The sequence below is a fragment of the Thalassophryne amazonica genome, chromosome 6, assembly GCF_902500255.1.
Source record: "Thalassophryne amazonica chromosome 6, fThaAma1.1, whole genome shotgun sequence".
Lineage (NCBI taxonomy): Eukaryota > Metazoa > Chordata > Actinopteri > Batrachoidiformes > Batrachoididae > Thalassophryne > Thalassophryne amazonica.
Genome location: NC_047108.1, coordinates 129754369 through 129887489, shown reverse-complemented (window position 1 = coordinate 129887489; position 133121 = coordinate 129754369). Strand labels below are relative to the sequence as shown.

Sequence of the window (133121 nt, the reverse complement as noted above, 5' to 3'; positions counted from 1 at the left end):
TACTCTACTTACAACGTGTAATAAAGAAAAGTCTTCAGAACAGGTTTAATGCATTTTCTAAAGCTGTGAAATACTTAAACTGTATTATTTAACTTCAGAAAAGAAACTGTAATTATGTTCAAGAACATTTTATTGCCTTTCATATTTATATCAGACTTCAGTAACGGTATCGAGTAAACAAGCAAATACAGCACCATAAGATACATGGTGTGTTTGAGTATCTTATAGAAGAACTACAAATAAAACCACAATATACACTCCAGCAACAATGCAAAAGCCCCACGGCACACAAACAACCAATAAAATATTTTTCTGGGAAATAAAACAAAAAATTAAACAATATCCTACAAATAATGAGGAAAAGAAAAACATGTTCTGTCAATAGTATAGCAGATAGGATAATCACAAAATTGACTGTTGACATTCTGAAACCCCACCACCGACTTTCTATCTTACTCTGTAAATGTGTTTATCAACTGCTCCACATCCATCACTTTTCCATTAAATATCCTATTTTTGGTGTCTTAAGAAAAAAAGAATGTCTCTGCTCAGACCTCTATGAAAATGGAAGTCTTCATAAAGACAAGCCTGCAGAGGCTGAATTTTTTTTCCCCCTCAACCTGCATTAACTCCGTGCAAATTATCCATCACACTCATATAAAGTATTCTTTCATCTCGTTCACAGGCCGCTGATTGAAATTTTCAGGATCTTCTCCTGGAGCCAGTTCCCCTGTTGTTACGTAGTCTCCCTTGTTATGGCAGAGATATCGATAAAGAAAGAAGCCCAAAGCAGCTAGTGTCAGCACCATGACAACGCTGACCACTGGGGGTGGGTGGAGACAGATAGATAAATAAATAAATAAATAAAGTCAACAAGCTTTAAAATACATATCTGAAACCAGAGATAAGATTAGCTTAAATTTTACCTGCAACAATTGTGAGGTAGTCTGAATCTGAATTTTTAGGGAGTTCTGCCATCACTAAAATAAATAAAATACAAGAAATTGGAACCTTCATACAAGACCTGAACTGAAATGGTTTATACAGTAATATCAGAAGCAGGTACCTTGGATTGCTGTGCTGTTTGCTTGCGTAGGAAATGAAGTTACTGACATAGTTGACACTGAAAACAATGTATAAGTTGTTAAAATACCAGATTACATCTCTTACAATTTCAGTGTTCATTGTCATGTGATGGTAACAGGACTGAAGATAAGTGTGCTTACCCTCCATCACAGTTTTAATGACATATTCAGGAAGCGTTGCTGAAGGAACCACATCTGAACCTGAAATACAAAAGTGTGGTTAACATGAAGCCACAAATGGTTTCATTTCTTCTTCAACAAAATGTGTCTGAAACAACCTGTGTACACTCGTTGCTGCACACAGGAGGAACTATCGAGTGACGTGACAGTAATATGATTAGGTAAAATACAAACCCGTGACGCTCTTTGATTTTCAAATCTATAGTAGCAACAGACTTTGTTCCAACATTTCAGAAATGACAGGTGCTAAGAAAAATAAGAAAAACTTCAAAGGTGCGCACTTACCGTTCATGACTGTTGACTGGTCACAGGCTACACGTACGAAACACAGAATGATTAAAAATAGACATTTGAACATTAAAATTCTCAAGTTAATCTCATTTCCTGCTCAATTCAAATACACATACATATACTGGTGAACTCCATTAGCTCGTACAAGTTGGGGTCCACAAAATTGGACTCCAAGTTATCTGAAAGCACGAGTTAATGAGGCTGACCACTAAAACTTAAAATCAATTATACAGTAGTCTAAATTTTCAAGGTCCAGAAATCGACTGTGAGTTAAGCCGAAACGTGAGTTACGCATACACGAGTTAATGGGGCTCACCTGTATAAAGAAGAAGAGAGAAAAAACAACAACAATGTTGAGTATAGATGATGAAAATACGAAGCACACAAGACCTTTCGGTATTCCGGTAGTCAAAATTGTTTTGTTAAAGATCCAGGCTACTTGTTCCTTAAAAGGACAAACCAGATACTAAAAAACTAGTGTCATCTGACCACTAATGCTTAATTTCAATAGATATTATAGATATGTTGTTTTATTATATGGCTACAACTAGGGATGGGTATTGATAAGATTTTAATCGATATGGATGCTCTGTATGCACCACTCTACATTTAATCATTAGTGATCGATCTCTGCTCCCCTCCACAGCATGTCTTTTTCCTGGTTCTCTCCCTCAGCCCCAACCAGTCCCAGCAGAAGACTGCCCCTCCCTGAGCCTGGTTCTGCTGGAGGTTTCTTCCTGTTAAAAGGGAGTTTTTCCTTCCCACTGTAGCCAAGTGCTTGCTCACAGGGGGTCGTTTTGACCGTTGGGGTTTTACATAATTATTGTATGGCCTTGCCTTACAATATAAAGCGCCTTGGGGCAACTGTTTGTTGTGATTTGGCGCTATATAAAAAAATTGATTGATTGATTGTGTAATGTTCCCCTTTAAACAAAAACAACATAAAGCATCGCATATGGCCCTGGTGTATAGTTTTATATTAGAGGTTGTAATGAAGTCTGGAAATTACCTCTACAGTGAAAGACTAGTGCTTTAAAGCTGCTATGTGGTCTATTTGGATAGCAAAAGATTACCATGTTACTATAGGTATGTGGTGTATTGACCTCGCTTTGCTTTACGATGTTCCTGTTTGTTCTGTGTCACCACAGCAGATCCAGCAGAGATCCACACTGGGTTAACATCAACATGAGAATGTGGGTGATAAACAAAATACAATCAACTTGGTCACAATAACACTGCACATGGTATAAAGTCTCAGGTACATTTAGTTTTGGAAACACAGGCATTCCGCAAAAGAATCCCATTGTGTAAACTACAGTGGAAGGTGTTCAAGGACGTCTGATGGGAAACAGAGTAGACCAGCTGCATGAAGTGTTCTTTACTTATTGGGCAGAAATGAATCAATATCAATAAGAAGATTTGATACCTGTGAATTTTCTGTGTACTAAAAGTAGATTTACAGGTTTTCTATGTATAGAGTCTTAAAGTAAATAAATATGAAATTGGTCACTGGATCCTTGATCTCTGGAAATAAATAAAAGCAAACAAAATCTGTAGTTTTTGTCAAAAGCATTTCCTTTCAGACATTTTGGCATGAATGTCTCTCCGTACCTCTGAGCTGAGCTCAGCCGGCTGCTGCACGTCAGCGCAGGACGTCTCGTTTTGGAGGAAAAAACGTTTGTATTACAACATTTGAAAAGAGGTGTCATTTGATTTAAACGGCATTTCGCTTTGAAGTTATGAATTCTGACTGGACTCTATTGTTCTAACTTGACTCAGCAGAGAACCGCGCAGCGTTTGGAGCTATGTGAACAGAACGGAGGACGATTACAAGACAGGAGTCCCAGTTAGTGACTTTAATCTGCACAAAAGTGACTCATGATTTCACATATTCAGGGATGAAAGTGGTGAAAAACAAAAAAAGCTGAAACCCAACATTACCCCCCAACACCACCTGCACAAAAATGTTTGAATTCTAGAAGCTCTGAAATGCAATCTGGGACTATTCCAGACAATAAACTGCAGTGAGTGCAGCATCCATTTAGTGAGAAAAAAACAAACTTTCCTTATTCAGATTCATTCCAGTAGGATTCTGCTCTTAATAGGATGCAGCAGTTTTCTAGTTTGTCAGATAGTTCTGGAGGAAATCACTGAAGAAATTAACAAATTAAAAATATGGTTTGATCGAAACAAACTGGAGGTGTAAGAGTCACTAGGTGTTCACAGGAAACATTTATTTCTGTATGTATTTATTTATGTTCTTTGTTAGTTGGTTTTATATTTTCTGTTGTGTTTTAATCAGGTTCTTTTTGTCTCTTTCTCTAAAATTGTATTGTAGCATTATTAGTTATTATTACTATTATTGTTGTTGCTATTATTATATAAACAAAATAAATGTAAAAATATTACAATTTGTAATACATTTGACTCTTTTACGACAACAAACACTGAGCCATTTATTATTATTATTATTATACAGGAAACAAAAGCACACAAACGTGCTGACAGCTGCCACAGCTTAATGCTAACTTTAACATTGAAAATGCCATAGACATGCTAACATGTTAGCATTGGTCCCATTTTAAGTTATAAAATACATCTATCAACTGTTTCAGAAGACCATAACAGGTCAGTTTAACATAAAAAATTTAAATATTACTGGTTTAACATAAAAATATTAAATATTACTCACAGACATAAGCTCTTTTGGATTTTAGCGGGGAAAATTAAGATCAAGCGAAATAAAACAATGAATCAACGAAGTAGTAGATCGAAGCACTGCTTCGATCTGCGAATCACTGCTTCGATTGGTTCAATGTTCAAAGCAAAGCTGCACTGCAGAAAAGTTGATTACAGACCCGCTGCGATGGTTGTTTTTGCACACACTGTATGGTACAAGCCTGAGGAATTATAGCATCACAAAGTGTGCTGTGCTCGACCACATTTATTTAACCTGCATTTAATCATTAGTGATTGATCTCTGCTCCCCTCCACAGCATGTCTTTTTCCTGGTTCTCTCCCTCAGCCCCAACCAGTCCCAGCAGAAGACTGCCCCTCCCTGAGCCTGGTTCTGCTGGAGGTTTCTTCCTGTTAAAAGGGAGTTTTTCCTTCCCACTGTCTCCAAGTGCTTGCTCACAGGGGGTCGTTTTGACCGTTGGGGTTTTTCCGTAATTATTGTATGGCCTTGCCTTACAATATAAAGCGCCTTGGGGCAACTGTTTGTTGTGATTTGGCGCTATATAAAAAAAATTGATTTGATTTGATTTAACCTGGTCATACTTTGACATGATTTTTATTACTCCGTCACTGACAAAGTAACAAGATCCTCTGGAGAATCACATGGGGGTGCTGAAGTGTTTCATGATTTACTCAGTAGTTTGTTTTGTGCACGTTAACTTCCACCTCAGAGGAAACAGGAAACAAAAAGGTACACACTACCCATTTTAACTGGGAATCCAAAAATGTGTAGCAAGTTCGGCAATGTTTGAAAAACAGTCATATTTACCGTAATTACCTCCAAAAACAGATGGAAGAATCTGAAAATTTGTTCATAACTGGCAGAGTTTTAGAAGAAGGTATTTGTGGTGTGAGATCATTTTCATTCTGATGGTGAACAAAATCTGCCTAATTTTTTTTTTTTTTATCTCTTACTATTGCAGAAAAGGAAAGCTTTCAAGAAGGTGCCTTTTCTTATTGGAAATCTCTAGATTTTGGAACTTTTATTAAAATTTACCATTATACATAAGTAGTTATTTTGCAGTTATTTCTGAACTGCAAACCTGTACTTGAAAATCAGGTGTGCTGTTGATTTGTCAGCGTCTGAAAACTGTGTTCTTGCCAAATGTGGTGTTTTTTGTCAAGAGAGACCAAAATGTTCCTCAACTTTAAAGTCGAAGGACTAAAGTCTTAATTTTGGAAAATATTTCTGCAACAAAATCCATCATTTGAGATCCCACTAAATTAGGCGATCCCTCAGAGTAATTTAAGACTCTTGCACAGTTGGTCTGAAGAGGTATGTGCTCACCGAGTTCCCTTCTAGTTAGCCCAATATTAGACTTTAAAAATTTGTATTTTTATTATTAAATACACTATATTTCCGGCACAGGTCTGGGTACATTAATTAGCCACATGAGACCCACAGATCTTCCGTCATGTAGGTCGTTCAGTGCTCGATTACAGAACATGTTCTCAACAGACATTTATTTTGATGATTAAGTAGTATTTTTGGCCACATATCCAACAGAAAATAGGAGACTGTGAAAATCCCATCAGTCATTTTAGGTCCTACTGCACAATTACTCAAAGAAATTATTACTGTTAAGATCAGAAACAAATTTATCACAGAAATATAATTTTTATTCTGTGCTTGTGAAAATTAGTATATTGACAATGATTTATAGCGACATGAAATTTGTTCACATAAGAAAACAAAAGGCGGAGCGTCATGATGCCAAACAAGGAAAAAGAGCTGTGTTTTAAGAAAAAGTTCATTTGATTTTTCACCTTGTGCTAAAGGAAAGCCAAGATAGTCCTCAAAGTGTGGCGGTGACATTTTTAAAAAATGTATTTAATTAACCTCACCTTAAGCAGGAGGAAGGCTTAAAATTCAAAATTACAAGGGGTTTTATTTTCTTTTTCTCTCTATATCACTACGACTAAATTTTAGTATCTTCAAAAGCAGACACGTGATAACAACTCAAGAGTGAGACGTCATCAAACTTCGGGCACCACTCAGCCGACTTTCATTGTCTCATTGTTGTCCAAGTTTAACTTTTAACTGAAAAACGTATGTCCTCCTTGATTGTCTCAGACCATAAGACACAAAGTAACTAAACGTGAGGCGGTTTAAAATGCTTTTTAAATCACAAACTTTGCTCCGACTGCTGTGTTTACTTACCTGGGCGCAGCAGTCGGTGTAGAAAAACCGGAAAAAAATGTTCCGATTAATCCAAACTCACTTCATTGAAATGTAACTTTGGAACAAGCTAACTTTAACTACTTTTTAACATGTAAACAAATGCGTAACTCTTTTAAAGCTAGAATTTTTTCGGCGGTACAGGAACGACGGACAGTCACAGATGAGACACGCGCTGATTTCCGCCCCGCCCATTTCCTGTTAGTTTCGCCTACAAAAATCGTGTGACTTCACGATATATCACTCTGTTCGCTTTTTAAGTAAGGATAAATTGCTATCCGGAAAGAAATAATATAATATAATATAAAAAGTAATAATTAATAAAATCTTGCACAACAAAATTGCTCATGTTAAATTGTAAAACTAGAAAGTGTCGACACATGTCCACTCTTTTCAGTGTTAAATTAACACTTGAAAAGGTTAACAATTAACAGTGTTAATTTTTAACACTTTATTTAAGGCATAAATATGATTTTCTTTATTTTTTTTTACAAAATGTAAATTAATTCATTAATACAGTTGTGTATCATGTATAGAACTCTTCACAAACACAATATTTAAAAAAACAAACGTTGTTATGAATTATGAAATAATTATCTGCACACATATGCATTTTGTGAGTGGAAATCTGACACATGCTTGCATTTGATTCATACTTTAATCAACTCTGAAATATTTTTTCATTGAGTCATAGTTGCAAAAAAATCACAAAATAAAATAAGATAAAATCACTGAAAAATGTGTTTCCTTCCAGTTTTGTGTTCACTGCTAACATCAGACAAATGACAAAAACAAAACAAGAATGTCATTGATATTCAGGTTGAAACCGCAGACCGAACATTCCCCCCCTAAAAATTAATCCGCCCTGGTGGCATTTCTGAGCGTCACCAACGTTTCACAGATTATCATCTTGTTTCTGCTTCAGATTGCCTCCAGACATCATCTGTCTCAGCGACAGATATCTGAAGCTTTTGTACAACAATCATTTCCACATAAATTCACCATTATTTTATCATAAAAGAGGGAGGAGGCGATCAGAGTGCTGCAGCTACACGAGATGTGTTCACTGCGTCGGCCATTTCAAAATGTCACAGAGTATCACCTCGTTTCTGCTTAAAACTGACTTGAAAATGATTTAAGAGGTTCTACCTTGTCATCCGGTTAATAATCACATTAATCCATTTGATGGCTTTGGGTGAAGAGACTGTCTCAGACGAGCTGATGAGCTCCGAAATTACACATGCACAGTGGAGGCAGGGCAGAGCGGTTTTTAGGGGGAGGGGGCGTTCGGTCTGTGACACCAACCGCAGTACATTTATGAATGTGTTCAACTTAAAACTTACTTATGTTTATAGGTTAGACAAAGTCAAAAACGTCTGTGCAGCCAGTTGCCTTCAGTTTTTACTTTTCTCAATTATTTTAAATTTATTTTTAATTTCATTTGAACTCAGTCTGCACTCAAATTTAATCAGCTCTTCCTGACCCTCTTCCCAAGGTCAGTCAAATCATGTATCTTTCTGAGATAGTGAAGGTACAGAGCCCGCCTGGGGACATGATGGTTAATTTTTTTTTTGGCCCAATTTTTTTTGTGTGTGTGTGTGCTCTGATAGGCATGAGGGAACACAAAAACTATTGCAAGGGAACGCAATAATATTACAAGGGAACGCAAAAACTATTGTGAGGGAACGCAATAACATTGTGAGGGAATGCAAAATAATATTGCGCGGGAACGCAATAATATTACGAGGGAACGCAAAAACTATTGCGAGGGAACGCAATAATATTACGAGGGAACGCAAAAACTATTGCGGGGGAATGCAATAATATTGTGAGGGAATGCAAAATAATATTGCGAGGGAACACAAAAACTATTGTGAGGGAACGCAATAACATTGTGAGGGAATGCAAAATAATATTGCGCGGGAACGCAATAATATTACAAGGGAACGCAAAAACTATTGCGAGGGAACGCAATAATATTACGAGGGAACGCAAAAACTATTGCGGGGGAATGCAATAATATTGTGAGGGAATGCAAAATAATATTGCGAGGGAACGCAAAATAATATTGCAGGGAACGCAAAATCTATTGCGAGGGAACGCAATAATATTACGAGGGAACACAAAAACTATTGCGAGGGAATGCAATAATATTACGAGGGAACGCAAAAACTATTGTGAGGGAACGCAATAACATTGTGAGGGAATGCAAAATAATATTGCGCGGGAACGCAAAATAATATTGCAGGGAATGCAAAAACTATTGCGGGGAATGCAATAATATTGTGAGGGAACGCAAAAACTGTTGTGAGGGAACACAATAATATTACGAGGGAACGCAAAAACTATTGTGAGGGAACGCAATAATATTACGAGGGAATGCAAAAACTATTGTGAGGGAACGCAATAACATTGTGAGGGAATGCAAAATAATATTGCGCGGGAATGCAATAATATTACAAGGGAACGCAAAAACTATTGCGAGGGAACGCAATAATATTACGAGGGAATGCAAAAACTATTGCGGGGGAATGCAATAATATTGTGAGGGAATGCAAAATAATATTGCGAGGGAACACAAAAACTATTGCGAGGGAACGCAAAAACTATTGCGAGGGAACGCAATAATATTACGAGGGAATGCAAAAACTATTGCGGGGGAACGCAATAATATTACGAGGGAACGCAAAAACTATTGTGGTGGAATGCAAATCTATTGCGAGAGAACGCAATAATATTACGAGGGAACACAAAAACTATTGCGAGGGAATGCAATAATATTACGAGGGAATGCAAAAACTATTGTGAGGGAACACAATAACATTGTGAGGGAATGCAAAATAATATTGCGCGGGAACACAAAATAATATTGCAGGGAACGCAAAAACTATTGCGAGGGAACGCAATAATATTACGAGGGAACACAAAAACTATTGCGAGGGAACGCAATAATATTACGAGGGAATGCAAAAACTATTGCGAGGGAATGCAATAATATTACGAGGGAACGCAAAAACTATTGTGAGGGAACGCAATAACATTGTGAGGGAATGCAAAATAATATTGTGCGGGAACGCAAAATAATATTGCAGGGAACGCAAAAACTATTGCGAGGGAACGCAATAATATTACGAGGGAATGCAAAAACTATTGCGGGGGAATGCAATAATATTGTGAGGGAATGCAAAATAATATTGCAAGGGAACGCAAAAACTATTGTGAGGGAATGCAAAATAATATTGCGTGGGAACGCAATAATATTATGAAGGAACGCAAAAACTATCGCGAGGGAACGCAATAATATTACGAGGGAACGCAAAAACTATTGCGGGGTAATGCAGTAATATTGTGAGGGAACGCAAAAACTGTTGTGAGGGAACGCAATAATATTACGAGGGAACGCAAAAACTATTGCGAGGGAATGCAATAATATTACGAGGGAACGCAAAAACTATTGTGAGGGGAACGCAATAACATGTGAGGGAATGCAAAATAATATTGCGCGGGAACGCAAAATAATATTGCAGGGAACGCAAAAACTATTGCGAGGGAACGCAATAATATTACGAGGGAACGCAAAAACTATTGCGAGGGAACGCAATAATATTACAAGGGAATGCAAAAACTATTGCGAGGGAATGCAATAATATTACGAGGGAACGCAAAAACTATTGTGAGGGAACGCAATAACATTGTGAGGGAATGCAAAATAATATTGCGCGGGAACGCAAAATAATATTGCAGGGAACGCAAAAACTATTGCGAGGGAACGCAATAATATTACGAGGGAACGCAAAAACTATTGCAAGGGAACGCAATAATATTACGAGGGAATGCAAAAACTATTGCGAGGGAATGCAATAATATTACGAGGGAACGCAAAAACTATTGTGAGGAAACGCAATAACATTGTGAGGGAATGCAAAATAATATTGTGCGGGAACGCAAAATAATATTGCAGAGAACGCAAAAACTATTGCGAGGGAACGCAATAATATTACGAGGGAACGCAAAAACTATTGCGAGGGAACGCAATAATATTACGAGGGAATGCAAAAACTATTGCGGGGGAATGCAATAATATTGTGAGGGAATGCAAAATAATATTGCAAGGGCATGCAAAAACTATTGCGAGGCAACGCAAAAACTATTGTGAGGGAATGCAAAATAATATTGCGTGGGAACGCAATAATATTATGAGGGAACGCAAAAACTATTGCGAGGGAACGCAATAATATTATGAGGGAACGCAAAAACTATTGCAGGGGAATGCAGTAATATTGTGAGGGAACGCAAAAACTGTTGTGAGGGAACGCAATAATATTACGAGGGAACGCAAAAACTATTGCGAGGGAATGCAATAATATTACGAGGGAACGCAAAAACTATTGCGGGGGAATGCAGTAATATTGTGAGGGAACGCAAAAACTATTGTGAGGGAACGCAATAACATTGTGAGGGAATGCAAAATAATATTGTGCGGGAACGCAAAATAATATTGCAGGGAACGCAATAATATTATGAGGGAACGCAAAAACTATTGCGAGGGAACGCAATAATATTACGAGGGAATGCAAAAACTATTGCGGGGGAATGCAATAATATTGTGAGGGAATGCAAAATAATATTGCAAGGGAACGCAAAAACTATTGTGAGGGAATGCAAAATAATATTGCGTGGGAACGCAATAATATTATGAAGGAACGCAAAAACTATCGCGAGGGAACGCAATAATATTACGAGGGAACGCAAAAACTATTGCGGGGTAATGCAGTAATATTGTGAGGGAACGCAAAAACTGTTGTGAGGGAACGCAATAATATTACGAGGGAACGCAAAAACTATTGCGAGGGAATGCAATAATATTACGAGGGAACGCAAAAACTATTGTGAGGGAACGCAATAACATTGTGAGGGAATGCAAAATAATATTGCGCGGGAACGCAAAATAATATTGCAGGGAACGCAAAAACTATTGCGAGGGAACGCAATAATATTACGAGGGAACGCAAAAACTATTGCGAGGGAACGCAATAATATTACAAGGGAATGCAAAAACTATTGCGAGGGAATGCAATAATATTACGAGGGAACGCAAAAACTATTGTGAGGGAACGCAATAACATTGTGAGGGAATGCAAAATAATATTGCGCGGGAACGCAAAATAATATTGCAGGGAACGCAAAAACTATTGCGAGGGAACGCAATAATATTACGAGGGAACGCAAAAACTATTGCAAGGGAACACAATAATATTACGAGGGAATGCAAAAACTATTGCGAGGGAATGCAATAATATTACGAGGGAACGCAAAAACTATTGTGAGGGAACGCAATAACATTGTGAGGGAATGCAAAATAATATTGTGCGGGAACGCAAAATAATATTGCAGAGAACGCAAAAACTATTGCGAGGGAACGCAATAATATTACGAGGGAACGCAAAAACTATTGCGAGGGAACGCAATAATATTACGAGGGAATGCAAAAACTATTGCGGGGGAATGCAATAATATTGTGAGGGAATGCAAAATAATATTGCAAGGGCATGCAAAAACTATTGCGAGGCAACGCAAAAACTATTGTGAGGGAATGCAAAATAATATTGCGTGGGAACGCAATAATATTATGAGGGAACGCAAAAACTATTGCGAGGGAACGCAATAATATTATGAGGGAACGCAAAAACTATTGCAGGGGAATGCAGTAATATTGTGAGGGAACGCAAAAACTGTTGTGAGGGAACGCAATAATATTACGAGGGAACGCAAAAACTATTGCGAGGGAATGCAATAATATTACGAGGGAACGCAAAAACTATTGCGGGGGAATGCAGTAATATTGTGAGGGAACGCAAAAACTATTGTGAGGGAACGCAATAACATTGTGAGGGAATGCAAAATAATATTGTGCGGGAACGCAAAATAATATTGCAGGGAACGCAATAATATTATGAGGGAACGCAAAAACTATTGCGAGGGAACGCAATAATATTACGAGGGAACGCAAAAACTATTGCGGGGGAATGCAGTAATATTGTGAGGGAACGCAAAAACTATTGTGAGGGAATGCAATAACATTGTGAGGGAATGCAAAATAATATTGTGCGGGAACGCAAAATAATATTGCAGGGAACGCAAAAACTATTACGAGGGAACGCAATAATATTATGAGGGAACGCAAAAACTATTGCGAGGGAACGCAATAATATTACGAGGGAATGCAAAAACTATTGCGGGGGAACGCAAAAACTATTGTGAGGGAATGCAATAACATTGTGAGGGAATGCAAAATAATATTGTGCGGGAACGCGAAATAATATTGCCGGGAACGCAAAAACTATTGCGAGGGAACGCAATAATATTACGAGGGAACGCAAAAACTATTGTGAGGGAACACAATAATATTATGAGGGAATGCAAAAACTATTGCGGGGGAATGCAATAATATTGTGAGGGAATGCAAAATAATATTGCAAGGGAACGCAAAAACTATTGCGAGGGAACGCAAAAACTATTGTGACGAAATGCAAAATAATATTGCGCGGGAACGCAATAATATGAGGGAACGCAAAAACTATTGCGAGGGAACGCAATAATATTACGAGGGAATGCAAAAACTATTGCGGGGGAATGCAATAATATTGTGAGGGCACGCAAAAACTGTTGTGAGGGAACGCAATAATATTACGAGGGAACGCAAAAACGATTGTGAGGGAACGCAATAATATTACGAGGGAATGCAAAAACTATTGTGAGGGAACGCAATAACATTGTGAGGGAATGCAAAATAATATTGCGCGGGAACGCAATAATATTACGAGGGAACGCAATAATATTACGAGGGAACGCAAAAACTATTGCGGGTGAATGCAATAATATTGTGAGGGAATGCAAAATAATATTGCGAGGGAATGCAAAAACTATTGCGAGGGAACGCAAAAACTATTGCGAGGGAACGCAATAATATTACAAGGGAACGCAAAAACTATTGCGGGGGAATGCAATAATATTGTGAGGGAATGCAAAATAATATTGCGAGGGAACGCAAAATAATATTGCAGGGAACGCAAAATCTATTGCGAGGGAACGCAATAATATTACGAGGGAACACAAAAACTATTGCGAGGGAATGCAATAATATTACGAGGGAACGCAAAAACTATTGTGAGGGAATGCAATAACATTGTGAGGGAATGCAAATAATATTGCGCGGGAACGCAAAATAATATTGCAGGAAACGCAAAAACTATTGCGAGGGAACGCAATAATATTACGAGGGAACGCAAAAACTATTGCGAGGGAACGCAATAATATTACGAGGGAATGCAAAAACTATTGTGGGGGAATGCAATAATATTGTGAGGGAATGCAAAATAATATTGCGAGGGAACGCAAAAACTATTGCGAGGGAACGCAATAACATTACAAGGGAACGCAAAAACTATTGCGGGGGAATGCAATAATATTGTGAGGGAATGCAAAATAATATTGCGAGGGAACGCAAAATAATATTGCAGGAAACGCAAAAACTATTGCGAGGGAACGCAATAATATTATGAGGGAACGCAAAAACTATTGCGAGGGAATGCAAAAGTATTGTGAGGGAACGCAATAATTTTGGCCAAAAAAATTAACCACTATGTCCCTAGGCGGGCTCTGTATAAAGGTGAAATATGAAAGGCAAAAAGCACAAAATGTATTTTTAAAAAAGAGAAAAAGTTGAGGGAAAAAAGTAAAAATTTCAGGCATCTGAACTGTTTACTTTAAGTTGAGTTTACTCAACTTAAAAACATCAGTTCAATGTTAAGTTTACTGATTGGATCAACTCAAAAATGTATTTCAGCCTGGATGCCTGAAATTTTTACATTGTGTCAAAAAAATTTTTATTATTATTATTTTTTTGTTTTTACAATGCACTTGGATTCAGATCTGCAACACATTTGAATCATCTCTTCCAGACCGAGTACTAAGGTTTACCTCTGCACCAGATTTTACTGAAATCTGTTCATTTTTTTTCTGTGAAGGCTCTCAGTTGTCCAGGTGGTTTCCATAGTAGAGAAGCTTGATTCTGGAAGTCAGACCACCAGAGCAAGAATTTTAGCTGAGGAAGCGTCTGCGATTTGAAGCTAAACATCCTCGCGTCAAGCAACCCAGTCCAGTCGAAGATTCAAGCTTCTCTACTATGAAATCTGTTCATGTGCTTTTCAGATATTCTGGAAACACACAGACAGACAGATAGCAAAACAAAAACCCAGACAAACGGGAGAAAAAAAAACCTAATGTGACATCCAGCGCTCATCCCATCACACCTGAACATTTCGGTGCAGTTGTCTCCATATATTATCTCCTCTGCAGGTGTTCGATTCTGTTGAAATGCAATAAATAAATAAATAAATAAAATAAAAATGTAAAAAAAAAAAAAAACAGGAGCAGGAATATAAGATTATGGGAACATATTCAAATTTTACAAACCTGATGTGGTAGGTGGAATAATTACACATCTGTGCTTTTTGAGTCCACCGGTGGACATTTTTCTGCAACAGCATTCTAGATAAAAAAAAAAAAAAAAAAGAGGACAGAGTGTAAAAAGACAGGAGAGTGGTGGAGAAGGAGGAGGAGGAGGCCTGTGTTATCAAAGACTCACTGTATGAAGAACACTGTTGTTCTTGTTGGAAGCAGAGACTTCTCCATTCTCCAGAGCTTTTGGTTCGGGGCTGTCAGGAGCTGCAGGGCCATCGTCTCTTTCTTCGATGTGCAGCGTGCCGCCGTTTACTCCAGACAGCTGCAACTCCAAACTCTCTGAATCGCAAGAGTTGCTCAGTTCTGAGCTGCTCTCACTTGGTGGCTCCTTCTCACAGTCCCCTTTCAGATCTGATCCTGCAGGAGGTTCTGGCTCAGCTTCTCCCTCTTTCAAGCTCTTTTCTTCTTCCACTTGATTGCTTTCTTCTCCTGACTTCACGTCTTCCTCAGCGGTCCCTGCTGCTGCAGTTTCTTCTTCTGCAGCAGAACTCTGGATCTTGCTCTGGCTCGATGGAGACTCGGGATCCCTGAGCTCTGAGGAGGAACCCTCCAGAGGACGAGATGGTGGGGAGACCACAAGGCTGCTGCTGCTCTCTCTGGACAGGGTTCTGTGTCGAGGTTTCTCCGGGGACCTGAAATTAAACCTGTAGGATGCTCGCAGGCTGTAATTTCGGTGGAAATCAGAAAAGCTGCCTTTCCATGATTTTGGGGACAATAGAGTCCGTCTCCTCAGTGAGCCATACCTGAAACATTTTCACCAAATCACTTTGTAAACGTGGATCAATTTACAAAATCAAAACAACTGCAAAATGAAAAAAACAAGTCATCCAAAAATAAAGGTTCTACCATTCCATACATCCACAGAAGACACAGAGCCCATAGGGGCCATGGCAACATAGAAACTAGAGCAAACTAGGAGGGCACAGAGCACATGTCTACAGAACGGTCCAACACCAGACCTGACCTGACCTTTGATCCTGATTGCTCATATATAATTTCTGATCTTTGAGCCTGACCTTTTTCAAAATTAACCTTTATTTAAGGAGGTTAGTTCCATTGAGATCGAGACCTCTTTTACAAGGGAGACCTGGACAGCCGCATGGCACAAAACAACGCTGTGATGAAGCCTCACAGGACATGTTGTGGCATGTCCAGCTCATGCACAATTTCTCGGATAGTCACACGACTGAAAAGCCACCGAAAGTTGTCTGAAAGCCATCTGAAAGCCGTCCTGTGAGACCAACACGGAGGTGGTTTTGTCCTGCGCCATGAGCGGCTCCGTGGCGCATTCCTCCGCTTCTCTTTCCATGACAAAAACTCCTGTAACAGTGGAATGTGCCGAAAAGTGCTGATGTCCACGTCTTCTGCCTTTTTTGTTGAAGTCAGACGACGTCCCGGATCAACAAAGCCTTCATGTTGGAAATGATCTGGTTGTTTCAGCCTGTCGATCGGCGCTCGGAGTGCGCCGCACTCTCAGCAGCTGTGGGTGGTCTTTAAACCAGCTGGAGCACTCCTTAATCTGTATAATCCCCATAAAATCGTCCCTAAAGCCATCTGAATTTTCTGAATGGTGTCCACCTGGAGGTCTCTCACAGTTTCTGGAAAAAATTGATGCAGCAAAGCTCCAAATCATTCAGACATTTTATTCGCAATAAAAATCCGACGAGAGGGGTGGACCACTGCTCACTCAAAGCCTGCTCACAGCTGAATGACGCAACCGACAGGCGTGAAAAAACTCACGCATGCGCACAAAGGTTCAAGCGTGGCTGATGCAGTCACACGTGATTCAAATCCATATGGTTTAAAAAAAAATAAAAAGGTCCGATACTTTTCTAACAGACCTCGTATGTGTGACCGCAGGACCTTTGTGGTCGGGATGGCGGTGGGATCGAACCCAGACGGCTCGCACTAAAGACCATTCCTCTACCAGGTCAGTCAAAGGGGAATTCCCCCCATTAGCTAAGCTAGCGGGAATGTCTTTTTTCATCAGGACCTGGGACCTTCATCCTGCTATATATATATATATATATATATATATATGTGTGTGTATGTGTACCTGCAGTAAGTGCGGCTGCGCGGCTGTCAGTCTAAGGTGGAAAGGTGCAGCACCGGGGCCCCCAGGGCACCGTCCTCTCGCCTTTCCACTTCAGCCTTTACACCGCAGACTTCACCTACAAAACGGACAGCTGCCACCTCCAGAAGTTCTCTGATGATTCCGCTATTGTGGGTCGCGTGTCTGAGAGGAATGAGCTGGAGTACCGGTCGGTTATCACAGAGTTTGTGGACTGGTGTGAGCGCAACCACTTGTGTCTCAACACCAGTAAGACGAAGGAGATGGTGATCGATTTAAGGAGGGTTTACCCTAACCCTAACTACCACCTCACCCTCCGGTGAACATCCAGGGGGAGGACATAGAGACTGTGGACAGTTTTAAATACCTGGGTGTTCACCTCAACAACAAACTGGACTGGACTCACAGCACTGACGCCCTGTACAAGAAAGGTCAGAGTCGCCTCCACCTCCTGAGGAGACTGAGATCCTTTGGAGTGAGCAGGCCTCTGCTTAAGACCTTCTACGACTCTGCTGTAGCCTCAGCTCTCCTCTATGCTGTCATCTGTTGGGCCCCGGGCAGCACAGAGCGGGAGAGAAAGAGACTGAACAAGCTGGTCAGGAAGTCCAGCTCTGTCCTGGTCTGTCCTCTGGACTCTCTGGAGGAGGTGGCTGAGAGGAGGGTGTTAGCCAAGTTCAAATCCATCATGAACAACTCCTCTCACCCTCTGCACCGGACTGTAGTGGAGCTGAGCAGCTCGTTCAGTGACAGACTGAGGCACCCTCAGTGCAAGAAGGAACGAAACTGCAGGTCATTCCTCCCTGCTGCTGTCAGACTGAACAATAACACTGTGAAATAACCACATGCAATAATATGTCCACAAATCATGTGCAATATTAATATGTCCACAAGTCACGTGCAATAACAACTCGTTTACAAATCCCAGCACTAATGTCACCTTATCACATCTAAACTCCATCTCACATATTGTAAATATGATGCTCCTATCTTTTTTCAATCCCAATCATGTTTATATACAACCCCTGGCAAAAATGATGGAATCACCGGCCTCGGAGGATGTTCATTCAGTTGTTTAATTTTGTAGAAAAAAAGCAGATCACAGTCATGACACAAAACTAAAGTCATTTCAAATGGCAACTTTCTGGCTTTAAGAAACACTATAAGAAATCAGGAAAAAAAAATTGTGGCAGTCAGTAACGGTTACTTTTTTAGACCAAGCAGAGGGAAAAAATATGGACTCACTCAATTCTGAGGAAAAAAATGATGGAATCATGAAAAACAAAAGAACACTCCAACACATCACTAGTATTTTGTTGCACCACCTCTGGCTTTTATAACAGCTTGCAGTCTCTGAGGAATAGACTTAATTAGTGACAAACAATACTCTTCATCAATCTGGCTCCAACTTTCTCTGATTGCTGTTGCCAGATCAGCTTTGCAGGTTGGAGACTTGTCATGGACCATTTTCTTCAACTTCCACCAAAGATTTTCAATTGGATTAAGATCCGGACTATTAGCACGCCATGACATTGACCCTATGTGTCTTTTTGCAAGGAATGTTTTCACAGTTTTTGCTCTATGGCAAGATGCATTATCATCTTGAAAAATGATTTCATCATCCCCAAACATCCTTTCAATTGATGGGATAAGAAAAGTGTCCAAAATATCAACGTAAACTTGTTATTGATGATGTAATGACAGCCATCTCCCCAGTGCCTTTACCTGACATGCAGCCCCATATCATCAATGACTGTGGAAATTTACATGTTCTCTTCAGGCAGTCATCTTTATAAATCTCATTGGAACGGCACCAAACAAAAGTTCCAGCATCATCAATCAATCAATTCAATCAATCAATTTTTTTTATATAGCGCCAAATCACAACAAACAGTTGCCCCAAGGCGCTTTATATTGTAAGGCAAGGCCACACAATAATGATGTAAAACCCCAACGGTCAAAACGACCCCCTGTGAGCAAGCACTTGGCTACAGTGGGAAGGAAAAACTCCCTTTTAACAGGAAGAAACCTCCAGCAGAACCAGGCTCAGGGAGGGGCAGTCTTCTGCTGGGACTGGTTGGGGCTGAGGGAGAGAACCAGGAAAAAGACATGCTGTGGAGGGGAGCAGAGATCGATCACTAATGATTAAATGCAGAGTGGTGCATACAGAGCAAAAAGAGAAAGAAACAGTGCATCATGGGAACCCCCCAGCAGTCTACGTCTATAGCAGCATAACTAAGGGATGGTTCAGGGTCACCTGATCCAGCCCTAACTATAAGCTTTAGCAAAAAGGAAAGTTTTAAGCCTAATCTTAAAAGTAGAGAGGGTGTCTGTCTCCCTGATCTGAATTGGGAGCTGGTTCCACAGGAGAGGAGCCTGAAAGCTGAAGGCTCTGCCTCCCATTCTACTCTTACAAACCCTAGGAACTACAAGTAAGCCTGCAGTCTGAGAGCGAAGCGCTCTATTGGGGTGATATGGTACTACGAGGTCCCTAAGATAAGATGGGACCTGATTATTCAAAACCTTATAAGTAAGAAGAAGAATTTTAAATTCTATTCTAGAATTAACAGGAAGCCAATGAAGAGAGGCCAATATGGGTGAGATATGCTCTCTCCTTCTAGTCCCCGTCAGTACTCTAGCTGCAGCATTTTGAATTAACTGAAGGCTTTTTAGGGAACTTTTAGGACAACCTGATAATAATGAATTACAATAGTCCAGCCTAGAGGAAATAAATGCATGAATTAGTTTTTCAGCATCACTCTGAGACAAGACCTTTCTGATTTTAGAGATATTGCGTAAATGCAAAAAAGCAGTCCTACATATTTGTTTAATATGCGCTTTGAATGACATATCCTGATCAAAAATGACTCCAAGATTTCTCACAGTATTACTAGAGGTCAGGGTAATGCCATCCAGAGTAAGGATCTGGTTAGACACCATGTTTCTAAGATTTGTGGGGCCAAGTACAATAACTTCAGTTTTATCTGAGTTTAAAAACAGGAAATTAGAGGTCATCCATGTCTTTATGTCTGTAAGACAATCCTGCAGTTTAGCTAATTGGTGTGTGTCCTCTGGCTTCATGGATAGATAAAGCTGGGTATCATCTGCGTAACAATGAAAATTTAAGCAATACCGTCTAATAATACTGCCTAAGGGAAGCATATATAAAGTGAATAAAATTGGTCCTAGCACAGAACCTTGTGGAACTCCATAATTAACTTTAGTCTGTGAAGAAGATTCCCCATTTAAATGAACAAATTGTAATCTAGTAGACAAATATGATTCAAACCACCGCAGCGCAGTGCCTTTAATACCTATGGCATGCTCTAATCTCTGTAATAAAATTTTATGGTCAACAGTATCAAAAGCAGCACTGAGGTCTAACAGAACAAGCACAGAGATGAGTCCACTGTCCGAGGCCATAAGAAGATCATTTGTAACCTTCACTAATGCTGTTTCTGTACTATGATGAATTCTAAAACCTGACTGAAACTCTTCAAATAGACCATTCCTCTGCAGATGATCAGTTAGCTGTTTTACAACTACCCTTTCAAGAATTTTTGAGAGAAAAGGAAGGTTGGAGATTGGCCTATAATTAGCTAAGATAGCTGGGTCAAGTGATGGCTTTTTAAGTAATGGTTTAATTACTGCCACCTTAAAAGCCTGTGGTACATAGCCAACTAACAAAGATAGATTGATCATATTTAAGATCGAAGCATTAAATAATGGTAGGGCTTCCTTGAGCAGCCTGGTAGGAATGGGGTCTAATAAACATGTTGATGGTTTGGATGAAGTAACTAATGAAAATAACTCAGACAGAACAATCGGAGAGAAAGAGTCTAACCAAATACCGGCATCACTGAAAGCAGCCAAAGATAACGATACGTCTTTGGGATGGTTATGAGTAATTTTTTCTCTAATAGTTAAAATTTTGTTAGCAAAGAAAGTCATGAAGTCATTACTAGTTAAAGTTAATGGAATACTCAGCTCAATAGAGCTCTGACTCTTTGTCAGCCTGGCTACAGTGCTGAAAAGAAACCTGGGATTGTTCTTATTTTCTTCAATTAGTGATGAGTAGAAAGATGTCCTAGCTTTACGGAGGGCTTTTTTATAGAGCAACAGACTCTTTTTCCAGGCTAAGTGAAGATCTTCTAAATTAGTGAGATGCCATTTCCTCTCCAACTTACGGGTTATCTGCTTTAAGCTACGAGTTTGAGAGTTATACCACGGAGTCAGACACTTCTGATTTAAAGCTCTCTTTTTCAGAGGAGCTACAGCATCCAAAGTTGTCTTCAATGAGGATGTAAAACTATTGACGAGATACTCTATCTCCCTTACAGAGTTTAGGTAGCTACTCTGCACTGTGTTGTTATATGGCATTAGAGAACATAAAGAAGGAATCATATCCTTAAACCTAGTTACAGCGCTTTCTGAAAGACTTCTAGTGTAATGAAACTTATTCCCTACTGCTGGGTAGTCCATCAGAGTAAATGTAAATGTTATTAAGAAATGATCAGACAGAAGGGAGTTTTCAGGGAATACTGTTAAGTCTTCTATTTCCATACCATAAGTCAGAACAAGATCTAAGATATGATTAAAGTGGTGGGTGGACTCATTTACTGTGTGGATGTTAAAATTGCCCACTATAATTATCTTATCTGAGCTAAGCACTAAGTCAGACAAAAGGTCTGAAAATTCACAGAGAAACTCACAGTAACGACCAGGTGGACGATAGATAATAACAAATAAAACTGGTTTTTGGGACTTCCAATTTGGATGGACAAGACTAAGAGACAAGCTTTCAAATGAATTAAAGCTCTGTCTGGGTTTTTGATTAATTAATAAGCTGGAATGGAAGATTGCTGCTAATCCACCGCCCCGGCCCGTGCTACGAGCATTCTGACAGTTAGTGTGACTCGGGGGTGTTGACTCATTTAAACTAACATATTCATCCTGCTGTAACCAGGTTTCTGTTAGGCAGAATAAATCAATATGTTGATCAATTATTATATCATTTACCAACAGGGACTTAGAAGAGAGAGACCTAATGTTTAATAGACCACATTTAACTGTTTTAGTCTGTGGTGCAGTTGAAGGTGCTATATTATTTTTTCTTTTTGAATTTTTATGCTTAAATAGATTTTTGCTGATTATTGGTAGTCTGGGAGCAGGCACCGTCTCTACGGGGATGGGGTAATGAGGGAATGGCAGGGGGAGAGAAGCTGCAGAGAGGTGTGTAAGACTACAACTCTGCTTCCTGGTCCCAACCCTGGATAGTCACGGTTTGGAGGATTTAAGAAAATTGGCCAGATTTCTAGAAATGAGAGCTGCTCCATCCAAAGTGGGATGGATGCCGTCTCTCCTAACAAGACCAGGTTTTCCCCAGAAGCTTTGCCAATTATCTATGAAGCCCACCTCATTTTTTGGACACCACTCAGACAGCCAGCAATTCAAGGAGAACATGCGGCTAAACATGTCACTCCCGGTCTGATTGGGGAGGGGCCCAGAGAAAACTACGGAGTCCGACATTGTTTTTGCAAAGTTACACACCGATTTAATGTTAATTTTAGTGACCTCCGATTGGCGTAACCGGGTGTCATTACTGCCGACGTGAATTACAATCTTACCAAATTTACGCTTAGCCTTAGCCAGCAGTTTCAAATTTCCTTCAATGTCGCCTGCTCTGGCCCCCGGAAGACAATTGACTATGGTTGCTGGTGTCGCTAACTTCACATTTCTCAAAACAGAGTCGCCAATAACCAGAGTTTGATCCTCGGCGGGTGTGTCGTCGAGTGGGGAAAAACGGTTAGAAATGTGAACGGGTTGGCGGTGTACACGGGGCTTCTGTTTAGGGCTACGCTTCCTCCTCACAGTCACCCAGTCAGCCTGCTTTCCCGGCTGCTCGGGATCTGCCAGGGGGGAACTAACGGCGGCTAAGCTACCTTGGTCCGCACCGACTACAGGGGCCTGGCTAGCTGTAGAATTTTCCACGGTGCGGAGCCGAGTCTCCAATTCGCCCAGCCTGGCCTCCAAAGCTACGAATAAGCTACACTTATTACAAGTACCATTACTGCTAAAGGAGGCCGAGGAATAACTAAACATTTCACACCCAGAGCAGAAAAGTGCGGGAGAGACAGGAGAAGCTGCCATGCTAAATCGGCTAAGAGCTAGTAGCTACGCTAAGCTAGCGGATTCCTAAAAACACGCAAAGTGAATAATGTGTAAATAATTTAGAGGTGATTCAGCAGAAGGAGTGCTTTAGTTAAGGCACGTAAAGATTACACTGGGAAACAAATCGTAATCTAGATAACTAGATCAATCTAACTGCGCAGATTAAACAGCTAACAGATACAGAAAAACACCGCTGTGCTCCAGAACAGGAAGTGATACAATACCGCAGTGAGAGCCAACCACCAGTAGAGGCAAGCCCAATGCAGCTTCCAGATTCATCACTGAATATGACTTTCATCCAGTCATCCACAGTCCACAATTGCTTTTCCTTAGCCCATTGTAACCTTGTTTTTTTCTGTTTAGGTGTTAATGATGGCTTTCGTTTAGTTTTTCTGTATGTAAATCCCATTTCCTTTAGGCGGTTTCTTACAGTTCGTCACAGACATTGACTCCAGTTTCCTCCCATTCGTTCCTCATTTGTTTTGTTGTACATTTTTCGATTTTTGAGACATATTGCTTTAAGTTTTCTGTCTTGACGCTTTGATGTCTTCCTTGGTCTACCAGTATATTTGCCTTTAACAACCTTCCCATGTTGTTTATATTTGGTCCAGAGTTTAGACACAGCTGACTGTGAACAACCAACATCTTTTGCAACATTGCTTGATGATTTACCCTCTTTTAAGAGTTTGATAATCCTCTCCTTTGTTTCAATTGACATCTCTCGTGTTGGAGCCATGATTCATGTCAGTCCACTTGGTGCAACAGCTCTCCAAGGTGTGATCACTCCTTTTTAGATGCAGACTAACGAGCAGATCTGATTTGATGCAGGTGTTAGTTTTGGGGATGAAAATTTACAGGGTGATTCCATAATTTATTCCTCAGAATTGAGTGAGTCCATATTTTTTTCCCTCTGCTTGGTCTAAAAAAGTAACCGTTACTGACTGCCACAATTTTTTTTTTCCTGATTTCTTATAGTGTTTCTTAAAGCCATAAAGTTGCCATTTGAAATGACTTTAGTTTTGTGTCATGTCTGTGATCTGCTTTTTTTCTACAAAATTAAACAACTGAATGAACATCCTCCGAGGCCGGTGATTCCATAATTATTGCCAGGGGTTGTATATGCATATGTATATGTGTGTGTATGTATATGTGTATGTGTGTGTATGTATATATATATATATATATATATATATATATACTGAAGAGCTGATTTTAATTTAGTCACCGCGCAGCAACAAATAGCACAAGAAATGCAGAAAAATACTGATGTTGTGAGAAGAGTCTGCTCTCCAGGTGCACTTGTAGGTATAGCGTGTTTTATGAGCTGTGAGGTTTAGAGGAGCTTCATCCATCACAAGTGGAAGCTGTTACTGTTATTATTGAATTGCTGATTCTAAAAACAACGTAAATCAAAGTTTGATGCCAGCAAATGAGGTACTAACCGTTGTAACCCTTTCACAGCAAACACTGTGCCTGGATGCTGAGCCTGAAGCTCCTTTATCACACAATGAAGATCGTGGTTCAGCTAAAAATAAGTGGAATTAAAAAAATTGTTAAATGTTGGATATTTTGGGCCAGGGTGAGTTTGACTGCAGAGACTCAACACACACCTTACACATTTCCTGAAAGAAGATGTCCCGTAAGTTTGAGACTGCAGAGAAGACGGTCACATAGCATCCGATACGGCTGCAGAGGAAAGATATAAAAAGAATAATAATAAATAAATAAATCAGGATTTGAAATAACACTGGGGGGGAAATTTGACCTGCCTATTTAAGCCATTCCCACCACCCTCCCAAAAGAGTTTAAAACAACATCAAATCATTTATATATCCTTCTTGTAACTGTAATTCATTACAATAACTGTTCCACTTCACACCTGAAAAAAATCTAACAAGAGCAATCTGAGATTTCTGACATCCGTCAGTCCGGATCCAGATCACCTCCAAAATTCATTGGAGTGTTCCATGCCCTCCCAATTTGGTAAGAATCTGTGAAGTAGTTTTGAAATAATCCTTCAAAGCCTATATAAAGAATCCAGATTCAGATCACCTCCAAATTTAATGGAGTTTTCCATGGCCTAATATGTACGAGGTCTGTGAGAAAACTATCCGACCTTTTTATTTTTTTTTTTAAACTATATGGATTTGAATCATGTGCGCTTGCATCAGACAAGCTTCAACCTTCGTGCACATGCGTGAGTTTTTTCACGCCTGTCAGTTGCGTCATTCACCTGTGGGCAGTCTTTGAGTGAGCACTGGTCCACCCCTACCGTCGGATTTCTTTTGTCTGAGAACTTGCTGAGAGACTGCCGCTTTGCTCCATGAATTTTTTTCAGAAACTGTTACAGACAGCCAGTTGGAAACCATTCGAGAGATTCAGATGGATTTTGGTGAAGATTCTGTCGGCGTCACAGGGATTAAGGAGTGTTAAAACCTTTTTAAAGATGGCCCACAGTGGAGGAGGGCACGCGGCGCACCGCGCGGCCATTGACAGGCTGGAACGACCAGATCATTTCTAAACTGAACGTTGTGTTGATCCGGGACATCGTGTGACTACCACAGAAATGGCAAGAGAGCTGGACATAGCATTTTTGTGGCAAATTCCAGGAGACACGTTATAGGAGATTTTGTAATGAAAGACGTGCAGAGGATTTTACGCGTCAGCACGGAGCCGTTCACTGCACGCAACAAAAAAAAAAACACCTCTGTGTTGGAAACCATTCAGAAGATTCAGACGGCTTTCGGTGGCTTTTCAGTCGAGTGAGTATCCAAGAAATTGTTTAACAGCTGGGCATGTTCCAACTTGTCCTGTGAGACTTCCAACATGGAGGTGTTGTTTGTCCCGCATCATGAGCGGCTGCGTCCCGACGCGCGAATCCGTCCGCACGTCTTTCATTACAAAATCTCCTTTAACAGTCGTTAAAGTGCTGATCCCGACCTCTTCTGAAACTTCTCTGCTAGTCACACGACGTCCTGCATCAACAGAGCCTTAAATTTGTTAGTGATCTGCTCGTTCCAGCCTGTCGATGGCCGCTCGGGGCGTGGTGCGCCCTCCAGCGCTGTGGACAGTTTTTAATCCAGTTTTAATGGTCCTTAATCTGTGTGATACCGATACAATATTCACCGAAAGCCACCTGAATCTTCCAAATGGTTTCCAGCTGGCTGTCTGGCAGAGTTTCTGAAAAAATTTTCATGGAACAAAGCGGCAGTCACTCCGCCATTCCTAAACAATAAAAATCCGACGAGGGGGGTGGACCAGTGCTCACTCAAAGCCTGCCCACAGGCGAATTACGCAACCGACAGCTGTGAAAAAACTCACGCATGTGCACGAATGTTGAAGCTTGTCTGATGCAAGCGCACATGATTCAAATCCATACAGTTTTTGAAAAAATAAAAAGGTCGGATACTTTTCTAACAGACCTCGTATCTGTTGTGAAAATTTCATCAAAATCTGTGCCGTAGTTTTGACGTAATTCTGCTAACAGTAATCCTTCAAAGCCTATATTAAGTGAAACTTGATCCAAAATCCAGATCCAAATTCAGATCACCTCCAAATTTAATGGAGTTTTCCATGGCTTAATATGTATCTGTGTTAACAATTTCATCAAAATCCGTGCTGTAGTTTTGATGTAATCCTGCTAAAGTAATCCTTCAAAGCCTATATAAAGTGAAACTTGATCCAGAATCCAGATCCGGATTCAGATCACCTTCAAAATTCAATGGAGTCTTCCATGGTCTAATATCTATCTATTGTGAAAATTTTGTCAAAATCCGTGCAGTAGTTTTGACATAATCTTACTAACAGTCAGACAAATAAATAAACGCCGATGATTTTATTATGTCTTTGGCAGACGTAATAATATGATTTTAGATCCCTCTGAAGTGGAACATACTGTTTCTTAATCCATTTGAACATCTCGTCTGCCTCCTTCACTCCAGTGGCTCATTAAGTCTATTATGAGTTTTCTCTTTAACCGTAATGTATTGTGGCGTGGCAGGAGAAACGTGCATTAGGTTTGTGTTTCTCTCTATTCCTATTTCCTCAATTTCCCAGAGGGAATATTCCCAAGGGATTAATAAAGTTCTTTCTAATCCAGTCTCTAATCTAATCTATGTGGATTCTGATTTTTTTTTTAATGCTGATATTTCTGGATCTTTCCGGAGTTTGGCTATCCTATGATCACCAAAGCTTATACGGACTGTCAGCAAGACAAATGGCAACTGTCAGTAATTTTGATTCAGTACATTTTTGCAACAAATACCTCTGAATAAATTGAACCACTCCAAACCCAAACTTTTCCAGTGATTTCATGCACATGCACCACTGCACAGTGATACTTTGCATTATGAGTAATGTCACTGAATGGTCCAGTTCGTCACACAAGCCAAAGGATGCTGTAGTGTTTTAGCAGGTTGTATCTAGCTTGTTAAATACACTTTATTTTTTATCTTCAGAGAGTCTGAATTACACTGTGTCAAGTGCCTATGGATGGATGCTAACGTCAGATAACTTCTAGCATTTGCCCATAGAGAAAGATAGAAGAGCTAGAGGGCTAACTCATCACACGACCATGTTGCCACCAAGGAACCAGGGTCACCATCACCAAATGGTCACCAAACACATGTGCAAATAGGACAGTTTGGAGACAAGGACAGAGAGGTGAGATGAGGCTGCTATGAAAAGGATGAAGAGTGGAAAGGCAGTTGGTCCAGATGACATTCCAGTGGAGGCATGGAAATGTCTAGGAGAGATGGCAGTGGAGTTTCTAACCAAATTGTTTAATAAAATCTTGGAAAGTGAGAGGATGCCTGAGGAGTGGAGACGAAGTGTGCTGGTTCCTATTTTCAAGAACAAGGGTGATGTGCAGAGCTGCAGTAACTACAGAGGCATAAAGTTGATCAGCCACAGCATGAAGTTATGGGAAAGAGTAGTAGAAGCTAGGCTTAGAAAACAGGTGAAGATCTGTGAGTAGCAATATGGTTTCATGTCGAGAAAGAGCACTACAGATGCAATGTTTGCCCTGAGAATACTGTTGCAGAAGTACAGAGAAGGCCAGAAAGAGTTACATTGTGTGTTTGTGGACTTAGAAAAAGCTTATGATAGGGTGCCAGGAGAAGAGTTGTGGTATTGTATGAGGAAGTCTGGAGTGGCAGAGGAATATGTTAGGGTAGTGCAGCACATGTACAAGAATAGTGTGACAGCGGTGAGATGCGCAGTCGGAATGACAGACTCATTCAAGGTGGAGGTGGGATTACACCAAGGAGTAGCTCTGAGTCCTTTCTTGTTTGTAGTGGTGATGGACAGGTTGACAGATGAGATCAGACAGGAGTCCCCATGGACTATGATGTTTGCAGATGACACTGTGATCTGTAGTGAGAGTAGAGAGCAAGTTGAGTCTAGTCTGGAGAGGTGGAGATATGCTTTGGAGAGCAGAGGAATGAAAGTCAGTAGAAGCAAGACTGAGTCCATGTGTGTGAATGAGAGGGAGCCCAGTGGAATAGTGCAGTTACAAGGAGTAGAAGTGGTGAAAACTTTAATTTAATTTAATTTAGCTTATAATGCGCCAAATCACAGCAAAAGCCATCTCAAGGCGCCTTACATAAAACAAGTCAACATAAAATTTAATAAATAATTAAAAATGAAAAAAAAATTCAAATACATAAATAAAAACAGACATAAAAATAAAACAATTAAAAATAAAAACTATTCATAAGAAAGAGAATAAAAATGGGTTTGCAGTCTTGACTTAAAAATGTCCACGGACTCAGACTGCCTCACGGTCGCAGGAAGACTGTTCTACAGGGTGGGTGCAGGATGAGAAAAGGCTCTTTGACCTGCTGACTTCTTCTTCACACTGGGAACACAGAGAAGTCCAGCATCCTGTGACTGCAAAGCCCGGGCCGGCATGTAGAGTTCCACCAGATCAGCAAGATAAGATGGTGCCAGTCCATGAACAACTTTAGAAGTCAATAACAAAACCTTAAAATCTGCTCTCACAGAGACAGGGAGCCAGTGCAAAGATGCCAAAAAGGGTGTGATATGTTCAGATCTTCTGCTACGTGTCAGAAGTCTGGCGGCGTTCTGAACCAGCTGAAGACCCCTGAAAGTGAAAGTAGATGAGTTTAAATATTTGGGGTCAACTGCTCAAAGTAATGGAGAGTGTGGTAGAGAGGTGAAGAAGAGAGTGCAGGCAGGGTGGAGTGGGTGGAGAAAGGTGGCAGGAGTGATTTGTGACCAAAGAATATCAGCAAGAGTGAAGGGGAAAGTTTACAAGACAGTAGTCAGACCAGCTATGTTGGACAGCTTAGAGACAGTGACACTAACAAAAAGACAGGAGGCAGAACTGAAGATGTTGAGATTCTCTTTGGGAGTGACAAGAATGGACAAGATTAGGAATCAACATATCAGAGGGACAGCTCAGGTGGGACGGTTTGGAGACAAAGTCAGAGAGGTGAGACCGATATGGTTTGGACATGTGCAGAGGAGGGACCCAGGGTATATAGGGAGATGGATTAATCTTTCTTTAACTTCTGGATCTGTTCCTAAATGTTTCAAATCTGCAGTGATTAAACCATTATTTAAGAAACCTAATCTTGACCCTAGTGTACTGAAAAACTATCGGCCGATATCAAATCTATCATTTTGCTCTAAAATTCTGGAAAAGGTGGTGTCACGGCAGCTCATAGACTATCTTACTGAGAATAATCTCTTTGAACCACTGCAGTCTGCTTTTAGAAAATATCATTCCACAGAGACGGCTCTCACTAAAGTGGTGAATGATTTTCTGCTTACAATGGATTCAGACACCACTACGGTTCTGTTGCTGTTAGATCTCAGTGCTGCATTCGATACAGTGGATCATTATATTCTACTTGATAGGCTGGAAAATCATTTTGGGATTACTGGGAGTGCCCTTGCATGGCTGACATCATACTTGACCAGTCGTTCTCACTGTGTTTTGTACAGTAACACTACCTCTATCCTTAGTGACATGAAATTTGGGGTTCCATAGGGGCCTGTCTTAGGCTCCCTGCTCCCTTTATATAGCACCCCTTGGGCACATATTGCAGCTTTTTGGGATTACCTTTCACTGCTATGCAGATGATACTCAGTTGTACATGCCGATAACTGCTGGTAATCTTGTTCACATAAAATCCTTAGAAGATTGCCTTGCATCAGTGAGAAGTTGGATGTCTAGAAACTTCCCGCTTTTAAACTCTGATAAGACTGAAATGATGGTTCTTGGTCCAGTGAGACATCGGCATCAATTTGACCAGTTAACGCTCAGCCTCGACTCGTGTGTCACACATCACACTGACAAAGTGAGGAACCTTGGGGTAATTTTTGATCCTTCATTGTCCTTTGGCCTCCACATTAGAAATATTACTAGGACTGCTTTCTTCCACCTGCGAAATATAGGGAAGATTCGTCCCATCCTGTCTATGGCTGATGCTGAGACCCTGATCCATGCATTTGTCTCTTCTAGATTGGACTACTGCAATGTTCTATTTTCTGGTTTACCGCAGTCTGGCATTAGGGGTCTCCAATTGGTTCAAAATGCTGCTGCCAGACTTTTGACATGAAGCAGAAAGTTCGACCACATTACACCCATTTTGGCGTCTCTTCACTGGCTTCCTGTCCCAGTGAGATCAGATTTTTAAGGTTCTGCTACTAACCTATAAAATTATTCATGGACTGGCACCTCCCTACCTAGCTGACCTAATTAAACCTTACGTACCGGCCCGGGCTTTACGTTCTCAGAGTGCAGGACTACTTTGTGTCCCTAAGGTGAATAAGAAGTCTGTGGGTCACAGAGCTTTCTCTTATCGTGTCCCTGTTCTGTGGAATGATCTCCCTGCATCAATAAAACAGTCAGATTCTGTGGAGATTTTCAAGTCCAGACTTAAGATGCACTTATTTTCCCTTTCATATGGCAGCATACTGGTACAGTTTTGTTTTACGCTTTTTACTCTTTTAATTCATTTATTAGTAATTGGAGTGTGCCGCGGCCTCAACTTTACCTAAATTCTGGGCCTTTTAGTGAAGTTTAGGGCTAGTGGCCGGCGATCACCTTAGTAATTCTCTGTTTTTGTTGTTGTTTAATGCTGGCAAATTATACAGTATTTTTTCTCTTTCTGATGCCTGATTCTGTTTTTTCTCTGTTTAAGGTGCAGCTCCATCCAGAGATGGGAGTTGTATTTATTTTGGCGATCCTCCTGTCCTGTGCGCCAACAGCAATTCTTGTATATTCGTCCGTGAATTGTTCTGTAATTTATGTTTGTATCATGGCCCAAGCAGAGGGTCACCCCTTTGAGTCTGGTCTGCTTGAGGTTTCTTCCTCAGAGGGAGTTTTTCCTTACCACTGTTGCTCTGGGGGTTGGTAAGGTTAGACCTTACTGGTGTGAAGCGCTTTGAGGCAACTCTGTTGTGATTTGGCACTATATAAATGAAAATAAATTGAAATTGAAATTGAAGGATGCTGAGGATGGAGCCACCAGGCAGGAGGAAAAGAGGAGGTTTATGGATGTGCTGAGGGAGGACATGCAGGTGGTTGGTGTGACAGAGGAAGATACAGAGGATAGGGTGAGATGGAAACGATTGATCTACTGTGGCGACCCCTAACGGGAACAGCCGAAAGACAAAGATAAGAAAAAGAAGATCAAGGATAGGGAAGTGTGGGATGAGCTGCTTGGTCTCCTGCCTTTCCCTACGCTTCGTCATGTTACTAGTTACTTATTCAGACACTTGTTCAGCAAGTTTTTAAATGATTATTTTATTTTTATTTTTGGTATGAATGACATTCAGTAGATCCCGGTAACTGGTAATTGAATAAGTGTCTGGACAGATATTCAGACAGATATTTGCAATTTCAGCCCGATTTGCAGTTATTGTTGTGTGGCTGGGGTGCCTGGCTGGCTTTTGTTTTTGTCTTCTGTTTTCTGTCTTTTGTTTTTCCTTCCAGGTGGCATGCGTTCAGGACTGAGTGGCTGTGTGGCTGAGTTATTAGGACCTCACCCTGATCACCTGAGGCTGGTCATGTGCAGCTCATCAGGACTCACAGCTGTGGTGCATCTATATGGATTGGGGCATGGTTGCATTTAAGTCTGGAGTACACAGTGTGTATTTGCCAGAGACTCGACCTTGTGACCAGACGGGTGAGATCGACGTTTAGAGAACCATCTCATCATCATGGACGCAGAGACCGTACCAGGTTTGATGCCATGGTCTGTGAAAGAGGAGGGGGTGAGGTCTCACGCTCGTCAGCACACTTCCTGAGGTACTTTAGGTTTTGTGACTAACATGAGTACAGTCAGTAAATGTGGTGTCCCTCACACCTTATTATATTGAGCTGTTATGTTAGTCGTTTAATCAGCTTCCACTGCAGTGGAGAATTGAACTGGGTGTTCCATGCCTGCAGGGTGGGAAGCTGATTGGTGATTAAGCCAGGAAGTGTTTGCTGATTATGTACACCTTTGAGTGGTCTCTCTGTGTGTGGAGTGGTGGACTCACATTATGGTTTCTTCTTTCACAGACTCGGTTGGTCGCGGCCACCTGGGGGTGTCGGCGGGGTCCTTGGGTCCGAACTGTTCTGGCTCCGGACCGTTTGTGCTGCTGGGAGCGCACCGTTTTTCCACCTCGCCAGACCGCGCACTTATTTGTTATTAATTAAGCACTCACTGTTATGTCATTAAATTCTGTTATCCTTTGAACCGTGCTCTGCTTATTTTATGCTGGGTCCTAATGTCAAACGCTGGTCGGTTCTCCGACTGCATCCGACACATAACAGTTATAACCCTTTTTTTCAGTCAAAACCTATACTAATCATCTCCCTGGATCAAATGAATGCCATTCTGACCAAAAAATAAAGTATTTGTGTGTGTGTGTGTGTGTGTGTGTGTGTGTGTGTGTGTGTGTGTGTGTGTGTGTGTGTGTGTGTGTGTGTGTGTGTGTGTGTGTGTGTGTGTGTGTCTGGACTGGACTGGACAGATATTCACAATTTCAGGCCAGTTTTCTATATTATGCATCTCTGTGGATCCACTGGATGTCATTGATACCAAAAATAAAAATTAAAAATTGCAGAATAAGGGTCTGAATAAGTAACTGGTAACCAACTTCACTCTGGTGTTAGCTAACTGATGTTGTGTAAGCTCCTCGATGATTATCGTATAATTTGCAATCTGATTGCATTCACAATTCCACAGCAGTAAATCTCAAACATTTCTTTCAGACCTCTCATAGAGCACAGGAAGTTCCTCTTTTAGCTCCCTGTTGATGCTCTCATAGACACGTCTGGCAGCCTTCACCTCTTCCTCTGCCTGCAGAATGAAAACACTCTTGTCTGTTTTAGGCATGGCACAAAGAATACAGAAATCTCACTGAGATATTTAATGACCTTGTTTATGTTGATGTCATCTCTCTTCTTAGCATTTTTCACTGCATCCAGGTGGTGACGGGAAGAGTCATAGTCCACCAGTTTTCTCCCTCTCTTGGCAACTTTCTCCTGCAGATGGGAAAATAAGAACTTATCCTTACATGCTACCTGTGCTTTAGTGTGTGTAGTCTCAATGATTTTGCCTGTGTACGTCCCGACAGTATGAGCTATGCAGTTTAGACCATACTCCATCACCGTCTGGTACACTGCTGCCACTGCTAAGGACAGGAGCAGACTGCAGCATATCATCCACGCAGCAGAGAAGGTGATTGACTGCAATCTGCCATCCCTACACGACCTGTACACCTCCAGGGAAGTGATCGAAAGAGACATGAATTTCCCATAATGCCTTTCGGCACACGTGTCTGTTAAAGCTCAAACCTTCAGAATTTAGTGCATTCCTTTAAAAGATATGTCATATGTGTGATATTTTCTCTTTGTAAAAATGACACAATCATCGTTAATATCGACAAACTGTCTGGAATTAGTTGTTTATGAATAAAACCATAAGTGAAAAATGTGTTGCGCATCATGTCTCTTCCACGCTGTCGGCCATTTTGCATGTTGAAGTTAAATGACATTTTTTTTTCTTTTTGGGCAACAGCAGCGGGCCTGCTCCGTCGCTTCTACTGAAGGACGACTGAACTCACAGCCATCTGACTGCATAAGACAGAATCTCTGACTTGTTGATCGTTTTTGGGTTTGTGATAGCCTTTGATCGCTTTGATGGGCCAAACTAAGTTTCCTGTAAAATAGATATAATGGAATGGTGGAATGGGGCTGTGCAGGCCTGGAGATGAACAGTACAGGCAGTGATGGGCACAGCTAACCAATCAATTCAATTCAATTTTCAATCAATTTTTTTTTTATATAGCGCCAAATCACAACAAACAGTTGCCCCAAGGCGCCTTATATTGTAAGGCAAGGCCATACAATAATTATGTAAAACCCCAACGGTCAAAACGACCCCCTGTGAGCAAGCACTTGGCTACAGTGGGAAGGAAAAACTCCCTTTTAACAGGAAGAAACCTCCAGCAGAACCAGGCTCAGGGAGGGGCAGTCTTCTGCTGGGACTGGTTGGGGCTGAGGGAGAGAACCAGGAAAAAGACATGCTGTGGAGGGGAGCAGAGATCGATCACTAATGATTAAATGCAGAGTGGTGCATACAGAGCAAAAAGAGAAAGAAACAGTGCATCATGGGAACCCCCCAGCAGTCTACGTCTATAGCAGCATAACTAAGGGATGGTTCAGGGTCACCTGATCCAGCCCTAACTATAAGCTTTAGCAAAAAGGAAAGTTTTAAGCCTAATCTTAAAAGTAGAGAGGGTGTCTGTCTCCCTGATCTGAATTGGGAGCTGGTTCCACAGGAGAGGAGCCTGAAAGCTGAAGGCTCTGCCTCCCATTCTACTCTTACAAACCCTAGGAACTACAAGTAAGCCTGCAGTCTGAGAGCGAAGCGCTCTATTGGGGTGATATGGTACTACGAGGTCCCTAAGATAAGATGGGACCTGATTATTCAAAACCTTATAAGTAAGAAGAAGAATTTTAAATTCTATTCTAGAATTAACAGGAAGCCAATGAAGAGAGGCCAATATGGGTGAGATATGCTCTCTCCTTCTAGTCCCCGTCAGTACTCTAGCTGCAGCATTTTGAATTAACTGAAGGCTTTTTAGGGAACTTTTAGGACAACCTGATAATAATGAATTACAATAGTCCAGCCTAGAGGAAATAAATGCATGAATTAGTTTTTCAGCATCACTCTGAGACAAGACCTTTCTGATTTTAGAGATATTGCGTAAATGCAAAAAAGCAGTCCTACATATTTGTTTAATATGCGCTTTGAATGACATATCCTGATCAAAAATGACTCCAAGATTTCTCACAGTATTACTAGAGGTCAGGGTAATGCCATCCAGAGTAAGGATCTGGTCTTTTTGGACCAAAAAGATAGCTTTGATAATCGCTAATCCGCTTACTGAAAGGTTAGCTTTTATAATGCTAAACTGATAAACTGCAAAACCTTTTAGCGGAAGTTACAGCAAACCACTAACCCTTAGTACTGTCGGCTACTGATAAGCCAGTTTCAAGTTTAAGCACCGCCAGGCCTGCACAGCCCCATTCCACCATTCCATTATATCTATTTGACAGGAAACTTAGTTTGGCCCATTTGTCTATTTGACTCGTTCTTTCGTAAGTATTTTTTTCTTTTCTTTTTATTGTTGTTTATGCACCAATGACACAGCTCAAATTCCTTGTAGGTGAGAATTTACATGGCAATATAGTCAATTCTGATTCTGATTCTATTACACTTTAGGAGCTGCATCACTCTATGAGCCTTGAGACCTCAGCATTCCCGATTGGAAAGGTCAGGCCTGAAGACTGGAGCCTAACCCTAACCCTAACGCCGATCAAGTTTTTTCTCCTAACCTGTGCATGGGTTTGTTTAACATGGGAATGCCACTGCACACTGACAAACCAACCTGGTCTCACCGCATGTCGTGATTCAGCAGCAAGAAATATACATTGGTTTGTGATATCTATTAGTTTGTGATATTGTGACGAAAAGTGCGTCATTTTTGTCTCGGCAGCACAAATTCATTCTCATTCATTTCGTGATGGCTGCACGAAATTAAAAGTGAAGCAGAGGGGTTGGGGGTGGTTAAGGTTAGGGTCGGGGGTAGGAGTAGGGTTAGTAATAGTGAGTTTAAAAAAATCCCGTCATGAAAATTTGACTAATTTCGTGACAGTCGCACGAAAAAAAAAAACGTGAGACTGGGCTGGTTTGTTCACATGATTTAATCAAACCTGACATTTCCACAAAAGATCTCTCTCTCTTTCTCTCTCTCCCTCTCTCTCTCTCTCAGTCACACTGGTTCCCTCTACTGGTTGGAGTAATTCACTCCCCCAGTCACACAGAATCACACATTTTTAACACAGGTTTTCCACTCCTTAACCAGGTACTTTCGCACTAAGCGGTCCTTTCCAAGTAAGGTTCTTCTGCTTATTGTCTCTCAGTCTCATCTCTCAGAGAGACGTCTTACAGGTTCAGGTTTCAGGCTGGGGGTGCCTCTTCATTCTCTCTTGCTCAGTCACCGATGTTTCACTGGGGTCCGGTTGAGCTCCTTTTGCTGTTTTCCAGGTTGTGGCAGGTGTCTTAAATGCCCGTTTTGGCTGTTCATGTTATATAGTGAAAAAATCAAAGTTGTGAGAGACTTCAGGCCACATGTTGTTTTTGTTCCACTTGAGGTTTTATAGGTGCAGACCAAATTTGAACTCAGTCAGATAAGATTTAGAGGTCCCCCAGAGTGACACATGTTCCTCTCCCTCCACTGCCAAAGCAACATCACCTTAACGGGCGAAGACTCTGATGCCATTATTTTTCTTTTACAGGTACATGTGGTAGCTTCTAATCACAAAAAGTGGTGGTTGATTGGTCACCCAGAGGAGAACATTACTGGATTACTATATTGCTTGTTTGGGGAAAATTGTTGCTTTGTGGGGACCCCTAAACAATGTCCGATTACAATAAAATTTGGCACAGATCTTTTATTTTATTAGTGGAACAAGAACAGCATGTGGCCCAAAAGATTTTGTAACATTTGACATTTTGAACAGGTCTAATGCTCATGTCCCCAAACCAAATCTAAAGAGTAACCTGGTTATGTATAAATGGCTCAGGAGTACACAGCTACACACCGCCCCGTTCTCCACACTCCTTCAGAGTTGACATGAGTGTATTAATGCCTTCCTTCACTTCCTTGACACTTCTGGAACTCACTCAGTTTTAAAGCACTCAGCAACCCAGGCCCGGATCCAGACCGGTTTGGACCGATGCAGTTGCATCGGTCAAATGTTTTTACGCATCGTTCTTCATTGGTAAAAAAAAAATCTTGAATAATCCCGAATAGTGCTGAATGTGTCCCCGTGGTGAACACAGCTTTTGTGGTTTTCATGTCAACCTATAGTCTGTAAATTATACAGATTTTTCCGAGTTTCAGAGTCATACGGACGTACAAATAAAGTCGGATATTCAGGGTTTGGTCTGCAGCGGCTCTGTAATCAACCGTTTCTGCAGCGCGACTCCACTTTGAAGCCGTGAACCATTGAAGCAATGCTTTGATCCAGTAGCTCGTTGGTTCTTTGATTCACTGCCTTTCAGAAGCGGTAAGTCTGCTTCTTAACCCCTCTCAAAGCCATTAAAATACCATGAGTCACTTTTGTGTGGATTAAAGTCACTAACTGGGACTCTTGTCTTGTTGCAATCAAGAAACGAGAATCGTCCTCCGTTCCGTTGGCACAGCTCCAAACGCTGTGTGGCTCTCTGCTGAGACAGAGTCCATTCGGAATAACTTCAAAATGAATTGACGCTTTAAATAAAATGACACCTCTTTCCAAATGTTGTAATACAGACAATAAACTACAATCGACTAAAACATTTTTTTCCTCCCAAAATGAGACGTGCTGTATTTCTTTACAAATTACATCCTGAAGTGAAGCTCAGCAGCTGTAAGAGCTCAGCTCAGATATATGGAAAGACATTCATGCCAATAATGTCCGAAAGGAAATGCTTTTGACAAAAAGTACAGATTTAGTTTATTCTTATTTATGTCCAGAGATCAAGGATCCACCATGTAGAAATTATTATGTCCAAAGTTTAAGGATCCAGTGACCAATTTCATATTTATTTACTTTAAGACTCAATAAAATGTTGTTCAATTTCAATTTAATTGGCTTATAAAGCGCCAAATCACAACAAAATCTAAATATACTAAAACAAATACATCACAATTGTACACATATCACAATTTGTGATGTATTTGTTTTGGTATATTTAGTCATGGACATGATGAATATTGTTACCTGCTGGACTGTTTCTAATTTTGATTGGTATCAATGGAAAATGTCTTCTGTGAACTGTCTGTATCTCAATATATTATTATTAAGAACATATGCAGTTATATTTTTATTGATTTTATCAAATGAAAAAAAAATATAGATTCAGGTATAATTGGAAGATTTTGTCAATAAATTTGATCCTGTTTACCATCAATTTTTGTTACAGTGGTTTTTTTTTTTTTAGGACATCACATTTATACAAATAAGAATAGTAGAGAAGCTTGAATCTTCGACTGGACTGGGTTGCTTGACGCGAGGACGTTTCGCTTCAAATCGCAGAAGCTTCCTCAGCTAAAATTCTTGCTCTGGTGGTCTGACTTCTGTCTTGACTCTTGTCGAGAAGAATGATCCGAAGTCACAAAAGCTGGAGTTTTAAACCTAACCAGACCCCTCCTACCGAGAGGCAGACTGCTATAGGCTAGTGACTAAACAATAGCTCTAATTAGAACTCATTGTGCTCTAGTTAGCACTCTCCTAATGACAGGGCAGCTGTGGATCCCTTGATGACTCTGCTGATGACGTGAATGACTCATTACCATGAACAAAAGACTGAAACTCCTTTGACCTGAGTACCCCATTGTAAACAATCAATCAATCAATCAATTTTTTTTATATAGCGCCAAATCACAACAAACAGTTGCCCCAAGGCGCTTTATATTGTAAGGCAAGGCCATACAATAATTATGTAAAACCCCAATGGTCAAAACGACCCCCTGTGAGCAAGCACTTGGCTACAGTGGGAAGGAAAAGGAAAAAAAACAGGGGATAAAGTGTGTCTCAGACCCCCTCCCTGGTTAAGGCTGGGTTTCAAACGTTTCACAAAGAATGCCTCCTTGACCCCTCTCTCAAACCATTTCTTCTCTCTGGCTAATATTTTAACTTCCTTGTCCTCAAACGTGTGGTTAGTGTCTTTAAGGTGGAGATGAACTGCAGACTGAGGTCCACTGGCGCCCTCTCTGCGGTGCTGGTATAGCCTTTTGTGTAAAGGTTGCTTCATTTCACCTATGTAGTGTTTGTTACAGTTTTCCTGACATCTGACAGAATACACTACATTGCTCTGTTTGTAACTAGGGATCCTGTCCTTAGGGTGAACTAATTTCTGTCTCAAGGTGTTAACCGGTTTAAAGCAAACTGGGATTTTGTGCTGTCTGAAGATCCTCTGTAGTTTTTCCCCTACTCCTGCTAAATAAGGGAGAGACACTCCTCTTCTTCTTGTCTCCGTCTCCTGTCTATCTGGTCTCTTTATTCTCTGGGACTTCTGCACTTTATCCAGGGACCATCATGGGTACCCACATACTGTGAGGGCTTTCCGGACAGTTGTTGTTCTTTAGCCCTTAATTCCCTGGAATTGGTAAGTGGCATACTCCCAGTAGTTGCATGGTTGTCTTAGTTGGTTGTCTTCATACTATACTTTTGTGCCACTGATTTGGCCTACAATGTTTTTGTCATGGGTTGAAAAGGTTTCTGCAAAGTAAAGCATCTACCATATTTTCATTGTTGTATGTGAATTTTCTGGGAGCGAGCTTCTGTCCTTCAGCCTAGCTGTTGTTTTAATGGAACTTAACGTATACTAATACTAGCTTGTTTATACTGGGTAGGTTTCCTTATGGACCACAAAGCCTACAGGTTCCAGTCCCCTGTCTGGACCTGTCGATGGACTGTCAATTTCAACAGAGATTGTGGTAGGAGGCGTGAGGCTCTGCAGCCGGTGCATGCTCATGTAGACCGGTGTGTTCTGTTTTGTTTTTGTTTATGCATCTAAACTGTCCACAAACAACGTGGGGCCATGCGGATTATATGAAGGGTGAATCTTACAGCTGCTGAATTTGACAGTACAGGCTCATATCTGCTACTAAATAGAGGGAGGAAAAGTGAACTCTTGCAATATACTTAGTTGGGAGGCAATAATCTGCTCCTTATTATTGTTAAGAGAACTTTTCTTTCTTAATAACAAGGAGTCACAGTCACTTTTTTTTTTGAGTGACTGTGACTTAAAGTTGTCTTATTTACTGTTAATACACAGTAGCTTACATATGATACTTTTGGCTGGATTTAAACATTGTTTATTCCTGGTTTATGACCTGATTAAATTTCTTTGTTAAATTAGGTTTACAGATGCCAAAAAATAAATGGATTTGATCTTTGTATTTTTTAATCACTCTTTTAGATTTACTGTTGTATACTGTATTTTGCAATTGGTACAAATTACTTACTTACATTCTGACACATTTCTCACATTTATAGTGGCAAATATAGAATATAAATGATCAGATGGAAAGTATAGATCTATTTGTTGTTATGGTGTTAAAGATGTTAATAACCGGGGCGCAATGCATGGGTTTGATGACGGGCAAAAACACAGTCTACCCACTTCAAAAATGTAGACTACACCACTGTCCCCAGGATACAGTCTGTAGTATGTCTGCCTGTCGATGAGTCCCTCTTTCTCCAGGTTTTGGAGGTAGCTAATGATTTTCTTCTTATAGCCGCTTGTGGACCCCACAAGCGGCTCTTCAGACGTTTGTATGTATTGGAGTCACTGAGCAAGTTGTTGATCTTGGCCTCGTAGTCAGATGTGTTCAGGACCACCGTGCATCTGCCTTTATCCACTGGTAGGTTAAGGATGCTTTGGTCCTTTTGCAGTGCTGACAAAGCTTTCCGTTCTTCTCCTGTGATGTTGGACGGAGGAGGCTTAGCACTGTTCAGCACTGCTGTGACTCTTAGTCGGAGGTCCCCAGCTTCTGACTCTGACAAACTGTTATGTTTATGTTAAAGATACACCCAGACAAATGAATGACAACAGGGAAAATTGGGTAAAGAATCTGTCCAACAGGGTTCTTACACAGACAGAAAAGGATGTGCTCGCTAACGGACTCAATTTCTCAGTGACCCCTAAACATATACCGACAGTAGATTACATCACTGCAGTAGAGTCAGCCATTAAACATAACACGGTGGTCCTGAACACATCTGACTATGAGGCCAAGATCAACAACTTGCTCAGTGACTCCAATACATACGAATGTCTGAAGAGAGACCCCACAAGCGGCTATAAGAAGAAATGATGGGTGACAGCTGTCATGAGTTGATGTGTGACAGCTGTCACTCCCGGTTGTGTCCGTGGCGGCAGCGCCCTCTCGTGCCTGAAGCCCGCACTTCAGGCAGGGTGCCCTCTGGTGGTGGGCCAGCAGTACCTCCTCTTCTGGCGGCCCACACAACAGGACCCCCCCCTCAATGGGCGCCTCCTGGCACCCGACCAGGCTTGTCCGGGTGACGTCGGTAGAAGTCGACCAGGAGGTCCGGGTCCAGGATGAAGCTCCTCTTCACCCAGGAGTGTTCTTCAGGTCAATACCCCTCCCAGTCCACAAGATACTGAAACCCCCGGCCCTTCCGACGGACGTCCAGGAGCCTGCGAACCGTCCATGCAGGCTCCCCATCGATGATCCGGGCAAGAGGCAGCGCCGGTCCAGGAGCACAGAGGGGTGAGGTGTGGTGTGGCTTGATCTGGGAAACATGAAAAACCGGGTGACCGGACTGAGAACTTTGAGGATCTTGAATGGACCAATATACCTGTCCTTGAGTTTGGGTGAGTCCACTTGGAGGGGGATGTCCTTCATTGAAAGCCACACCTCCTGCCCGGGCTGGTAAGCAGGGGCCGGGGAACACCGGCGGTCTGCATGGGCCTTAGCCCTCGTCCGGGCCTTCAACAAGGCAGAACGGGCGGTGCGCCACACCCGACGGCATCTTCGCAGGTGGGCCTGGACCGAGGGCACACCAACTTCTCCCTCCACCACGGGGAACAATGGGGGCTGGTACCCCAGACACACCTCAAATGGGGAGAGGCCGGTGGCAGAGGACACTTGGCTGTTATGGGCGTACTCGATCCAGGCCAGATGGTGACTCCAGGCCGACGGGTGCGCGGATGTAACACAGCGGAGGGCCTGTCCATTCGTCTGAGGGTGATACCCGGACGAGAGGCTCACGTTGGCCCCCAGTTCTCTGCAGAAATGTCTCCAAACCTGTGAGGAGAACTGAGGACCACGGTCCGAGACAATGTCAGTTGGTATCCCATGCAGACGTATGACGTGGTGGACCAGGAGGTCTGCTGTCTCCTGGGCCATAGGGAGCTTCGGGAGGGCCACGAAGTGGGCCGCCTTGGAGAAACGGTCCACTATCATGAAGATGGTCGTCATGCCCTGGGACGGTGGGAGGCCCGTGACAAAGTCCAGGCCAATGTGAGACCAGGGGCAACGAGGCACCGGAAGCGGTTGCAGAAGTCCTTGTGCCTTGGAGTGGTCGGCCTTGCCCCTGGCACAGGTGGTGCAGGCCTGGACATACTCCCGGACGTCGGCCTCCATGGACGGCCACCAGAAGCGCTGCCGGACAACTGCCACGGTCCTACACACGCCTGGATGACAGGAGAGCTTGGACCAGTGACAGAAGTCCAAGACTGCAGCTCTGGCCTCTGGTGGGACGTATAAATGGTTCTTTGGTCCAGTTCCGGGGTCCGGGCTCCGTGCCAGGGCCTCCCTGATGGTCTTCTCCACGTCCCAGGTGAGGCTGGCCACGATAGTGGACTCCGGAATGATGGGCTCCGGTGGATCCGACAGCTCAGTCTTGACCTCATCTTCATGCACCCGGGACAAGGCATCCGATCTCTGGTTCTTGGTCCCGGGGCGGTAGGTGATTCGGAAGTCAAAACGCCCGAAGAACAGTGACCAGCGGGCTTGCCTGGGGTTCAGCCACTTGGTGGTCCTGATATACTCCAGGTTCCGATGGTCAGTGAAAACCGTGAACGGCACAGACGCTCCCTCCAACAGATGTCTCCACTCCTCAAGAGCCTCTTTCACCGCAAGGAGTTCTCGATTGCCGACTCATAGTTCCGTTCAGCTGGGGTCAACCTGCGAGAAAAGTAGGCACACGGGTGAAGAACCTTATCGGTCTCTCTGCTCTGGGATAGCACGGCTCCTATCCCTGAGTCAGAGGTGTCCACTTCAACCACGAACTGGCGGCTAGGGTCGGGCTGCACCAGAACTGGTGCAGACGAGAACCGGCGTTTCAACTCCTTGAACTCGGCTTCGCACCGATCCGACCAGGTGAAGGGGACTTTTGGAGAGGTCAGGGCTGTCAGGGGGCTAACTACCTGACTGTAGCCCTTAATGAACCTCCTGTAGAAATTTGCGAAGCCGAGGAACTGTTGCAGCTTCCTACGGCTTGTTGGTTGGGGCCAATCTCTCACCGCCGCAACCTTGGCCGGATCAGGGGCGACGGAGTTGGAGGAAATGATGAACCCCAGGAAGGACAAAGAGGTGCGGTGAAACTCACACTTCTCACCCTTCACAAACAGCCGGTTCTCCAACAACCGCTGCAGGACCTGACGTACATGCTGGACATGAGTCTCAAGGTCCGGGGAAAAGATGAGTATGTCATCCAGATATACGAAGACGAATCGGTGCAGGAAGTCCCGCAAGACGTCATTAACCAAAGCTTGGGACGTCGCGGGGGCATTAGTGAGGCCGAACGGCATGACCAGGTACTCAAAATGACCTAATGGGGTGTTGAATGCCGTCTTCCATTCGTCTCCCTTCTGGATCCGAACCAGGTGGTACGCATTCCTGAGGTCCAGTTTGGTGAAAATTTGGGCTCCATGCAGGGGTGTGAACACTGAATCCAACAGGGGTAAAGGGTATCGATTATGAACTGTTATGTCATTCAGCCCCCTGTAATCAATGCATGGACGGAGTCCGCCATCTTTCTTGCCCACAAAAAAGAAACCTGCACCCATCGGGGAGGTGGAATTCCAGATCAACCCGGCAGCTAATGAGTCCCGGATGTGGGTCTCCATTGATTCACGCTCGGGACGTGAGAGATTGTACAGCTTGCTGGACGGGAACTCAACGCCCAGGACCAAATCAATGGCACAATCGTACGGACGGTGCGGGGGAAGGGTGAGCGCCAGATCCTTGCTGAAGATATCAGCAAGATCGTGGTACTCAACCGGCACCGCCGTCAGATTGGGAGGGACTTTAACCTCCTCATTAGCATTTACACCGGGAGGAACCGAGGATCCTAAACAATTCCGGTGGCAGGTTTCACTCCACTGAGCCACAACCCCAGACGGCCAATCAATCCGGGGATTGTGTTTAATCATCCATGGGAAGCCCCAAATCATGCGGAAGGTAGAAGGAGTTACAAAAAACTAAATCTCCTCCCGGTGATTCCCAGACACTACCAGGGTTACAGGTAGTGTCTTGTGTGTGATAAAAGGGAGAAGAGTGCCATCTAGTGCTCGCACCTTCACTGGCAAAGAAAGCGCCACCAGAGGGAGCCCTACCTCGCTTGCCCATCTGCTATCCAGCAGATTCCCTTCTGACCCCGTGTCCACCAGTGCTGGGGCTTGAAGGGTTAAATCCCCGCTCAGGATTGTAACTGGGAGTCGTGTTGAAAGATGTGTATGACCCATGTGAATGTTTTGACCCCCCCTCAGCCCAGTCTCTAAGGGCGGGCGTTTGTGTTTTGACCGTTTGGGGCAGACTCTCTGCTGATGCTCACTCAAGCCGCAGACAAAGCACTCCCCGCGGATCAGCCTCCTCTGTCTGAATGTGGCCCTGCTCGTGTCCCTAGCATTGTCAGCAGGGGGAGCTGTAGCCACACGGAGTGCTGTGGCTGTGGAGCGTGGGGAAGACGGTTCTCTTTCGGACCCGGGAGGAAGAGGGACGGCTTGTGCCTGACCACGCCCTTCGCCTCGCTCCCGTCGGCGTTCTTCTAACCGATTGTCCAATCGTATAACCAAATCGATAAGCTCAGCCAAATCCCGCGGTTCCTCCTTAGCCACCAGGTGCTCCTTCAGGACCGACAACAGTCCGTCTATGAAGGCGGCGCGGAGCGCAGTCATATTCCAGCCGGATCTTGCATCCGTGATGCGTAAGTTGACTGCATATTCGGTTGCGCTCCGGCGCCCCTGTCTCATTGACAGCAGCACGGTAGACGCAGTTTTGCCTCTGTTGGGGTGATCAAAAACAGTTCTGAGCTCCCTCACAAACCCAATATAAGAGGCAAGGAGCCGTGAACTTTGTTCCCAAAGCGCTGTAGCCCAAGCGCGTGCCTTACCTCAAAGCAAATTAATCACGTAAGCCACCTTACTGGCGTCAGACGTGTACATCACGGGACGCTGTGCAAAGACGAGCGAACACTGCATAAGAAAGTCCGTGCACGTCTCTACACAACCTCCGTACGGCTCTGGGGGGCTTATGTATGCTTCAGGGGATGGTGGTGGTGGGGGGGGGGGGTCGTTGAATGACCAGTGGAATGTCTGTATTCGGCACCGGGTCGGCAGGAGTAGGAGCTGCAGCAGCGCCCTGAGCGCGCGCTTCCACCTGCGCGGTGAGAGCCTCCATCCTGCGATTAAGGATGATGTTTTGCTCAGTCATCAGGTCCATCCGAGCGGTAAAGGCGGTGAGGATGTGCTGCAACTCACCAATCACGCCTCCAGCCGACGCCTGTGCACCCTGCTCTTCCATTGGCTGTCCAACAGATGGTTGACGCCCCTCGGGATCCATGACGTTGGCCGAGATATCCTGTTGGGGAAAGTGTAGTAACACGGACCCACAACAGGGGGCGCAAATGAACGGTCAATAGATGAGCCAAAAGGTAACAATTTAATGTTGTGAATGTGCACAACGATGATACAGACAATCACAGAATCTGACAGCAGTCAATACACCAAGGTGACGTGTGGGCAGGCTCGAGGATAGAAGACGTCTGTCCTGATAAGAGCCGGAACCACACGATTTCCACCGCCACAGAACCCGGAGAATACTGGAGCCGCCAAGTCCCGAATTCCCAGGTGATCACCGTCCCCGACTGTCGGATCTGGTACTGCTGGCGAGGAACACAAACAGTGAGATGTGGGTGTGTGCACACACCCAGTAACAAAAACAGTCAGAAGGTGGAAAGTCACCTCCACCTCTAATCACACACACGTGCAGCTCCTGTCAACCACTTATCTGGTTGGGGGGGTGAAGCGAAGCCGTCACTGATCACACCAAACGCCAATCCCACAGATAAGGAAACACTTACAGGAAAACGGCTGCAAAGAAGTTCAGACTGTTAGTCAATGTTTTCAGTTTAGCAGAGAATTACCTTCACAGGTAGATGATATCTCGGCAGCGAGGTGGAGATGACATCCGGCTTTTATGGAGTGATGAGTTGATGTGTGACAGCTGTCACTCCCGGTTGTGTCCGTGGCGGCAGCGCCCTCTCGTGCCTGAAGCCCGCACTTCAGGCAGGGCGCCCTCTGGTGGTGGGCCAGCAGTACCTCCTCTTCTGGCGGCCCACACAACAAACACCTTGAGACAGAAATTACTTCACCCTAAGGACATGATCCCTAGTTACAAACAGAGCAATGTAGTGTATTCTATCAGATGTCAGGAAAACTGTAATGAACACTACATAAGTCAGACGAAGCAACCTTTACACAAAAGGCTATACCAGCACCGCAGAGAGGGCGCCAGTGGACCTCAGTCTGCAGTTCATCTCCACCTTAAAGACACTAACCACATGTTTGAGGACAAGGAAGCTAAAATATTAGCTAGAGAGAAGAAATGGTTTGAGAGAGGGGTCAAGGAGGCATTCCTTGTGAAACGTTTGAAACCCAGCCTTAACTGGGGAGGGGGTCTGAGACACACTTTATCCCCTGTTTACAATGGGGTACTCAGGTCAAAGCAGTTTCAGTCTTTTGTTCATGGTAATGAGTCATTCACATCATCAGTAGAGTCGTCAAGGGAGCCACAGCTGCCCTGTCATTAGGAGGGTGCTAACTAGAGCACAATAGGTTCTAATTAGAGCTATTGTTTAGTCACTAGCCTTAGCAGTCTGCCTCTCGGTAGGAGGGGTCTGGTTAGGTTTAAAACTCCAGCTTTTGTGATTTTGGATCATTCTTCTCGACAAGAGTCAAGACAGAAGTCAGACCACCAGAGCAAGAATTTTAGCTGAGGAAGCTTCTGCGATTTGAAGCGAAACGTCCTCGCGTCAAGCAACCCAGTCCAGTCGAAGATTCAAGCTTCTCTACTATGGAAACCACCTGGACAACTGAGAGCCTACACAGAAACAAATAAGAATGTTCACTATGGTCCATGAAGTATAATAAATATATTAAAAGAAGTGTGACAGTGTATGTTGCACACGAATAAAAGAATGAAGATTATTGAATAACAAGACGCGTACGATTTTTATTTTATCACTGGGCAAAAATGCATCTGTCAGATTTTCACTCTGGATCCAGCCCTGATACCCACATATCACCTGGTTGTGACAATTACATGGCTGCTTTTGAGTGACAGGGTTGACCTGCTGGTCTGCATGGTTGGTTGCCAATTTGTACCAATATTGGTTCCACAGGTTGGTGGATGCATCATTACTCAGCAGCAGCAGATGTTTCTACACCTGACCTGTAGGCAGAGTCACCTTACTGCACTGTACTATTTCTACATCTTAAGAGTTGATTTAACTCAAATGTAACCACTAGACCTTTTATCTACTGACTTGTCAATGCAATAATGAAAGAAGAGCCCCACCTGGACATGAAGCAAACTGTCAAGTAATTGTCCAGTTACTTTTGGGTCCCTCAAAATTGGGATCAAACATCAAAAACCAGCAAATGTACGCATCAGTGTTCATACATACTCTGCACTGGGTGTTTCCCTTTTAAATATGAAATTCAAAAACAGCGCAATCCGAGTTCACTCACTTGTGTTTCAACTTTGGTTTAAAATCAGTTAGTATCATACTGAGGACCCATTTAGCACAGCTTGGAATGTCTTTATTTTGATATAGATTCCAGAATCAGAAACAGGTTTGGAAACTTTCCGGAGCAGTGTTTCAAGTTCACCATCACTACTTTACAGTACAGACAAAACGTCTTGGCACTTTCCCCAGGGACACATTCTATCTAATCTTTAATTAGGGAATAACCCTGTTGTGTCTGATGATTTCCAGACATTCATGCTGGTTATACGGTTGCAAATTGAGCTTTATACCTTGTCAAGAAAACAGATATTTGCAACTGTAATCCAGCATGAGTGTCCGCAAATCATCAGACATAAGGGGGTTATTCCCATTCTAATCCAATTCCATTGTTTGCAGTTTATTTTTCTGTAGGTAATTTGGTCGGTGAGGCTTAGGTCATGGACTAATCCAGTCAGGGCATGGACTAATCCATCAAATGTGAAACGGTAAGTCTGTATCAGAATCCACAGCAATACTGTCGCATAGTATCTTAAATTCACCCATTTCAGCATTGTCGGCGGTATGCGACTTTCTCTCGCTCTCAGCTGACGCCACGATTATTGACATCTGCGTAGCAGCATGTAAGGCCACTTAGGGCGCGGAGTAATACATCCAAATGTGAAACGGTCAGATATTTTGTCACTGTTACCCCGATATTATACGGTCTGAAATCTCACACGATGAACCAATCAGATTTGTGGAAAAATGTATTCCAGTTTTACTTTACTGTTCTGATCACATTTGCTCATATACAGTGAGGAAAATAAGTATTTGAACACCCTGCGGTTTTGCAAGTTCTCCCACTTAGAAATCATGGAGGGGTCTGAAATTTTCATCTTAGGTGCATGTCCACTGTAAGAGACATAATCTAAAAACAACAACAACAAAAAAAAATCCGGAAATCACAATGTATAATTTTTTAATAATTTTGCTGCTGCAAATAAGTATTTGAACACCTACCAACCAGCAAGAATTCTGTCTCACACAGACCTGTTAATTTTTCTTTAAGAAGCCCTCTTATTCTGCACTCTTTACCTGTATTAATTGCACCTGTTTTTGTTACCTGTATAAAATACACCTGTTCACACACTCAATCAATCACACTCCAACCTGTCCAGCATAGCCAAGACCAAAGAGCTGTCTAAGGACACCAGGGACAAAACTGTAGACCTGCACAAGGCTGGGATGGACTACAGGACAACAGGCAAGCAGCTTGGTAGAAGACAACAACTGTTATGATTATTTATTAGAAAGTGGAAGAAACACAAGATGACTGTCAATCTCCCTCGGTCTGGGATTCCATGCAAGATCTCACTTTGTGGGGTAAGGATGATTCTGAGAAAGCTCAGAACTACACAGGAGGACCTGGTCAATGACCTGAAGAGAGCTGGGACCACAGTCACAAAGATTACATTAGTAACACATGATGCTGTCATGGTTTAAAATCCTGCAGGGCAGCAAGGTCCCCCTGCTCAAGCCAGCACATGTCCAGGCCCATTTGAAGTTCACCAGTGACCATCTGGATGATCCAGAGGAGGCATGGGAGAAGGTCATGTGGTCAGATGAGACCAGAATAGAACTTTTTAGAATCAACTCCACTTACCATGTTTAGAGGATGAGAACAACCCCAAGAAAACCATCCCAACCGTGAAGCATGGGGGTGGAAACATCATACTCTGGGGGTGCTCTTCTGCAAAGGGGACAGGACGACTGCGCTGTATTGAAGGGAGGATGGATGGGGTCATGTATTGCGAGATTTTGATAAACAACCTCCTTCCCTCAGTAAGAGCATTGAAGATGGGTCATGGCTGGGTCTTCCAGCATGACAATGACCCCAAACACACAGCCAGGGCAACTAAGGAGGGGCTCCGTAAGAAGCATTTCAAGGTCCTGGAGTGGCCTGGCCAGTCTCCAGACCTGAACTCAATAGAAAATCTTTGGAGGGAGCTGAAACTCCAAACCTGAAAGATCTAGAGAAGATCTGTATGGAGGAGTGGACCAAAATCCCTGCTGCAGTGTGTGAAAACCTGGTGAAAAACTACAGGAAATGTTTGACCTCTATAATTGCAAACAAAGGCTACTGTACCAAATATTAACATTGATTTTCACAGGTGTTCAAATACTTATTTGCAGCAGTAACATACAAATAAATTATTTAAAAAATCATATATTGTGATTTCCTGATTTTTTTTTGTTTGTTTGTTTGTTTTGTTTTTTAGATTATGTCTCTCGCAGTGGACATGCACCTAAGACGAAAATTTCAGACCCCTCCATGATTTCTAAGTGGGAGAACTTGCAAAATCGCAGGGTGTTCAAATACTTATTTTCCTCACTGTATATGGTTGCTCTCCTGTTAGCGGGGTGAGTTGGAGTGTAGTGGTGGCCACACTATGGTGTGGCCACCACTACCAGGCTGCTCAAGGAAGTCCTACCATTATTTAATGCTTCAATCTTAAATATGATCAATCTATCTTTGTTAGTTGGTTATGTACCACAGGCCTTTAAGGTGGCAGTAATTAAACCATTACTTAAAAAGCCATCACTTGACCCAGCTATCTTAGCTAATTATAGGCCAATCTCCAACCTTCCTTTTCTCTCAAAGATTCTTGAGAGGGTAGTTGTAAAACAGCTAACTGATCACCTGCAGAGGAATGGTCTATTTGAAGAGTTTCAGTCAGGTTTTAGAATTCATCATAGTACAGAAACAGCATTAGTGAAGGTTACAAATTATCTTCTTATGGCTTCGGACAGTGGACTTATCTCTGTGCTTGTTCTGTTGGACCTCAGTGCTGCTTTTGATACTGTTGACCATAAAATTTTATTACAGAGATTAGAGCATGTCATAGGTATTAAAGGCATTGCGCTGCGGTGGTTTGAATCATATTTGTCTAATAGATTACAGTATGTTCATGTAAATGGGGAATCTTCTTCACAGACTAAAGTTAATTATGGAGTTCCACAAGGTTCTGTGCTAGGACCAATTTTATTCACTTTATACATGCTTCCCTTGGGCAGTATTATTAGACGGTATTGCTTAAATTTTCATTGTTACGCAGATGATACCCAGCTTTATCTATCCATGAAGCCAGAGGACACACACCAATTAGCTAAACTGCAGGATTGTCTTACAGACATAAAGACATGGATGACCTCTAATTTCCTGCTTTTAAACTCAGATAAAACTGAAGTTATTGTACTTGGCCCCACAAATCTTAGAAGCATGGTGTCTAACCAGATCGTTACTCTGGATGGCATTTCCCTGATCTCTAGTAATACTGTGAGAAATCTTGGAGTTATTTTTGATCAGGATATGTCATTCAAAGCGCATATTAAACAAATATGTAGGACTGCCTTTTTTGCATTTACGCAATATCTCTAAAATCAGAAAGGTCTTGTCTCAGAGTGATGCTGAAAAACTAATTCATGCATTTGTTTCCTCTAGGCTGGACTATTGTAATTCATTATTATCAGGTTGTCCTAAAAGTTCCCTAAAAAGCCTTCAGTTGGTTCAGAATGCTGCAGCTAGAGTACTGACGGGGACTAGCAGGAGAGAGCATATCTCACCCGTGTTGGCCTCCCTTCATTGGCTTCCTGTTAATGCTAGAATAGAATTTAAAATTCTTCTTCTTACTTATAAGGTTTTGAATAATCAGGTCCCATCTTATCTTAGGGACCTCGTAGTACCATATTACCCCATTAGAGTGCTTCGCTCTCAGACTGCGGGCTTACTTGTAGTTCCTAGGGTTTGTAAGAGTAGAATGGGAGGCAGAGCCTTCAGCTTTCAGGCTCCTCTCCTGTGGAACCAGCTCCCAATTCAGATCAGGGAGACAGATACCCTCTCTACTTTTAAGATTAGGCTTAAAACTTTCCTTTTCGCTAAGGCTTATAGTTAGGGCTGGATCGGGTGACCCTGGACCATCCCTTGGTTATGTTGCTTTAGACGTAGACTGTGTTTCATAATTATTGTATGGCCTTGCCTTGCAATGTGGAGCGCCTTGGGGCAACTGTTTGTTGTGATTTGGCGCTATACAAGAAAAAAGTTGATTGATTGATTGATTGACTATGTCCTGTGTTCACAAGGTAGACAAATATGTTGTTATAATTTTCTGTAATTTGTGCAGCATGCACTAACCACCCAGGAGGTGGCATACACGTCTATAGGATATTACAAAGGAAAAACAAATGTGCTGTTCTGATTGATTGGCTTCATCAAAGTTCACCAGATGTGACAGGGTTTGTCCCCATTATATGTTCTTCTAATGTGGTAAGTGTTGAGATGATAGCATGGATTGTTTTTTCAGTTACTCTCTGTCCAAGATGGCTGAGTTGGACTCACTCACTCATTCACCTTCTCATCTATATATTTGATGACCAAGTCCCACTGTTACTAGTCAGGGAAAAATGTGTAATTCCCTCATTATATAACCAGTTTGCATGAGATTACATTCAAAGTAAAGGTGACCGTCCAAACTATGACCTCGTAATCACGATCATTTAACTAAAATGAGAGAGAGAAAGAGAGGGAGGTAATGTCTGAATATATGGACCATGTTTGATGTGGGCTGGCTCTTTCTGCTTACCCGGACATCTGGAAATTGGTCCACGTAGGACTCCATGGTGCGTACAGCCTGGTCTAATAGCTTCACCTCATAATCATTCCACAGGAGGTCCTCCCCCTTCATAAAATAGCAAAATAAATTTGGCTTTAATTATGCGTAAAGACATGATTGTGGTCCCCTGGCACTGTGGAAATCGTTCACTCATCAAAGAGAAGCCAAACCGCAGTACAGCTGCTGGTTTCACCATGACTTGATGAATGATCTGACCTCTACGATGGCTCCCAGGTCTTCCTCTCCAGCCCAGCTGGATTCATAAGCATCAAACAGAGACTGGGACAAACGTCTGGAAGCCTCCTGCATTTCTGTGATACGTGAGCAGGAAAATAGTCTTTGTGAGCTCTGCAGAGAACTTCATAAGTATCCAGATTCAAAAACCCTTCTCACCTCTGACTGCACTGAGGTAGTTCTTCAGGTCCTTGTAGATTCTGTTCCCATCAGTCTGCAAACACACATTCAGGCATGTCAGCCTTCAGATTTATTGCTGTTGGGTAACATCAATAAATTGTAACATGATGAAACAACAACAGAAAGTTAATTGATTTAAAACATCTATTTTTATTCACTTATGTTTGAATGGACTTCAAATCTGCTCACAAAGGCTGCTCCACACTTTTACCTTCTCTCAGGAGGTTATGTTCTAGTCGCCATTGTCTCTCTGTTTATTATCTGTTTATTTAACTTTCAGTAATAACGAAGAGTTGATTAAATTTTCACACAAGCACAGTTCAAGTGGTGTCAAGTGTTTCTTTGATCTTTCTCTTTGTTCTTTAATCCTGATCCTGAATTCTTTGCGGCTGTAATCAGGATTGTTGATTATGTTGATTAACCCTTTGATGTCCTCATATTATTGAATGAGATAGTGGCAATCAGTATGCTCCAGGAAACTGAACATTAAAGGATCTTGAGCCACCTCTTGATCCTGATTCCTTTAATTTAGGATCAGAAGCAAACAGAAAGGCAAACAGCAACAAAATGCAGCCTTGGTGAGGATTAAACATCAAAGATGAGCAGTCAAAATCAAAGGTCAAGATCAAAAATCAATTATTAAATGTGGGTGATCAGGATCAAAGGTCAGGAATGATTTTGACCTTTTTGGGGCTTTTCTTTTTGTTCAGCAATAAGAATAAAAGGTCAGTATTTGCTGACTCATTGTGACCCCACTGATCCTGATTACACACCAAAATGCCAGAAAAACAGAACAATAGCAACAAAAGTGCTGATGAGATTCAATAGCAAATATCAGCAATCAAGATCAAAGATGAATGATTAGGATCAAAGAATCAAAGACCAATTGTTAAAGGTGGGTGATCAGGATCAAAGGCAGATCAAAGGAATAAATATTTAAGTTTAGCGATAAAAATCTAAGGTCAGGATCTGCTGACTCATTGTGACCCCATCAATCCTGACACTATGCACTACCATGGTAGATAGAGAGAACAAATGCAATGAAAATATAACCTCTGGGTGAGCTACAAAGATCAGCGATCAAGATCAAAGATGAATGATTAGGATCAAAGGTCAGAGATCAAGATAAGCATTCATCAATTAGGATCCAAGGTTAGCAATCAGGATCTAAATCCCAGTTCTCGCTTTCACAGATATGCATCCTGGAAGGTCATAGCTTCAGATATTACTTGGAAACCATAGAGGATTCATGAACATGTTTGTGGTGAACTGGAATATTCCGTCTGTGTGCTGCAGTCTTGTTTTAACTGTGGCAGGATTTTCAAGATATTTGATGTTGTAAACTTTGATATACTTTGGAAATCCTTTCCATTTGTGTGCAGCCAAAATGTCGATATACAAGCTGTGACATCACCAGAAGGTTTTCCAGAAGAACCACGGTCGTGTTAAAGTTATACTACAGTTTGTCTTTGCACACCTCACATGGTACAAGTCCAGAGTGATACATCACCAAACCACACAACACATGCTGGCTCCCATTCTTGGGCAACTGTGATTGTCACACTGACATTTTATAAACCATGACCTTCTGGGATGCATATCTGTGAAAGTGACAACAGGGATTCAGAATGTTAGAGAAATGATCAAAGGAATAACCCTCTCGCAATGATAAAGAAAGAAATAAAAGGAAAATGTCAACAGAGGGCTGTTTAAACTTGGTGGAGGTCTGAGTGCCCTCGTAGTTTATTTTTCAGTTTGATTTGACCTCAGATGTTCTCTCAAAAGCTGCTTTGAAGAATTCAGCAGGCTTGTTAATGTGATTACCTGTTGGTCATTAAAGAGGAGGAGACAAAGGTCAAACTGCTCATCTCTGGTCTCCACAGCCTTTCCCAACTTTTGCAGTACCTGAAAAAAGTCAGAAATATTAAATAACAGCTGTAAAAGCTTGATATTTTCTTTTTGGAAACAGAAGTTGTAGAAATGTACCTTTTCTTTGCTCCTACTCAGCTGTCTTTGGACTTTTTTAGCAAAGTCTCCAGAAGTGCCTTTTGGACTTGTGCTCTCTGCCATGACGCTCTGATCTTGTCTTCCTGACATGAAGAGAAATATGAAACAATCTTCATGTGGAGTAACAGTCTGAGAAATCACGATTAAAGGAAGTAACATTGATCTTGTTTTGGAGGCAGCCACAGTTGGGTGCACGGTGAATGTTCTAATGAGCACGTGTTAATAATCATTAACTTAGTACGTGTTAAAGTGCATATCAAAAAATGCTCTGCCTCATCCTTGAAAGGTCAGTTCTGAGTCTGGAAAACCTGGATCTTAGTCTAAACCCAGACACTCTAATTCCTCACTCAGCTTCTCGTGTGCTACAGTCGGGATGTCCACTGATTCTGGAAAGATTACATTTTAATTCATTTTATTAGTAAACGGAGCGTACCGCGGCCTCAACTATCTAAATTCTGGGTCTTTTAGTGAAGCTTAGGGTTAGTGGCCGGTGATCACCTTAGTATTTCTTATGTTTTTCTTGTTGCTTAATGCTGACAAATTACACTGTATTTCTTGTCTTTCTGATGCCTGATTCTAATTTTTCTCTCTGTTTGAGGTGCAGCTCCATCCAGAAGTGGGAGTGGGTGTCTTCTTCTGCAAGCCTCCCATCCTGTACACCAGCACAGAGTCCCAAAATTTCTTGTATATTTGTATTGTCAATTGTGTCTGTATCATGGCCCAAGCAGAGGGTTACTCCTTTGAGTCTGGTCTGCTTGAGGTTTCTTCATCAAATCATCAGAGGGAGTTTTTCCTTACCTCTGTCACCTGTGTTCTTGCTCTGGGGGTTGGTAAGGTTAGACCTTACTTGTGTGGAGTACCTTGAGGCAACTTTGTTGTGATTTGGCGCTATATAAATGAAATTAAAATTACAGCATCGTCCATCGTCCACATTGGTAACATTTCCTCACCTATAAAGACATCTAAGTCGCTGGTTTCCATAATCTGCCTCCACTCTGCATGATGTCCAAGAACTTGTTGGGGATAATGTGAATATTCATAATGTCTCAAAGAGTAGCCTAGTCAACCAAATCAAAGGCTTGGTGAAAATTTACACAAGTTGCAAAGAACCACTGGTGATATTTGCATTGATGTTCAGTGATTACTTGCACAGGTAGGATGCTGTCAGTGGTTGACTTCTTGGGTATGAAGCCAGACTGTTATCAGCACAAAGACTAGTGCAATACCCCTACAAACCACAGAATTGCCCTTTCCTTGACAGAGTTGAACTACAAGTCCTTAAAGACTATTTGCAATGACAGGGAAACTGAAAGGCATTGCAGTCCTTGAAAGAACACCAACATTTGATGGTACCGCTTTCACAGCTTCTTCTTTTCCCCCCTCTTTGTGGGGACTCAAGGTTGACCAGTCCAGGGTTTAATACCTCGTTCAACACTAAAGAACAAACAGGGATCAAACCCACTGACCTTTGCATTAATGGGCAACCCGTACACAGTAAATTTAGCAGAGCAAAATCTACTCTGCAGGATAACATTTGGTCCCAGTCCAAATGGAGTTAAATACATTCTATTATAGAGTGAAATCAGTTCTACCGTCTTGTTGTATCACATTTTTCAACTCCAATAAGAGTCATTCACAGCATGATAGAGTTGATTTTACACTGTGATAGAACTGATTTAGCACTGTGATGGAGTATATTTAACTCTATTTGGACTGGGACCAAATGTTATCGTGCAGAGTATATTTTGCTTTGCTAAATTTACTGTGTACTACCACCCCGTCTCCAGTGGCTTGAATTCACTTCTGTTACAGCAAACTCCATCTCTTATTTTTAGGAAAATCATTTTTGGTTTTCTGGCTCTGTCCTTTCATGCAGTGCTACCAGAGAAAGAAGTAGTATCTGTTCCAGACATGAATGGATATTTTGGCCAAGTTTAATTACAATCTGTTGAGTATTTGATAAGTTAATTTACTCAGTGGAAGTACTACTGTAAAGCTTCACTTCACTCTCCTTTGTGGGGCCTTTGGGAACCTCTCAACTGGGCTTCAGATTTCCTCCAGCAGGCAGTACAGATAGTCGAAAATAAGCTGAAGTCATTAGTTTGGCAATAAACACAGAGGAAAATGCAGTGGGAAAACTTAAAAGTGCAGCAATCGCGTGGATTAAGAGTTTCTGTTTGTCCAAACTCATGTCATAGTGCTTAGAGTGCCTTAATCCGGTTGTTAAATGTGACGTAACGCATCATGTGATTTTCAACTTCCGGCTCCAAACAAAAAAGGCGCGCTGTCATTAACATTGAGAACTGCACTGAAATGCTCTGATCAGGCAGCACACGGACAATAGCATTAACATGGCAACATAAAACTCTTTGTATATTGTGCCTAAAACTCTCCTGGGTATATTAACTGGGTTTTTAGACGTTGTTACTGCGTTTGTTTTATGTAAAAATGTCAGACGCTCAGGTTGTTTCTTCGTTATTTTCAGTGGGAGTTGCTGTGAGCTGCGATTGCTTCCTGTTCATGTCGTTCAGGGAGAAAGTAAAGTTTGCACTTTAACGTCCTGTTTATTGTAATAAATAATTTTTATTAATAAACAGACATGTATATTTTACCTGTGCATAATAAAATATGTAAAGTTAAAGAAAAAAAAAGCTTTATTAAGTGTTCTGACCATAGAACCAGATGAATCCGGTTAACGGAGGGACAGAGGTTTGCGCACAATGTAAACACAAACTAAACTTAAACTGTAAATCCTTAAAAACGATCAAATAGATCACATGATGCGTTACGTCAGCGCTTAACAACCGGATAGGGAGAGTGGTGTCAACTCAGAACATGACGCCATTTTGGTTCCAACTGCACTGAAATACTGAATGAACCTTTTATGTTTTCAACATTTTTTAAATCATTTAACCACATCCAGGTACAGGTGCTATCAAAATAAATATAAAAAATAGTTAAGATATCAAATTTACATACATTTACAGTTTATGATGATTTATTTCATTAATTTAAAGTCTGATTTATGAAGCTGCAGCTCTGTAACTCCGTGTCATACAGTGACATGTGTGACACTTTGAAAGTTCTCCGTCTCTGGATTATGCTTTATTCTGGACTAATTTGACCCTCAACAAGTTTTTCTTTCCACAATCATCACTTCCAAATCAAAGGTAAGCTGCACATTTTCCTCTTTTTCCAATTCATGCTGTAAAATTGGGGACTTTTCTGATCCATTTATCAGCGTGCGCACTGTAAAAACTGTTGTAATATGATGGCAGACAAAGGACTGAAAGCAGAAAAGTGTCAAATCACAGCCTTTTGTGTCTGATTGAACAGGTGCACGTCCAGGCTGCGAGTCCGAGTCTGAACACGGTGTGAAAAAAATAAACAGTCCGGCTTTTAATCACAGAAATGACTCCGGTCCCACTTTCCTCAAATCGGCGAGTGTCAGAGCTGAACTTTAATTTGTACCTCTTTTACTGACTGCCCTGGAGTTTTTAATGGAAATGCATTGCAATTGGACAGGACATTTTATCTGATGTGAGCGAAAAATCCGCTATACAAAATCTGTTATATACAGTGTTTATTACATGGAAATCAATACAAAAACTTTGTGACTTTTTTGTCCAGTGACTGTGAATATCTGGTTTATATGATGATGGTTTAGGTGAGTTTTACTGAACATGGGACTGAACAATAAATTTACCTCTCAAAACTTTGATGATGAAGTCGCTTGCATCCCACACGCTGACTTTATTTTCCCAAATGTTTTTTTCTGTTCTGATCTGAAGGGAATCTGTACATCTTGAAGCCCTTTTGTGTCTCCAAATGCACAACAACCCGACATTTACAGCAAATAAATACATAAAATAGCTGGATTTACATGCAGACAGATTAACAGCCAACACTATTTTGGCCCCAAAATGGCACCACGAGTCACGTGACCGTTTTTTTTCTCCCGACTTGTCATGTTGCCGCTCTCTCAATTAAGGTACACTAGTTGTGTCATTTGCGACAGCGAAACATTAATCACAAAGGAAAAGCTGCCAAATACACACAAGTGATTTCAGTTTGTGAAGCTAGCTGAGTGTAAAATGTGGCAGTGATCCTGATGTCTGTCACAATGTTTTCCTTTCTTCTTTTTCCACTTCTTCAGTATTTCAGGGTAGGCTTTCATCTCTCTATTTCTAAATGACATCGCAAAAGATTGGAATGTGAAAAAGGGAATTCTGAATCTCTCCGTTGGAAAGTCTGAGCACTGCCAGAGTTTCCTTGTAGTTTGGAAATATGTTACTATCTCCCTCTCTCTGGTGACTACATTACCCAGAGTTCCCTTCAGGCCCTCCCACTAGCAGTCCCGGTAGTGTGAACTTTAACCAGGGTTCTTGTTTATGTGTGGAAGGAGTGGCAGGAGGAGACAAACTGTTCTTCTCCTCCTCTGCTGTGGACCTGATCATGGGTAGCACCCTGGCCAGGTGTGCCCTCACTGACCTCACCGTCCAGTGGACCTGCTGGCTTCTGGCTGCAGTTTGGAGAACAGAGAAGTTCTATGATTTGGCAGGTAATGTTTCACTTTGTGGCCCTTTGCACACCGGTTTTGCAAATTAGCACTTTGCATGAAAACTTAATGTGGATTGAACCTGTTTAACATCTTGTCTGATCACTCAGCAGGGGCGTAGGGAGAACTTTGGGGGGCCTATTAAACAAACGGGGGCCCTGATCCAGAATCGCCACCATGCTGAAAATAGTGAGATATACCTGTTGTGATGTCACTTTGCCACAAATAAGACTCCATGGCGCTTTTTACTGTTAAGTAAAAGGCTCAAACCATCGCAACTGAGTCCAAGTTTTTTTTAGTGTTTGTGCGAGAGACGTGCTCATTCCAAAAAGGTCTTTAACAAAATCATAAATAGTCAAAACGCTTCAACAGCATCTGTGATTTTGGCAGTGTGCAAGTGTGAAAAGAGCATCATCAGCATTGGTGACACGTGGTTGCAAATGGATCTCCCATTTGTCCAGCAGACTGTCACCCCTGAATGACCTCTGAGCAGCAGTTTTACTTTCACAGGTGTGATTTTGAAATCTGTGCATGGCGTCATTCAAATATACATCGATGTGCATGCTGATTCTTATTTGCACGTGTTTTTTTTTTAACTTACATTTTTTATTGAATCTTTTCATAACAACACAGCATATCACACAATCATACGTCAGTAATATATGTTACATTAGTCATCTCACTCCGTAGAAACGTGCCATAAAATAAACATCACAATCAGTTTTTTACAGCAAAGTATACTGTACATGGTTTCAGCATCACAACATCCAAAGGGAAATTGAATGGGGGTACCAAGGCACTGCCAACACAACATCCAAGAAAGAGCAATTTAGGTGTACAAAATGTGGCTTTACATGAATAAGGCTTCCGCACGACCCCACCGGGCAGCAAAAATAGGCTTTTGAAATCTTAACATGTATGTTATCTTTTCCATTTGGTAAAGTTCCCTTACTTTTTGGACCCAGATATTGTAGGTGGGTGGCTCTAGTCGCATCCACTTAGTTGTAATACACTTCAAAGTTACTGTAAGGAGGATGTTTAAGAGATATGATTTAGACCCTTCCTGCACCTCTTCTGGAACAATGCCAAGTATCGCAACTGTAACATCCTTTGGAATGACCGCTTCAAAAATCTGGTTTAGAGCCCTGTATACCTCATCCCAAAAGTTTTTTAGTTTAGGGCATGACCAGAAGATGTGTGTATGGTTAGGTATTGCTGTACTGCAGTTTCTCCAACACAAGCTTGGTGCATTGGGGTCCATCTTAGCAACTACATCTGGTGTCCTAAAATATCTAAGAATCTTCCATTTAAACTCCCGCCATGTTTTGGAATTTGTAGTTCTGTGAGCCACTGCTCATGCTTCCTCCCACATTTCATCAGAAATGGTTTTGGCCGTCTCTGCCTCCCATCTTCGTTTTGTTTGAGTAGGCTTATGCTGATCCATTGATAAAAAATACCCTATATAACTTTGTTATCAGTTTCTTATCCCCTTCACCTTTTTGGAATTGAGATAGGAAATTTTCTGTTGGTGTGGGGTTTAACACTCTTTCCCATTCCTTGTGTGTGGTCAAAAAAGAGCGCAACTGTAGATACCTAAAGAAATTGGTTTTCTGGAGCCTATGTAGCTCTTCAAATGACATAAGGTTATTTCTATCAATTAGATTATGAATAAACACCAGCCCCTGATCAGCCCATTTTGCAAAACCTTTGTCTAGGATATTCGGAGTAAAGGATTTCATATGTTCAATGCTTGTTAGGATTGAGAGAGTTCTTGGTAACTTAAATGCAACTCGTACTTTATTCCAAATATTAAGGGTGGTTCTCATCCACAATGACAAACCCTTCATTGAAAAACCGTTAATGGTTCAGAGTACATCATTTGTTCAATGTCCAACCATCGTGTATGGTTATCACTTTGAATCCATGATATCAATGGCTTTAATTGAGCTGCCCAGAAATAGTATTTTAGCACAGGAAGATTGAGCCCCCCTTTTACTTTGGTTCGTTGGAGTGTTTTGAATTTTATGCAAGGGCGCTTACCTTGCCAAATAAATTTTGAGATAATTTTATCCAATTCAACAAATGTGGACTTTGGTATTTTTATTGGTAACATTTGGAACAAATACATCAATCTTGGGAGAACATTCATACGGATAGTTTCTATGTGACCAAGAAAAGAGAGGGGTAACACTGACCATCGCTCTAGATCATTTTTAATTGTGTCTAGAGTTTTACTATAATTGACGTGAAACAAATCATGTAGAGAGAGAGGAATATTGATGCCTAAATACTTAATACCCTCTTTGGGCCACCTAAAACCACTTTGTCGCTTTACGCTGAGGGCGATGCTACTATTGATATCCATTGCTTCTGTCTTATCAACATTTATTTTATAACCAGAAAAATAACCATATTAATAAATCATTCCCTTCAAGTGTGGTATTGATGTTACAGGTTCTGTCAGATATAAGAGAAAATTGTCGGCGTAGAGTGACATTTTATGTTCCTCTGTGCCAATCAGAATTCCCTTAATGTCATCATTGTCCCTGATGAGTTGGGCCATTGGTTCAATGCTAATTGCGAATAAAAGGGGCGACAGCGGGCATCCCTGCCTACACCCGCGCTCTAAATTGAAACATGACGATCTAACACCATTGACTCTGACAGCTGCCTGTGGGGACGAGTAAATTGTGTGTATCCAATCTACAAATTTAGGCCCAAATTTAAACCTCTTTAATGTCTGAATTAGATATTTCCATGACACGCGATCGAATGCTTTTTGGGCATCTAAGGAAATTATAGCTGTTGTTACTTTGTTCTCTTTCTGATGGGATATAATATTTAATACTCGCCGTAAATTATTTCCATAGTGCCTCCCAGCAATAAACCCGGTTTGATCTGGATGTATGATTTGCGTTATAATATCATTTAATCATCTAGCAAGAATAGCTGTGAGAATGCGTACATCTCCGTTGAGCATAGATAATGGCCTACATGAACTGCAGTCAGTAGGGTCCTTACTCTCTTTATGTAATACTACTATTGTGGCTTCAGACCAAGATGGCGCCATTGTTTTTGTTTCAAGAGCATGGTGGTATGCATTCAGTAAAAGAGGGGTAAGAATATCCCTAAAACATTTAAAAAATTAATTTATGAAGCCATCCGGGCCAGGACATTTATTATTCTTAAGGGATGAGATAACTTGTTTTATTTCCCTTTCTTGAATTGGCTCATCCAGTTCTTTAGCTACTACCTTGGGTAATTCAGGGACCTAATTTTAGCTTTTGAACTACCTTTGAAGACTGCTGTTTTCTAAGTCTGAAGGCTAAGAGTCTACTTGCTCTATTCCCATTTTCATAATACTGTTGCTTTGCAAAGCGCAGGTTTCCCTCAGTATTTTCTGATAGTAAGTCTTGAAGCTCCCTATGAGATATATTCAGATCGTTCAAGATGTTGGGTGCTCTACTCTGTTTACGAGGTCTATTAGATAATAAACCGACCCTTTTATTTTTTTTTTAACTATGGATTTGAATGACATGCGATTACACCAATCATGCTTGAACCCTCGTGCGCATGCGTGAGTTTTTTCACGCGTGTCGGTGACGTCATTTCCCTGTGGGCAGGCCTTGAGTGAGATGTGGTCCCGCCCTCTCGGCTGAATTCCTTTGTTTCACACGCTGCTCAAGACGGCGCACGTTGCTTTATCAAAATTTTTTCTGGACCTGTGAGGAATATCCGAGTGGACACTATTTGAGAAATTAAGCTGGTTTTCGGTGAAAAGTTTAACGGCTGATGAGAGATTGTAGGGTGTTTCTGTCGGTGTAAGGACTTCCCACGCAGCGGGACGTCGTGCAGCGCTTCCAGGCGCCGTTGTCGGCCTGTTTCGACCTGAAAACATCCTAATTTAAGGCTTAATTCACCCAGGATGTCGTGAGAGAACAGAGAAGATTCAGAAGAGGCTGGCATGAGAACTTTATGCGGACATTCCACTGTTTAAGGACATTTTGTAATGAAAGACGTGCGCGCAAATTCGCCGAGTCGTTTCCGTGACGACTCGGCAAATCTGTGTGCGCCGCGACAGGAAAAACACCTCCGTGTTGAAAACCATTTGTAAAATTCAGGCGGCTTTTGATGGCTTTCAACAAGTGAGTAACTGAGAAATTGTTTAACAGCTTGGGCATGTTCCAACTTGCCCGTTAAGGTTTCCAACGGAGGTGTTTTTCCTGTCGCGACCCCCCGCGGTCGGTGTCCGGCCTGACATGCGACTCTGCCCGCACGTTCTTTCATTACAAAATGTCCGTTAACAATGGAATGTCTGAATAAACTCCTCATGCCGACTTCTTCTGAAAGTTCTCTGACGACTTACTGGGTCAACAGAGCCTGAAATGTGGAAGTTTTCAACTTGAAACGGCGAGACGCTGCCGCCTCGAAGCGCAGATCGCCGTCAGGCGCCGTGGGCCATCCTTAAAGCGACACTACCAGACCAAAATCTCTCATCAGCCGTTAAAATTTTTACCGAAAACCAGCTGAATTTATCGAATGGTGTCCACTCAGTTGTGCCTTACAATTTTGAAAAAAATGTGATCAAACAAAGCAGCGGTCTCTGAGCCATTCCTAAACAATGAAAAAAAACGACGAGAGGGTGGGCGACTCCTCACTCAAAGACTGCCCACAGGCGAATGACGTAACCGACAGGCGTGAAAAAACTCTCGCATGCCCACGAGGGTTCAAGCATGTCTGATGTAATCACACGTGATTCAAATCCATATGGTTGTTGAAAAAAATAATAAGGTCGGATACTTTTCTAATAGACCTCGTATGTTTGGATTCCAATTCTCTTATTTTATCCTCTAATTCTTGCTGTTTGGCCGCCTTTTGTCTTTTTTGTTGTTGTTGTTGCATAGGAAATAATGCAGCCTTGTAAATAAGCCTTTGCACAATCCCACAGCATAATTGGAGATGTCTCCAGTGTTCTATTTATATCTTAATAATTATTAAACTCTGTTTTAATGAGAGCAATGAATTCCTTATCGTTAAGAAGAGAGGCATTCAGTCTCCGTTGCTTGGATGGTGGGGTCAGTCCTATATCCCATTGGAGCACAACAGGGGCATGATCAGAAATTGTGATGGGCAATATTGTGATATCTTCAATTCTGTATAGTTCAGCTTTAGCAGTAAAAAAGTGATCAATTCGTGAGTAAGATGCGTGTCTGTTTGAATAAAAGGAAAAATTCCTCTCCTTTGGAAATTTAGACCGCCATATATCCACTAATCCAGCTTCTGCAGATAAGTTTTTTAGCATTTTACCCATTTTAGATATGGGGTTTGAGAAAGAGGTTGTCGATCCAAATTTGACATTACACAATTCAAATCCCCCCCCCCCCCCCCAAATCAGAAGCCCAGAGCTATACTCCACAATCATATTAAAAACTGATTTTACAAACCCTGGCACATCTTCATTGAGAGTATGTACATTTATAAATGATACTGCTATACCATCAATTATCCCATTCACCAATATAAATCTGCCCTCCCTGTGGACCAGAGTGTTGTGTGTTGGGGGGGGGCGTGGCTGGATGTTTTGGTGTTCTTTTCTTTTCTTTGCTCTCCAGGTGGCATGAGGGCTGATTTGTCTGTGAAGAAGGTGCTGGCTGAAGAGTCTTCACCCTCATCAACATCATGGAAAGCACCTGTGAGTGGTGCTCACGTGCAACCTGGACGACTTGCAGCTGAAGCAGATAATTGGATGGCGTTCTGCATTTAAGTCATGTGTGATTCAAGCAGAACTGCCGGGAACTCAACCTTGTGACGTTCGTTTGTGAGACGCTGAGGACCGCGCCTGGGTTTTGACACATCGAGCCCGTGAAGCAGGGAGGGGTGAGGACACATGCTGTCAGCACACACAAAAGGTAATTAAGTGTTTAAGTAATTGTTGATAGTAACTTGGTGTTTTGTTACACAGTATACTGGAATTGTGAAGAGAATTGTGCAGTTTGCTTCTCACTGCTGTGGCGTGAAGGATAAGTGATCCTCCACTTGTTGTGAGAAGCTGCTCATTTGCATAAAGTAAAAAAAAGGACACTGACCTGAGTGTGTTGCTGATAGCGTGTGTTTATTGAAGATATAGTTGTATCTGTTGCCTTACCTCACCTTCTCTTTGCTTCACAGAGAATCAGTTTGTCGTGTCCACCTGGGGGGTGTTTGGCGGTGGTAGGAAGTCCAGGAGCGCCGGCTTTAATCCTTGCGGGCGCTGGAGAGCGAGCTACGAATCACTCCACCAGAGGGACGTTGTTTTTATGTTTTTACACTTTTAAGCACAGGTGAATAATAAATAGTTTCTGTTTGGAACCGCTTTCTGGTTATTTTTAGCGCTGGGTCCTGTCTGACGCAGGTCCGCTCCTCAACCCGCGTCAACACATAACACAGAGTTTCAGTAAAGTTGATTTGCCTATGTATTAATATGGCTACCCCCCTCTTCCTTCCAGAGCAGTGTGATGAATAGTAAATTTTATCAGCCCAAGACTTTTTCAATTTTTCGTGTTCATCATTTGACAAGTGTGTTTCCTGTAGAAGTGCTACCTGACACCTTGATTGTTTGAGTTGCAATAATACTTTCTTTTAATTGGACTATGAAGACCCCTTACATTATAACTTATTACAGTTAATGTACTCATGGCTATTACATGAACTGCAAAACATTAATGTGATGGAGGCAGAGACGGCCAGTTAGCATACAAGACCAATCATTTGAATAAAGTAAATGCTGAAAACCAGAATATCAACTTAAGATGTGATAATATTGCTGTACAGTATGTCCATGTTTGGCAAGATTGATGTACAGGTGCTCTGTTGTTCGCTTAAGTATAATTAGATCCTCGGGGAACAGAAGGATTAGAACGCAAAAAAAAACATTTAACATTGTGTGTTAATAACATTGTGCAAAATGGTGGGTGTAGGTCCCTAGCCACTATAATAAGTAGCAACAAACACATGCCACAGATACTGGCTGTGTGTAAATAATACTAAAGTGTAGAAAGTAAAAAGAATAACTGTGCGAGAGTTCAGGCTCCTGCATCCAATAATGTAAATACCTTAAGGGGAGGTGATGGTCTAGTGGTTAAGGTGTTGGGCTTGAGTCCAGAAGATCATGGGTTCAAATCCCCACCTGACTGGAAAATCACTAAGGGCCCTTGGGCAAGGCCTTTAATCCCCAGTGTGTAGTGAGCGCCTTGTATGGCAGCACCCTGACATCTGGGTGAATGTGAGGCATAATTGTAAAGCGCTTTGAGCGTCTGATTCAGATGGAAAAGCGCGATATAAATGCAGTCCATTTACCATTTAATAACATGTGAAATATACCAGAAATATTCATACAAAACGTGCAAGCAGTTCTAGCTTTAACTTTATAATATTTATATTAGGGTTAGTTAAATAAAACCATTTTAAACATTTTTCCTGAGACAGACTAATTAAGAACTTGGATAAAATAACTGTTCATACTCACAATAAGTGGTGGAAAGGGCACCTTTCAGATTAAACAAAAACACAAATGATCCAATGTTGCAAACCACTGGTCCAAGTCGTCCCAGGTTAGTCTTAAGGGTCCGTTTAAGTTTCCAATCCAGTGACTGAGGCGGGGAGGATAGTCCCTTTAACGTAAGCCATGGCTTTCACGGGGTCTCGAAACTCCTTACTGTCCTCTTTATAAGTAATCCTGAGTCTTGCTGGGTAAAGTAGTCCATAGCGCACATCACTCCGTCCTCGTAAAACTTTCCGTACATCTGCGAAAGCGGCTCTTGCTTTGACCACGCTGGTAGTGTAGTCTGGGAATATTGTGATCCTTTTCCCATTGTAGGTCAGCGGAGCTTGGTCCCTAGCTCTTCTCAAAATGTCCGCAGCGTCTCTGTCATAATGCAGCATAGCGATTATGACTCGGGGTCCATCTCCCACATTCTTGGATGTGAGCACACGGTGTGAACGGTCAACTTTTACAGCCCTTTCCATCTGCAAAGCCTCCTTGATAATCTTAGAGACCTCACTAGGGCTGGCGGAGTTTGGCTGCTCTTCAACACCGACTATTCGGATATTTCCGCGTCTCATTCTCCCCTCCATATCCTCACATCTGTCCTGTATTTTCACTAGTTCTCTCTGGAGTTCACTCACAGTAGTCTGCAATGTTGTTACTTCGTCAGACCATGCTGATAAACCACCTCTCACGTCCTCAATATCAGTTCCCATAGATGTGATTTGTGCTCGTGTTGCTGCGGCGTTGCTGGTGATTTTGTTGCGTATAGCCTTAATGTCAGCCTTGAGAGCGTCGAAATCCTCAGAAAGTGCACTCCGTATGTCCTCTCTTATAATTTTGGAGATATCACCTCGTATAGAGGCCAAAACCTCAGCTTTTACTTTCTCGCTCACGTCCAAGTTTTTTTTTTTTGTTGTGGGTCTTTATCTTCTGAAGTGCGCTGCCTCGTGGTAGATCTAGTGTTAGCTGCTAGCTGTGCTGTGCTATCGTCGTACCTGAATTTACGTAGTTTGTCTGCCATTTGAGAGAGACGTGCGATGATATGTGTCTCACTTCGAACTACAAACTACCAACAGTCCAGTTTAGGTCACGTTTTGTAACAAAAGGTCGTTTTTGATAAAGAATATGTGGAAGGATGCAGGAGCTCTGAAACACACGTCTTTACTCCATCTTGGCTCGCTAGCGACCCCCATTTGCATGTGTCCTGAAAGTAATTTCTAACTCCGAGACTTTAGTTCTGACTTTGAATGTGACCAAACTCATTCCACTTGTTAAAATCAATCCTACCAATAAGGAAGCAGCAGATTTCTGAATAAGTGAACTTGTTGGCGTATCTTACCTGCAGTCACCAGTGAATGATTTCTCTTCACTTTCACAAACGGCTCACCTTGTCACTCCTTTGTAACCTTCCTCTGCTGAAGCTCTACTATTCTCTTTTTAAACCCTTGAACTTTGGAACCAATTCTCAGCAGGTTCCTGGGTAAAAGATTTATTGAACACGCCTCATGCTGCAACAGTTACCATCGTAATAAAGAGATTCCTCGCGGCCAGTCAGCTTGTCTGTTTTATTTCCCAGGTTCGGGCACGTTTATACTGCTTGCACACCTGAGTCGTATCTGGGGAGGAGCCAGACATGTCCGTCAGAATGTGCAGACTTGGCTGGTGACCGTGTGGGGACTCAGGTGAGCAAAGTATTGATCTGACCTGTCACCGCTGAAAAGAAGCCCTGAAGAAGTCAGAGGAAGGCAATGATCCCCTTCTTGATACGTGATAATTCAGTTGTCTGTAACCTCAGTTGTGCCTGTACCTGGTTTCCACTTAATAAAACTTTGAGTTGGGTTAATGAGTAATGCCTGAGTTAATGTGATCAGAAGTTAACTGTGTCCTTCCTGAAGGTTGGGGAGGTTTCTTTTCCTGCGGATCTTGAAGCACGGCTACGATCGCAGGTTCAACAATGTCAGGGACAGCCCCGGGACTTTCTTCATATACTGGACCATTCAAGGTATGCTGGCGGAAGCCATGTAAGCCCTTTAAATACAGTTCCTGCTGACAAGGCCAATCCTTCACATCGCATAGTTTACCTACAAACCAACATAGGGGGCGCACTACTACTGCCTTAGTTTGCTGAGATTTGCTGGCATACTAACCTGCGCTGGAAAGTAATACATTCCTGAAACTTTCATCTGTGATGAAAGAAATTTGGAGTGAATGCATGTGAGAGAAACAGTACTGCAGTCACACACATAGAAACAAAGTGTAGTTGCCACTTGCCAGGTGCTGCAAAGTGAAAGCTTTAACTGCGTGAAAGTGACGGCACGTTTGGCCGCCTCCAGTGAATCCTTGATGTTGGTGATGCAGTGCAATCTGGGTTGATTTTTGCCGATAAGCGATGTGGAGAAATTGTTTTTGTGACACACTGAAGATATTTCAATCAATCAATCAATCAATTTTTTATATAGCGCCAAATCACAACAAACAGTTGCCCCAAGGCACTTTATATTGTAAGGCAAGGCCATACAATAATTATGTAAAACCCCAACGGTCAAAACGACCCCCTGTGAGCAAGCACTTGGCTACAGTGGGAAGGAAAAACTCCCTTTTAACAGGAAGAAACCTCCAGCAGAACCAGGCTCAGGGAGGGGCAGTCTTCTAAGCTAAGGCTTATAGTTAGGGCTGGATCGGGTGACCCTGGACCATCCCTTGGTTATGCTGCTTTAGACGTAGATTGTGGGGGGGTTCCCATGATGCACTGTTTCTTTCTCTTTTTGCTCCGTATGCATCACTCTGCATTTAATCATTAGTGATCGATCTCTGCCCCCCTTCACGGCATGTCCTTTTCCTGTTTTTTTCCCTCAGCCCCAACCAGTCTCAGCAGAAGACTGCCCCTCCCTGAGCCTGGTTCTGCTGGAGGTTTCTTCCTGTTAAAAGGGAGTTTTTCCTTCCCACTGTTGCCAAGTGCTTGCTCATAGGGGGTCGTTTTGACCGTTGGGGTTTTTCATAATTATTGTATGGCCTTGCCTTGCAATATGGAGCGCCTTGGGGCAACTGTTTGTTGTGATTTGGCGCTATATAAGAAAAAAGTTGATTGATTGATTGATTGATTCTGCTGGGACTGGTTGGGGCTGAGGGAGAGAACCAGGAAAAAGACATGCTGTGGAGGGGAGCAGAGATCGATCACTAATGATTAAATGCAGAGTGGTGCATACAGAGCAAAAAGAGAAAGAAACAGTGCATCATGGGAACCCCCCAGCAGTCTACGTCTATAGCCGCATAACTAAGGGATGGTTCAGGGTCACCTGATCCAGCCCTAACTATAAGCTTTAGCAAAAAGGAAAGTTTTAAGCCTAATCTTAAAAGTAGAGAGGGTTTCTGTCTCCCTGATCTGAATTGGGAGCTGGTTCCACAGGAGAGGAGCCTGAAAGCTGAAGGCTCTGCCTCCCATTCTACTCTTACAAACCCTATGAACTACAAGTAAGCCTGCAGTCTGAGAGCGAAGCGCTCTATTGGGGTGATATGGTACTACGAGGTCCCTAAGATAAGATGGGACCTGATTATTCAAAACCTTATAAGTAAGAAGAAGAATTTTAAATTCTATTCTAGAATTAACAGGAAGCCAATGAAGAGAGGCCAATATGGGTGAGATATGCTCTCTCCTTCTAGTCCCCGTCAGTACTCTAGCTGCAGCATTTTGAATTAACTGAAGGCTTTTTAGGGAACTTTTAGGACAACCTGATAATAATGAATTACAATAGTCCAGCCTAGAGGAAATAAATGCATGAATTAGTTTTTCAGCATCACTCTGAGACAAGACCTTTCTGATTTTAGAGATATTGCGTAAATGCAAAAAAGCAGTCCTACATATTTGTTTAATATGCGCTTTGAATGACATATCCTGATCAAAAATGACTCCAAGATTTCTCACAGTATTACTAGAGGTCAGGGTAATGCCATCCAGAGTAAGGATCTGGTTAGACACCATGTTTCTAAGATTTGTGGGGCCAAGTACAATAACTTCAGTTTTATCTGAGTTTAAAAGCAGGAAATTAGAGGTCATCCATGTCTTTATGTCTGTAAGACAATCCTGCAGTTTAGCTAATTGGTGTGTGTCCTCTGGCTTCATGGATAGATAAAGCTGGGTATCATCTGCGTAACAATGAAAATTTAAGCAATACCATCTAATAATACTGCCTAAGGGAAGCATGTATAAAGTGAATAAAATTGGTCCTAGCACAGAACCTTGTGGAACTCCATAATGAACTTTAGTCTGTGACGAAGATTCCCCATTTACATGAACAAATTGTAATCTATTAGACAAATATGATTCAAACCACCGCAGCGCAGTGCCTTTAATACCTATGGCATGCTCTAATCTCTGTAATAAAATTTTATGGTCAACAGTATCAAAAGCAGCACTGAGGTCTAACAGAACAAGCACAGAGATGAGTCCACTGTCCGAGGCCATAAGAAGATCATTTGTAACCTTCACTAATGCTGTTTCTGTACTATGATGAATTCTAAAACCTGACTGAAACTCTTCAAATAGACCATTCCTCTGCAGATGATCAGTTAGCTGTTTTACAACTACCCTTTCAAGAATTTTTGAGAGAAAAGGAAGGTTGGAGATTGGCCTATAATTAGCTAAGATAGCTGGGTCAAGTGATGGCTTTTTAAGTAATGGTTTAATTACTGCCACCTTAAAAGCCTGTGGTACATAGCCAACTAACAAAGATAGATTGATCATATTTAAGATCGAAGCATTAAATAATGGTAGGGCTTCCTTGAGCAGCCTGGTAGGAATGGGGTCTAATAAACATGTTGATGGTTTGGATGACGTAACTAATGAAAATAACTCAGACAGAACAATCGGAGAGAAAGAGTCTAACCAAATACTGGCATCACTGAAAGCAGCCAAAAATAACGATACGTCTTTGGGATGGTTATGAGTAATTTTTTCTCTAATAGTTAAAATTTTGTTAGCAAAGAAAGTCATGAAGTCATTACTAGTTAAAGTTAATGGAATACTCAGCTCAATAGAGCTCTGACTCTTTGTCAGCCTGGCTACAGTGCTGAAAAGAAACCTGGGGTTGTTCTTATTTTCTTCAATTAGTGATGAGTAGAAAGATGTCCTATCTTTACGGAGGGCTTTTTTATAGACCAACAGACTCTTTTTCCAGGCTAAGTGAAGATCTTCTAAATTAGTGAGACGCCATTTCCTCTCCAACTTACGGGTTATCTGCTTTAAGCTACGAGTTTGTGAGTTATACCACGGAGTCAGGCACTTCTGATTTAAAGCTGTCTTTTTTAGAGGAGCTACAGCATCCAAAGTTGTCTTCAATGAGGATGTAAAACTATTGACGAGATACTCTATCTCACTTACAGAGTTTAGGTAGCTACTCTGCACTGTGTTGGTATATGGCATTAGAGAACATAAAGAAGGAATCATATCCTTAAACCTAGTTACAGCACTTTCTGAAAGACTTCTAGTGTAATGAAACTTATTCCCCACTGCTGGGTAGTCCATCAGAGTAAATGTAAATGTTATTAAGAAATGATCAGACAGAAGGGAGTTTTCAGGGAATACTGTTAAGTCTTCTATTTCCATACCATAAGTCAGAACAAGATCTAAGATATGATTAAAGTGGTGGGTGGACTCATTTACTTTTTGAGCAAAGCCAATAGAGTCTAATAATAGATTAAATGCAGTGTTGAGGCTGTCATTCTCAGCATCTGTGTGGATGTTAAAATCGCCCACTATAATTATCTTATCTGAGCTAAGCACTAAGTCAGACAAAAGGTCTGAAAATTCACAGAGAAACTCACAGTAACGACCAGGTGGACGATAGATAATAACAAATAAAACTAGTTTTTGGGACTTCCAATTTGGATGGACAAGACTAAGAGTCAAGCTTTCAAATGAATTAAAGCTCTGTCTGGGTTTTTGATTAATTAATAAGCTGGAATGGAAGATTGCTGCTAATCCTCCGCCCCGGCCCGTGCTACGAGCATTCTGACAGTTAGTGTGACTCGGGGGTGTTGACTCATTTAAACTAACATATTCATCCTGCTGTAACCAGGTTTCTGTAAGGCAGAATAAATCAATATGTTGATCAATTATTATATCATTTACCAACAGGGACTTAGAAGAGAGAGACCTAATGTTTAATAGACCACATTTAACTGTTTTAGTCTGTGGTGCAGTTGAAGGTGCTATATTATTTTTTCTTTTTGAATTTTTATGCTTAAATAGATTTTTGCTGGTTATTGAAAGTGGGATGGATGCCGTCTCTCCTAACAAGTCCAGGTTTTCCCCAGAAGCTTTGCCAATTATCTATGAAGCCCACCTCATTTTTTGGACACCACTCAGACAGCCAGCAATTCAAGGAGAACATGCAGCTAAACATGTCACTCCCGGTCTGATTGGAGAGGGGCCCAGAGAAAACTACAGAGTCCGACATTGTTTTTGCAAAGTTACACACCGATTTAATGTTAATTTTAGTGACCTCCGATTGGCGTAACCGGGTGTCATTACTGCCAACGTGAATTACAATCTTACCAAATTTACGCTTAGCCTTAGCCAGCAGTTTCAAATTTCCTTCAATGTCGCCTGCTCTGGCCCCTGGAAGACAATTGACTATGGTTGCTGGTGTCGCTAACTTCACATTTCGCAAAACAGAGTCGCCAATAACCAGAGTTTGATCCTCGGCGGGTGTGTCGTCGAGTGGGGAAAAACGGTTAGAGATGTGAACGGGTTGGCGGTGTACACGGGGCTTCTGTTTAGGGCTACGCTTCCTCCTCACAGTCACCCAGTCAGCCTGCTTTCCCGGCTGCTCGGGATCTGCCAGGGGGTAACTAACGGCGGCTAAGCTACCTTGGTCCGCACCAACTACAGGGGCCTGGCTAGCTGTAGAATTTTCCACAGTGCGGAGCCGAGTCTCCAATTCGCCCAGCCTGGCCTCCAAAGCTACGAATAAGCTACACTTATTACAAGTACCGTTACTGCTAAAGGAGGCCGAGGAATAACTAAACATTTCACACCCAGAGCAGAAAAGTGCGGGAGAGACAGGAGAAGCCGCCATGCTAAATCGGCTAAGAGCTAGTAGCTACGCTAAGCTAGCGGATTCCTAAAAACACGCAAAGTGAATAATGTGTAAATAATTTAGAGGTGATTCAGCAGAAGGAGTGCTTTAGTTAAGGCACGTAAAGATTACACTGGGAAACAAATCGTAATCTAGATAACTAGATCAATCTAACTGCGCAGATTAAACAGCTAACAGATACAGAAAAACACTGCTGTGCTCCGGAACAGGAAGTGATACAATACCGCAGTGAGAGCCAACCACCAGTAGAGGCAAGCAAGAGGGGATGCTTGCCTCTATTAACCATCCATCTAACCCGCATGTCTCTGGCATGCGGGTTAGATGGATTGGAAACTTTTAAAAAATTGTTTGTCGGTGTGTATGCAGGTGTGAATGTGTTTGTCTGTTTGTGGCCCTGTGACAGACTGGTGTCCTGTCCAATGTGTACCCTGCCTCATGCCCTGTGACTGCTGGGATAGGCTCCAACCCCCGCGACCCTTAATTGGACTAAGCGGTTGAAGATGAGTGTGTGTGTGATTTTTGCCATTGCCCATTGCAACCACCGCGCATGCACATGAGCGACGACAGCACTTAGCAGTTTATTGACGGTGCTCATTCATCTACAAAAAAAAAAACCCGAATCCAGTACGCCATCAGCTGTATGGAGGCATTTGCAGTATTCGCTGGGATGTATCTAGCTGAAGTAGAACCGCTGTCGGATGAAGAGCTTGACAAATTTCTGTTGCAAAGTTTCAGTGGGCTGAGAAAAGCAGAAGTACATGAAAAGTCGGTGCACAGCATCAGCTACGAACTATATCATCAGGATTCTTTTTGAACTATCTAACTGTTTTTGCAAGTTGACAGAGAACAATTTTGGATTGGACTACTATTTAAAGTTTGTGTTGGACTGTTTGGAACCTCTTGACCTCAAAGGACCAGTGACACACACCAAAATGTAAGTGCCATTCGTTTATAAATTAATAAAATATCCAATTTTTAGGTGTTATATAAAACAAATAATGAATATTTTTCATTCGTTTACCTCGCTGAAGGGAACATACCATATTTCAACTCATGAAATATTCGTACTATTGCACTCCTAAACTTTCATTATGTGTAAGCCTTTTTCTGGGCAATTTTTGGTTCTACACATTTTGTACCATTGCACGCCACTTACACTAGTGTCATGGTTGGATTTGTTTTGGTGACAGACGATGATTTGAACAAGCTTATTGATGGTGCTCATTCTTGTAACACAACTAATCCAGTGCGCTGTAAGCCATCTGGAGACATTTGCAGTATTCGCTGAGATGTCTCTAGCTGAAGTAGAACCGCTGTCACATGAAGAGCTTGACAAATTTCTGTTGGGAGTTTTCGCTGGACTGAGGAAAGCAGATAGCAGTCTGTACACAAACAAATTTAGATTGAATTGTTTTTGAACTATCTGACTGTTTTTGCAAGTTGACTGAGAACATTTTTGGATTGTTATTTAAAGTTCATGTTGGACTATTTGGAACCTCTTGACCTCAAAGGACCAGTGACACACAAAACAAATAATGAATGTTTGAGTGCAATGGACAAAATATTTCATTTGGTGAAAGATCAAATGTGTCATTCAATGAGCAACCGCTGATACAGTGGTTGCTCTCCTATGTGCCATCTACTGGCTGCTAGTGCAGGCCAGCTGAGAGTTATACATATGGGTTCTCAAAAGACAAGGGAGCAAGAATCCCCATCACCAAAGAAATTACAATGTGAAGGGAAACAATACCGTAACCACATGTTTGAATAATCAATCTTCAACCTCACCACTAGATTTAACATTAAATTCTACACATTGTACCTTTAACGGCTGATATGAAAGAAATCCTAGTAATATTAATTGATGTGGAAATGTCCATGTATGCGTCCTCTGAAGAAAACTATGTGTAAAAGTAATGATTTGTATCAACAATAACCCTTACATAAATGCGAAAATGTCTAGATGTGAAAATGTTTTGATCTCAAGCCCATTTTCAGCCAACAAAAAAACAGGAACTCAAACGAACTGGCCTTCCATTACTGTCCGAGGAGACTATAAATCACTGCCTACTTTGTAGCTCTTTATAGGCATTTATCCGAGCTAAGAGCAGTTGTTTACAGTGGAGTCTGTAAGTTAAGAGTATTTGGTGCACTGGTTGAAGATGATGTGTTTATCCTCAGCTATGTGGGTGTTTATGACCCTGCTGCCCACCCTGATGCTGAACAGCCAGAAGCGAGATCAACCTCTGGGAATGAGGGACTATGTCGGCTGGACTGTTTGGGGCCTTGGTTTCATTACTGAGGCTGTTGCTGACCAGCAGAAGTTCTTTTTCACCCGTGACCCAGATAACGCTGTAAGTTAACAGCACCTCATTACTGCGTGCCCTCGTTCAGAGCAGAACAGCTGTGTAAGGATTTTCAAACAGTGTTGTCCAATTTACATCTATCGCCTCAGGGTAAGTTCATCCAGAGCGGACTGTGGGCATACAGTCAACACCCCAACTACTTTGGAGAGATCCTGCAGTGGACGGGTCTCTGGCTCTCGGCTTCATCAGTGATGAACGGTCCTCAGTACCTGAGTGTAGCCTCACCTCTTTTTGTCTGGTTCCTTCTGCGATATGTTAGTGGCATCCCCCTCCTGGAGAAACAGGCCATGAAGAAGTGGGGATCTGATCCAGCCTTCCGAAACTACATCAAGAACACCCCACTTCTCTGGCCATGGCCTTGATTTTGATATATATGAATATACTACCTCCTTGATGTAGTTAGTACATATTACAAGTGAAGGAGGGAGGAGTAAGGGCACAATTCGGTAGTAATTCGTTTAGATGATACATGCCACAAAAAAATTTGTAATGGAACGTTTAAAAAAGTTCCTGATGTTTAATAAGATACACTTTATTGGTCCCACAGCGGGGAGTATCACTTGTTGCAGCAGCAAGAGTTGTACAGTAGTAAAGAAAAACTATTTACATTAAAGAAATGTGAGTAAAGTATATTGTGATGTTTGCTGGTGGGTGCATAAATACTGATGTGAACAGATTACATGAAAAATAGAATATAGTGAGTATAAGTATGAGAGATATACTTTATTGATCCCACAGTGGAGAAATTATGTTTAAACTCCAGTTACCTCAGACAGCAATTAGTCCACACTTACTACTTGTTTAAAGTAGTAATGGCACACATCAGAATTAAGGACAGCACATACACATTTGACATTGTTTATGTGCACTAAATTTGAAGAAGTCCGTTATCCGAATTGAAGCAAGTGGGTGAAGGTCGCGCAGCAACCCATGTATACGTAGATATGGTAACATTATTGCACTGAATAAACTGCACAGTTGTGCATGTATTAAAGCACAAAAGGTGATGGTACGCGTAGTTGATGGTGCAAAATCGGCAGGTGATTGTGGTGCTAGAAAATAAATGGATAGTTGTACAATGCCACAGTCCCTTGGATGCCACATTTTCATGTATAGTTATCTTCTTTAAATTTTCCATAGTAGTTCTTCATAGTGTAGACAATTTGCATATGACAAAGGTTGCAGATCATCTGAGTATTGTTTAAGTTCTACTATTGCCAATTAAGTATTAAGATACTCTAGGGACTGTGACATATTGCTATTTGCCTACTGTACACTGTAATACACTAGGTATGAGTACGAGGGATGCACTGATCCCAATATCATATTCATTTACTTGTAGTTATAATCATAAAACCTCTCCAGTACTACGACACCCAATGCCGCTTTACAGCAGCGTGATGTCAACCTCTCAATGGGGGATTTTCATGCACATGCTCCGTAATTTCCGAAGTATAAGCCACTACATTTTTCATACGTTTTGAACACTAAGGCCTAAATACTGATGCGGCTAATTTACCGATTTTTACAGGCTTTCATGTAATTTATTCATAAGTCAAAGTATGCCCATCAGTGCTGTCCATTGATTGACTGAAAGCTGCAGTTCTTATGCAGAGTAAATTCACACAGAGTAAATAAAAATCAATCAATCAATCAATTTTTTTATATAGCGCCAAATCACAACAAACAGTTGCACCAAGGCACTTTATATTGTAAGGCAAGGCCATACAATAATTATGTAAAACCCCAACGGTCAAAACGACCCCCTGTGAGCAAGCACTTGGCTACAGTGGGAAGGAAAAACTCCCTTTTAACAGGAAGAAACCTCCAGCAGAACCAGGCTCAGGGAGGGGCAGTCTTCTGCTGGGACTGGTTGGGGCTGAGGGAGAGAACCAGGAAAAAGACATGCTGTGGAGGGGAGCAGAGATCGATCACTAATGATTAAATGCAGAGTGGTGCATACAGAGCAAAAAGAGAAAGAAACAGTGCATCATGGGAACCCCCCAGCAGTCTACGTCTATAGCAGCATAACTAAGGGATGGTTCAGGGTCACCTGATCCAGCCCTAACTATAAGCTTTAGCAAAAAGGAAAGTTTTAAGCCTAATCTTAAAAGTAGAGAGGGTGTCTGTCTCCCTGATCTGAATTGGGAGCTGGTTCCACAGGAGAGGAGCCTGAAAGCTGAAGGCTCTGCCTCCCATTCTACTCTTACAAACCCTAGGAACTACAAGTAAGCCTGCAGTCTGAGAGCGAAGCGCTCTATTGGGGTGATATGGTACTACGAGGTCCCTAAGATAAGATGGGACCTGATTATTCAAAACCTTATAAGTAAGAAGAAGAATTTTAAATTCTATTCTAGAATTAACAGGAAGCCAATGAAGAGAGGCCAATATGGGTGAGATATGCTCTCTCCTTCTAGTCCCCGTCAGTACTCTAGCTGCAGCATTTTGAATTAACTGAAGGCTTTTTAGGGAACTTTTAGGACAACCTGATAATAATGAATTACAATAGTCCAGCCTAGAGGAAATAAATGCATGAATTAGTTTTTCAGCATCACTCTGAGACAAGACCTTTCTGATTTTAGAGATATTGCGTAAATGCAAAAAAGCAGTCCTACATATTTGTTTAATATGCGCTTTGAATGACATATCCTGATCAAAAATGACTCCAAGATTTCTCACAGTATTACTAGAGGTCAGGGTAATGCCATCCAGAGTAAGGATCTGGTTAGACACCATGTTTCTAAGATTTGTGGGGCCAAGTACAATAACTTCAGTTTTATCTGAGTTTAAAAGCAGGAAATTAGAGGTCATCCATGTCTTTATGTCTGTAAGACAATCCTGCAGTTTAGCTAATTGGTGTGTGTCCTCTGGCTTCATGGATAGATAAAGCTGGGTATCATCTGCGTAACAATGAAAATTTAAGCAATACCGTCTAATAATACTGCCTAAGGGAAGCATGTATAAAGTGAATAAAATTGGTCCTAGCACAGAACCTTGTGGAACTCCATAATTAACTTTAGTCTGTGAAGAAGATTCCCCATTTACATCAACAAATTGTAATCTATTAGACAAATATGATTCAAACCACCGCAGCGCAGTGCCTTTAATACCTATGGCATGCTCTAATCTCTGTAATAAAATTTTATGGTCAACAGTATCAAAAGCAGCACTGAGGTCTAACAGAACAAGCACAGAGATGAGTCCACTGTCCGAGGCCATAAGAAGATAATTTGCAACCTTCACTAATGCTGTTTCTGTACTATGATGAATTCTAAAACCTGACTGAAACTCTTCAAATAGACCATTCCTCTGCAGATGATCAGTTAGCTGTTTTACAACTACCCTTTCAAGAATTTTTGAGAGAAAAGGAAGGTTGGAGATTGGCCTATAATTAGCTAAGATAGCTGGGTCAAGTGATGGCTTTTTAAGTAATGGTTTAATTACTGCCACCTTAAAAGCCTGTGGTACATAGCCAACTAACAAAGATAGATTGATCATATTTAAGATCGAAGCATTAAATAATGGTAGGGCTTCCTTGAGCAGCCTGGTAGGAATGGGGTCTAATAAACATGTTGATGGTTTGGATGAAGTAACTAATGAAAATAACTCAGACAGAACAATCGGAGAGAAAGAGTCTAACCAAATACCGGCATCACTGAAAGCAGCCAAAGATAACGATACGTCTTTGGGATGGTTATGAGTAATTTTTTCTCTAATAGTTAAAATTTTGTTAGCAAAGAAAGTCATGAAGTCATTACTAGTTAAAGTTAATGGAATACTGAGCTCAATAGAGCTCTGACTCTTTGTCAGCCTGGCTACAGTGCTGAAAAGAAACCTGGGGTTGTTCTTATTTTCTTCAATTAGTGATGAGTAGAAAGATGTCCTAGCTTTACGGAGGGCTTTTTTATAGAGCAACAGACTCTTTTTCCAGGCTAAGTGAAGATCTTCTAAATTAGTGAGACGCCATTTCCTCTCCAACTTACGGGTTATCTGCTTTAAGCTACGAGTTTGTGAGTTATACCACGGAGTCAGGCACTTCTGATTTAAAGCTCTCTTTTTTAGAGGAGCTACAGCATCCAAAGTTGTCTTCAATGAGGATGTAAAACTATTGATGAGATACTCTATCTCACTTACAGAGTTTAGGTAGCTACTCTGCACTGTGTTGGTATATGGCATTAGAGAACATAAAGAAGGAATCATATCCTTAAACCTAGTTACAGCGCTTTCTGAAAGACTTCTAGTGTAATGAAACTTATTCCCCACTGCTGGGTAGTCCATCAGAGTAAATGTAAATGTTATTAAGAAATGATCAGACAGAAGGGAGTTTTCAGGGAATACTGTTAAGTCTTCTATTTCCATACCATAAGTCAGAACAAGATCTAAGATATGATTAAAGTGGTGGGTGGACTCATTTACTTTTTGAGCAAAGCCAATAGAGTCTAATAATAGATTAAATGCAGTGTTGAGGCTGTCATTCTCAGCATCTGTGTGGATGTTAAAATCGCCCACTATAATTATCTTATCTGAGCTAAGCACTAAGTCAGACAAAAGGTCTGAAAATTCACAGAGAAACTCACAGTAACGACCAGGTGGACGATAGATAATAACAAATAAAACTGGTTTTTGGGACTTCCAATTTGGATGGACAAGACTAAGAGTCAAGCTTTCAAATGAATTAAAGCTCTGTCTGGGTTTTTGATTAATTAATAAGCTGGAATGGAAGATTGCTGCTAATCCTTATTATTGGTTATTGGTAGTCTGGGAGCAGGCACCGTCTCTACGGGGATGGGGTAATGAGGGGATGGCAGGGGGAGAGAAGCTGCAAAGAGGTGTGTAAGACTACAACTCTGCTTCCTGGTCCCAACCCTGGATAGTCACGGTTTGGAGGATTTAAGAAAATTGGCCAGATTTCTAGAAATGAGAGCTGCTCCATCCAAAGTAGGATGGATGCCGTCTCTCCTAACAAGACCAGGTTTTCCCCAGAAGCTTTGCCAATTATCTATGAAGCCCACCTCATTTTTTGGACACCACTCAGACAGCCAGCAATTCAAGGAGAACATGCGGCTAAACATGTCACTCCCGGTCTGATTGGGGAGGGGCCCAGAGAAAACTACAGAGTCCGACATTGTTTTTGCAAAGTTACACACCGATTTAATGTTAATTTTAGTGACCTCCGATTGGCGTAACCGGGTGTCATTACTGCCGACGTGAATTACAATCTTACCAAATTTACGCTTAGCCTTAGCCAGCAGTTTCAAATTTCCTTCAATGTCGCCTGCTCTGGCCCCCGGAAGACAATTGACTATGGTTGCTGGTGTCGCTAACTTCACATTTCGCAAAACAGAGTCGCCAATAACCAGAGTTTGATCCTCGGCGGGTGCGTCGTCGAGTGGGGAAAAACGGTTAGAGATGTGAACGGGTTGGCGGTGTACACGGGGCTTCTGTTTAGGGCTACGCTTCCTCCTCACAGTCACCCAGTCAGCCTGCTTTCCCGGCTGCTCGGGATCTGCCAGAGGGAAACTAACGGCGGCTAAGCTACCTTGGTCCGCACCGACTACAGGGGCCTGGCTAGCTTTAGAATTTTCCACGGTGCGGAGCCGAGTCTCCAATTCACCCAGCCTGGCCTCCAAAGCTACGAATAAGCTACACTTATTACAAGTACCGTTATTAAACATTAGGTCTCTCTCTTCTAAGTCCCTGTTGGTAAATGATATAATAATTGATCAACATATTGATTTATTCTGCCTAACAGAAACCTGGTTACAGCAGGATGAATATGTTAGTTTAAATGAGTCAACAACCCGAGTCACACTAACTGTCAGAATGCTCGTAGCACGGGCCGGGGCGGAGGATTAGCAGCAATCTTCCATTCCAGCTTATTAATTAATCAAAAACCCAGACAGAGCTTTAATTCATTTGAAAGCTTGTCTCTTAGTCTTGTCCATCCAAATTGGAAGTCCCAAAAACCAGTTTTATTTGTTATTATCTATCGTCCACCTGGTCGTTACTGTGAGTTTCTCTGTGAATTTTCAGACCTTTTGTCTGACTTAGTGCTTAGCTCAGATAAGATAATTATAGTGGGCGATTTTAACATCCACACAGATGCTGAGAATGACAGCCTCAACACTGCATTTAATCTATTATTAGACTCTATTGCCTTTGCTCAAAAAGTAAATGAGTCCACCCACCACTTTAATCATATCTTAGATCTTGTTCTGACTTATGGTATGGAAATAGAAGACTTAACAGTATTCCCTGAAAACTCCCTTCTGTCTGATCATTTCTTAATAACATTTACATTTACTCTGATGGACTACCCAGCAGTAGGGAATAAGTTTCATTACACTAGAAGTCTTTCAGAAAGCGCTGTAACTAGGTTTAAGGATATGATTCCTTCTTTATGTTCTCTAATGCCATATACCAACACAGTGCAGAGTAGCTACCTAAACTCTGTAAGGGAGATAGAGTATCTCGTCAATAGTTTTACATCCTCATTGAAGACAACTTTGGATGCTGTAGCTCCTCTGAAAAAGAGAGCTTTAAATCAGAAGTGTCTGACTCCGTGGTATAACTCACAAACTCGTAGCTTAAAGCAGATAACCCGTAAGTTGGAGAGGAAATGGCGTCTCACTAATTTAGAAGATCTTCACTTAGCCTGGTAAAAGAGTCTGTTGCTCTATAAAAAAGCCCTCCGTAAAGCTAGGACATCTTTCTACTCATCACTAATTGAAGAAAATAAGAACAACCCCAGGTTTCTTTTCAGCACTGTAGCCAGGCTGACAAAGAGTCAGAGCTCTATTGAGCTCAGTATTCCATTAACTTTAACTAGTAATGACTTCATGACTTTCTTTGCTAACAAAATTTTAACTATTAGAGAAAGAATTACTCATAACCATCCCAAAGACGTATCGTTATCTTTGGCTGCTTTCAGTGATGCCGGTATTTGGTTAGACTCTTTCTCTCTGATTGTTCTGTCTGAGTAATTTCATTAGTTACTTCATCCAAACCATCAACATGTTTATTAGACCCCATTCCTACCAGGCTGCTCAAGGAAGCCCTACCATTATTTAATGCTTCGATCTTAAATATGATCAATCTATCTTTGTTAGTTGGCTATGTACCACAGGCTTTTAAGGTGGCAGTAATTAAACCATTACTTAAAAAGCCATCACTTGACCCAGCTATCTTAGCTAATTATAGGCCAATCTCCAACCTTCCTTTTCTCTCAAAAATTCTTGAAAGGGTAGTTGTAAAACAGCTAACTGATCATCTGCAGAGGAATGGTCTATTTGAAGAGTTTCAGTCAGGTTTTAGAATTCATCATAGTACAGAAACAGCATTAGTGAAGGTTACAAATGATCTTCTTATGGCCTCGGACAGTGGACTCATCTCTGTGCTTGTTCTGTTAGACCTCAGTGCTGCTTTTGATACTGTTGACCATAAATTTTATTACAGAGATTAGAGCATGCCATAGGTATTAAAGGCACTGCGCTGCGGTGGTTTGAATCATATTTGTCTAATAGATTACAATTTGTTCATGTAAATGGGGAATCTTCTTCACAGACTAAAGTTAATTATGGAGTTCCACAAGGTTCTGTGCTAGGACCAATTTTATTCACTTTATACATGCTTCCCTTAGGCAGTATTATTAGACGGTATTGCTTAAATTTTCATTGTTACGCAGATGATACCCAGCTTTATCTATCCATGAAGCCAGAGGACACACACCAATTAGCTAAACTGCAGGATTGTCTTACAGATATAAAGACATGGATGACCTCTAATTTCCTGCTTTTAAACTCAGATAAAACTGAAGTTATTGTACTTGGCCCCACAAATCTTAGAAACATGGTGTCTAACCAGATCCTTACTCTGGATGGCATTACCCTGACCTCTAGTAATACTGTGAGAAATCTTGGAGTCATTTTTGATCAGGATATGTCATTCAAAGCGCATATTAAACAAATATGTAGGACTGCTTTTTTGCATTTACGCAATATCTCTAAAATCAGAAAGGTCTTGTCTCAGAGTGATGCTGAAAAACTAATTCATGCATTTATTTCCTCTAGGCTGGACTATTGTAATTCATTATTATCAGGTTGTCCTAAAAGTTCCCTAAAAAGCCTTCAGTTAATTCAAAATGCTGCAGCTAGAGTACTGACGGGGACTAGAAGGAGAGAGCATATCTCACCCATATTGGCCTCTCTTCATTGGCTTCCTGTTAATTCTAGAATAGAATTTAAAATTCTTCTTCTTACTTATAAGGTTTTGAATAATCAGGTCCCATCTTATCTTAGGGACCTCGTAGTACCATATCACCCCAATAGAGCGCTTCGCTCTCAGACTGCAGGCTTACTTGTAGTTCCTAGGGTTTGTAAGAGTAGAATGGGAGGCAGAGCCTTCAGCTTTCAGGCTCCTCTCCTGTGGAACCAGCTCCCAATTCAGATCAGGGAGACAGACACCCTCTCTACTTTTAAGATTAGGCTTAAAACTTTCCTTTTTGCTAAAGCTTATAGTTAGGGCTGGATCAGGTGACCCTGAACCATCCCTTAGTTATGCTGCTATAGACGTAGACTGCTGGGGGGTTCCCATGATGCACTGTTTCTTTCTCTTTTTGCTCTGTATGCACCACTCTGCATTTAATCATTAGTGATCGATCTCTGCTCCCCTCCACAGCATGTCTTTTTCCTGGTTCTCTCCCTCAGCCCCAACCAGTCCCAGCAGAAGACTGCCCCTCCCTGAGCCTGGTTCTGCTGGAGGTTTCTTCCTGTTAAAAGGGAGTTTTTCCTTCCCACTGTAGCCAAGTGCTTGCTCACAGGGGGTCGTTTTGACCGTTGGGGTTTTACATAATTATTGTATGGCCTTGCCTTACAATATAAAGCGCCTTGGGGCAACTGTTTGTTGTGATTTGGCGCTATATAAAAAAAAATGATTGATTGATTGATTGTATTGTAAAATGTCAAAAATAAAAGATTATTTAAATCAGTTTAAAAATAGATTCAGCATTATTGCAATCACAGAATCTTGGCTTAAAGATGACCTCATGGCTGATGTTCAAACGGAAGGATATGAGCTGTATTTTGTAAACAGAAGAGATAAAAAAAAGGCAGAGGCATTGCTTTGTACACAAAAACAGATCTGACATGTAGAATTGTAGAAGAAATGACAATTATAGATGATATCATAGAAATTGTAACAGTGGAAATTGTACATGAAACATCTAAGAATATTCTAATTGTTGTATGGCTGGGGGGCCTGGCTGCCTTTTTGTTTCTGTCTTTTGTTTTTCCTTCCAGGTGGCTTGCATTTGGGACTGAGTGGCTGTGTAGCTGAGTTTATCAGGACCTCACCCTGATCACCTGCGGCTGATCACCTGCGGCTCGTCAGGACTCACAGCTGTGGTGCATCTTCATGGATTGGAACATGGTGGCATTTAAGACTGTTTTTGTTTGTTGTTTCCCTGTTCCACCTCCGGCTTCAGCACGCCTTTGAGCCGTCTGCCATCGGCGTGGCTGAGGTTTGGGGCAGTGGGATATACCCGCAGCTAGTGGCTGGTTTAGAAGTCGGAGGAGTGGCGCCGTTTTGTGCTGTCTGCCATAACCGTTGTTCCACTCCTCCCGGTTGGCTTCTGGGGTATAGTCACGGTTGGTGACACTGGACATGCTTCCAGTTTCCACTGCGCCAAGGGGGTGGGGTTGGGGTTGTTTTGTTTGTATGTTTTTTTTTTTCTCCTTTTGTTTTTCCCCCCAGTTTCCGCCCTCAGGGTTTGACTGTGGTGTCCTCTGGGGGGGAAAGGGCTGTGGGTCCATCTAGCCATAGACGGCCGGGGCTGGGTCCGCTGGTCCTGAGGGGAGGCGTCTCCTGGGGTTGATGGAATGGTCCTCTGGGAGGCGCTGGGAGTCCCCGTGGGTGACGTTGGATCCCAGAGGGACCTCGTCTGTGGTTATTACTCCTGGAGCTGGCGGGATGTCCTCTGGGGGGTGTTGGTCCCTACATGTCGTTGGGGGGGGGGGGGGGGGGGGTGTTAGCAGTTTTATTTGCAAACTTAAGTTTGGGTTGTTTTTCTTTTCTCCCCTTCCCGGGGTTTGATGGAACGGGCCTCTGGGGAGGGGGGGGGGGTGTTTTGGTTGTTTGTGTTTGTCTTTTTTGTTTTATGACTAATCAGACTGTGAACATGGTTGGACAAAGGCTGACCGCACAGGTTCAAGAACTCCTGGCCACACCTGTGCTAATTGACTGATAGAAACAAGGGCAAAGATGCAGCCAGAGGAGAAGACACCTACCGTTCTGTAGATGAGGATTCTGTTGGAAGATGAATGCGGATACGGTTTCCAGCCATGGTCCCTGGAGGGGGGTGTTTCTCCTGGGCCAGGTTTGTGTGGTTGCCGGGAGGCTTCCCGTGAGGGTGGGGTAGTGTTGTATGGCTGGGCGGCCTGGCTGCCTTTTTGTTTCTGTCTTTTGTTTTTCCTTCCAGGTGGCTTGCATTTGGGACTGAGTGGCTGTGTAGCTGAGTTTATCAGGACCTCACCCTGATCACCTGCGGCTGATCACCTGCGGCTCGTCAGGACTCACAGCTGTGGTGCATCTTCATGGATTTGGAACATGGTGGCATTTAAGACTGGAGTACACAGTGTGTATTTGCCAGAGACTCGACCTTGTGACCAGACGGGTGAGATCGTCGTCTCGGGAGCCATCTCATCATCAGTGGATGCAGAGAATGTCCAGGTTTGATGCATGGTCTGTGAAAGAGGAGGGCGTGAGGTCTCACGCTCGTCAGCACACTTCCTGAGGTACGTCAGATTTTGTGACTAACATTTATACAGTCAGTAAATGTGGTGTCCCTCACATCTTTATTATATTGAGCTGTATGTAGTCGTTTAATCAGCTTCCACTGCTGTGGAGTTTTGTGAACTGGATGTTCCATGCCTGCAGGGTGGGAAGCTGATTAGTAATTAAGCCAGGAAGTGTTTGCTGTTTGTACACCTTTGAGCGTTCTCTCTGTGTGTTGAGTGTGGACTCACATAATGATTCCTTCTTTCACAGACTCGGTTTGTCGCGGCCACCCGGGGGGTGTCGGCGGGGTCCTTGGGTCCGAACCAGTTCTGGCTCCGGACCGTTGGCGCTGCTGGGAGCGCACCGCAATCCACCACGCCAGACCGCGCACTTTTATATTTTTCACATCACTGTTATGTTCATTAAACTGTTATCCTTTGTACCGTGCTCTGCTTATTTTATACTGGGTCCTTCAAACGCTGGTCGGTTCTCCGGGCTGCGTCCGACACATAACACTAATTAGCTGTATATACAGAGCACCAGACTCTTGCGTTGTGAAATTTACAGATAAAATAATAGAATTATTCCATCAAATCAAAAACAAAACGCTTTTTATGCGTGGAGACTTTAACATTAATATAGAAAGCTCCAGTTGCCAAAGAACAAGTGATTTTGTGAATTCAATGTATAGTTTGGGTTTATTCCCCTTGATAACAAAACCAACCAGAATTACATCGCAAAGTGCAACTGTAATTCGCAATATATTCACAAATAGAACAGATGAAATTATTAAGAATGGGATCTTGATGACAGATCTTAGTGATCATTTACCAGTTTTTTCAATATTTAAATACAAAAATTGGTACAAGAAAAAAACTTATAAATTTTAAAAGAGATAAGTCAGTAAAAGCCTTAGAGGCATTAAATTGACCTTAAAAATCAAAATTGGGAACAGGTTTATGTTGGCGACGTTAATGTAGTTGTAGTTAATTTCTAGCATATAATTCATTTAGCTCTAATCTCTTGCTTGCCTCTACTGGTGGTTGGCTCTCACTGCGGTATTGAATCACTTCCTGTTCCGGAGCACAGCGGTGTTTTTCTGTATCTGTTAGCTGTTTAACCTGCGCAGTTAGATTGATCTAGATAACTAGATAACGATTTGTTTCACAGTGTAATCTTCACGTGCCTTAACTAAAGCACTCCCTCTGCTGAATCACCTCTAAATTATTTACACATTATTCACTTTGTGTGTTTTTAGGAATCCCCTAGCTTAGCGCAGCTACTAGCTCTTAGCCGATTTAGCATGGCGGCTTCTCCTGTCTCTCCTGCACTTTTCTGCTCTGGGTGTGAAATGTTTAGTTATTCCTCGGCCTCCTTTAGCAGTAATGGTACTTGTAATAAGTGTAGCTTATTCGTAGCTTTGGAGGCCAGGCTGGGCGAATTGGAGACTCGGCTCCGCACCTTGGAAAATCCTACAGCTAGCCAGGCCCCTGTAGTCGGTGCGGACCAAGGTAGCTTAGCCGCCGTTAGTTTCCCTCTGGCAGATCCCGAGCAGCCGGGAAAGCAGGCCGACTGGGTGACTGTGAGGAGGAAGCGTAGCCCTAAACAGAAGCCCCGTGTACACCGCCAACCCGTTCACATTTCTAACAGTTTTTCCCCACTCGGCGACACACCCGCCGAGGATCAAACTCTGGTTATTGGCGACTCTGTTTTGAGAAATGTGAAGTTAGCGACACCAGCAACCATAGTCAATTGTCTTCCGGGGGCCAGAGCAGGCGACATTGAAGGAAATTTGAAACTGCTGGCTAAGGCTAAGCGTAAATTTGGTAAGATTGTAATTCACGTCGGCAGTAATGACACCCGGTTACGCCAATCGGAAGTCACTAAAATTAACATTGAATCAGTGTGTAACTTTGCAAAAACAATGTCGGACTCTGTAGTTTTCTTTGGGCCCCTCCCCAATCAGACCGGGAGTGACATGTTTAGCCGCATGTTCTCCTTGAATTGCTGTCTGTCTGAGTGGTGTCCAAAAAATGAGGTGGGCTTCATAGATAATTGGCAAAGCTTCTGGGGAAAACCTGGTCTTGTTAGGACAGATGGCATCCATCCCACTTTGGATGGAGCAGCTCTCATTTCTAGAAATCTGGCCAATTTTCTTAAATCCTCCAAACCGTGACTATCCAGGGTTGGGACCAGGAAGCAGAGTTGTAGTCTTACACACCTCTCTGCAGCTTCTCTCCCCCTGCCATCCCCTCATTACCCCATCCCCGTAGAGACGGTGCCTGCTCCCAGACCACCAACAACCAGTAAAAATCTATTTAAGCATAAAAATTCAAAAAGAAAAAATAATATAGCACCTTCAACTGCACCACAGACTAAAACAGTTAAATGTGGTCTATTAAACATTAGATCTCTCTCTTCTAAGTCCCTGTTAGTAAATGATATAATAATTGATCAACATATTGATTTATTCTGCCTTACAGAAACCTGGTTACAGCAGGATGAATATGTTAGTTTAAATGAGTCAACACCCCCGAGTCACACTAACTGCCAGAACACTCGTAGCACGGGCCGAGGCGGAGGATTAGCAGCAATCTTCCACTCCAGCTTATTAATTAATCAAAAACCCAGACAGAGCTTTAATTCATTTGAAAGCTTGACTTTTAGTCTTGTCCATCCAAATTAGAAGTCCCAAAAACCAGTTTTATTTGTTATTATCTATCGTCCACCTGGTCGTTACTGTGAGTTTCTCTGTGAATTTTCAGACCTTTTGTCTGACTTAGTGCTTAGCTCAGATAAGATAATTACAGTGGGCGATTTTAACATCCACACAGATGCTGAGAATGACAGCCTCAACACTGCATTTAATCTATTATTAGACTCAATTGGCTTTGCTCAAAATGTAAATGAGTCCACCCACCACTTTAATCATATATTTACTCTGATGGACTACCCAGCAGTGGGGAATAAGTTTTATTACACTAGAAGTCTTTCAGAAAGCCCTGTAACTAGGTTTAAGGATATGATTCCTTCTTTATGTTCTCTAATGCCATATACCAACACAGTGCAGAGTAGCTACCTAAACTCTGTGAGATAGAGTATCTTGTCAATAGTTTTACATCCTCATTGAAGACAACTTTGGATGCTGTAGCTCCTCTGAAAAAGAGAGCTTTAAATCAGAAGTGCCTGACTCCATGGTATAACTCAAACTCGCAGCTTAAAGCAGATAACCCGTAAGTTGGAGAGGAAATGGCGTCTCACTAATTTAGAAGATCTTCACTTAGCCTGGAAAAAGTCTGTTGCTCTATAAAAAAAGCCCTCCGTAAAGCTAGGACATCTTACTACTCATCACTAATTGAAGAAAATAAGAACCCCAGGTTTCTTTTCAGCACTGTAGCCAGGCTGACAAAGAGTCAGAGCTCTATTGAGTATTCCTTTAACTAGTAATGACTTCATGACTTTCTTTGCTAATAAAATTTTAACTATTAGAGAAAAAATTACTCATAACCATCCCAAAGACGTATCGTTCTCTTTGGCTGCTTTCAGTGATGCCGGTATTTGGTTAGACTCTTTCTCTCCGATTGTTCTGTCTGAGTTATTTTCATTAGTTACTTCATCCAAACCATCAACATGTTTATTAGACCCCATTCCTACCTTGCTGCTCAAGGAAGCCCTACCATTATTTAATGCTTCGATTTTAAATATGATCAGTCTATCTTTATTAGTTGGCTATGTACCACAGGCTTTTAAGGTGGCAGTAATTAAACCATTACTTAAAAAGCCATCACTTGACCCAGCTATCTTAGCTAATTATAGGCCAATCTCCAACCTTCCTTTTGTCTTAAAAATTCTTGAAAGGGTAGCTGTAAAACAGCTAACTGATCATCTGCAGAGGAATGGTCTATTTGAAGAGTTTCAGTCATGACTTTCTTTGCTAATAAAATTTTAACTATTAGAGAAAAAATTACTCATAACCATCCCAAAGATGTATCGTTATCTTTGGCTGCTTTCAGTGATGCCGGTATTTGGTTAGACTCTTTCCCCACTCCTCACCCACTGTCGCCAAGTGCTTGCTCACAGGGGGTCGTTTTGACCGTTGGGGTTTTTACGTAATTATTGCATGGCCTTGCCTTACAATATAAAGCGCCTTGGGGCAACTGTTTGTTGTGATTTGGCGCTATATAAATAAAATTGATTGATAAATCTTAAGCCAAATTTCATATTGTTTAATGACAGAGTGGAAAAAAATGATGTATCATTAAAAATAGATGGAATGGATATACAAAGGGTAAAAGAAACAAAATTTCTAGGAGTCATGATTGATGAAGATCTTACATGGAAGTCACATAAATTACACAAAAGGAAAAATAGCGTAAGCCATTGCTGTTTTGCATAAAGTAAAATTTTTGTTAAATAGTTATGGTTTATTAACATTGTATAATTCATTGATTGTCCCATATTTAAGTTATTGTGTAGAAATCTGGGGATCAACATGTCAAACGTATACACAACCATTATTTATTCTGCAGGAAAGAGCTTTAAAAATGATTAGTAATAGTCGTTTTAGAGATCCATCTAATCCATTATTCATTAAATATAGGGTACTTAAATTTCATGATTTACTTGATTTGAAAATATTACAAACAATGCGCCAAGCTAATAAAAATACCTTACCAATAAACATTCAAAATATGTTTGAAAAAAGAGTAAGTAGTTATAATTTGAAAGGAATAGAAGTCTTTAAAAAAAAAATCAAGATTCAAAACCAAAGTAAATGCAGTGAATGGTGTAAAATTATGGAACAACCTCAACAAAGAAAGAATCAAGGTCACTTAAATTATTTTTTTTTTTTAAAAACCCATTAAACTAGATGTATTAAGTAAGTATGAAACTATGAAATAAGTCAGTGGGTTGTGACAAAGTCTAAAATGTAATCTGTTAATAATGTCTAAAATGTTTAAGTCTAACATGTAACCTGTTAAAAATGTAATCTTTTAAATAATGGCTAAAATGATGAAATAAGGCAGTGGTATGTGACAAAGTAAAAAAAAAAAAAAAAAGTAATTTGTTAATGTTGAATAATGATGCTTAAAATTGAAAGATTGTATTGTAAAAAGGGGCAGAAAATATAAGACTTGTTCTTCCCTCTGCTCTTTTTCATTCAATGTCTTGTAATACTGTATATTCATTTCTGCTTTTCTGTTTCTTTTAAATGAATTAAATAAATATTGAAAAAAAATTAAAGCTCTGATACTACAGAAAAAAAGGTGCGACTTGTACGGTGCAAAATATGGTACTCTGGTGTTGCCTTTTTACAGGAAAGCAGATCAAACCTTAGATGAAGTCTTGTTGGCAAATTAGCTGGAATTTCATGTCTTTTCATTTCAAGTGGCATTTTCAACATCTATTGATGAGGTTTCAAATTGCAACCGAACCTTGGCCCTCCCTTACCAAGTACACTCGTGCTTATAATGAAGCTAAAACAGAGACTGACACATTGTCCTGCCCTGCGTTACTGTTATGCAATTGTATTGTGTAACATTGATTTTAAATTCTTCCGTATCATAAAGTATGCCAGTTTTATCTCGGTCACTTTTAGACGTCTGCAAAACTGAGGTTACTGAAAACATAAACATGGTTAGTGAACTTGACAGCACCAAGCCTAATTAAATGCTTGTGGAAACAATAAGATAAACCGGGATGGAGGCGTAATTTGCTGGCTTGCTGTACAGGAAACTGAACTTGACAGCGCATATAAACGTGCAGATTATCTAAGCATGGATGTTTCCACGAGATTCAACACACATCCTGCCCGATTAAAGAATGACAGGGTTTTGGATGGTTTGCAGTTTGAAACAGTACCACTAGATGGCTTCACAAATTACAATCATGTTGCTTCCAGAAAATTCTGCTCTACTCCAACTTGAAGCTCTGACGAGTTATGCAACAGACAAGTTTCTCTCGTAAACCCAGCCACAGAAGACACGAGTTACTATTCTTTACATGTCCAGTTTTTTTTTTCAAATTTATTTATTTTATCATTTATCACAGCAAATAAAGTCCAAGACATTTAGTGGTGTGTATCCATCCTAACTTGGCTCAGAAAACTGGCTGAAAAAGTGATACTGATGCCATTAAAAAAAATAAAAATGTAAATGCTCCAGGCTACTCACTTTATAAATGGAGCTTTCTGAAATGCACATACTGTGAGTACAACTGTTTTACCAATAACTGCCTCCCATCTCTGAGACTTCTCTGATTTATTAGATCCTTTTGAATGCTCTGCTTCTGTGCACAGTATTTTTGGTACAACTGGAGGGCATGAAACAGAATACATATTGTTCTTCTGTGAGCACCTCTGGCTTAAAGAGCTTTGTCACTCGGGAGGAGCTCGGAGTCGAGCCACTGCTCCTCCACGTCAAAAGAAGCCAGTTGAGGTGGCTCGGGCATCTTTTCCAGATGCCCCCTGGACGCCTCCCTGCAGAGGTGTTCCGGGCACGTCCCATCGGGAGGAAGACCCAGGACACGCTGGAGGGACTATGTCTCTGAGCTAGCTTGGGATCGCCTCAGGGTTCCCCTGGAGGAGCTAGGGGAGGTGTGTGTGGATCGGGAGGTCTGGGCGGCTTTGCTTGAGCTGCTGCCCCTGCGACCCGACTCCGGATAAAGCAGAAGGAAATTGATGGATGGATGGTTGGTTTTTTGAGAAGGGCTCAGCACGAACAAACGCTTTCAGTGCCGAGGTCATGCCAGCCTACACGTAGGTTAACCACCTTGACCTTGTGAAGGAAGCTGCAAAAGCATTTAACAGAAGGGACGCTTTAGACATTTATGTGAGGGGTAGAAATGTATTTTGTTTGGCGAACATTACAGTTTGTGTACAAAACTGGTTCCAATCATAAACAACAAAATGCTGTGATTTTGCTCATCAGCAACCACTAAAAGAAAGCCAGCACACAGCACAATAAACAGACAGCAAAGCTGACATGCTGGAGTACAACATAAACCATCACTGTTCTCTCAGAACACTGGTGAAGAAAAAGCTGGTAGTAAAGATGCTGCTCTGGCACTGCACGCATCCTGTCGCTCCCTGCAGATTCACTGGAGCAGTTGGACAAAACAAATGATGGAAGACATCAACCAGGCAGACCAGGACAAACGGCATGAAACCATAAAACAGTGACGATGTCAAAATGTTGTTTCTTTTATAAAAGCATCTGTCGTGCACCGACACGTGTGAGAAGATGACTGATGACTTGAATGATTACAGCTGCCTTCCTCAAGGTCTCACTCATCCAACTGTAAATCTAATTTAATGTTACGATGGATGTGCCTTGAAAGCACAATGAAACAGATTACAGAAGAGGCTTCTGGAGGATGGAGGGCAACCAAAAATGCATCAGTGTGGTACCTTTGTCAGTGACCCCAACAAACAAATATATCTAAACTAAAACATGACAAACAGCCTAAATTTAGTCATAACCTGTGAAATGCCAAATAATTCATTCTTCAACCTCTGAGTGAGACATGGGCTGAAAAACTGTCAAATCATTTGCAAGAACAAGGGCATGCAACAGTTGGACACCCCTGAACCTTTACAGCTTTACATTTATTATTTTTAAATGACAACAAATTTTAAGAAAGATAAATCAGGCGGCCCTGTATTAAAATGTTGTTACCCTTTAAATTCACAGTGAAAAATCTCAACATGACAAATTTTGATAAATCTAGAAATGCCAAATTAAGTATGGGCACCCTTTCATATAACCGCTACATTATCATTTTACAGCCAGTTCTCTTTAGACACATCAAGGGCTGGATACACGGACATTTCTACATCAATTAATGTGTCTGGGACTTCAGTTACATCAAATACCAAGCAATGCAAACAGTATAACACTGTATTAAATCTGTGTGGAGGGGGCAACTCCTAGATCTGAGTAATTGTGCAAGGAGACAAGTGAGGGAAGCCACCAACACACCCATGACCTACTGTGAAGCCGTTATGAGTTTCTGTGACTGTGACTGGAGGAATTATGCACAGTGCCACTTTTGTTTGTTACATCAGCAGATGTGCATCTTCATAGTGGAGAGAAACAGAAAGACTTTCTTAAAAAGATTTGACATTTCAGCTCAGTTGCCAGAAAGGGTGTGTGAGCCTCAAGAAAAGATTTTATCTGTTCTCATCTAACAAAACTCTTCCGCTCACTTTGATTGGGGATACAACAGGCACAAGCTATGCAGTCTCTGTAATTACAGCCCATAACTCCCTCAGCGTCCTTGTGGGTGTTTTGGGGGCTTCCCTCACTCATCATCTTCTTCTTGCACAGTCACTGAGTTTTTGAGAAATGTCTACTGTCAAATTTGCTGTTAAACCAGATCCAAGACCTGTTCAATGACTTGGAAATGTTCATGTATACATTCTGACTTTTCTAAAGAAAACCAGCGTAAAAGCTCAGATTTGTTATATTAAAGCATTTATAGTTGTTCATTCGATTATTCTGGCTTTGATATTTTTACTTCATTTTAATCATATTTCAGATATTTATTTTCACTGTAATTTTAAACAGTGTACTTGTAGAATCTTTTAATATACATAGATAAGCCTAAATTCTTTTTTGAAAATTTGATACCATTTAAAAAAAAATAATAAAAAAATAAAAATAAAAAATGCTAAAGCGCAAGGTTGCCCAAACCTCCTAAGGCCACTATCTGTCACATCAAGACTGTGAATACACAGTACATTCTTATTCATTACACATGCAAAACTTTTAAAGCATAATACACCGTTCCCAGGTGTTAAATGTGAAATAAGAATGCCACATTTAGAAATCAGGGGAAAAAAAAACAAAAAACAAAAAAACAAACAAAAACAAAAAAACACATCAGCTCTGAAGCCAATGGTAAGTGTGCATAGACATAAAACCTTACCATTTGAGGGAAAAGAAGAAAATTACATGTACAGTACATTATGCTACTCTTCTCACTGTAATAATATTTAAATATACACAAGGTGGAAGACTAGTCATGTAGCTGAAAAAGAAACAGACTTCAATGTGGCACCTGTGGATCACTTGAGGTGAGGCGATGCAAAGAATTTTCCATCAAAGCCGACGGTCGCTTTGCTCCTGCTCCCAAATCTGCAAAACAGTTTGCACACAGAGATATTTAATTGGCTTCGTAATAAGAATCAGAAGTGTAATCCAAAATGTTAATGTTGGGTAACATCTACAAGTCAGTAAAGTGTGCGTTTACTTGGGTGTCAGAGTCGACTTCATTCGCTGAGACAGGGAGCTGGAGGACGGCGTTTTGCTGAACTGGTGCTCCGGCGTGGTCAGCGGTCCCAGCATGCTGACTGCAACAGCGCAGAACAGCCAACATGACAAACTATCAATGCACAGGTTTGTACAACACAAAGGCGACAGAAGGATCTAACCTCTCTCAGGAGTGGCATAGCAGTTTGCGTTCTCGATGATCAAGTGACTCAGGTTTGGCTGCTTGTTTTGGGCCACAACAAACCGACTCCAGTAATCTGCCGGCAGAGCCAGCAGACGCTCCACAACCTGAGCACAGGGGAATCAGTCAGAACGCACACAATCCACCACATTTCAGCATGTTGCCTCATCCTCTTTCAACAGCATCACACCCGTTAGGAAGATTCACTGGGTGAAAACACAGTGTGTGACAGTGTAGGGAATCTGATGTGCAACATCTCTCTCTCTCTCACACACACAGGTTACACAGGCTGAAATATCTTAAACACTGCTTATTGCTGGATACTGTAATCTGGAAGATTTTACACAATCATCCTTTGTTTTCTTTATGTTAGCTGTTGTTATAATGAAAGGAATAGCTTGATACATATACAGATTGAAGTTGATTACGGTAATCTTCTCAAGCCACAGACAAGTTCTTTTTTTTTTTTTCCTGATCAACAATTAAAAACAAGAACAACAAAAAACCACAAAAGACAGATTCTGTTGTATCAGCATTACAGACAACTATACCTGCAGAACCATCCGTCCCTACCTTAGGTTGTCGTTTGGTGTCCTGTAGGATTGTCATGGGTTCAGGGTTGGGGACTGAATGACCCACAATTGTTGGGCCAAAAACTCGAGCCAAGTTACTGATGTCCATCTTTGTTTCCACATTGCCAGCAACCCTGAAAGATGTTACACTTAATTTGTGAAGGCAGCATTAAATTTAGGTACTGCCCTTACCAAAAAATAGTACTGATAAGAATATAACAAGTAAACTGGAAGTATACTTGAAACATACTTACACATACTACTTTTTGGTAAGGGTGGACCAACCTGGAATTAGCCAGTTACTACTGTACGCTGACAGGGTACGGAACAGGTGTGCCTAATAAAGTGGCCGGTGAGTGCATGTTACATTTGGCAATTATGCCACACTTGTTTCTGCAAACTGACCATTTGGAATCTCAGCCAGTCTTTAAACACCATCACACTAGAGCGCGAATGGTCATTCGAACTGACATTCGTACTCCTCCTACAGCAGTCGACGCATTCGTGCAGCCAGAGCACATGCACTCTACATCTGTGTTTCGCTCGTGCTGGAAAACATTTGAACAGTGGTCGAGTTGTAGTCATACCGCATTCTTACTGCCATGCAAATGCAATACATTCGTATGGCAATTCGTATGCAATCTGAACCATTCAAACTGCGTTCAAGGGGCTGTATGAATCATTGCAGCAGGTCGAATCCTGGACGAATGTCTCGGCCGTCCTCCACCGTCACACTAGAGCAAATGGACATTCAAACTGGCATAAGAAATGGCAACCTGGAGCAATCTGTGACACGCTGACGCGCAGCGCGGCTGTCTGGACAGGGTCGAACAGCCATGATAACACAGACAAATGCTCTGACACATGAGGTGGACTGACAATAGATGCGTGATATCATGCACATTCTGGACATTACATTGTGATCACAGGCACTGAACATCAGCATGTCTCCATGGCCGTTTCATTTTATTTATTTTATTTGAAATTTTCGCGGAGAAGCACTGTGTAAAAGCAGCACCATGTTTTGGATTCAAGAGCGTAAAGAGCGGCGTGTTTGGTTGCTTTGCAGTGGTTGGTGATATTTGCAAAGTTGTTTTGTTTTTTTTTTCCCTTAAATCTGCCACAACTGTGTAGCTATAAATGACTGTTCTCCACCCTTCCCTGCTGGCCAGTCTGATATCTGCGCCAAATTTCATCAGCAGTTTTACCAGCTCCAAGTTCCCATCAATGACGGACTGGTGGAGTGCCATCTGTCCTTCTGGACCGAAGGAGTTGACGTTGAATTCGCACTTTGCCATGTTCTGCAGCAACACTCCCTTGGCATTGTCTTTCTTAACCCTCTGGGGCCGACGCCATCATATACGACGGCTAAGGCCAAGCTTTACTAAATTATAAATAACTTTTTAATAATATGAGATAGAAACTTACTTTTTTTTTGCTGAAAAGTTAACTCTGTGGACCTTCAAGCCAGCCATCAGCCATCTTTGTATTCCTCATAGAAGCTGTGATGACGTGCGCAATGTGAGTGTCCGTCACATGGTTTTCCAAAATCCAATCGTAGGGCAGATTTACCTCACGTGAAAAGCCAAAGATCATTTTCAGGAGCGATGTGTTACTAGTTGGCCCGTTTGAATAGCCCCCTGGGTGCTCCAATGAGTACATACTATTAGTACATACTCAGTGCACCCTGCGCCATTACGCACAGCGATCAGTGAAAGCAGGAGGAGACGGAGAGCCTCTGATGACAATCTCACGTGTTCAAACAAAGAGTGTGTAACTATCAGGATTGCTCCACTAGTTTGCATGTGAATGTTACTGGATAACTCTGTTGCTTTACTGTTTACCATATCAATGGAGCGAGGGGGAGGGCTGCTCCTCAGACTGTAAGGAGCCAAAGTGTGAATGAAAGCTGCTTTAGGAGCAGCAAAGAACACTCCAAAACACAATAGAAGTAGAAGTTTGTGATGTAACCTTTGTGTAATAGCAGACAGAAATTGCTTTGAGATGAAGACAAAAAAAACAAACAAAAAAAACCGCACAGACCATTTTGTATATATTGTTCAAAATGTGCATTTGTGTTTATTGTTTGAACCTTTTTGTTGTACAGACTTTCACACAAGACCTCAAACTACCTTTATAAAGTGTCAAAACAGTTGTTTATTATAATTGCTGTGTGTTTTGAATAAATGTGTGTGGAAAATTATTTTCCGCTTTACTTTTTTCTTTCTTATTTTTGATTGTAAACCTTTATTACACTTACAAAACACAACAAAAGCATATATATTTTGAAAGCACAGTTTGTCCTGAAAAAGAGACATAAAACTTGATTGTGGGATGCAGGGAGAGCTGTTAACAGCAATAATAAAACATTTATGCCAGGCGAGTGAACTGTCCAAAAAATGCCCTTGGACCCCAGAGGGTTAACCGCTTCTTGGAAAACCCTCTGCAGCGCGGAACATGTCGGCACATCTGCCTGGTTTCATGATTGCAGCTCAACTGAAAGGTGTTGGACAAAGTAATCCTGCCTGCGCCCTGAAGCTGATAATGATCAGCGCCCCTTGTCGAGCGTCTCTGCTTCATGCCAGACTGTTGCCTTTAACATAATGCGAGCGCGACACCCAGCAGTGTGACACGGTAAGTATTCAAAACAGCGGCTCAGAACGCCTGTCAGCCCCACCCACCCCCACCCCGCCCTTGCTTTCCATCCAGACCTTGGGTGGCATGTATGGCACTGGAGGAGCATTCTGCATATTTCTGCTGCATTCTGCTGCCATTGTGGGGTTTCATGCTGTGTCATTTTAATTCTTTGTCTTTTTTTAAATTTTATTCTGTTTTTATTTCGTGAGGGAAGATTTATGTCCGCATTCAACCTGCACTCTGGGTAGTCTACCTGGATTCGGGAGCTGCTGCACTCCGAATTGCGTGAATTATTCATGCCAGCTTTGTACCACATTCTGGGTATTCGTACGGCATTAGTACATGGTTGTACCAATGTGTGTCCCGTGCCCAAGACTCTCCATGCAAAATTTCTGCCTGAAGAGAGGGTGGGCCGATGCAGGAGCATAGCCAATATCGTACATTGGAATGCCAGTTTTAGTAAAATGTCTAATTTCTTCACCAAATAACTCACCTGATTGTGTCCATTTTGTTGTCCTTTTCTCATTCATTAAATCTATTCCATGTGATGTAATTTAATTTTAGACTTTCTTCAAAAAAGGAGGTGGACTGATGCTTGGCCACGGGCCCTCTGACTGGCAAACGGGATGGATATATATATATAGGCAAAAATGTCATCACCTCAGCTGTATGATTGTAACTAAGGGTCCATCACACTAGAGCACGAATGCCATAGGAATCACATAAATTGGAAGAACAAATCGAATTTGAGCTGCATGGGAGAACAGGGCATATATACACGTACATATGTATTTACTGGTACTGACATTCCTTTCCCACATGTGGTGAGGAAAACCAGCACGACTGCCCCAGGTTCGAGGGCGGCAGGTATATTTGTCATGGTCCAACTTCATTAAAGAAATTGGGACCTCACAAGAGCCAAATTGAGATGCAGTGCATCTAGAAAGTATTCACAGCACTTCATATTTTCCACATTTTATGTTACAGCCTTATTCCAAAATGGAATAAATTCAATTTTCCCCTCAAAATTCTACTCACAACACCCCATAATGACAACATGAAATTTTTTTTGTTTTGGCAAATTTATTGAGGGGGTACCCCACTAAGAAATCATGTGTACATAAGTATTCACAACCATTGTTCAATACTTTGTTGATGCACCTTTGGCAGCAATTCCAGCCTCAAGTCTTCTTGAATATGATGCCACACACTTGGTGCACCTATCTTTGGGCAGTTTGGTCCATTCCTCTTTGCAGCACCTCTCAAGCTCCATCAGGTTGGATGGGAAGCGTCTGTGCACAGACATTTTCAGATCTCTCCAGAGTTGTTCAATCGGATTCAGGTCTGGGCTCTGGCTGGGCCACTCAAGGACATTCACAGAGCTGTCCTGAAGCCACTCCTTTGATATCTTGGCTGTGTGTGCAGAGTCATTGTCCTGCTGAAAGAGGAACCTTCACCCCAGTTGTGTCTGTACATTGCTGCATTCATCTTTCCCTCAATCCTGACTAGTCTCCCAGTTTCTGCCGCTGTGAAACATCCCCACAGCATGATGCTGCCACCACCATGGTTCACTGTAGGGATGGTGCCTGGTTTCCTCCAAACATAATGCCTGGCATTTATGAAAAAGAGTTCAATCTTTGTCTCAGACAAGAGAATTTTGTTTCTCCTGGTCTGAGAGTCCTTCAGGTGGTCAGGTGACAAACTCCAGATGGACTACTATGTGCCTTTTACTAAAGAGTGGCTTCTGTCTGGCCACTCTACCATACAGGCCTAATTGGTGGATTGCTGCAGAAATGGTTGTCCTTCTTGAAGGTTTTTCTCACTCCACAGAGGAATGCTGGAGCTCTGACAGAGTGACCATTAGGTTCTTGGTCACCTCCCTGACTAAGGTCCTTCTCGCCCTATTGCTGAGTTTCGACGGGCAGCCAGCTCTAGGATGAGTCCTGGTGGATCTGAACTTCTTTCATTTCCAGATGATAAGGCCACTGTGCTCAATGGGACCTTTAAAGCAGCAGAAATGTTTCTGTGCCCTTCCCCAGATTTGTGCCTCTCGACAATCCTGTCTCTGAGGTCTACAGACAATTCCTTTGACTTCATACTTGGTTTGTGCTCTGACTGTCAACTGTGGGACCTTATATGTAGACAAGTGTGTCTTCACAAATCATGTCCAACCAAGTGAATTTACACCAGGTGGATTCTAATTAAGCTGTAGAAACATCTCAAGGATGATCAGTGGAAACAGGATCTCAAAAAACTTTTTTCATATAGTCATTATGGGGTAATGTGCATAGAATTTTGAGGGGGGGGGGGGATGAATTTCATCCATTTTGCAATAAGGCTACAACATAAAAAATGCTGAAAACTGAAGCGTTGTGAATACTTTCCAGATGCATTGTATTTTTATTTTCAAATTGGGAAAAGACAAGCAACCAACCTCTGAAGATGAAGGACTAAGAAAGCCAGCGTCTCTCTGTTGGGCTGCGGCAGGTCACTGATGGTTTGGTACATCAGCGCTATGCTGTTGTCATCATCTGAAATCTCTGAGAGACAGAAAGTTTTAAAAAGAAAATTAAACATTGTGACAGTAAAGGACAAAAACTATAAATGATTTGTCAATATGTTGCTTAAAATGTGTCCCACTCAAAATAAATAAACTGTAGGAAATTCCCACTGTGCATTAAAACGTTACACTGAATTGCACTTATTTGAAGTATGAACATCTTTTTTTTAACATTTACTATATCATCATACTCATACCTGCTGCATCCATAAAGGCACGGTTAAGGCGGAATGTAAGAAGGGGCTCCTTAAGGTTCCTTAAGAAGTCCTTGAGGAGACCAGTGATGGCGTGGATGTCATCCACCTTGCTGAGCACGGGAACGGTTTTGCTACGGAGAAACTTCTCCTTCAGTTCCTTCACTGTGCGATCAGCACCGGACAGACGGTACAGTCCAGCCTGAGAGGAAAACAGAATGCAAACATTTTTTTTTTTGAAAGATTCTCTTCAACAAGTTTAGATCGGGCTGTGCTCACAATGATGAGGGGAAAAACAAAAACACCACAACTAGAGGGCACTCATTAAAGCATACCAAGGCCCAACAGTCTGCCTGCTATTTCATTTAGTGAGCAACTCAAAGGCAAGCTGAACTTTTTTCCACTGGAAACTATTGCAGGAGTGTAATTTTACTCTGCTGATATCAACCTGCTCTGCTCAGTGAGATCTTCCTCCATCAGACACACTGTCTCCACAGCCAATTTAATGTGGCCTTTAAAATTCTGTATTTTCAGTGGAAAAGGGGACTAAATTTAAAATTAAAATGCAGTGTAAGTACGTCAATGATATGCTAGAAGAGAAATGAAACTGAAATAGATTTTGCATAGTCGCTCAGTGCAGCTCTTTAATCTGTGAACTGAAATAGCTAGAGACGCAGATCAGACTTAAGCCTGTCCCGCAGAATAAGCCATAAATAATCAGCCAAACATGGGTGTGTCAGCAATTATTCAAAGAATGATCCACGTTTTAATCTATCACGTATCCTCTCTGTAACTCACGTGCCACGTATCAGCCTCTAGTGAGCCATGACCGACCTTTCATTTGAGCCCTGTCCAGCCTCGAGTCGCCACATATGATCCACGTATTATCACCAAAATATAATGGGATCGTCCTCGCACAAAGAGAAATCTTTCCCCACATCTTGTGGAAGTTGGCCAAAAGAATTACTAGTTCAGTTGATTCTCATTTATATAGCGCCAAATCATAAAGTTGCCTCAAGGCGCTTCACACAAGTGAGGTCTAACCTAACCAACCCCCAGAGCAAGAACACAGGCAACAGTGGTAAGGAAAAACTCCCTCTGATGATTTGAGGAAGAAACCTCCAGCAGACCAGACTCAAAGGGGAGACCATCTGCTTGGGGCATGCTACAGACACAATTGACAAAACAATTTACAAAAGGAATATACAGGAAATTTTGCCGGTGCACAGGACAGGAGACACTGATCAACATTTGTCACCATTTTCTGAATTTTTGACTGACCAAATAAAGTAATGGATACATCCAGAAAATAGTCAACAAATTTACTAATGATAACACTATGTAACAAATTTTTATTGTTGTTTTGTTCCTAGGTACATAGTGTGTTTTCCTAACCTGTTATGCCTTAAATAAATAGAAAATAGCTGTTATTCCACAGAAACTTTGCTTCTATTCTCGATTCGCCTTCACTACTACTGAGTAGTCTTCTAGAATATTCTTTAACTGCTAGAACTGTCCAGAATTTTCTAGAAGTTTCCAGAATTATCTAAAACTTTCAAGAAACTTTTAGAACTTTCTAGAACGTTAAAAAAAAAAATAAAATCAAAGTTTGTGCTGAATGTAGTCATTTTTCCATAGACTTTAGACATAAGCAGTTGAAACATGGAACAAACATTGTGTTACGTAGTATAATAATAACTGTTAGTCGGAGCCCTAAGAAATACTCTGGGATTTTATGTTCTGTTTTTGTGTCACATGGAAGTGGTAAAAGAAAGAAAAAGAATTTAGCAAAATACAAACAAAATGATACACACTGATTACAAAAATATTCCATTATAGTTCTACTAACTACCCACTTTACTAAAGCATTTAGCTGCACAGCTTGAGAAGTCAGACGGAATGGAACAGAGCAGTGCCCACTTCAGATGAAACCACAGAGAAGCAAAATTCTAAATCCAAACAGGATCCAGAAAAAACAAACACCAGTCATACATGCTGATCTAAAACAATTTAAAAGCTCCAAACACAAAATTATTCTTTCAAAAAATACTTTGTGAAATTTTCAGCAACTGCTGTCTGAGCTCAAGGGGAAGACATCAAAGGCACCTCATTGTACATCAGACTGCACTGTTCTACATGTTTCTGCATAATATTAGAAGAAATAAGCAACACTCACCTCAAACAGCCCCCTTTGTTCAATCTCACTGATACAGTGGACCACAAGTGGAGGAATCATGGGTGACACATCTGGCACATAGTCTGCAAGCACACCCTGAGATAGAGCAAGGATGGAGTAAAAACAAATTAAGTCCATCCCAAAACCTAAATCTCAAGCAAGACAACAACCAGCAAATGCGACGTTACCCACCTCCCCAATTCTGACCGGTGTGCCACCAAAGTTGGGGATACACGGCAAAGGGCAGCGATCACGACATTCTGGGTGCGAGACGACTTTACAGTCGCGGCATTTTAGGGAAATCTTCCCAAACTTGATCCTCTTTCCACAGGGCACGCAGGATTCAGGCTTAATGACCTACAGAAGCATTTACAGGCATGTGAGTGACAATGTCATACTTTAGGCCTGTACACAGAACCAGCAGCAGCATGAGAATATGGACACCGCCGACAAGATAACTGGCTGAATAGAAGAACACTTTTTTAAACTGGCATATTTGGGAAATGATGGGAAAAATAACTCAGCTGCCACTTCATCTGTAAAAATGCTTTTCTAATCAATTATTTTATTGCATAATCATACAAGTGGCATTCTTACAGTTTTGGAGACAAACTCATGAAATCGCACACCGCCGCTGTTCTGTGGTGTGCTGGGCCGGGCTCTTATCTCTTCCTCGGAGTTGCCAGGCTGCTTGAAGACATCTTCAGACTTGACAGATTCAGAGTCCCAGTTTACAGCTGAAGAGAAGAGATAGAAAATACAAACCTGTGCATTACAGACCACAATCAGTTCACTGTTGAAGAAAAAATGCTTAAATTACCACCGCTGGTCACCTATGACAAATTACACTCAAGACAACTATCTCACAATAAAACTGTGCTCGATTTCATTGTTGACTACTCCGTGAATGCACATTTCTCAGTTATTTCAAACCAAGAGACCTTTAGTGCAGCAGATATTACTCTTTTGAAAAACAACTGGCCACTTGAATTTTCAATAGGCAGCCAGGTAGGGATCAATTGAAGAATTACACGGGCCAAAATTTTAAAACGCTCCAATCATATTGAAAACTATACTACAACATTTTTCTGATCACAAAGATTCTAAAAAGGTATAGTGTGCACTATCTATGACTATGACTGAATGTTAGAGTGATGTGGCCAGTCAGTTTGTTCAAAGGAGTACTGTCTAAGGAGTATTTGTGTTAAATTTGGTGTTTGCGTCACCATTTGAAGGATTCTTCTGTAAATATTCTGTTGTCTGCTGCACTACTTGGAATGATTTTGGAGCTGCTTTCAGAGGGCAATGATCCCTTCATCTCAAACCTGTAAACATGGAGATGCATTTAAAGACTGTTGCTCAAAGCTTTAAGGTCAACGCTGTCAATGATGTAATTTGTTTCTACAAATAATTCCTTTCTAAGGATGACCTGATAACACATATAATAAAAAATAAAGAAATCAAGGAAAATGTAGGTTACCATCACCAAACTGCTTTAATTGAAGCTTTAAGGAAATAGCTCTTGCAGTTGAATATTAAACACTTTCATTGTCACAATAAATAAATGAAAAATAAATAACTTAAAACAGGAAATGAAATAGGGATGCATCAAAATGAATACAGCACGAGCAACTACAAACAAGGACCAAGAAACACCAAGATCAAAGTGTAAGAATTTTATTGACCAACAGATCCAAAAACCTCTGAGTTGTGAGAAACAAACTACTGTCTACTTACAAGCTTCTTTTGTAGCTTTTACATGCATCTCACAGACTGTAGTCAGATAAATGGAAATGTTCTCACATTTGGCAACTTTCAGCTCTTTAAATAAACTCGGATCAATTAGTCAGCACTTTTCATGCACATGGGAACTTGGTGCATTAATTAGCCATTTACCTTTTTAGCAGGGCAATGTAAGAGTGCATGCATACTGCATCCGAGGAGGAAATCTTACCACTCTTGGACCTGCTGCGAGTCCAATACGGAACAGTCTCAATAGTTGAAACTGCTTCAACAGCTCCTCCACCTGCAGGGACTGTAACTGTCGTCGTAGTCACAAGAGTCTCATTTGCCTATTACAAAACATGACAGTCAAGATAAACTTTTAATTGTTTGTTTTTAAAGCTTTGTGAGGTTCCAAAATTAAGCTTTGCAGGTTCTGCGGCTCATAATAAAATTGAGGATCAACATATCACAATAAAATCAATTGCAAACACCTGAAAGAACATAACAACCCCAGCAGCTTCAGAGGAAATTCACAGGCTATTATGCCTTCAACACACACAAAGGCAGTAGCAATTTCCAGTTGTCAGTTATTGTTAATGCTCCCTACAGAACCCAGACAGAGAGAGAGAGAAAGAGAAACAACCCCACCTGGATTATATATTGTCCAAAATGAGTCTGAAAATATCTGCATATCAAATAATGGCAAAAATCCAATATTGTGCATCCTAAATTAGAATGCAAACAATATGAAGGGCTAAACAGTTGTACAATGTAATCATATGAGTCAACGTAAAATCCTGACAGTAAAGTGTTTCATCACCACTGAATAGAAAGAAAAAATGCTATTAGAATTGTCTGGTAACATGGAGACAATCCCCACAGAGATAAATGTGTACACAACTACTTACCTTAGCCTTCTTTCTGTTTGGGGATGCCACTCTCCACTAAGTACATGCAAGCTGATTGTTGATGATGACAATGCAGCAGATAGGCAAAAATGATTGTGCATTTTTGTGACTAAAGCATGAAATTTGGCACACATTCTAAATTAACTAATGCTTATTTTCAGATGTGGAGGCATCCTGGAGTTGACCTCTAATGACCTACATGGGTCAATGAAGAATTACACAGGGTCAAAATTGAAAAGTTTTCTATTGATATTGAAAGACATACCATATTATCTGTCTGATCATAACAATCCAAAAAAGGTATATTTTGGACTGTCTATAACAATGTTATGACAATGCTATGTTGTTAAAACCAGCAAAAAAAAAATTTGACAAAGGTCAATTTCAGTTTGTACAGGGGTCAAGAGTTAAAGTTGTGCCAATTTTGGTAATAAAGTGATGCAAATTATTGGTTGAGGTAATAGGACTAATAAATTAATTGTTCTGTCTGTGGTGAATGCTTGGTCTGAAAGTAAAGGTTAAACAAGGTTGACGTCCATTGAATTCTATGACATGTTAGCACCCTGTAATACAACGAAGCATGACTGATGGTGCAAATTATTCCTTGTTTAAATCCCATTAACTCAACCAATAAATTTTCATCACTTTTTTTTTTTTTTTAAACCAAAATTGGACCAACTTTCTCTTCTGACCCTTGTACAAACTGATATTAACACCATAAATCCATAACAATCAGTCATAGCTAGTCCAAACTATACCTTTTTGTAATATTTATGATAGACAAATAATATGGCATACCTTTCAATCTAAGTGGAACATTTTAAAATTTTGACCAACTGTAATTCTTGATTGACCCCTGTAGGTCATTAGAGGTCAGCTCCAGGATGCCTCCATATCTGAAAATAAACAGTTATTTTAGAATATGTATGCCAAATTTGGTGCTTTTGTCACAAAATGAACAATTGTTATGGAAACTTTAGCTAAGCTGCACCACTATTTAATTTAACCTTTATTTAACCATATTCGTCCCACTGAGATCAAGATCGCTTTTACATTGGAGACCTGGACAATTATAAAGTTTCCAGTTCACCAAACTTGCATGTCTTTGGATCTGGGGGGAAGCAGGAGCACCCGGATGGAACCCACGAAAACATGGGGAGAACATGCAAACTGCACACAGAAAGACCACAGTTGGGAATCGACCCCATGACCTTCTTGCTGTGAGGCAATAGTGCTAACCCATGGTTTAAAGCAGTGGTCTCCAAACTATTCCAGAAAGGGCCGAGAGGGTGCAGGTTTTCTTTGCAGCCACTGACTTCAGCAGGTGATTTCACTAATGAACTCATCCCACCTGTTCAAAGGGATGTTAATCAGTGGGGGCAGGGCGTAGTCTTGATTCTGGGGGGTCTGGGGGATCTCACCCAGAACATTTTTAAAACAGCAAGTCAAATTTTGTGTATTCTGGTGAATTTTAATAGGTATGAAGCCTTCTGAAACAAATAAAACTCACTTCAAACTGTGAAGTAAAAACACAGTATTGATTATGGGGAGTCTGGGGGTGCTCCCACAGAATTCTTTTAAAAGAGCAAGTAAAATTTTGTATATTCTAGTGAATTTTAATGGGTATGAAGCCCTCTGAAACAAAGAAAACTCACTTCAAACTGTCAAGTAAAATTCTTTATCTTCTCTAGTATTTTGATCTGTTCTAATCCGGTAAATGCGCCAAAAGGGTGCTGTGTCGCTGGATGTATAGTCAATAAAATACAAAATTAGGGCCTAAAGCAATCGACAATGTTGTTCTGCTGTGCACAAAGTCACACTGTCACCCGTTTTGAAAACGCATGCACACTGAGAAACTCAAAACTGGCTTATTTGCATTTAATCAGTAAAATGTTATCACTCGTAAAACAAACTAGGGCTGCAACTAACGATTATTTTAGTAATTGATGAATCGGTCGATATTTTCATCTGTCTCAGAGTGATGCTGAAAAACTAATTCATGCATTTATTTCCTCTAGGCTGGACTATTGTAATTCATTATTATCAGGTTGTCCTAAAAGTTCCCTGAAAAGCCTTCAGTTAATTCAAAATGCTGCAGCTAGAGTACTGACAGGGACTAGAAGGAGAGAGCATATCTCACCCATATTGGCCTCTCTTCATTGGCTTCCTGTTAATTCTAGAATAGAATTCAAAATTCTTCTTCTTACTTATAAGGTTTTGAATAATCAGGTCCCTTCTTATCTTAGGGACCTCATAGTACCATATCACCCCAATAGAGCGCTTCGCTCTCAGACTGCAGGCTTACTTGTAGTTCCTAGGGTTTGTAAGAGTGGGAGGCAGAGCCTTCAGCTTTCAGGCTCCTCTCCTGTGGAACCAGCTCCCAATTCAGATCAGGGAGACAGACACCCTCTCTACTTTTAAGATTAGGCTTAAAACTTTCCTTTTTGCTAAAGCTTATAGTTAGGGCTGGATCAGGTGACCCTGAACCATCCCTTAGTTATCCTGCTATAGACTTAGACTGCCGGGGGGGTTCCCATGATGCACTGAGTGTTTCTTTCTCTTTTTGCTCTGTATGCGCCACTCTGCATTTAATCATTAGTGATTGATCTCTGCTCCCCTCCACAGCATGTCTTTTTCCTGGTTCTCTCCCTCAGCCCCAACCAGTCCCAGCAGAAGACTGCCCTCCCTGAGCCTGGTTCTGCTGGAGGTTTCTTCCTGTTAAAAGGGAGTTTTTCCTTCCCACTGTCGCCATGTGCTTGCTTACAGGGGGTCGTTTGACCGTTGGGGTTTTTCTGTAATTATTGTATGGCTTTTGCCTTACAATATAAAGCGCCTTGGGGCAACTGTTTGTTGTGATTTGGCGCTATATAAATAAAATTGATTTGATGTGTAAACGCAACATTAAGAAACACCATTTTTGTTTACTCTTTTGACTTAATGTGGAAGAGTAAATAGACTAAGAAGAATGTGACTCGTTTTTGTAAAGATAAATGTTGGGCACAGCACTGTGGGAACATTTCAAAAACAGCTTCATAGAATACATGAAATGAGAAGGCGACTGAGTGAGTGAATCTTTACAGCCTATGGTCTTACTGTGTGGTTGTGAGTCTGGGTGACCTATGGTAATGATTCGATGTCTTTGGTATAGGTCACTTTGGAGGATACTTGGGTACTTCTGAAATGAGTTTGTGTCAAACACTTATTTAGGAAGACTACGATGAGGCGTATCATTTGCATTGTGAGGGATGACAAGCTACATTTTGGCCATGTGTTCCTCTGTGTATGATTCTGCATGTTGGATCATGCAGGTGTGTCAGTGTTGAGGAATTCAGCAACTGCATGGCTATGGCTTTTGCCTTACAATATAAAGTGCCTTGGGGCAACTATTTGTTGTGATTTGCCGCTATATACATACATCACCGACACACCACAAAGAGATTTACATCAGGTTTCACCCGATTATGAGCATTTTTAGATGCCTACAACTATCTCAACCACTGACAACATATTACAGCAAAAGTCCACTAAAGTATTTTAAAGGCCTGACTAAAGTGTAATATGTTATATTTAATAAGATATTTTCATGAAAAAGGACACAAATGTGCAGTTTACTGCATTTTACTTTTTTCTTGTGTAAAAACACAGCTTTTAGGTGTGGTTTGACCAAAACAAATTGTCATTAAACTTAAATAAAAAAAAAGGGATGAAATGGAGGTGTAAGAGTCACTAGGTGTTCACAGGAAACAGTTATTTATTTCTATATTTATTTATTTATTTATCTTCATTGTTAGTTGGTTTAATCTTTTCTGTTTTGTTTTATCAGTTTCTTTTTGTCTGTTTTTCTAAAACTGTATTGTAGCATCATTAGTTATTATTACTACATAGTGTATATTTTGCCGGATACGGCAAACGCACACCTCGCGATATTTGACCGGATCTCCTCACTGATTGGCTAGTTCAAATGATGTCATCATAGAGGGTATTTCAACATGGCAGTGGCGCCCTCAGCATTAAGTGTTGTTGCTAATTTTTCATCTTTAAATGCCATGAAGTCATTTGAATTAGAACAGAAAATCACCTACTGCCGGAGGGATTCTCGGACGCTAAAAGCAGCTCAAAAATGTGGCATAGCCATGCCCAAAATTATTTCCATCATGTGGCGAAAATTATTTCCACCGGCACTTTTCGCCACGCGGTGGAAATAAGTTCGGGCACGGTGTAAATAATTTTTGCAGTCTTTGTCATTTTCTGTGTAGGGTGGGGAAGATAAACAACTTTTTTTTCTTTTTTTTTTGGCCTTAAGTGGCCTCATTTTGTGTAGCTAACATGATAAAACATTCAAAATGCCTTGGAAACAGAAATAATCTCTTAGATTTGTGATTTCCAAAACCTGCAAATTCAAGACAGAATAAAAACGAAAATACAGAAGTCCATGTTAGCACGTGTGTTTATCCGTTTTTTTCCTCTGTCAATGTCATGTCTCCAAAACCTTCGATCAGTCCACCCCTGAAAATAGTGAATGGTAAAATATGCCAATTTTCAATAACGAAAATCACCAATATCGAGCTACTATCATGAATGTGAAATAAGGAGATCTTAAACTCCGATCGCCTTTAAGTTCCCACCGGACCGCAGCCGTTCCGTTCCGTCCGTCGTGAATAAATTTAGATGGCTGGCAAAACAGCGCAACCCACCATTTTGCAATGCCACGTATAACGAAATATCATCCGGTTCAACTTTGCCGAGGGCACCGCCAAGTTGAAATAAACTCTACGATGATGTCATTTGAACTAGCCAATCAGTGAGGAGATCCGGTCAAATATCGCTAGGTGTGTGTTTGCCGTATCCGACAAAATATCAACTGCGTAATTACTATTACTGTTGTTGTTACTATTACTATTATTAATATATAAATAAAAATAAATAAAAAAATTACAATTTGTAATACATTTGACTCTTTTACAACAAATAATGCTGAGCCATTAACTATTATACAGAAAACAAATGCACACAAACGTGCTGAGATGCGAACAGTTTAATGCTAACTTTAACACTGAAAATGCCATAGACATGCTAATGCGTTAGCATCGGTTTTTAGGTTATAAAATATCTATCAACTGTTTCAGAAGACCATAAGTTGGTTTAACATAAAAAAAAGGTAAATATTACTCACAGACATGCTCTTTAAGGTTTTAGCGGGGTAAAAAGAAGATAAAGCGAAATAAAACAAAAAACCAATGAAGCAGGAGATCGAAGCACTGCTTCATCGGTTCAAAGCAAAGCCACACCCTGCTCTACTTGGGGAAGGACAGGGAGGAGAAGGACCGTGGCTCATGGCAAGCAGTAAACAGAGCGGAGAGGAATGAAAATTCACACAGTCCCTTCCTCCGTGGTGCGGCGCCATCCACGCTGACATTGCTGCTACTTTGATTAGCGCAGAATGGGATGTTGCTGTGAGAGTATCATATTTTGGCCCCAAAACACGCATGACACCACGTGTGCGCGCATATGTGTGGTTAAATTTTCCAAATGACAGAAATCCATCATGGTGACGGAGAACTTTAACCCATGTGCTAACCACCAAGTCACCATGCTGCCCATGAGCTCATTCCAGTTCTAAGAAGAACAAGCCTCCCTTTCGACTTGTACCGAAATAGTGGAGAATGGTGGCACCAAATACTGCTTCAGTTCTTTCATTTTAGGATTAAATATCTCTGCATTAGCAACATTACATCAACATATTTTTGTCTTTGTGGGACTTAAAACAATAACGACTGACGTCAGTAAAACAAAAACAGATCTTACCCGCTCTGAAGTCAGGCCTGTTGATCGAGACCTTTTAGAGGTACCTGGGGGGCCATCAACATGATTTCTAGATGAGCGCTGAAATCAAAACAACACCCATGACAGCTATACTGCAGTGAAGGCAATCTTGCAGAAACAAATGCTTGAGTTGAAAAATAAACAAATGCACAAGTGTCAAATATACCCTTTTTTCTCGCTTTTTGAGTCTCACCGTCCTTACAGTTGAGGAGTCCCAACCCTATCACGAGTCAGACCAGAATCAGATAAAAAAAATTTTTTAAATGATATGACAAACACATTTGTGAACTACATAGATGAATGTCACAGCACTAGCTGATGCCGAAAAGAGAAATACTTACAAAAGAATCATCTGTTTTATCATAACTGATATCAGACAAGATGGAGCCAGATTCGTCGATAGTCGCCAGTCTAAAAGGAGCACCATATATTCATTTGTAAGAACAAACCTGAAAATCCCTCATGAAAAAAAAATGTGTGCGCATCAGTGATGTGCTGGCTGATCTGAAATTAGTGGGCGCAGAGGTGCCAAACATCAGCGATGCCAAATCCTAATGATGGAACTGAGATGGATGCGTTATATGTTTTACAATAAACTGCGATCACCTATTCTTCAGTAACAAGTTTTAACCTTTCTAAATAACTGTGACTTTTTTATTTGATAATTTCCTCATTCACAAATCTGATTGTAAAAACCATGTGTGAAAGACAAAATGATGTATTCATTCAAACGCGAGAAATTAATTCAAAAGTCTAGAACTGCTTGGAAGAAAATGTGGACAGTTTTGGATTGTGGTCTATGTAAATGAAATGAAAAACAACATCAAGTCGTCAACTATCAAAGATGTACATCATAACAGAGTTAGAGCGACTGAACTCATGATTCTCCACAAAGCCCCCATCTCTCCATATCTTCGCCACAAATTTAAGCCTGATTCTTCCCCATTATGCTGAAAGTGTCAAGTTGAGACTGGTACCCTCAGACATTGTTTTTGGTCCGTGCTCAAAAGTACAACATTTCTGGCAGATGATCGGACAGGAACTGAACAAAATATTCTCAACCAATCTGAACTGCAACCCTTTGTTTCTGTTGCTTGGGTTAACTGATGCTACTGTTACTGACAAATTTCATAAGAAACTATACCGAATGCTCACTTTTTGTGCCAGAAAGTGTTTGCTTATAATTGGATTTCAGACCAAATTCCTAATAGGACACAATGGCATAAAACTGTTTTCAGTTATGTTTCCCTGGACTATCTCGCCGACTACACCACAAGGATGATGTCTTCCATAAGACTCTGGAACTTTTCATAACATACATGGGACTACAAATTTCATCTGTACAGGCCACTGTTTCTTTGTTGGTTGGTTTGTTTGTTTATCACTTTACTTATTCTATTATTTCTGTTTATTGTCTCTTTGTATGACTGTGTATAAAATGAAAAAGGCAATAAACATATTTTGGAAAGAAAAAAAGATGGACATCAGGGGTCACCAACCCCGTTCCTGGAAAACACCTGCCCTGCACGTTTTCTAACCCCCTGTTCCACTCCGAGGAAATTAACTCTATCAGGTGTTCTCAGCCAATCAAGAGCTAGAAAACACCAAAAAAAAAAAAAAAAAATCAGGTGTGACTTGAGTAGACAGATGTGTGACTTCAGTAGACCGGTGCTCTTCAGGAACATGTTTGTTGACAACTGATGTACATGCTGAAACAACAAATATTCATAATATTGTACCACATGCCTGTAACAGGTGGATGTCACACTTACATGGTTACAAAGATAAAAACTACACTCAGAAACAACAAACTATCCATAATATTACTATCTGCGCCAGCTTCTGACCTGCGGCTAGTATTCAAGTTGGCTGCTGGCTGACTGTTGGTGTTCAGAAATGCCAGAGCTGATCGCTGCTCTGCACTGAGCTGGATGCTGTTGTTGGATCCTTCACTGGTCAACAGGTCACGTATCAACTGCATCTGACGGTCCTGTATTACAGAAATAAAATTAAGATCTTTCATGCAATAGCAAAGACTGTATTCAGAAATGTTTGCAAACAAGGTCTGCGCGAGTAATGGTGAAATTTAACATATTGAGGCAAAAAAAAAAAAGAAAAAAAAAAAAGACCTTTGACTTTCTAACCTGTTAATGTAATGATTAAATTTCTCATTTTAAATCAGCGCAAACAAAATAAATGTTGGCTTTTTGATTGTTTTAAAGTCTGCATAAATAATAAAACTCCTATAAACTTCTATGGCTTCTCTCACAATATCAGTCAGGTTTTCGGAAACAGCACAGTACAATAACTGCTGCTAGTAAAGTGGTAAAGGACATCATAGAGGCACTGGACGGCCAAAAATATTGTGCAGCTCTTTTATCGACTTGTCAAAGACATTTGACACAGTCGACCATGTCATCCTGGTAGACAGACTCCACATGGTTGGCTTATCTAACCAGGCTGCTAGCTGGTTCTCTAATTATTTATCAGATAGAACACAGTGTGTCCAGGCCACCGGGTCTTCTTCCTCTTTCCTCCATGTTCCAAAGGGCGTGCCTCAAGGCTCTGTATTAGGGCCTCTGTTGTTCATAATTTATGTGAATAATCTTTGTGATAATTTGCCTAATGCGGTGTCCCATTTTTATGCTAATGATACAGTTAATTTATTGTTTGTCTGCTTCAGTTTTAAAATCCCTTGAGTTCTTGCAGGCAGCCTTTGATACTGTTCAGTCCCGTTTGACACATCTTAAGTTAGTGCTGAAAGCAGACAAATCAAAGACCATGCTATTTTTAAATGGCAAGCAGCTTCCATTTCACCTTCCGAGGTTGTCAACTTCTCATGGGGTTGAAACTGAAATGGTGACATCTTATAAATACTTAAGCATTCTGCCTGATGAGAACCTGTCCTTCAAATTGCACATAGACAAACTTGTTTCTAAGCTGAAACTTGCCTTCTTTTTTAAAAATAAATCATGTTTTTAATTGCAAGTCAGAAAATATTTACTGGATCTAACTAGTAACTGGATCTTGTGATTGCAATGCAAAATCCCACTCTTTTTTTCTGCAATGGATGAAGCCGAGACTGTACTTTATTTGTGTTTTGTGTGTTTCTGTAATATGTTTTGTGCTGCCCTCTTGGCCAGGTCACGCTTGAAAAAGAGGTTTGAATCTCAATCAGTTTTACCTGGTGAAATAAAGGACATTGATTGACTGAACACACAGATGCTAAGCATAGGGACTTGGCAATAGGTTACAAAGAAAATTTTATATGCAACAATGATAACTCTGAAATAAGATCTAATGCCTGCAGGAGCCTTGTGAACCTTCAGTGGTCAAATATGTTTTTTTTTTTGCTTAGACGTGTCATTTTCTTGCTGCTGATTCTGTTCTTGTGTCTTCTTGTAAAACTACATATAAAGGGCATATTGTACTATATATGCTAGTTACCGGCTTTGTTTTACCTTGTTGGCTAGCAAGGTACGGTTGGCTAATTAACAGCTAAATTAATGGTAGCTCATCTAGCTATAGTTAGCTTACTTTTGTGATTTACACATTTATTTTACATGGTGTAGATTTTTAATGGTTCTTCAGTTTATGGGTTCTTTAATAGATATCAATAGATAATATATAAGTTTGGGGTTTCCATTAGATAGTATGTAGAGTATGGATTTTGTCTTCTTACAGTAAGCTAGCAGGGTGAACTTTAGACAGATACCTAAAACATATTACATCATAGCTTCTGTTTCTATAATAAAATAACCATATTTATAGCTTAGCCTACTAGCTATAATTTAGTTTTACAACAAGTCTACATATTAGGTAAACATATACTACAATCTTCTTCTGTATGAATATTTAGGTTTTAGAAGCTAACTCCTATAATACAACCCCTGGCAAAAATTATGGAATCAACGGCCTTGGAGGATGTTCATTCAGTTGTTTAATTTTGTAGAAAAAAAGCAGATCACAGACATGACACAAAACTAAAGTCATTTCAAATGGCAACTTTCTGGCTTTAAGAAACACTATAAGAAATCAAGAAAAAAGATTGTGGCAGTCAGTAACGGTTACTTTTTTAGACCAAGTAGAGGAAAAAAATATGGACTCACTCAATTCTGAGGAATAAATTATGGAATCACCCTGTAAATTTTCATCCCCAAAACTAACACCTGCATCAAATCACATCTGCTTGTTAGTCTGCATCTAAAAAGGACTGATCACACCTTGGAGAGCTGTTGCACCAAGTGGACTGACATGAATCATGGCTCCAACATGAGAGATGTCAGTTGAAACAAAGGAGAGGATTATCAAACTCTTAAAAGAGGGTAAATCATCACGCAATGTTGCAAAAGATGTTGGTTGTTCACAGTCAGCTGTGTCTAAACTCTGGACCAAATACAAACAACATGGGAAGGTTGTTAAAGGCAAACATACTGGTAGACCAAGGAAGACATCAAAGCGTCAAGACAGAAAACTTAAAGCAATATGTCTCAAAAATCAAAAATGCACAACAAAACAAATGAGGAACAAATGGGAGGAAACTGGAGTCAACGTCTGTGACCGAACTGTAAGAAACCGCCTAAAGGAAGTGGGATTTACATACAGAAAAGCTAAACGAAACCCATCATTAACACCTAAACAGAAAAAAACAAGGTTACAATGGGCTAAAGAAAAGCAATCGTGGACTGTGGATGACTGGATGAAAGTCATATTCAGTGATGAATCTCGAATCTGCATTGGGCAAGGTGATGATGCTGGAACTTTTGTTTGGTGCCGTTCCAATGAGATTTATAAAGATGACTGCCTGAAGACAACATGTAAATTTCCACAGTCATTGATGATATGGGGCTGCATGTCATGTAAAGGCACTGGGGAGATGGCTGTCATTACATCATCAATAAATGCACAAGTTTACGTTGATATTTTGGACACTTTTCTGATGTTTAAGGATGATGAAATCATTTTTCAAGAAGATAATGCATCTTACCATAGAGCAAAAACTGTGAAAACATTCCTTGCAAAAAGACACATAGGGTCAATTTCATGACATAGGGTTAATGTCAACGAGCAGATGTGATTTGATGCAGGTGTTAGTTTTGGGGATGGAAATTTACAGGGTGATTCCATAATTTATTCCTCAGAATTGAGTGAGTCCATATTTTTTTCCTCTGCTTGGTCTAAAAAAGTAACCGTTACTGACTGCCACAATCTTTTTTTCTTGATTTCTTATAGTGTTTCTTAAAGCCAAAAAGTTGCCATTTGAAATGACTTTAGTTTTGTGTCATGTCTGTGATCTGCTTTTTTTCTACAAAATTAAACAACAGAATGAACATCCTCCGAGGCCGGTGATTCCATAATTTTTGCCAGGGGTTGTATTATGTAGTAACTATATTTCTTGTATATGCTGTTTACTACCCTGATTGTGTAAATATCACTTATATACATGATGTCCATATCCTTGAGCCGCTTAGGTGGGTAGGGAGAGCTCCCATGGGATAAAAAAGCTTTTCAACCTACCATCCCTGGTTCTCAAGACCAGGCACCTAAGTGGCTCTACTCTTTTTTTTTTTTTTTTAGATATACACTAGTAGAGTTCAACCTTAGAACTGGAATGTATAATAGAAGATATACCTTACTGAATTTTCATGTGACATTTTGGTATTTCAGAAAAAAAGGACATAACTGTTGATGGGGGGATACAGGTGGACATTTTGTACTAAATCAAACAAAACAGGTCAGGGACCATGTGTTGGTGCCATGTGTCACAACATCCAACATACTACAGAGCTGCCTTTTTTTCCTGGATGGCAACCACACAGGCAGACAGCTGGTTTATAAGCGAAGTGCACATCTCAGGCCGTGCGGTGCATTATGGGCAGGCTAAAGTTTTCAGCTACCAACCAAGCTATGCCGGCGGAAAGCAGCGAAGAGTGCTGTGATTTGGATCATTTCAACCGCTGGAAAGTTGACGATTTAAAGCGTTTTTGTAAGCTCCGCGGATTGCCTGTTACAACCAGGACTACGTACGGCAGTGGACAGAAATGGAAAGAAGAGCTGGCTGTGCTTGCGTGTGCTGCATCTGTACATAAAGTACCGTTAGTGCCGACAAAGGAGGAAGAGCGCGCTGCTGTCAAAAATGACCCATGCTTGTTGATAGTTGGAGAAAAACAAATTTCTGACCCCTTGAAGGCAACTGATGGATGGTTAGATGAAGTCCAGAGACTGAAACAGTGGATACTGCAGAATATTTGCTAAGCAGGGATGAGAAATCGCGACTCCGTCGGCTTCATAATGACGACAATGACGGTGAGTCTCACATATAACCTCTTTGGTGTCACGTTTGTTTTGATAAATTGACAGACATACAATATGTGCATGCATGCAGTTTGTTTATAGAACATGTCAATTTTACAATATTACACGCCACATCATTCATGGCGCGACATTACAGTCATACACCGATGCACGAAAACGGTGGCACGGTTTCAGGATATTGACAAAATAAATGTATGCAAGAAACTTACAATTTTAGTCCGTCTTTTACGTCCATCTGGAACTTTCTTTTCTGTGGGGAAATTGTGTAGAATGAACGGAGGTTTATGACCACATTTCTTCTTCTTTGTCTTTGGGTGGACTCGGCGGAGCTTTGCAATCGTGCGTTTTCAGCCAACTTTCAAGCCTATAAATTCTGTTCGAGCATTTCAAAACAGCACAATGTGCCCCTGTCATTATTTTATGTGTCGCTTAAGGCTTAAAGCCTTTGAAACAATCCCTGTAAAAGCTTTAACTTTTACAGTCCGCTAATGCTACTGTATACGAAATTCAATGGGAGCAGTGTGAGTATGGTAGCTGGGATTTTTGCCCCCGTTTGACCCACGCATGCGCAGATGCGATGCGCACTTCGCTTATTCCTCCCTCAGAGAAGTAGCCTTGCATCCCCCCACACCCAGATAAATTGCGGGCCCATGTGGCCTTTTCAAGTTGTTGGGGTACACTTTTTTACACTTACACTTAAAAAAAAAAAAAGAATGACAATTTTGGAACACATAACTTTCATTACAATTTCTGGACAGTTTAAACACACACATACACACACACACACACACAAATTAGTTATAATGAACAAATTGGGTCAAAAATAAATCAAGACTAACAACAAAAACAATCTGTGAATCCATTTGTGTCAACGTACCAATTTCTCACGGTCAGCTTCAGCCTTTTGTCTGCGGCGGATCTCCACATCAACTTGATTTCTAGCATGTTTGAGTTTGACCTCCAAAGCACCCCTCTCAGTCTCTAGTTTGGTAACCAACTCTTTGGACGATCTCAGATCCTGTTCTGCCAGGAGCCATTTACAACGACAGGCCTCAAAATTTTGAACCACCTGAATAAACTCTGGATGAAAGGATGAACATAATGTGACGACATCTGGAGAAGTCAACGTTAGAAGCAAATCCAATTAAACATAAAATACTCACTGGGCTCAACGTTGTCATTGAGAAACCCAATTTGTGACATAAATTTGTCATATAAACTGTGGAGGTTCAGAATAGGTGTTTCCATGGTGACCCGCTTGAAAATATACAGAACAAAAAGGTTTACTTTTCAATGTAAAGTATTTTTTTGTCTTCGCTGTTTTACACATACATCTAAACATATTAAGTAACTCTCAAAACATTTGATTAACAATATTATTTTTCCTATCTGCAACTCAAACCAAACACAGCTAGCTACGTTAGTAGCTCAAAGACACGTTAGAACGAGGGTAGGTAGCGACGTTAGCGGCTAACATAATTTTTCCCTGTTAGTTGTAGAGACTTACCCTGCAGTAGAGAACAAACTACACCAGTATTATGTAATAATGTGATACTTTTGTTTCGTAGCTACTGGTCTGTTATTCGTTTGTCTGCATCATAAGCTGTCATCCACAGCCATTCCGCGTACCGCTGCTTCGAGCGTATAACATTTCAAATTTCGACCAAGGCCAATGAACAAAGAGTGTCACGTCACGTGATAACTGACGACAGACAAACCAACTCCTCCCCCACCTCCCTCCTACCACACACACACACACACACACACACACACACACACACACACACACACACACACACACACACACACACACACACACACACACACACACACACACAAAAGAAGAGAACTGCTTTCAAAACAAGACTTATACGCGTTGCCCACAAACGCTGAGAAACAAAAAAAGAAGTTGTGCTGTTAATAGCTATAATCTCCTTGTTTTGCATATCCAAAAACATGTAACTATGTGAAGTACAAGTTGAAAATACCAGATATACATTCGCAGAGAAAATAAACAAGTTGGACATCCGTCTATAACTTTCAAAATAAAATATGTAAGCGTTCGCAACTTCCAACCTGTATAATGAGTATAGCAGTCTACTTTACTCACATTGCGTTAAACAATGTGAATTAGACACAAGAAAACCTAAAAAAAAACCTATTTACAATATGATGTGTTACAATAAATTAAATGTCTGAAAAATAACACCTAAAATAATACAATTCATATTAAAAACAGCTTGTTTTGCAGCTGATCTGCTCTGTGTCAGTCTGATCCTGTCAGATCTCAGAAGTAACACTGGAGTTGCGTCAGAAAGGGCATCTGGCGTAAAACTTGTGCCAAATACCAATGCGGATCTGGCTGTATCCGCTGTGGTGACCCTGAACAAAAACGCGAGCGGCCGAATGGACAACAACAACTGAAGAACTAATTTGAAATTTGTTTGATGGGTCTGGGTTGGGTAGACGAAGACACCTATCGAACTGGAGGTGAAATGAACAACCTGGTCTCACGGCAAGTCGTGATTCAGCAGCACAAAATATACATTAATCTATTGGTTCGTCATATTGTGATGAAAAGCGCCTCATTTTGATCACAGCAGCACAAATTCATTCTCATTCATTCCATGATGGCTGCAAGAAATAAAAGTAAAACGGTGGGGGTGGGGGGGTTATGGTTAGGGTCGGGGGAAGGAGTAAGATTAGGTTATGGTTAAGGTTAGGGTCGGCGGTAGGGTTAGGGTTAGGAATAGTGAGTTAAAAAAAATTTCTCCGTCACAAAAATTTGACTCATTTCATCACGGGAGCACAAAAAACAAAACAAAAAACCAACAAACAAAAAAAAACAACAACGTGAGACTGTGCTGGAAATGAAACAATCAAGATGTGATTGAATTAATCAGAGGAAGTTGATACGTGTTCAGATACGTGTTGGTTTACGTGTTGGCATCAGAATTTTGGCTCTCTGTTGGGACTGTTTACACAGAGTCTGCTACCTGCTGCTTTGGACTTGAATTAACAGTCTTTTTCAAGACTTTTTTACTTTTTTACCTTTTTACTTTTTTTTTTTTTTTTTTTACTTTTTTACTGTGCTCCAACGCCTAAGGAAGACCTCTAACGGTCAAAACATCGCGACGGAGCACTTTTATCAGTTAACTTTCATCAGCGTTGGCAAGCTAACTAGCTTGCTAACGCTTTCGTTTTTATTTATTTATTTATTTATTTTTATTTTTATTTTTTTCTCTTTTAGCACTGTTGTCATGCGTTATCTGTGCTGCTCCACAGCGTGTTTAGTTGATTTTTATTTTATTTTAGCACCGTTGTCGAGCATTGCCTGTGCTGCTTCATGGCCTGTTTGGTGCCTTGATTGGGGCACTCCTTCTGCTGAATCACCTTTAAATTATTTACACATTATTCACTTTGTGTGTTTTTAGGAATCCGCTAGGTTGCGTAGCTACTAGCTCTTAGCCGATTTAGCATGGCGGCTTCTCCTGTCTCTCCCGTACTTTTCTGCTCTGGGTGTGAAATGTTTAGTTATTCCTCGGCCTCCTTTAGCAGTAACGGTACTTGTAATAAGTGCAGCTTATTCGTAGCTTTGGAGGCCAGGCTGGGCGAATTGGAGACTCGGCTCCGCACCGTGGAAAATTCTACAGCTAGCCAGGCCCCTGTAGTCGGTGCGGACCAAGGTAGCTTAGCCGCCGCTAGTTCCCCCCTGGCAGATCCCGGGCAGTCGGGAAAGCAGGCTGACTGGGTGACTGTGAGGAGGAAGCGTAGCCCTAAACAGAAGCCCCGTGTACACCGCCAACCCGTTCACATCTCTAACCGTTTTTCCCCACTCGGCGACACACTCGCCGAGGATCAAACTCTGGTTATTGGCGACTCTGTTTTGAGAAATGTGAAGTTAGCGACACCAGCAACCATAGTCAATTGTCTTCCGGGGGCCAGAGCAGGCGACATCGAAGGACATTTGAAATTGCTGGCTAAGGCTAAGCGTAAATTTGGTAAGATTGTAATTCACGTCGGCAGTAATGACACTCGGTTACGCCAATCGGAGGTCACTAAAATTAACATTAAATCGGTGTGTAACTTTGCAAAAACAATGTCGGACTCTGTAGTTTTCTCTGGGCCCCTCCCCAATCAGACCGGGAGTTACATGTTTAGCCGCATGTTCTCCTTGAATTGCTGGCTGTCTGAGTGGTGTCCAAAAAATGAGGTGGGCTTCATAGATAATTGGCAAAGCTTCTGGGGAAAACCTGGTCTTGTTAGGAGAGACGGCATCCATCCCACTTTAGATGGAGCAGCTCTCATTTCTAGAAATCTGGCCAATTTTCTTGGATCCTCCAAACTGTGACTGTCCAGCGTTGGGACCAGGAGGCAGAGCTGTGGTCTTATACACCTCTCTGCAGCTTCTCTCCCCCTGCCATCCCCTCATTACCCCATCCCCGTAGAGACGGTGCCTGCTCCCAGACTACCAATAACCAGCAAAAATCTATTTAAGCATAAAAATTCAAAAAGAAAAAATAATATAGCACCTTCAATTGCACCACAGACTAAAACAGTTAAATGTGGTCTATTAAACATTAGGTCTCTCTCTTCTAAGTCCCTGTTGGTAAATGATATAATAATTGATCAACGTATTGATTTATTCTGCCTAACAGAAACCTGGTTACAGCAGGATGAATATGTTAGTTTAAATGAGTCAACACCCCCGAGTCACACTAACTGTCAGAATGCTCGTAGCACGGGCCGGGGCGGAGGATTAGCAGCAATCTTCCATTCCAGCTTATTAATTAATCAAAAACCTAGACAGAGCTTTAATTCATTTGAAAGCTTGTCTCTTAGTCTTGTCCATCCAAACTGGAAGTCCCAAAAACCAGTTTTATTTGTTATTATCTATCGTCCACCTGGTCGTTACTGTGAGTTTCTCTGTGAATTTTCAGACCTTTTGTCTGACTTAGTGCTTAGCTCAGATAAGATAATTATAGTGGGTGATTTTAATATCCACACAGATGCTGAGAATGACAGCCTCAACACTGCATTTAATCTATTATTAGACTCTATCGGCTTTGCTCAAAAAGTAAATGAGTCCACCCACCACGTTAATCATATCTTAGATCTTGTTCTGACTTATGGTATGGAAATAGAAGACTTAACAGTATTCCCTGAAAACTCCCTTCTGTCTGATCATTTTTTAATAACATTTACATTTACCCTGATGGACTACCCTGCAGTGGGGAATAAGTTTCATTACACTAGAAGTCTTTCAGAAAGCGCTGTAACTAGGTTTAAGGATATGATTCCTTCGTTATGTTCTCTAATGTCATATACCAACACAGAGCAGAGTAGCTACCTAAACTCTGTAAGGGAGTTAGAGTATCTCGTCAATAGTTTTACATCCTCTTTGAAGACAACTTTGGATGCTGTAGCTCCTCTGAAAAAGAGAGCTTTAAATCAGAAGTGTCTGACTCCGTGGTATAAGTCACAAACTCGTAGCTTAAAGCAGATAACCCGTAAGTTGGAGAGGAAATGGCGTCTCACTAATTTAGAAGATCTTCACTTAGCCTGGAAAAAGAGTTTGTTGCTCTATAAAAAAGCCCTCCGTAAAGCTAGGACATCTTTCTACTCATCACTAATTGAAGAAAATAAGAATAACCTCAGGTTTCTTTTCAGCACTGTAGCTAGGCTGACAAAGAGTCAGAGCTCTATTGAGCTGAGTATTCCATTAACTTTAACTAGTAATGACTTCATGACTTTCTTTGCTAACAAAATTTTGACTATTAGAGAAAAAATTACTCATAACCATCCCAAAGATGTATCGTTATCTTTGGCTGCTTTCAGTGATGCCGGTATTTGGTTAGACTCTTTCTCTCCGGTTGTTCTGTCTGAGTTATTTTCATTGGTTGCTTCGTCCAAACCATCGGCATGTTTATTGGACCCCATTCCTGCCAGACTGCTCAAGGAAGTCTTACCATTATTTGATGCTTCAATCTTAAATATGATCAATCTATCTTTGTTAGTTGGTTATGTACCACAGGCCTTTAAGGTGGCAGTAATTAAACCATTACTTAAAAAGCCATCACTTGACCCAGCTATCTTAGCTAATTATAGGCCAATTTCCAACCTTCCTTTTCTCTCAAAGATTCTTGAGAGGGTAGTTGTAAAACAGCTAACTGATCACCTGCAGAGGAATGGTCTATTTGAAGAGTTTCAGTCAGGTTTTAGAATTCATCATAGTACAGAAACAGCATTAGTGAAGGTTACAAATGATCTTCTTATGGCTTCGGACAGTGGACTTATCTCTGTGCTTGTTCTGTTGGACCTCAGTGCTGCTTTTGATACTGTTGACCATAAAATTTTATTACAGAGATTAGAGCATGTCATAGGTATTAAAGGCACTGCGCTGCGGTGGTTTGAATCATATTTGTCTAATAGATTACAGTTTGTTCATGTAAATGGGGAATCTTCTTCACAGACTAAAGTTAATTATGGAGTTCCACAAGGTTCTGTGCTAGGACCAATTTTATTCACTTTATACATGCTTCCCTTAGGCAGTATTATTAGACGGTATTGCTTAAATTTTCATTGTTACGCAGATGATACCCAGCTTTATCTATCCATGAAGCCAGAGGACACACACCAATTAGCTAAACTGCAGGATTGTCTTACAGACATAAAGACATGGATGACCTCTAATTTCCTGCTTTTAAACTCAGATAAAACTGAAGTTATTGTACTTGGCCCCACAAATCTTAGAAGCATGGTGTCTTGTTGGGAAGGTGTCGTAACACGGACCCACAACAGGGGGCGCAAGTGAACGGACAATGGATAAGAAAAAGGAGTAACAATTTAATGTTGCGAAAGTACACAACGGAATACAAACAGAAAGAACAGGTGCCAATTGTATACAAGAGGACAGTGGGCAGGCTCGAAGATAGGAGACCTCTGATGAACGAGGAGCCGGGGCCCACACCGCTTCCACCACCAACGGCCTGAAGAACACCGGAGCCGCCAAGTCCTGAATCCCCAGGTGGTCTCTGTCCTCCGTTGTCGGCCCTGGTACTGCTGGCAAAGAAGAAACAGAAGGAGGTGAGTGTGAGTCCTCACACCCAGCAACCTTTACACTCAAAGTCTCTGGGAGGGAAAACCTCCACCTCCAGATACGTTTCTCTCGTGCAGCTCCTGTTGGTCCCTCTTCTGGATCACCACAGGAATGCGGCTGCACACAGAACAAAGTTTAGACAGTCGATAAGTCAGCAGAGAAATTACCTTTGTGGTAGATGATTTCTCGGCGAGGAGGTGGAGTTGTGATCCGCTTCTTGTAAGGAGGTTAATGAGAGACAGCTGGTGAGGTCGACAGGTGACAGCTGTCACTTCCAATAGCTCTGGCGCCCTCTCATGCTTGAAGCCCGCACTCCAAGCAGGGCGCCGACTGGTGGTGGTGGGCCAGCAGTACCTCCTCTTCAGCGGCCCACATAACAGTGTCTAACCAGATCGTTACTCTGGATGGCATTTCCCTGATCTCTAGTAATACTGTGAGAAATCTTGGAGTCATTTTTGATCAGGATATGTCATTCAAAGCGCATATTAAACAAATATGTAGGACTGCCTTTTTGCATTTACGCAATATCTCTAAAATCAGAAAGGTCTTGTCTCAGAGTGATTCTGAAAAACTAATTCATGCATTTATTTCCTCTAGGCTGGACTATTGTAATTCATTATTATCAGGTTGTCCTAAAAGTTCCCTAAAAAGCCTTCAGTTGGTTCAGAATGCTGCAGCTAGAGTACTGACGGGGACTAGCAGGAGAGAGCATATCTCACCCGTGTTGGCCTCTCTTCATTGGCTTCCTGTTAATTCTAGAATAGAATTTAAAATTCTTCTTCTTACTTATAAGGTTTTGAACAATCAGGTCCCATCTTATCTTAGGGACCTCGTAGTACCATATTACCCCATTAGAGCGCTTCGTTCTCAGACTGCGGGCTTACTTGTAGTTCCTAGGGTTTGTAAGAGTAGAATGGGAGGCAGAGCCTTCAGCTTTCAGGCTCCTCTCCTGTGGAACCAGCTCCCAATTCAGATCAGGGAGACAGATACCCTCTCTACTTTTAAGATTAGGCTTAAAACTTTCCTTTTCGCTAAGGCTTATAGTTAGGGCTGGATCGGGTGACCCTGGACCATCCCTTGGTTATGCTGCTTTAGACGTAGATTGTGGGGGGGTTCCCATGATGCACTGTTTCTTTCTCTTTTTGCTCCGTATGCATCACTCTGCATTTAATCATTAGTGATCGATCTCTGCCCCCCTTCACGGCATGTCTTTTTCCTGGTTTTTTCCCTCAGCCCCAACCAGTCTCAGCAGAAGACTGCCCCTCCCTGAGCCTGGTTCTGCTGGAGGTTTCTTCCTGTTAAAAGGGAGTTTTTCCTTCCCACTGTTGCCAAGTGCTTGCTCATAGGGGGTCGTTTTGACCGTTGGGGTTTTTCATAATTATTGTATGGCCTTGCCTTACAATATGGAGCGCCTTGGGGCAACTGTTTGTTGTGATTTGGCGCTATATAAGAAAAAAGTTGATTGATTGATTGAATTATAGACTTTCGGTTTTAATTCATAGGGTTAATATTACATTAACCAGTAATGAATTGCAACCTTTTTTATACACAGTCCCTCCAAAGCCAGAGACTAAAGGTAATTACAGGTAGACAAACTTTTTTCTTTCAAATAAATATCAGGATTATTGTTAATGCTGGATGAAAATCCTTTGCTGTAAATCATTGCTGGAAGTCTGGACATCAAATGCGGGGTTTCCTCCCTTGAGATGCTTTGTCAGGTCTTTCCTGTCACCTCCTTCACTTTCTGCTTGGTTGTGGGTCTTTTTTGTCTTCTGGTTTGTCCTTAGCAAGTGAAAGTATGTTCAGTTTCATTAAAGTCAGGTGACTAAACTCAGGTGACCATTGACGATTATACCATGTCATTTCATTGCCTATACCATTTCTTGCATTGCTTTGGCAATCTGTTTTGGGCCATTAACCCTCGTCCTATCAGTTTGGCTGCATCTGAGCACATAATAAAGCCCTATGCACTTCAGAAGTCAGCTGCTACTTTCATCAGCTGTCATCTCATCCATAAACACCAGTGAGCCAGTTCCACTGGCAGCCCCATATCATAACAACACTGCCTCCACTATGTTTAACAGATGATGTGGTCAGCTTTATCAACCATTCCTTTCCTTGTTCAAACTCTTTTCTTCCCATTAGTCTAGTACAGGTTCATGCTGATTTCATCAGTCCAAAGAATCATTCCAGTGTATTTAGATTAATTTGTGCCCTGGTAGTCGTAGACTTTTTTCCAGTGGTGTATGCCTACCTCCTCAACAGTGGTGCTGACTTGGATAGATGTTGGGAAATAGGTTTTTTCAGACTAATTTTGGCCTTCTTCACTTGCATCAAAATATGTGGTGCATTATGAAGCACAAAATACACATTTTTATTTACATTTTAGACAAAGTGCCAACTTCATTGGAATTGGGGTTGTGAACCTGATACTGGGCAGGGGTGGTGGCCAAGTGGTTAATGCCCTTGGTTTCAGTGCAGAAGGTTCTGGGTACTCCTACCCCCGACCCTAACCTTAACCATAACCTAATCTTACTCCCACCCCCGACCCTAACCTTAACCATAACCTAATCTTACTCCCACCCCTGCCACATTTCTCCATTTAATGCGGAGTTGTGTCAGGAAGGGCATCCGGCGTAAAACCTGTGCCAATCCAACATGCAGATCCACCTTGGATTTGCTGTGGTGACCCCGAGTGCAAACAAGGGAGCAGCCGAAGGGACTTACTATCTGTGAACCTGATATTGAGAGTTCAGTGAACAACTACCAAATATACATTTAAATTCAACACTTATAATCAAACCCAGACCATTTATTTGTTTAATTTAGGCCAAGCCTGGTCATGAAAGTGCTGGTCAGCCAGTTATCAAATTACCTAGGGTTTCTAAAAATGGAAAGATTGTGTATAAAAATAGATGTAATTCCTAAATAGTTAATGCAGTTTTTTGGCAACCTGCCCCATGTCCTTTGAATAAAAGTTGAAAATCTATGCCACAAGCACATCTTTAGTGTTCATTTCAAATCTACTGAGATGGTGTACAGAAGAAAAAAAATACTAAAATGTCACTGTCCAAATACATATAGCCAACTTTAAATGAAAGTAATAGTTGCTTCAATGTTTTGCTGTCAAATTGATCACATGATCAGCAACATAGTTTGATTTGGGAGCAATCTTCCTGTCCATATGTTCCTGATTCAGCAATCCACAATGCATTCTGAGACCCTCCCCAATACTGTCACTATGGCATACATATGTTCCACGGCCACTAAATTAGGGACACTTTATATCACGTTTGACCACCTAGGGCAGTGATGTCCAAATTATCCCAGAAAGGGCCAAGAGGGTTCAGGTTTTCTTTGCAGCCACTGATTCCATCAGGTGATTTCCCTGATTAATAGAATTTTGAGCAGATGGGATGAGTTCATCAGTGAAACCACCTGCTGGAAACCCTGTGTTAGCCTGGCACGTGTGTGTGTGCGAGCTTCCAGCATGTATCTGTGTTTGTTCAGTCACCTGTGTGTACAATTGTGCTTGTCCCAGGGGTTATGTCAGTGTCTTCCCTGGAGTATGTGTGTGAGTGCTTTGTGCATCCCTTAGGGTGCACCTGTCCTTCCTGCTGTCTGTGTGCACCTGTGGTTGCCCAATCCCCTGCCTGTGTTCATCTTGCAAGTCACTTCCGTTCAGTGTCTGTTTTTGTCTGGGGTTGTCATTCCTTTATAATTCAAGATTTTGATTATGATCTTGGTTTTGTCTTTATCATTTTGTATTATTGAGTTCTTTGATGTTTTGTTCTTTGTGTCTTATTTATTCTCCTCTGGGGTTGTCTTTTATTTCCATTTGTTATTCCCCCTGTCTGCTGTTTTGGTTATTATTTTTACTCATTTTTTTTTTACTCATTTTACTGAATTTCAGTATCACCTTCGATCATTAAAGCACCTTGTTTTTTTGCATCTTACTCTTGTGTCCTAGCTGACCTGCTTTTGGGGTTTGACTTTGCTTGGTTCCTGGCTCCCACTTGTACAACCCCTGGCAAAGATTATGGAATCACCGGCCTCGGAGGATGTTCATTCAGTTGTTTAATTTTGTAGAAAAAAAGCAGATCACACACATGACACAAAACTAAAGTCATTTCAAATGGCAACTTTCTGGCTTTAAGAAACACTATAAGAAATCAAGAAAAAAAGATTGTGGCAGTCAGTAACGGTTACTTTTTTAGACCAAGCAGAGGAAAAAAATATGGAATCACTCAATTCTGAGGAAAAAATTATGGAATCACCCTGTAAATTTTCATTCCCAAAACTAACACCTAGATCTGCTTGTTAGTCTGCATCTAAAAAGGAGTGATCACACCTTGGAGAGCTGTTGCACCAAGTGGACTGACATGAATCATGGCTCCAACATGAGAGATGTCAGTTGAAACAAAGGAGAGGATTATCAAACTCTTAAAAGAGGGTAAATCATCACGCAATGTTGCAAAAGATGTTGGTTGTTCACAGTCAGCTGTGTCTAAACTCTGGACCAAATACAAACAACATGGGAAGGTTGTTAAAGGCAAACATACTGGTAGACCAAGGAAGATATCAAAGCGTCAAGACAGAAAACTTAAAGCAATATGTCTCAAAAATCCAAAAATGCACAACAAAACAAATGAGGAACGAATGGGAGGAAACTGGAGTCAACGTCTATGACTGAACTATAAGAAACCACCTAAAGGAAATGGGATTTACATACAGAAAAGCTAAACGAAAGCCATCATTAACACCTAAACAGAATAAACAAGGTTACAATGGGCTAAGGAAAAGCAATCGTGGACTGTGGATGACTGGATGAAAGTGATATTCAGTGATGAATCTCAAATCTGCATTGGGCAAGGTGATGATGCTGGAACTTTTGTTTGGTGCCGTTCCAATGAGATTTATAAAGATGATTGCCTGAACAGAACATCTAAATTTCAACAGTCATTGATGATATGGGGCTGCATGTCAGGTAAAGGTACTGGGGAGATGGCTGTCATTACATCATCAATAAATGCCCAAGTTTACGTTGATATTTTGGACACTTTTCTGATGTTTAAGGATGACGAAATCATTTTTCAAGAAGATAATGCATCTTGCCATAGAGCAAAAACTGTGAAAACGTTCCTTGCAAAAAGACACATAGGGTCAATGTCATGGCATAGGGTCAATGTCAACGAGCAGATCTGATTTGATGCAGGTTTTAGTTTGGGGGATGAAAATTTACAGGGTGATTCCATAATTTATTCCTCAGAATTGAGTGATTCCATATTTTTTTCCTCTGCTTGGTCTAAAAAAGTAACCGTTACTGACTGTCACAATCTTTTTTTCTTGATTTCTTATAGTGTTTCTTAAAGCCAGAAAGTTGCCATTTGAAATGACTTTAGTTTTGTGTCATGTCTGTGATCTGCTTTTTTTCTACAAAATTAAACAACTGAATGAACATCCTCCGAGGCCGGTGATTCCATAATTTTTGCCAGGGGTTGTAGTAGGTTGACTGCCTTGGTGGTTGCAATCCATGACCCAAGGTGGTTCAATGGTGTTGTGGATTCAGCAAGACGCAGCACTAGTGCCTGCTAACGAATCTGCCCTGACCTGATGAGCCCATGCCCAATGTAGCCTCTGGTCCTGTCCGTATGCGGGTGGGTATTTTGGAAAATGTAGTTTAGGTCACTGAAAAATGGAGCTTTTGCAAAACTCCTTCCAAGGTAAGAGTTTTAGAACATACATTATGTGCTTTTGTGGACTCAATTATTTATTTATTTTAACTGAAGGTAGAAAATCCCCATTTTCAAAAACACCCTGAACCTCACCTTGCTGTTTGACAGGAGTTGAACCTGATGAGGTCTTCTGCTGCTCAGGCCCATCTGCTTCAAAGTTCAGTATGTTCATAGAAGATCTTCTGCATACCTCAGTATCAATCAATCAATCAATCAATTTTTTT

General features: G+C 41.3%; 3 protein-coding genes and 1 long non-coding RNA gene across 4 annotated transcripts; 2 read left to right on the top strand and 2 right to left on the bottom strand.

Annotated features, from left to right (window-relative positions):
- Positions 1–14946: 14946 nt before the first annotated feature.
- Positions 14947–55461, bottom strand: bin2a (bridging integrator 2a). Its single transcript, XM_034173455.1, has 11 exons — positions 55361–55461; positions 55199–55279; positions 53354–53408; positions 53177–53271; positions 52931–53026; positions 33630–33737; positions 33467–33552; positions 24844–24919; positions 24676–24758; positions 15119–15737; positions 14947–15021 (listed from the first exon to the last, which is right to left on the bottom strand). The coding sequence occupies exons 1-11, from the start codon at positions 55442–55444 to the stop codon at positions 14968–14970; spliced, it is 1437 nt and encodes a 478-aa protein (XP_034029346.1). The 5' UTR covers positions 55445–55461; the 3' UTR covers positions 14947–14967.
- A 1214-nt stretch (positions 55462–56675) lies between these two features.
- On the top strand, positions 56676–77453 carry si:ch211-210c8.6. Its single transcript, XM_034171556.1, has 6 exons — positions 56676–56730; positions 59709–59942; positions 69041–69146; positions 69360–69466; positions 76743–76915; positions 77017–77453. The coding sequence occupies exons 1-6, from the start codon at positions 56676–56678 to the stop codon at positions 77287–77289; spliced, it is 948 nt and encodes a 315-aa protein (XP_034027447.1). The 3' UTR covers positions 77290–77453.
- A 16978-nt stretch (positions 77454–94431) lies between these two features.
- Positions 94432–95087, top strand: LOC117513117. Its single transcript, XR_004561462.1, has 2 exons — positions 94432–94743; positions 94794–95087. It is a non-coding gene; the product is annotated as an uncharacterized LOC117513117 (long non-coding RNA).
- Positions 95088–96618: 1531 nt separating this feature from the next.
- On the bottom strand, positions 96619–121688 carry racgap1 (Rac GTPase activating protein 1). Its single transcript, XM_034173453.1, has 17 exons — positions 121571–121688; positions 121227–121320; positions 120941–121143; positions 115596–115738; positions 114090–114159; positions 113915–113968; positions 113731–113808; positions 107247–107364; positions 105890–106029; positions 105485–105649; positions 105293–105388; positions 103120–103318; positions 102797–102902; positions 97727–97859; positions 97134–97260; positions 96953–97052; positions 96619–96837 (listed from the first exon to the last, which is right to left on the bottom strand). Exons 2-17 carry the CDS (start codon positions 121309–121311, stop codon positions 96768–96770), a joined length of 1887 nt encoding a protein of 628 aa, XP_034029344.1. The 5' UTR covers positions 121312–121320; positions 121571–121688; the 3' UTR covers positions 96619–96767.
- Between the last annotated feature and the right edge of the window lie 11433 nt (positions 121689–133121).

Excerpts from the sequence above, each read along its gene's own strand:
- bin2a (XM_034173455.1), bottom strand. The coding sequence starts at position 55,444 with ATGGCAGAGAGCACAAGTCCAAAAGGCACTTCTGGAGACTTTGCTAAA. Across the intron at positions 24,920-33,466 it reads CTTCCTGTGCTCTATGAGAG|CCGTATCGGATGCTATGTGA; the intron begins GTCTGAAAGAAA and ends TTTCCTCTGCAG. Across the intron at positions 15,022-15,118 it reads ACAACAGTGTTCTTCATACA|AATGCTGTTGCAGAAAAATG; the intron begins GTGAGTCTTTGA and ends TTTTTTATCTAG.
- si:ch211-210c8.6 (XM_034171556.1), top strand. The coding sequence starts at position 56,676 with ATGACAGGGAAACTGAAAGGCATTGCAGTCCTTGAAAGAACACCAACA. Across the intron at positions 56,731-59,708 it reads AAGAACACCAACATTTGATG|AGTTCCCTTCAGGCCCTCCC; the intron begins GTACCGCTTTCA and ends TACATTACCCAG. Across the intron at positions 59,943-69,040 it reads GAAGTTCTATGATTTGGCAG|GTTCGGGCACGTTTATACTG; the intron begins GTAATGTTTCAC and ends TTTATTTCCCAG.
- racgap1 (XM_034173453.1), bottom strand. The coding sequence starts at position 121,311 with ATGGAAACACCTATTCTGAACCTCCACAGTTTATATGACAAATTTATG. Across the intron at positions 121,144-121,226 it reads CAATGACAACGTTGAGCCCA|AGTTTATTCAGGTGGTTCAA; the intron begins GTGAGTATTTTA and ends CCTTTCATCCAG. Across the intron at positions 96,838-96,952 it reads AAGTCGACTCTGACACCCAA|ATTTGGGAGCAGGAGCAAAG; the intron begins GTAAACGCACAC and ends ACTGTTTTGCAG.